Source organism: Callithrix jacchus, chromosome X, assembly GCF_049354715.1.
Source record: "Callithrix jacchus isolate 240 chromosome X, calJac240_pri, whole genome shotgun sequence".
Classification (NCBI taxonomy): domain Eukaryota; kingdom Metazoa; phylum Chordata; class Mammalia; order Primates; family Cebidae; genus Callithrix; species Callithrix jacchus.
This window is the reverse complement of record NC_133524.1, coordinates 68,791,183-68,913,078: the sequence shown is the minus strand read 5'-3', so window position 1 is coordinate 68,913,078 and position 121,896 is coordinate 68,791,183. Positions and strand designations below refer to the sequence as shown.

The following is a 121,896-nucleotide window of genomic DNA, read 5'->3' as shown; positions in this document are numbered from 1 at the left end:
ACTTTGGGAGGCCGAGGCGGGTGGATCACGAGGTCAAGAGATCAAGACCATCCTGGTCAACATAGTGAAACCCCGTCTCTACTAAAAATACAAAAAATTAGCTGGGCATGGTGGCGTGTGCCTGTAATCCCAGCTACTCTGGAGGCTGAGGCAGGAGAATTGCCTGAACCCGGGAGGCGGAGGTTGCAGTGAGCCGAGATCACACCATTGCACTCCAGCCTGGGTAATAAGAGCGAAACTCCGTCTCAAAAAAAAAAAAAAAAAATTTTTGGTAGAGATGGAGCCTCACTATGTTGCCCAGGCTGGTCTCAAACTCTTGGCCTAAAGTGATCCTTCTGCCTCAGCCTCCCAGTAGCTGGGATTACAGGAATGAGCCACTGCACCTGGCTGAAATTTTTAAGAAAGTGAATCTCCTTTACTGACTTATTTCTCTACCCAACCTTTACAATCATGCAAAGCTCAACTCAAGGCCAGGACAGATGAGTTCCAATCTATGGAGCACTGACCCTACCAGTGCAGGCAGCACAGCTGCCCTTCACTTCCCAGCTGCATTGCTGCTTCTTCGGACCTCTCTCCTCAAAGGACCTGCCCCCAACCGGTCATCCTCTGCCCAGCTTTTCTGGTCCCAAGCTTGCGGCCAGCTCCTCCAGAGAGGCTTCACCCAGCCACAGAAACAGCTGGCATAGAAACTCTGCAGCCTAAGGTTTAGGGAGATCTGGTATAGGTGACTCTCTGGAAGAGGCTGCTACTAAGAACTGCCTGAAACTCCCACTTCCTCTGTGACTGCAGGTTTCCAACCACAGCAGAGGGGCACGTAGCACATGACCCAGCAGCCAGAGCACCATCCCAGCCATGGTCTTTGAGGTAAGTGCTGCTGCCCAGCCAGGCCAGGACAGAGCTCAAAGTGGAGAACCCTGGGCACTGGGGGAATGCCGGGGCTGGCCCATAGCCCAGGGTCACCACAGGGTTGGGTGAGTAGCTGGAGACTCCATGGGTTGTGGTAGAAACAGCACTAGATGGGGAATTGGGAACCCAGTTTGGCCACTGACCCTGGGTGTCTCTCCTCTCCTGTCTGGCGTTGGTGTCTCACCTGCAAAATGGGGGTAGGGGACGGGTAGACTCTAAGGCTCTGTTCAGCCGATTTGGAACTTTGACTCTCGCATGCTGGATTGAATTGGCGCTGGGGAGGACTGCAGGTCCGTAGTGCTGGGGGTAAGGGGGTAAAGAAGATTCTTCTCGAGCTCAGTGGGGGATCCCCTCATGGGCAACTAAATAGCTGCGCAAGCCTCAGTGTAGGGAAGGGGAAGGACAGTGCCAGTTGCATGCATTTGGGGGGCGTGGTGACTTATAGAGAGGCCACATGGGGGGCAGGAAGTTGGGGTCCCCAGAGAAGAACCGAAGAGGGAAGAAGAGGGTCAATAACTGGAAAAGGGAATTGTAGAGAGGCAGGTGGTTGAACTAGGTGGCGGGGTGGAGCACTGAGGACGCAAGGCAAGCCGTGAAGAGAGAGCTGGGAGAGCGAGGACAGCAGGCAGAGAAGGCTCTGGGCACCTTAGGGACATTCTTCCTCCTGCCCAGGGGTCCCTGGGCTGATGGGATCATGCAGAAGAGTGAGAGAGAAGCAGCCTTTGAGAAGGGAAGTCACCATCCCAGAGCCCAGGCTGAGCGGACGGAGTTGAGGTCTGGCCCTGGAAGACGGGCGGGGACAGTTGCAGGGCCTGCCTTCAGGAGAAGCTGCTCAATCACAGAGGAAGTCAGGTGCAATTACAAAGCAGTTCCTGTCAGGCCTTTACACAGCCCCTTCCTCCCTGTTCCCTTCCTCGCAGGTGAGTGACCGCCAAGTGCTAAGTGAGGCTGAGGTTGCCGCCCTCCTGAACTTCAGCTCTTCCTATGACTATGGAGAAAACGAGAGTGACTTGTGCTGTACTTCCCCGCCCTGCCCACAGGACTTCAGCCTGAACTTCGACCGGGCCTTCCTGCCGGCCCTCTACAGCCTCCTCTTTCTGCTGGGGCTCCTGGGCAATGGCACGGTGGCAGCTGTGCTGCTGAGCCAGCGGGCAGCCCTGAGCAGCACCGACACCTTCCTGCTCCACCTGGCCGTGGCAGACATGCTGCTGGTGCTGACGCTCCCGCTCTGGGCAGTGGATGCTGCCATTCAGTGGGTCTTTGGCTCTGGCCTCTGCAAAGTGGCAGGTGCCCTCTTCAACATCAACTTCTATGCAGGGGCCCTCCTGCTAGCTTGCATCAGCTTTGACCGCTACCTGAACATAGTGCACGCCACCCAGCTCTACCGTAGGGGGCCCCCGGCCCGCGTGACCTTCACCTGCCTGGCCGTCTGGGGGCTCTGCCTGCTCTTCGCCCTCCCAGACTTCATCTTCCTGTCAGCCCACCACGACGAGCGCCTCAACGCCACCCAGTGCCAGTACACTTTCCCGCAGGTGGGCCGCACAGCTCTGCGGGTGCTGCAGCTGGTGGCTGGTTTCCTGCTGCCCCTGCTGGTCATGGCCTACTGCTACGCCCGCATCCTTGCCGTGCTGCTGGTCTCCAGGGGCCAGCGTCGCCTGCGAGCCATGCGGCTGGTGGTGGTGGTCGTGGTGGCCTTTGCCCTCTGCTGGACCCCCTATCACCTGGTGGTGCTGGTGGACATCCTCATGGACATAGGCACCTTGGCCCGCAACTGTGGCCAAGAAAGCCAGGTAGACGTGGCCAAATCAGTCACTTCAGGCCTGGGCTACATGCACTGCTGCCTCAACCCGCTGCTCTATGCCTTTGTAGGGGTCAAGTTCCGGGAGCGAATGTGGATGCTGCTCTTGCGCCTGGGCTGCCCCAACCAGAGAGGGCTCCAGAGGCAGCCATCGTCTTCCCGCCGGGATTCATCCTGGTCTGAGACCTCAGAGGCCTCCTACTCAGGCTTGTGAGGCCAGAATCCGGGCTCTCCTTTCACCGACAGTCTGATTTCCCCGCATTCCAGGCTCCTTCCTCCCTCTCTGCTGGGCTGGCAGGCGCTGGCTCTCCCCATATCCTCACTCCCGGGATTCACTGGCAGCCCCAGCACCACCAGGTCTCCCGGAAAGCCACCCTCCCAGTTCTGAGGACTGCACCATTGCTGCTCCTTAGCTGCCAAGTCCCATCCTGCCGCCCAAGGTGGCTGCCTGGAGTCTCATTGCCCTTCTCATTTGGAAACTAAAACTTCACCTTCCCCAAGTGCAGGGAGTACAAGGCGCAGCATGGAGGGCACTGCCCCATGAAGCCACAGCCCAGGCCTCCAGCTCAGCAGTGACTGTGGCCATGGTCCCCAAGACCTCTAGATTTGCTCTTTTATATTTACATCTAAAATTCTGCTTAAAACTTTTTAATAAACAAGATCGTCAGGACCAGGGTGTGTTCGTGCATCATTACAGCCCCCACCTGGGCTCCAGGAGCACTTCCTGCTTCTCCTTGCCTGGCCCTGGGTCTGTGCCAGCCCATCCTGCCTTCATCAATGTCTGCACCCTTGTCTCTGCCCTTGTGGGCATTCCTGTTCTACTCACAAGGAAACACCCAAGTACATGGGTGCAGAGTGAGCAGTTAGATAGCTGGTTGGCATAATTGGGGAAGGGGCCATCAGTCATGAACATGAGAGCTCTGCACTCCAGCAGCTCAGGACAGCAGGCAAGATATGCATGAAACTAGTGAAACCCAGCAGCAGCCTGGGCCATGGGGCAAATAAGTGGCACAGTGAACCCAGAGCTCAGGGCACTGAAGGTTGGAGCCATTTGGGAAGGCTTCTTAAAGACTTAAAGGGCAAGTAGTATTTCCAGGCATAAGGGAGGACAGTAGTAAAGGTGGGAAGGCTGAAAGTAAGAATGAAAGGTAGTTTGGCATCAGGTGATGGTATTGGAAACCAGCTAGAAGGCCCTACTCATTTTTCAGATGAGTGATACAAGCACTTACTAGGGAAATGGTTGTGGGCTTGAAGAAAAGCAAGGCCAGATGACTTGCCAAGTCATTAGCACATAGCCACCTGGAGGAGGGCTGTGGGGAGCATCATTCCAGGGCTATCAATGAGATTGAAGTGAGGGGAGAAAACAACTGGGGCTTCCCAGAAAGGCAGATGACAGGATTACTCAGTTAAAACAGGTGATGGGGTGGGTTTACTGCATCGTCAGTGGCCCCTACTTAAGTCACTGATGTGCTAGGATCCAGTTTCACAAGCCGGCTGGGCCCCTGCTGAAACTGCAGATATAGCTACAGGTGGGAATGGGGAGGAAGAATCTGAAGAGTTAGCTGGGAAAGCTCATCCCACCATATAAACACACCAGCCTACTTTGTAGCCACGAGACACTCCAAGCTTCTAGAAAATTAAGGAAGGAAGGGAAATGACAGAATGCACCTTGCCTAGAAAAAGTATCAGGATAGTCAAAATACCTGTGGCTGACTGAAAACGTGGGCACCAAGACACCCACACACTAATCCCCAGAATTTGTGTTACCTCAGATGGCAAAAGGGAAATGAGGTTACCATTCAGCTGACTTGAAGAGGCTCCTGGATTATCCAGATGGGCCCAAAGGAATCACAAGCATCCAATCAGCTGTCTTGAAGAGACTCCTGGATTATCCAGATGGTCCCAAAGGAATCACAAACATCCTTTAAAACTGAAAGAGAGGCTGGGAGCGGTGGCTCACACCTGAAATCCCAGCACTTTGGGAGGCCGGGGCAGGCGGATCACTTGAGGTCAGGAGTTTGAGACCAGCCTGGCCAGCATGGCTAAACTCTGTCTACTAAAAACACAAAAATTAGCTAAATGCAGTGGTGCATGCCTGTAATTCCAGCTACTTGGGAGGCTGAGGCAGGAGAATCACTTGAAACCAGGAGGTGGAGGTTGCAGTGAACTAAGACAGCACCACTGCACTCCAGCCTGGGCGACAGTGAGACTCCATCTCATAAAAAAAAAAAAAAAAATTTATATATATATATATATATATATATAAGTAAAGGTAAAAGAGGGAGGGAGCAAGGGAGTGAGAGAGGGAGCTGCTGACCAAGGAAGTGTGAGCAGCCTCTAAAAGGCAGAAAAGGCCAGCTGAGGTGGCTCATGCCTGTAATCCTAACACTGGGAAGCCGTGGGTGGATCACTTGAAGTCAGGAGTTTGAGACCACCCTGGCCAACACGGTGAGTGACTAGTAGTCAATACTAAAACTACAAAAATTAGGTGGGCATGGTGGCAGGTGCCTGTAATACCAGCTACCTGGGAGGCTGAGGCAGGAGAATCACTTGAACCCAGGAGGCGAAGGTTGCAGTGAGCCAAGATTGCACCACTGCACTCCAGCCTGGGTGACAGAGCAAGACTGTCTCCAAAAAAAAAAAAAGGGAAGAAAATACAAGGCAACAGATTTCAGGAAGGCACACAGCCCTGCTGACACCCTGATTTTAGCCCAGTGACACCAGTGATAGACTATCTGACCCCCAGAACTGTGTGTTGTTTTAAGCCGCTATGCTTGTAATTTGCTGCAGCACCCAAAGAAAACAAATACAATGTGGGTCCCAGTCCACACCCTGAATCGCTATAAGTAGGGAGGCTGCTAAGTTCTTACGGGCAGTCACAGAAGCCAGAGAAACATGGAGTGCAGCACGCTCCTCTAGACATGTCCTGGAGGGCTTCAGATGTCCAGTGTCTTGGACAGAAGACCAGACGGTCTGTTTTGCTCTAGGTGCAGGAAGTCAATGAACAGACTCTGCTAACAAGTGAGATGCATACAACTTTTATTTTTTGATTACATGGCTCAGATAGTTTCAATCAACATCATCAGAAACATTTATGAAACACGTTTGTCTTTCCTGTCTACATAGATGTCACAGTAGCCCTGATGTTTAAGTGTTGCCTCTAAGATTTTTCCTTTCAAGCATTCTCCTCTTTCTCTCAACCTGCCACTCTCAAAACCTCATTTTTCTTGTGCATTTTGTCCTACTTGTGAAACCTATGGAGCCAAGTGTCTTTCCTCTATGCAGGTGTCACAGTAGCTCTGGTGTTTAAGTGTTACCACTAAAACTTGTCCTCATGCCAGCATTCTCCTTTCTCTCCACCTGCCACTCTTGAAAACTCACTTTTCTTTTGCATTTTGTCTTACATGTGACAACTATGGGGCTGAAAAAAGACCCAAGGTAGATCCCAAAGGCTACAGATCTACCCTGTCAAGGGCACAGAATGGTTAGCAATAGAGCCCCTGGTTAAGCTCAATTGTCATTAATAACATGAATCTTAAATTCTAATATTACTTACTTGACAGTACCTAAATTCTAATATTCCTAACTTCACAAAAACAAACTTTTCTAAAATTTTTTAACAGTAAAAAATACAGCTCACTTGTCTGTAGGTAGGATGACAGACAACTGCAGAAAACAAAAACATATATAGCTCACATAAATATACCCTCAGATAACCTTAAGAATTCTTTATCAGCTGGGCGTGGTGGCTCACGCCTGTAATCCAAGCAGTTTGGAAGCCAAGGTGGCCTGATCACCTGAGGTTGGGAGTTCAAGACAAGCCTGACCAACATGGTGAAACCCTGTCTTTATTTAAAAAAAAAAAATCTCTATTACCTTAAAATTCCTACCAAATGTTTTCATCACATCCCTGTGGCTAATCCCACCCATCTCCTGCAGAATTTTTCTATAATACTTCTGTATATACAGAGCAAATGGTCGCACTTGGGGCACAATGTGGGTCCCATCTTTCCAAGTTAATGGGACCATGACCAGAGACACCTTGTACTTGACGTACATGAAGCATATGGCATCCAATGATCTGGTGTAGCAGCCAATCCTGGGAAGGAAAGGAACAAAACAAAACGAAAGAATCAGTCACTGTTCCTTAGCATCAGATCTGAGATGCTGGTCTTGAGCCCAAAGCAAGAATTTTCTCTGAGTTGTCAGAGACCGGGGCACCAAGCTGCAGCAGGGGTCAGCCCGGCTCAAATTACACAAGAAAAAGGAAAAAGAGAACATGGGAAGGAGGAAAGGTTCTCCTTCTCAATTCAGACAGCCGCCTACTTAAAAATCACTCGAGAGCCACTTGGAGGCCCCAGCAAAACATAACTGGGAAAAGTCTGAGGATAAGAGTCTTAGCTGGTTTTGCACTCAGTACATTCATAATGGACCTTGTAGTTAATCTTATAGCTATAGCAACAGGTGGCCTTGGGCAGCTCCGGGTGCACCTGTGGATTTCCTGGCATAATACTTCCATGTGTCACCGTAAGAATCATGGAAACCATCAGCCAGGAGGCAGCATGGCATATTTCATGGATCAAGGTATCCTGGATTCGATCTTGAAAGAAGAATAGAAGGCTGGGTGCGGTGGCTCAAGCCTGTAATCCCAGCACTTTGGGAGGCTGAGGCGGGTGGATCACCTGAGGTCAGGAGTTTGAAACCAGCCTGACCAAAAAATGGTGAAACCCTGTCTCAAAAAAAAAAAAAAAAAAAAAAAGAATGGAAAGAAATTGTGAGCACTAAAACCAGTCCTCTTCTTTTTTTTTGTTTGAGACAGAGTCTCGTTTTGTCACCCCAGCATAGTGGCGTGAGCTCAGCTCACTGCAACCTCCACCTCCCAAGTTCAAGCAATTCTCCTGCCTCAGCCTCGAGTAGCTGGGATTACAGGTACACACCACCACACCCAGCTGATTTTTTGTATTTTTTTGTTTTTCAGTAGAGATGGGGTTTTGCCATGTTGGCTAGGCTGGTCCTGAACTCTTGACCTCAAGTGATCCACCCACCTCGGCCTCCCAAAGCGCTGGGATTACAGGCCTGAGCCACTGAGCCCAGCCCCAATCCTCTTCTTATATGCTACTCAACAATCCCTCGACTTTCAGCCCCATCAGACACAAGGCTATCTTCCAGAAGCACATGCAGGTGGGCATGAGTGTTACCTTCCCAGGATTCTCAAAGTGAAATTTCCACCTACTTCAACCCGATATTGTTTATGGCAAAGAGCCTTCGGTGAGCAGGTCTTTTTGGAGCAGCTCCAACATGCTCATCTTTTTGTGAGGCACTGCCAGAAAAACATCCAGACAAGATCTAGTTTCTGCCCTCTAGGAACAGAGGTGGGTGGACAGTGTGGGAAGCAATCACTATGGCCATGAGATCCGCTTAGGAGAAGCTCCATGGAGAAGATGAGACCTCAGGGGCTCTTACTAATTGATTGAATTTGCAAAGTCAGGAAGGTCATTCTGGGTGTGGTAAAACATGACTATGTGGCACATTTTTAAAAACATTTTAGAGACTGAATCTCGCTATATTGCCCAGGCTGGAGTGAAATGGCTATTCACAGGTGTGATCATAGTGTAGGCTCAAGCGAGCCTGTCAACTCAGCCTCTCAAGTAACTGGGACTACAGGTGTGTGCCACCACACCCAGCCTGTGGTTTATGTTTTGAAGGCCAGTGTGAAGAGAGCCTGTCTGGGCCATGGGCTAGTAGTAGAGTACTGAGAGACAAGATCGGCCAAGGAGAATGGGAGCAGATTACAATGGCCTCAAAAGCCAGGCTCTAGGCCTTGAAAAACCCTGGTTTCTCAGCAGGAAAGCAATGTAGTAGCATGCGGGAGACCAAACGAAGCAGGGATGAAGGCCTGTCTTTGGATGGAGGCACAGTTGGAGAAGAAACGGTGAGCTACTGTGAAGGAAGATTTGGTGACTGGCTAGACAATAGGGAACCTTGAACCTCAGCTCCCAAGACCATGAAGATGCTACTGCTGGCAGAGGGGAAATGCAGAGAGAAAGGCAGGCCCGGTAGAAAGTTGAATGGGCTTGATTCACAGGATGGTGAGATATCCAGTAATTATGTTCTCTAAGCAACACACAGTATAGCTGCCCACCCAAAAGTGACAGTTCAAGCTGTGACACAGGCTACCAACTAGGAGTAATTTCACAGGCACAGTGTCAGAAGGAAAGAGCATAGTGGTGAAACTGCCACAATCCCGCCATCACCTTCAGAGAGTTGCATGCCAATCTGGATCTTTGCTGAGACTTTCACGCCAATCTGGATCTCAGCAAAGCACTGACTCGTTTGGTATGGCATCTCACTAGTGCTGCATGAGCCGGCAGTTCTCAGCATCTTGTTATTCCAGGAACTCCGTCGTTTCTCTTGCAGCTGAGAATGAAAAGCAAATGAAAGGAATCAGAAAGCAGTTTAGTTTTTTTTTTTCCAGACAGTTTTTGCTCTTGTTGCCCAGACTGGAGTACAATGACACAATCTCAGCTCACTGCAACTTCCGCCTCCCAGGTTCAAGCGATTCTCCTGCCTCAGCCTCACAAGTAGCTGGGATTACAGGCATGTACCACCACACCCAGCTAATTTTTTGTATTGACGGGGTTTTACCATGTTGGTCAGGCTGGTCTTGAACTCCTAACCTCAGGTGATCCACCTGTCTTGGCCTCCCAAAGTGGTGGGATTATAGGCGTGAGCCACTGCACCTGGCCCAGAAAGCAGTTTTAAGCAGACTAGAATATATTAGTTCCAGAATTTTTTACCATCTAATAAAAAGGAAAAGAAACTTTCTCCCCCAGGTTCTTGGCTCAGAGCAAGTTTGAGAAGAAACTTATTCAAAGAGCACACAAATCAAAACATTCCGGGGAGAATAAAAGCCACATTTAAGTCTGGGTAAAGACAACGAAAAGGCAATCAGGACATAAGGGCGACTGCTAGAACACGTGAGTGCAGGACTTGGGCTCTCTTGCCCTTGGGGCAGCTAAGGAGAGAAGAACAAGCCTGCTGAGGTGGGTGGGGCTGAACTGAAAATGCAACTTAGAACACTTCAGGTTCCACCCATCTGATGTGACACCACTGTCATCAAGAAAGGCACCAAAAGCGAGGGAATCTTTAGGAATATATGAGAACTTCCCTCCAGAAAGTTGTGTCACCAGAGACAATAAAGTCTGAAAAATCTAATGACCAATAGGTCTCTCTGCCTCCAGATTTTATCCAATCCAGTCCATAACCACAGGTTACTGTCAGGTTTTCTTTCAGCAGGTTAATTTCATTCGCTCCCTGATGCACCCTATCCCTATGCAGTGGTGCCTACTGATGTAAATTTAACCTGCTCCAACCTGATTCCCAAGGCCCTCCAGTATCTGATCCTAAACTATCAAAAAATAAGAACTTACTACATCCTAGGCCCTGTTCTAACGCATTGTATGTGTATTAACTTATGTAAGGGTAACAATAATCCTATAAGGTGATAAGTATCATGTCCCCATTTTACAGAGGAAGAAACTGAGGCCAAGTAACTTGCTCAAGGTAACACAGCTCTTTTCCATTATCCTTCCACATGAATCCTCTCTTCCTGATTGTCAAGCCTCAACTCTCCCTCTCCCCTCTCCTGTTGTTCTCACCACTTACCATCCTTTAAGAACAGAGTCTCACTTCCTCCAGGCAATCTTACTTCCTGGCTGTTGAGGCTCTCAATGATTTCTCTCTGCGCTGATCTCCTGTGGTAACAGCCGTCTGTCCTACACATTATAACTCATACACATTCTCTACTGCTTTCACCTGTACGAGGGCTCGTCTCACAACCTCAACTGCCTCTGCTCAAGGGTGGGAAGTATACACGGTTAGCACACCTCACTGCGCCAAGAGTACTGGTGTATAGCAGGTGCTCAATCAACGCTCGTTCACTAACCCTACCTTTTTATCACAGTTGGTTCTGTTAAACAGGTCGTAGATTCTAGAGTGTTTCTTTGACTTTCCAAGGCCATGTAGGAAACTTCCATGGACTTTGCACTTACAAGTCCTACAAAGGTAAATTCAATTGAGATTTATGTAGCTAAACAGAGAGAAGGAATGCACGCGTTAAGTGTCTTGTGAAGAGACCCTGAAAACCTGTAGCTCCCTCTTCCTTCTAGTTCCTTAGATGAGGGCATTTCCCAAGCATCCGTCTGTAGCCTTTTCTCTTCGCTCTTTGCAACCCTCAGAGGTGTGAAGCCCATGGTTTCAACTTCAATGAGTCTTATCCCCACAACTGTATCTGCACTCTGGAGCTCTCTCCTGAGACCTAGTTCTGAATTTACAGTTGCCCAGTGCAAACTTCCAACTAACACAAATGTATCTCCAGCTAAAGTGTGTTCAATTATCAAACTTCTGTTACAATTGGCTGAAAAACCTCAAAGGCATTTTAAAATTCCTTTTCTCTCTTTATTTGTTCAATTGGGCACAGAGACAGACTATCTTCTTCACACTTTCTCTTCCAGCCAGCCCCTCCTTTCCATCCTCCTGGTTCCTACTCTAGTTCAAGTTCCTGTCCTACCCTTTATGCCTGGATATGAGAACATTCCGGTGTTCCTTACCTCCAGGCTCCTTCTCTTCTCAATCACACACACCCCTCCAGATTCATTTTCACAGGCCACGCTTCAATTAACGTCCCCCTCTGGTTTTTCACTGACTGCTTGGCCTGAAATTCATGGCCAAGGTCAACCTGGTCCCAAGCTTTATTCCCAGCTACCACTGCCACTCTAGCCAAAGCGGGCAACTTAAATGTTCCCTGGATACAAATTGTGATTTCCCACATTTGTGCCTCAGCACAATCTATTTTCCCACAGCTTACAATGACCACATGTCCACCTCTACCGAGAATAACCATCTGTGTAGCACTTTAAATTTGCAAAGAACTTCCTTTTGCATTGTCATATTTAATCCTCACAACCACCCTTCAAAGAAGCTATTACTATTTTTACGCTCTCCACTGTGTTCAAGAAGTCAAGAGACTTGCCCAAAGGTTACAGAGACAGTGAATCTCCTGATCCAAATCTCATGGTATTTGGTTAAACCACAATCACTGCCCCATCTTTCAAGGCCTAATTCAAAGGGCATTATTCAATGCTGAGCACATAAAGGACTCATACTATAATAATTATTATTTAAACAGAAGCATTTTTATCTTAGCTGAAACAGTCCAGTAAGTCCAGAGATAAGCCCAAAGACCTGGAAAGATAGAACGGGAGCAAACACAGCAGGTTTCTGACTTAACAGAACTCCTAAAACTGAGATTTTGCCAGAATCCTCATTAACCCTTAAGTCACAAACAACCCTATGTGAGGAAGTTGGGCTGCAGAGCAGTTAAGTACCAGACAAGACATAGGTTATGGAAGGGTCTTCATCCCAAGCCTGAAATGGGGGACTTCTGCTTTGAGTTTAGACCTGAAAGCAAATTTACATCAGTATTTAAGGTGGCAGATGCAAACCTGAACACTCTGCAGATTTCGGCAGAGCCTGTGACCCATGTGTTTGTGCTCACACAATGCTGGCCTTGTGGCTTAGCATACTTTCGCCTCAAGGCCTGTGGCTCTTTACTGCAGGCTGAGCACCTTCACATCAGAGAAACCAACAAGACCCCAAACTGGGTACATCAGACACCATGACCAGCAAGCAGCCTCCACAGGCACAGTGCTAAGCATAACAGGAAGCCTCCAGACTGACACAGGAAGTGCTAAACAACAGTTAAGAGTCCAAAAAGGCTAGCCTCCTTTGCATAATGCAGACTGACGACACCAAGGGGCAGCTTCTCCCTTCTTTTGTCACGCTCTAGCAAAGCAACTTGGGAGCTACCCAAGAGCTACACGTTCCTGGAGGCAAAGCAGCTTAAATATGTAGCTAGGAATCGGAGCAGAAACCTTGCTGAAAAGGGATCCAGCCAAGAGAGCACTTGGCAAGCTGCTACCAGCTGCCTCTGCCAGCACAGAAACAGACAGCCCTTCTGCTCAGGTCCAGGGTGACCTGGTGTCCCTATAGCTGAAACATCAGTCTTTTTCCCCTCCCTTAAGATACACTTATTGTCCCCAAATGCTACTTAAAAAATAACATATAGTCCTTCAAATACATTCCTTGTCTTGTAAGACAATTCATATGTGAGTATATATTACTCTTCAATGAAAGTAAAAACAAAGAAAATTATGCTTACTATATCAGAATTTTTTTTTTTTTGAGACGAAGTTTCACTCTTGTCACCCAGACTAGAGTGCAATGGCGCGATCTTGGCTCACCGCAACCTCTGCCTCCTGGGTTCAGGCAATTCTCCTGCCTCAGCTTCCTGAGTAGCTGGGATTTCAGGCGTGAGCCACCACGCCAGCCTACTATATCAGATTTCTAAGGAAAAAACTAAGAAATTCCCGATATCTAAATAAGAAAATATATTAATTTTTTGCCTTAAGTATTAACATGTCTAAATGATCAATTGTTGTTTCCAGTATCAACTATATATAGCTTAATAAAAATAAAGGAATGACAAGCAATCCATTTCATCCTAACATTTAAGCTTTAAAAGTTCCTAAGAATATACACAATAGTAAGAGTAACTGGGTTCAGCCAAAGCACTAGAAAAACCTGGAAGACAATCTTGACCACTCTCTCTCCAATTCCAACAGATCAATGTGTTCCTTCTACCTTCTCACCACTTCCACTGCCTTTGCCTTGGTTTAGAGCAAACTGGTGGCCATGAGGCTGTATCCAGCCTGAAAAAAAGTGTCTTGTTTGGCTACACATCATTCTTGGATCTGAGTTGAAGGACATGGGCAATCTCAGAGGCCAGAGCTGCTGTCGGGGCAGAAAGGCCCCCTCCACCCAGGTAACTGCAGGCACTTTGGCAGAGAGCCCAGGCCCAGCCTCAGAGAGTGGGGAGAGAAGGAAGGAGGGAGTCAGTGGGTGGTATTCTCCCTTGCTTGGGCCCTCCCACTCAAGATAGAAATCTTGTCCTCCAACCCCATCCCAGCCAGACTCCTTTATCCCCTTGCAGACCACCCCTACCCAAGTGCCCAGTGTACTACCTAATGTGACAACTGTGCAATCAATTCCTGTTCGACTGAACATGAGCAGTACATACCTAGTCTTGTGATTTTCAACTTTTGCTGCACCAGGTTTCTTCTTTGAATGCCCACACTTCTTATGTCCTTTATCAGCTGAAAGAAGAATAGTTTACTTATACCCTGAAAATCGGTACCATGCAGAGACTAACAGAAAGGTAAACCCAAAAGGAGCCCTCACAGCCAAGTCCAGTGCAACATCTCTAAACAAAACTGTCTGAAGCGGCGTACTGCCATCTTCATCATTCTCAACCATCTCACCCACGTGAATTCAGTGCTGCCAGCAGCATGAGCTGGGCAGGATTCTGTCACAGGAACCAAGGACTATGAGGGTCCAGGAGTATGCCCTTAGAAGCTAGGCAGTGTGGGCAACTGAAGCATGTGCAGTCAAAGAGGTCTTGGCATGGCCAAGGCGGGACAGACTCAGGAACATATTCTAATAGTGTGACTAGTGCTTTGGTAGAGATGCACTCCAGAACTTCAGTAACCCTGGAGAGAAAGGAGCCACTCTGACTTATGGCTTCATAGAGGAAGTGACAATTGGGCTGGGTCCTAAGAAAAATAAGATATCCTCAGGACATAAGGTTTACAGAGACAGCACTCCAGGCCGGTAAACAGCAAATACTAAGATACAGGAGCATGAGAAAGATGTGGCCATTCCTCCCCCATTCCCAGAACCATCGTTTCACCAGGATGAATGCCTCCTGGGGCCACAAGGAAGTTGCTGAAATGGCACAGGGCTGACAAGGAGGACAGGCAGACTAGATAAGACAGGCACAATTGGCAGGCAAGGCACATTCAGTGGGACAGGCATACTTGGAATGACTGGCTTACCAGGTGTAACAGATATATTTTTGGTTTTTGCCTTCCTCTTCCTCGGTGGCTCCACAACACTTTCAATTTCTGCCTTCTGTTGCTTTAGTGGCTCCACGATAGTTTCACTTTTTGCCTTCCTTTTCCCTGACTGTCCCACCACAGTTGCAGGTTCTTCCTCAGTTGGCAGCTTTCTCTTTGAAACCTCAAGGTTAGCCTCAGGATCACTTGGTGGATGGCAGAGATTCTCACCAAGATCCTGCTCACCAGCCTCATCCAGCTCTTCTTCATCTGAGGCAATTTGGCCTTCATCACACGAATCTTCTGCTGGCATAGGAACTTCCAAATCATCACTACTGTTGTCAGGAACTTCCCAATCATTACTGTCACTGAGAACATCCGAATCATTACTGTCTTCGTCGAGAACATCCGAATCATGATCATCATCAGGAACATCGGAATCATGATTGTCGTCGTCATCGAGAACATCCGAATCATGATCATCATCAGGAACATCGGAATCGTATTTGTCGTCGTCATCAGGAACATCCAAATCATGATTGTCGTCGTCATCAGGAACATCTGAATCATTACTCTTGTCTTTGGGAACATCTGAATCATTACTCTCTTCTTTGAGAACTTCCAAATCATTACTGTTCTTGTCGTCGTCATCATCATCATCACTAATAACTATTAGGGGTCCCTGGATGGTAAGGATGGTAGGCTTCACATTATAACCTTCCATATTCTTACCTGAAATTCAAGACACAAGATCATATGTAAATATACTCCCTCCTTCACACATTAAATTTTAGTAGCAAATTAAGACAGGAACTGTAACATTCTGAATAACAGTTAAGAATCAGTTATTTGCTGGGTGCGGTGGCTCACGCCTGTAATCCCAGCACTTTGGGAGGCCGGGGCGGGTGGATCACGAGGTCAAGAGATCGAGACCATCCTGGTCAATTTGGTGAAACCCCGTCTCTACTAAAAATACAAAAAATTGTAGCTGGGCATGGTGGTGTGTGCCTGTAGTCCCAGCTACTCGGGAGGCTGAGGGAGGAGAATTGCCCGAACCCAGGAGGCAGAGGTTGCGGTGAGCCGAGATCACGCCATTGCACTCCAGCCTGGGTAACAAGAGCAAAACTCCATCTCAAAAAAAAAAAAAAAAAGAATCATTTATTTTAAGGCTGAGAACAGTGGCTCACGCCTGTAATCCCAGCACTTTAGGAGGCCGAGGCAGGAGATCACTTGAGGTCAGGAGTTCTAGACCAGCCTGGCCAACATGGCAAACCCCATCTCTATTAAAAATACAAAAAATTAGCCATGCGTGATGGTACACGCCTGCAATCCCAGCTATTGGGGAACCTGAGGCAGGATAATTGCTTGAGCCCAGGAAGCAGAGGTTGCAGTGAGCTGAGATCATGCCACTGCACTCCAGCCTGGGCGACAGAGTGAGACTCCATCTCAAAAAACAAAATCAGTTATTTTAAAGGGGACACCAACAAATGGAAAGATTCCATGTTCATGAATTGGAAGAATCAATACTGTAAAAATGTCCATACTACCTAAAGAACTCTACAGATTCAATGAAATCCCTATCAAAATACCATTGACATTCTTCACATAACTAGAAAAAACCATCCTAAAATTTATATGGAACCATGAAAGACCCAGAATAGCCAAAGTTATCCTGAGCAAAAAGAACAAAACTGGAGAAATCATATAACCTGACTTCAAATTACATTATAGAGCTATAACAACCAAAACAGCATGGCATTGGCATAAAAACAGACACACAGACCAATGGAATAGAATAGAGAATGCAGAAACAAATCCACACACCTACAATGAACTCATTTTAAACAAAGGTGCCAAGAACATACACTGGGGCAAAGGCAGTCTCTTCAATAAATGGTGCTGGGAAAACTGGATATCCATATCCAAAAGAATGAAACTAGATTCCTATCTCTTGCTACACAAAAATCAAATCAAAATGGATTAAAGACTTAAATATAAGACCTCAAACTATGAAACTACTACAGGAAAACTACAAATACCCCACAAGCAATGTCAACCAAAGCAAAAATGGACAAGTGGGATCACATTAAGTTAAAAAGCTTCTGAACAGCAAAGAAAACAATCAAAGTGGAGAGACAACCCACAGAATGGGACAAAATAACTGCAAACTACCCATCTGACAAGGGATTAATAACTAGAGTATATACGGTGGTCAAACAACTCTACAGGAAAAAAATGCAATAATCCAATGAAAAATGAGACAAAAGATCTGAACAGACATTTCTCAAAAGAATAAATACAAATGGCAAACATGCATATGAAAAGGTACTCAACATCATTGATCATCAGAGAAATGCAAATCAAACCTACAATTAATGACTAGGCACAGTGGCTCACCTGAGGTCAGGAGTTCGAGACCAGCCTGGCCGACATGGTAAAAACCCATCTCTACAAAAAAATACAATAATTAGCCAGGTATGGTGGTGCACAACTGTAGTCCAAACTACTTGGGAGACTGAGGCAAGGATAATCACTTGAACCTGGGAGGTGGAGGCTGCAGTAAGCCAAGATCACGTCCCTGCACTCTAGCCTGGGCGACAAAATGAGACCGTCTCAAACAAAACAAAAAACCCAAAAAACTACAATGAGGTATCATCTCACCCCAGTTAAAATGGCTTTTATACAAAAGACAGGCAATAACAAATGCTGGTGAGGATGAGGAGAAAAGGGAACCCTCGTACACTCCTGACAGGAATGTAGATTAGTACAACCACCCTGGAGAACAGTTTGGTGGTTCCTCAAAAAACTAAAAACAGAGCTACCATACAATTCAGCAAACCCACTGCTGCATATATACCCGAAAGAAAGAAAATCAGTATATCAAAGTGATAGCTGCACTCCCATGTTTGTTGTAGCACTGTTCACAACAGCCAAGATTTGAATCAACCTAAGTATCCATCAACAGATAATGCAGGCCAAGTGCAGTGGCTCGTGCCTATAATCCCAGCACTTTGGGAGTCACATGGATCACTTGAGGCCAGAAGTTTGAGACCAGCCTGGCCAAAATGGTGAAACCTCGTCTCTACTAAAAATATAAAAATTAGCCGGGCGTGGTGGCACACGCCTATAGTCCCAGCTACTCAGGAGGCTGAGGCAGGAGGATTGCTTGAACCCAGGAGGCAGAGGCTGCAGTGAGCCAAGATTGTGCCACTGCTCTCCAGCCTGGGCAGCAAAGCGAGACTCCATCGCTTAAAAAAAAAAAGCAAAAACAGATGAATGGATAAAGAAAATGTGGTACATATACAGAATGGAGCAGTAGAGTACTGCTCAACCATAAAAAAGAATGAGATCCTGTCATTTGCAACAACATGGATAGAACCAGAGGTCATTATGTTAAGTGAAATAAGCCAGGCACAGAAAGACAAACTTCACATGATCTCATTTATTTGTGGGGTCTAAAAATGAAAACAATTAACTAAAGGAGATAGAGAATAGAAGTATGGTTACCAGAGGTGGATAGTGAAGGGGTGTGGAAAAGTGGGGATGGTTAATGGGTACAGAAAAATAGAATAAGGTCTACTATTTAATAGCATAACAGGATGACTGTAAGTCAATAACTCAATTGTACATTTTGAAATAATTAAGGGAGTATAACTGGATTGGTTGTAACACAAAGGATAAATGCTTGAGGGGACAAATACTGCATTCTCCATGATGTGACTATTACATATTGTATGCTTGTATCAAAACACCTCATGTACCCCCATAAATATATACATCTACTATCTACTTACAAAAATAAAAAATTATTTTTTAAAAAAGAAAGTTATTTTAGATTGTTTTTTCCTCTATTTTTTATTTCACTGAGAGCAGTGACAGATCAAATAGCAACCAAATTCATGTGTCAATTTTCAAATCACAGTCTCTAAGTAGCAAGATGTAGTAGTTACTCAGGGCTTCCCAAACACAGGTCTGTAGACTTGTATATTTTCACTGGTCCATGGCAAAATAAGACAAAATAGAATAATAAAGTGGTATTTTCCCCCCATCAATTAAAATTTCTAAAATTTAAAAGGCTGTCCTTTATTTTGTGATTATATCTTGGTTAAACTTTTGGTGCTCTTTACAAAATTACAAAAATAGCAAATGGTAGCTGAAGTTTGTTTTTTTTTTTAATTTCCTCCGTTAGACAAATTAAAAATTGACAACTCTGTTGGTCACCAAAATTTCATTCTTTAAATTAGTTCGTAAGTGCAAAGCTCTCAGAACCACTGATCTAAGAGCCAGGAGTAGGTCCCGATGCCAGCACTCTCTGAGAGGCCTCGGCAACATCTGGGACATCACTGACTGCACTGAAAGGAAGCCCAGTGTGTCTGACACCACATGCTCATTGGAGCTCATTTGGAGCTCAAGTTCTAGGTTTGTATGATTCTGGATGCAAAAAAAATCTAAAAATCTAAACCATAGCATAGTCAAGATGTGAAAGATATATTTATGGTACAAAAACTCTTTATCCTAAAACTGCAGATTTGAGGTAATATATTTTGAGAGTCTCATCTGTTATTTGAATTAATTATGAAAAAACTTCAAATACGCAATAAGGGAAGAGAAAAGGAGTGGATGTTCCTAGGGTAAAAAGCCCCACCTCCTTCCTAGAAGACTTAAAAGATTTGCCACTTACAGCTGAAATTAAAAATTAGAAAAAGTAGGGACACACTGCTTACAATATATTTAAAAATGACTACATATAGCAACAAAAGTTGGAGTTATGCTTTACAGTCCACTAGGCCTTGTTTTCTGTGGATCTATCTAAATAAAAAGAAATGCCACATCGAGTAAAGAAAAGTACAAAGCCTGTCCTATAGGAGCAACCTTCATCCCTCCATTGCTGGGATGAATGCCCACAGTTACAGTCCACAGGCCAGCAAGGTAAGAGCAGCCTTAGTTGAAAGTTCACACTCAAAAGAATCTCTCTCTTCTGATTCAAGGAGTCAAGCACCTGGCAGCCTCCAGTTGTGAACTGTTTCTGGCTCTGTCACACCTCCCTGCCCTCAAGCTGCCTCCTTGGAGTTCCTCTCACATTTCCACAGCTTGTCATGTCAGACCCTCTACTCTGTACTCAAACCTCTGTCCTGCTCAAGCGTAGCCATCCAGAGCTAGAGAGAGGAAGCGGGGAAAGAAATTCAAAAGGATGGGTGATGGAACAATAGGAGACTAGCATTTCAAACCATCTCTCCCTTCCCTGCTCTGATATCCCAGGTTAGCTAAGACGCTCTGGCCAACAATAGCTCTTAGGTAATTACCTAAGAACTAGCTAGTGCTGGTCAGGCCCAGTGGTTCACACCTGTATCCTAGCACTTTAGGAGGCCAAAGAGCGCAAATCACTTGAGACCAGGAGTTCAAGACCAGCCTGACCAACATGATGAAACCCCATCTCTACTAAAAAAAAAAAAATATATATATATATATATATATTATGTGTGTGTATATACACACACATACACACACACAAAAATTAGCTGGGAACTGTGGCCAGTGCGTGTAATCCCAGCTACTCAGGAGGCTGAGGCAAGAGAATCACTTGAGCCTGAGAGGCGCAGGCTGAGGAGAGCTGAGAACACACCACTGCATTCCAGTCTGGGAAACAGACCAAGACCCTGTCTCAAAAAAAAAAAAAAAAATTAGTTGGTGCTTTACGGGCCTCCCATTTTCAGCGGAGTTCGGCTCAGCAAACATTAACTAGGTGCCCATGTATCATGCCCTATACCTGTATTGGGAGAACAAAGATCAATGAAATACTGTCCCTAGTGCTTAAAAAGTTTCTAGTCTTCCTGTGTTTCGTGCCCACTGAGCAGGTAGGTTTTAAACTGAGTTAAGCTCCAAGCCTCCCAGAGGGTTAAAGGGGTTTCTGAATCTAAACAGGCTCTAAGAAATACAAGAATCTGTAGAAAATACAGAGGGACTGGCAAACAGCAAAGACCAACAACTCAATGGAGAAAATAAGGATTCTTCCCACCACGACACTGCCAGCTGGCCCATAAACCACCACCCTTCAAATTGGAAGGAAAAATGAGCCAGGCCTCTTACTCCTTTCTTCTTCCTCATCATTCCTACACATAGAAGGGGGAAAGAGGAAGAGGGGGGTACAGAGCAGCCTTCAGAGTTCCCAGCCTCAGTTCTTGACCACCCACCCCCACCCCGCTTCACTGATAGAGCTCTACACAGGTAACATCTCTACTGAGGGAGCCACTGAGGTCTGAGGAAGCGAGAACAGTTGCTGTTGCTGGTAAATTAACAAGGGGGTATAGGGAACCCAGCCATATCCACATCCAGCACACGTGAGGAAGGAAACGGTGGCACTTGCTGCTGAGGAATTCCGAATAGAAAGTCTGCAGACACTGATCCTGAAACTACATGTGATGAGGCTTTGGAGCTCAGCCACCTCTCTAACAAAGTGATATATACTTGCCGTCACGGTTTGTTTTCAGGATCTTAGCTTTCTTCTCATAGGGGTAGCATTCGTTATCAGAGTCAGAGTCAGAGTCAATCACTACCACGGAGCTGAGTGGTGAGACAGGAGAAAAACAAGACAGAAGTATGAACACCACGGTCTTCTTTTCATGGCATTTCCCACCTTTTCTGATCTTGACCAGTTGTCAATTTTTTGTTTCCCACAATAACTCTGTTCCCCTCCTTTGGAACTACTCAATCCTTCCATTCTACCTGATTTTCTATCTTTTTCCATCTTTCTACTACATCATTCCATCTGTCTCATATCCTTCTAAGGAGGAGTCTGTCACATACTGAGAGTGAAATGGGCTCTGTCCAATTTTATGTATTCAGATAGTTTTAGTGCAGGGGAAAACCTGATCAGGGAGTTGTCATGTTTCTTTATCAAATTTTAGATCCAGTTGTCTGAGAAGGGTAGAGGGCCTCAGATGGAGAGAGGCAGCCTCAGAGTAGGAAGATTCTCTTCAGTGCTACTCTCTGCAGCATCAAACCAGGACTACCCTGTTGAACTGACAGATTGCTCTGGTAGGTGTCAAACTTAACAGTGCACCTGCACCACCCAGGGTGCCAGTGGTGAGCACCCCCTGGGGTCCTCATCCTTGGCTGACCCTGGTATTTGGCTCAGAAGTTCCAGCAGGTTGAAACTGGCCACCCTCCTCTCTCCAAATAGTGTATAATAAGTGTAATATACTTTCATAATGAGAGAAAAATACTTAATACACTGTTATAGCACATATCTGCACCTGCTACAGACACACATGTTCATCTGTTTCCACCATGTTTACCACTCTGACACTGCCAAGTTGATAGGCCATTGCTATCCTACTGACTACTCTATCCTTAAAACTCTTTTTGATTCCTGGGAAACAGTTGTCTTTTGGTTCTCGTCTCACCTTTCCATTCACCCATCTTCCTCGACTCAATCCCAGGACTCATCCCCAGCCCTCTCATGACAATACAATTAATTACACCAGCCCAATCCATTATATTGAGCCCAACTTTTCTTCTGACTTCTAACCTCACAGTTCCAACTTTCTACCTGGATAGTCCTGTGGACAGGGCTGATATTCAATCAGTATGCAGAGGTACAGCCTTACCAATTTGTTTATTAATAGTATCCGTCCTCACCAGCAGCCAATTCCTGCCTGTGCTCTGTTGGTTGGTAGAAAGTTTTGAATATCAGCCCTGCCTACAGGCTCCTTGATTCTAGCATGACCAAAACCAAACTCATCACCTTCTTCCCATATCTATTCTTCCTATATTATCCCATATATAGACGCCACCTGGGACTGGACCAAGACCTGTGGACACTCCTTGCAGGCCCCTTAAAATTGATTTTTAAAAAATATTTCTTCACCATCTATCTAGCAGAGGCTGGGAGAAACTTTTTTTTTTTTTTTTTTTTTTTGAGACAGAGTTTTGCTCTTGTTGCCCAGGCTGGAGTGCAATGGCACAATCTCAGCTCACTGCAGCCTCCGCCTCCCAGGTTCAAGCAATTCTCCTGCCTCAGCCTCCTGAGTAGCTGGGATTATAGGCATGTGCCACTACACCCGGCTAATTCTGTATTTTTAGTACATACGGGGTTTCTACATATTGGTCAGGCTGGTCTCGAACTCCCAACATCAAATGATCCGCCCGCCTTGGCCTCCCAAAGTGCTCGGATTATAGGCGTGAGCCACCACACCTAGCCAGAAACTATTTTTTCCATTTAAAAATCAGATACACTTCAATTATCTAATAAACACTTAATTATGTACAACATTATATACCAGAATACTTCTTAGGAGCCATGATAGAACAGCAATGGAAACACTCTGCATCTTGATAGTAGTGATGGTTACACTACCACATATGGTTGTCAAAAATCTATCAAACTGTACATCTAAAAAGAATTAATTTTGCCATATGTAAACCATAGCTCAGTAAGCCTGACTTTTGGCCAGGTGCGGTGGCTCACACCTGTAATCCCAGCACTTTGGGAGGCCAAAGTGGGCGGATCACCTGAGGTCGGGAGTTCGAGACCAGCCTGACCAACATGGAGAAACCCCATCTCTACTAAAAATGTCAAATCAGCTGGGCATGGTGGTGCATGCCTGTAATCCCAGCTACTCAGGAGGCTGAAGCAGGAGAATCACTTGAACCCAGGAGGTAGAGGATGGAGTGAGCCGAGATCACAACATTGCACTCCAGCCTGGGCAACAAGAGTGAAACTTTAAATAAATAAGCCTGACTTTAAAAATACAATTAATAAAACTGATCATCAACGATTAATGGCTTCATACAATGCCTTATGCGGCATTAGAATTTCAGCTGATTGCAACTGCTGACATCATTTTTTTTGAGAGTCTCATTCACCCAAGCTCAAGTACAGTAATACAATCGTGGCTCACTGCAACCTCCACCTACCAGGTTCAAGTGATTCTCAAGCCTCAGCCTCCTGAGTAGCTGAAATTAGAGGCATATGCCACCACACCCCACTAATTTTTGTATTTTTAGTAGAGAAGGGGTTTCGCCATCTTGGCGAGGCTAGTCTCAAAAACTCTTGACCTCAAGTGATCCGCCCACCTTGGCTTCCCAAAGTGCTGGGATTATAGGCATGAGCCGCTGCGCCAAAACTGCAACTGCTGACTTTAAATGACATTTAACACATTGGTGTCAGGAGTTGGTGTCTTATATGTTGTAAAAACCCTCAACAGAGATCAGAGCTAGCCAGAACACAACCCTTCCCTACCTGACAGCACTATTTGGCTTGATGGGGGGAACAAGAATGACCAATTCGCATTTGTACAGTAAGTAATTCAAGAAATCAGTGGGGAAACCATAGTTATCTATAACCATACTGCGTATTTACTCCAGCAATTTTTTTCAGCAACCCCTATAATTTGGCACCTGGGCAACAACCCTCCATCTAGCTCTGGCTAGAGCAGAGGATTCATTAATAGGAAGAGTAGCAGATGAGGCTGAAAGATAGGTTATGGCCAGGTCACAGAAGGTGTTAATTATTGTTGGGGTAAACAGCTTGATTTTTCTATTATGAGCTATTTGAACTGGGGACTGACATAACCAAAGCAGTGCCTCAGTAGATTCAGCTATAAGTACACTGGAGTAAAAGACCAAGGTGAGGACGCCACTTAAAAAGAAGTAAACAGGTCAGGTGCAGTGGCTCACATCTGTAATCTCAGTGCTTTGGAAGGCCAAGGCAGGCGGATCATTTGAGGTTACAAGTTCAAGACCAGGCTGATCAACATGGTGAAACCCCGTCTCCACTAAAAACACAAAAATTCGCCAGGTGTAGTATCGCGTGCCTGTAACCCCGGCTGCTCGAGAGGGTGAGGCAGAAAAATAACTTCAATTCAGGAGGTGGAGGTTGCAGTGAGCCAAGATTGTACCACTATATTCCAGCCTGGGTGAGCAACGCTCAATCTCAAAAACCACTAAACTAAAAATAAAAATAAAAAGGAATAAACACTGATAAGTGCTTAGACTAGTAAAGCCTAAAATATTGAGGCACAGTTCACAGAGGTACCTTGCAGAAGAAACTGACCACTTAGATAATGGGTCGGGGATGAGGACTCTAATATTTCGAACCTGATAGTGATGTCAAAAACCAATAGTGATCCTGCTGAGAACCAGAGTGTCCACAGAGAAACTGTGAAGTTTTCTCTTAAATTTCCCTACCCAGAGCATTGGGCTTTCCCCCATTTAAAAAAAAAGCAAAGTTTCATTAATTCTTCTACTCACTTGGCCTGTCTCTTCTGAGCTGTTCTGGTCACAGCTAAATCAGAGAAAGAAGGCATTAGAAAACATCTGAAGCATGATAAAATCTGGTTGCCTATGTCTTTAACTCTCTAAAACCAAAGTCTATTAATTAGAACTCATTAAAATTTACATCTCCCATGAAAGGAAATAAAAGAAAACCCAGAGCCAAAAACAAAAATAAAAAAAAAAAAAGAGGAAAGGAAGTAAGTTGGAAAAGAAGCAGAGGCCCTCGTCCACTCCTGACAGTAGGGAAATTTCATTTCACCAACCCAAAGACAGCACTAGAGGTCCTGAACCTAGAACCAACTTAGGCCAGACATCCCAAATCACATTTGAGTCTTCTCTACAAAGGCACTTCAATATGTTACTGCTTTGAGTGGACTGTACTTACAAGACCCACTGGTGTTACCAGTTCTTGACCGGACAACATTCAGGATGCAACTGCAAAAACAAGAGATACTTTATAAAACCAGGGCTACCAACATCGTAAGCAACCAAATAGCAAAATCCCAAGTAAGTGACGAAAACAACCAATCGGAATTCCTAAAATGCAAAAGGGTTTTAAAGACTTTAAACCCTTAGGAAGTTAGAATCACAACAGCAGAAGTGAACAAACATTAGAAGCAATGAGCTGCTGCTCAGTCTTTACTACTGAATCAAGGACGGAAAGAATGTTAGCTGACTATCAGTAGCTATCAGTGAGAAGCCTGCTTTCTGCCAAGTAATTTATTTCTATTTAAAGTATGAAAGGCTCACGCCTGCAATCCCATCAACTCAGGAGACTGAGCGGGGAGGATCACTTGAGCCCAGAATTCAAGGTTCCAATGAGCTACAATGGTGCCACTGCACTGCAGTGTGGGCAACACAGCAAGACCTTGTTTCTAAAGACAAAATAAAAAATAAAGACATGAAAGTGAGTCTTAAGGAAGGGGCCACAGGGGAAAAGACTTGAGTGAGGATGAAGAGATTGCAGCTAAAAATTCAAAGGGCAAAAGGGCAAGGAGGCCCCATTTCAGGGTGTACTTCTTGGAGACAGCCTACTGTTTGGGATTGCTATCTAGGTAAATGGACAAGTACTGAACTCCGTTTCATGGGGAACCAACGAAGGATGGCTTCAAAGCTACAACTGCTCCCTGCAGTGAGCCATGATGCTGGGGCCTCTTGCTTCTCTGCCTCATCTGCCAGCGGCCTCGGCACTCACTCTCCACTGCTGTGTGGCAGGCCACTTTACCTCTTGCCACCACTTACCGGACAGCTGTGCGGCACTGCCTGAGGTGAAGCCAAGCAGTTCCTGCTCGGAACCCTTCAGAGCTCACCAAGACAGCAGCCGGCTGGACTTCCACTGTCAGCCAGATCCAAACTCCAGCCCAGAGAAATCACACTGTGGTGAGCGTCACTTCACCGCCACTGCCACTCCTCCAATGTGGTGCCTGGCTACATCATAGGTCATCTTGTTACTAGTTATTGTGACACGTAGTCCACTGAGGGTATCAAAATGCTGAAGGAGGGGACATAATAGCTCTAAGGAATTCCAGGTTCAACATATTAAAAGTTAGAATTAGGCCGAGTGCGGTGGCTCACGCCTGTAATCCCAGCATGTTGGGAGACCGAGGCAGGTGGATCGCTTGAGATCAGGAGTTCGACACCAGCCTGACCAACATGATGAAACCCCATCTCTATTAATACAAAAATTAGCCAGGCACGGTGGGGTGTGCCTATAATCCCAGCTACTCTGGAGACTGAGGCAGAAGAATCACTTGAACCTGGGAGGCTGAGGTTGCAGTGAGCCAAGATGGTGCCACTATACTCTAGCCTGGGCAACAGAGCACGACTCTATCTCACAAAAAATAAAAGTAAAAACAAAGGCTGGGCGTGGTGGGTCACGCCTATAATCCAAGCACTTTGGAGGCTAAGGCGAGCAGATCACATGAGGTTGGGAGTTCAAGACCAGCATGACTCAACATGGTAAAACCCCATCTTAAAAAATAAATAAATTAATTTTAAAAAAGTAAAAATAAAAAGGAATAAAGACTGATATGAGCATAGACTAGTAAAACCTGGATGTTAAGGCACAGTTCACAGAGATACCTTGCAGAAGAAACTGACCACTTAGATAATGGGTCAGAAATAAAGAATCCAATGTTTTGAACGTGGTTGCAATGTCAAAAAGCCATCATGATTCTGCTGAAAATCAGAGTGTTCACAGAGGAAATGTGAAGTTTACTCTTAAATTTCCTTACCCAGAACATTGGGCTTTCCCCCTTAAAAAACAAAAAAAGTCAAGTTTCATTAATTCTCCTACTCACCTGCCCTGTCTCTGCGGAGCTGCTCTGGCCACAGCTAAATCAGAGAAAGAAGGCATTAGAAAACATCTGAAGCATGATAAAATCTGGTTGCCTATGTCTTTAACTCCCTAAAACCAAAGTCTATAAATTAAAACTCATTAAAATTTACATCTCCCATGAAAGGAAATAAAAGAAAACCCAGAGCCAAAAACAAAATTAAAAAAAAAAAAGAGGAAAGGAAGTAAGTTGGAAAAGAAGCAGAGGCCCTCCTCCACTCCTGACAGTAGGGAAATTTCATTTCACCAACCCAAAGACAGCACTAGAGGTCATGAACCAGAACCAGCTTAGGCCAGACATCCCAAATCACATTTGAGTTTTCTCTACAAACGCACTTCGATAGGTTACTGCTTTGAGTGGACTGTACTTACAAGACCCACTGGTGCCATCACTGCTTGACTGGACATTAAGAATGTAACTGCAAAAATAAAAGAGATACTTTATAAAACAAGGGCTATCGACATCATAAGCAACCAAATATCAAAGTCCCAAATTAGTGAAGAAAACAACCGATCAGAATTCCTGAAATACAATAAGGTTTTAATGACTTTAAACCCTTAGGAAATTAGAATCACAACAGCAGCCAGCTGGACTTTCACTGTCAGCCAGATCCAAACTCCAGCCCAGGTGTGGTGACACATAGTCCACAGAGGATATCAAAATGCTAAAGGAGGGGGACATAACAGCTATAAGGAATTCCAGGTTTTACGTATTAAAAGTTAGACTTAGGCCGGGTGTGGTGGCTCACACCTGTAATCCCAGCACTTTGGGAGACAGAGGTGGTGGATCACTTGAGGTCAGGAGCTCAAGACCAGCCTGACCAACAAGGTGAAACCCCATCTCTACTAAAAATACAAAAATTAGCCAGGCGTGGTGGTGTGAGCCTATTATAATCCCAGAGACTCTGGAAGCTGAGGCAGGAGCATCACTTGAACCCGGGAGGCAGAGGTTGCAGCGAGCCAAGATGGTGCCACTGCACTCCAGCCTAGGCCACAGAACAAGACTGCATCTCAAAAAAAAGAAAAAAAAGTTAGACTTAGCCACTTCTTTAGGGCTTTTTATTTGGCCTAGAGGCTGATATTGCACTGCCTGTATACTTTTCTAATCTTTCAAAATATATGATGGCTCAACTTGTTGATTAAAATTCCTATGCATTTCTCAACCACTATACGTTGGACTTCTTCAGTAGTAGACTTCAAGTTTTTTTCTTTACTCAGGAAAGAAAACTCTTGCTGGGTATACGATTTCCCAGGTATAGGTCAATATGTGATGTTGGTTGTTAGTAAACAGCACTATATATTACATAAACCAAAAACTGACTCAGACTTCATCCATCTTCTTACATACTTTTGTGTTGCACACACACCTGTTTTTTGAGGGGTCAGTCCAAAGGAACAAAGGATCAGAAACATGATGCAAAAAGTTACAAGACAGAGAGCCCCACCCAAATCCCTAAGTGAAAATATCAAATTCCAGGTGAGATAGTAACCAACAGGTGAAGCAGTCCAAGGAAATCACACTAAGGAAGAAATACATGGTCAGAAAGAAGGCAGATTTTGTTTGGTATCTTTTCCAAGTAAAATTCACTACCAGGGGTACAAGTCCCTAGAATGTATTTCAAGGCTCATGTTACTATTCTTAGAAAATATACGCAGGCAGCTGAATGCAGTGGCTCACGCTTGTAATCAGCACTTTGGGAAGCTGAGGCAGGAGGATCACTTGAGCCCAGAAGTTAAAGACCAGCCTGGGCAACACTGTGAAACTGTCTGTATTAAAAAAAAAAAATGAGGCTGGAGAATTGCTTCAGCCTAAGAGGTGGAGGCTGCAGAGAGCCATGGTATAGCACCATTGTCATTGCAGTCACACCTGAATGATGGGAGTGAGACCCTGTCTCAAGAGAAAAAAAAAAAAAGAAAGAAAATATTTGCAGACTAGCTGACATATTAACAGGAAAAAATAAGAAAACAGGAGGCTGGGTACACTGGCTCATGCCTGTAATCCCAGCACTTTGGGAAGCCTAGGGGAACAATTACCTGAGATCAGGAGTTTGAGACCAGCCAGGCCAACATAGCGAAATCCCATCTCTACTAAAAAATATAAAAATTAGCTGGATGTGGCAGAATGTGCCTGTAGTCCGAATTACTTAGGAAGCTGAAGCAGGAAAATCGCTTGAACCCCAGAGGTGGAGGTTGCAGTGAGCCAAGATCTCACCACTGCACTCCAACCTGGGTGAAAGAGCGAGACTCTGTCTCCAAAAAACAAAAAACAAAAAAAAAGGAAATATATGCAGGCTAGGTGTGCTGTAGTCCCAACTACACACACAGTGGGTAGGAGGATTAAATCAGCCCAGCAGTTGGAGGCCTCAGTACACCATGATCACACCTGTGAATAGTCACTGCACTCTGGCCTGGGAAATACAGCAAGACCCACCCCCACGTCATTAAAAAAAAAAAAAAAAAAAAGAATATATGCATTGAAGGAAGAAGAGCCGAACTCTGTCATGAAAGGACTAAGAAATAACATTGGAAGGCTTTAAAGATACATTTAAAAAAAAATCTCAAAAACTATAAAAAGCTGGAAAACAGTAGCTCACGCCTGTAATCCCAACACTTTGGGAGGTTGAGGCTGGAGGATCACTTGAGAGCAGAAGTTCAAGACTAGCATGGGCATGATAGCGAGACTCTGTCTTTACAAAAAATATTTTTAAATTAGGTGGATGTGGGATCCTCCCAGCTACTCAGGAGGATCCCTTGAGTAATTCGAGGCTTCAGTGAGCTATAATGGCATCACTGCAGTCCAGCCTGGCTGACAAAGAAAAAAAACAATTTTTTTAAGTTATAAAAGATCCAAAGAAGATCTCTCCTTTATTTTATTTATTTGATACACAGTATCACTCTGTCACCCAGGCTGGAGTGCAGTGGCATGATCTCAGCTCACTCCAACCTCCACCTCCTGGGTTCTAGTGATTCTCCTGCCTCAGCCCCTGGAGTAGCTCGGATTACAGGCACACGCCACCACATCCGGTTCATTTTTGTATTTTTAGTGGAGGCAGGGTTTCACCATGTTGGCCAGGCTGGTCTCGAATTCCTCACCTCAGATGATCCATCCGCCTCGGCCTCCCAAACTGCCGAGATTACAGGCGTGAGCCACTGTGACTGGCCAGATATTTTCTCTAAAACTAAGGCCTTAAATCATAAAGATTATGTATGCTTTTATATGACTACAGATAAATCTCTAGAAAAAAACACTGCCAAATTACTCACAATTATTACCTCAGAAGAATGGGAAGATGCATGCATGTGAAGGCAGACTTTCAGTTTTTACTTTATATGCTTCTGTACTGTTCATTTTCACCACAGACCTGTATTCCCTTAGTAATTTTTACAACTCAACAAGTATTTTACAATGTGATGAGGATATCTGATATCTGTGGGTCATTCGTTCACTGATTTGACATTTATCAAGCATCTACTATATGCTTGGTACTGGGGCTACAAAAAAAAAAAAAAAAAAAAGACTTCCAGGGATCTCCCAATCTAGTGGCAAAGACAAAAAACGCAAATAGAACATTTTCATAAGCCTTACTCTACAACAACAGGAATCAGAAACTGCATTTTTAGCCGGGCGCAGTGGCTAACGCCTGTAATCCCAGCACTTTGGGAAACCAAGGTGGGTGGATCCCTTGAGCCCAGGAGCTCCAGACTAGTCTGGCCAACATGGCGAAACCCCACCTCCACTAAAAATACAAAAATTTTAATAGCTGGGGTGTGGTGGCACACACCTGTAATCGCAGCTACTGGGGAGGCTAAGGCACAAGAATCACTTGAACCCGGGGGGGATACAGGTTGCAGTGAGTTTGCAGTGAGCCAGGACTGTGCCACTGCACTCCAGCCTGGGCAACAGAGCAAGACTGTTTCCAAAAAAAAAAAAACAAGAAACTGCATTTTTAACAAGCACCTCCAGGCAATTCTGATCCAGGAAACTTGTGGACCACACTTTCAGGAATACCATTTAACTGTGACAGCCTTCTTTTCCTTTAAATCAGGAATTGAAAATATCAACAGAATGCTAATTAAGTAAATTTGGCATTGTCAAGAAATTTAAAACAATAGCCAACTTACACTAGGTGACCCATTTGCTTTTCTGATTAAATTCAGCCTAACAGGATAATTTTTAAAATACAGTATTTCTGCATATCATCAAGGCTATCTTGTAATAGTATTGACAAAACAATATTGCTTGGCCCAAAAAGGACTAGACAGTGGGCTTCAGAGAGTACTAATTAAGCTTATCAATGAAAACCAGATCCCTACCTCTTGCATTATGCATTTCAGTGTAACTTCTGCCTCTGAAGTGCCAATCCCTCCTTCCCCCAACTCTTCACTGTGTTAATGATCTTGTCTCATAAAACACTAGGATAATAGAAGCAAACAGCTAGGAACTCACTCATCCTCCCACCAACAAATCTCCTGACCTAAACATACCAGACTCTCTGCCTTCACTGACAGCAGAACACAATGTCCCTACCATTACCAAAGGCCAATCCCTCCCTTATACTTTGGACCTAATCTCCTCTAACCTTCTCAAGGATTTTATTCCTGTAGTTCCAGCATCATTCTCCCCTCTCTACTGAACCATTCATGCTACTAGACCTAGACTCCATGCCCTGAATTTTACATTAACAGCCTTGAGCTCTTCACTGAACTCCAACTGTCTACTTGACATGTTGGATATTTTTTAAGTCTTTAAAAGGTACATGGACCGGGCGCAGTGGTTCACGCCTGTAATCCCAGCATTTTGCGAGGCCGAGGCCTGAGGTCAGGAGTTCCAGACTAGCCTGGCCAACATGGTGAAACCCCATCTCTACTAAAAATACAAAAATTAGCCCTTCACTCTTCTGCCATGTAAGGACACACATTCATCTTTTCTTGCCCTCTGCCTTCTACTCCATGAGGATGCAATAACAAGGCCCACACAAGGTGCTGGCACCTTCATCTTGGATTTTTCAGCCTTCATAACTTATATGTACTCACTGGGAGAACTGATTTTCCTTTTGCCCCAGTGATATAAAACTTCTCACGATACCTGGGCAAAATGGCCCAGTAGGAACAGCTCTGTAGTGCAGTTCCCAGCAAGAACAACGCAAAGGTTTTTACCGCCCACAAACCAGGAGATTCCCAGGCCAAAAAGCGCCATTGAGTTCTCAGCACGGCTGTCTCAACCGGTGCCATGAGTTTCCGCAAAAAAACTCACACAAATCTGGGCAGCCCTTTCAACTGGTGCCTGGAACGCCTGGGAGACAGAGCCGCCCATTCAACTAAAAAAGAGGGCGCTGAAAGCAGGGAGCCTGGTGATCTGACTCGGCGGATCCCACCCCCACAAAGACCAGCAATCTGAAATGCTCTGGATTGAGAGTTTAGTAGCAAGGGCAGCTGGACCCAGGACAGTCCAGCTCTGTGGGGGGAAGGGCATCTGTCATTACCAAGGCAGTCCACCAATACTGAGGCATTCCGCCATTACCGAGGCAGTTCTAACTGTACCTCTGTAAACAAAACTGCAAGGAGGTTTACGCAGCAGCTGGGCAGAGCCCGCGGCAGCTCAGCAACGCCTCTGCGGGCAGACTGTGACTAGACTAACTCCTTGCTGGGCAGAGCATCTGTGAAAAAAGGCAGCGGCACACATCAGGAACTTATAATTAAAGCCCCACTTTCCCAGGACAGAGCCCCTGGGAAAAAGGCAGTTATGAGTTCCGCTGCAGCAGACTTAAACATACCTGCCCAGTAGCTCTGAATGGAACAGAGCTCCCAGTACAGCACTTGAGCTCTGATAAGGGACAGACTCTCTCCTCAAGTGGCTCCCTGACCCCCGTATATCTAAAGAGGTACCTCATAAAGGAGAGCTCTGGCTGACATCTGGCGGGTACCCTTCTGGGACAAAGGTAACAGAAGAAGAAACTGGCAGCAACCCTTACTGTTCTGCAGCCCCCGTGGGTGATTCCCAGGCAAGCCGGGTCTGAAGTGGACCTCCAGCAGTCCTGCAGCAGAGAGGCTTGTTAGAAGGAAAACTAAAAAACAGAAAGAAATAGTTTCAACATCTACAAAAACGACATCCACTCAGAGACCCCATCCGAAAGTCACCAACTACAAAGACCACAGGTAGATAAATCTATGAAGATAAGAAGAAACCAGCACAAAAAGGAGGAAAACACCAAAGACCAGAACGCCTCTCCTACCCCAAGGGATCACAACTCCTTACCAGCAAGGGAACAAAACTGGATGGAGAATGAGTCTGATGGACTGACAGAAGCAGGCTTCAGAAGGTGGGTAATAACAAACTTCTCTAAGCTAAAGGAACATGTTCTAACCCAATGCAAAGAATACAAGAACCTAGGCCAGGCGTGGTGGCTCACGCCTGTAATCCCAGCACTTTGGGAGGCCGAGGCAGGTGGATCACCAGGTCAAGAGATCGAGACCATCCTGGTCAACATGGTGAAAGCCTGTCTCTACTAAAAATACAAAAAATTAGCTGGGCATGGTGGCATGTGCCTGTAATCCCAGCTACTCAGGAGGCTGAGGCAGGAGAATTGCCTCAACCCAGGAGGCAGAGGTTGCGGTGAGCCCAGATCGCGTCATTGCACTCCAGCCTGGGTAACAAGCAAAACTCCATCTCAAAAAAAAAAAAAAAAAAGAAACAAAACTAAGAACCTTGAAAAAAAATTAGACAAAACGCTAACTAGAATAACCTGCTTAGAGAAGAACATAAAAAACTTGATGGAGCTGAAAAAGAGCGCGAGAATTTTGCAAAGCATACACAAGTTTCAATAGCTGAATCGACCAAGCAGAAGAAAGGATATCAGAGATTGAAGATTAACTCAATAAAGTTAAACGAGAAGGCAAGATTAGAGAAAAAAGTGAAAAGAAATGAACAAAGCCTCCAAGAAATATGGGATTATGTGAAAAGACCTAATCTGCGTTTGATATGTGTACCTGAATGTCACAGCCAAGAATGAATCTAAGCTGGAAAACACTCTTCAGGGTATTATCCAAGAGAACTTCCCCAGCCTAGCAAGGGAGGTCAACATTCAAATTCAGGAAATACAGAGAACACCACAAAGATACTCCTCAAGGAGAGCAACCCCAAGGTATATAATCATAAGATTCACCAGGGTTGAAATGAAGGAAAAAATGCTAAGGGCAGCCAGAGAGAAAAAATCTGGAGACAACAGATGCTGGAGAGGATGTGGAGAGATAGGAACACTTTTACACTGTTGGTGGGAATGTAAATTAGTTCAACCATTGTGGAGGACAGTGTGGCGATTCCTCACGGATCTAAAAACAGAAATTCCATTTGACCCAGCAATCCCACTACTAGGTATATACCCAAAGGATTATAAATCCTTCTATTATAAAGACACATGCACACTTATGTTCACTGCGGCAATATTTAGAATAGCAAACACCTGGAACCAACCCAAATGCCCAGCAATGATAGACTGGACAAAGAAAATGTGGCACATATACATCAGAATACTACACAGCCATAAAAAATGATGAGTTTGTGTCCTTTGTAGGGACATGGATGAATCCAGAAACCATCATTCTCAGCAAACTGACACAAGAACAGAAAATCAAACACCACATGTTCTCACTCATGGGCAGGTATTGAATAGTGAAAACACATGGACACAGGGAGGGGAGCATCATACACTGAGATTTGTTGAGGGGGCTAAGGGAGGGACAGCGGAGGGTGGGGAGGCTGGGGAGGGATAACATGGGGAGAAATGCCAGATATAAGTGATGGGGGGGATGGAGGCAGCAAACCACCTTGCCGTGTATGTACCTATGCAACAATCCTGCATGATCTGCACACGTACCCCAGAACCTAAAGTACAATTTAAAAAAAAAACTTCTCATAGTCACCCCCACACACAACAAAAAAATACAAAAATTAGCTGGATGTGGTGGCTGGCACGTGTAATCCCAGCTACTGGGGAGGCTAAGGCAGGAGAATCACTTAAACCTGGGAGGCAGAGATTACAGTGAGGCGAGATCACGCCACTGCAGTGCAGCCTGGGTGACAAGAGCAAAACTCCATCTCAAAAAAAAAAAAGGTAACATGGCCAACACAGAACTCTATTTTTTCCCTCAACCCTGTTCCTATCCCAGCCCTACCCATTTCAGTCAATGGCACCACCATCACCCAGTAATGCCAAAAACTTAGGAGTCATCTTGATGTTTTTTTTTTTCTTCACCTCCTATATCCAATCTGCAAGACCTGTTGGCTCCACTTCTATAAAACATTTCATGTAATCTAAGACACATTATTATATACACCTCCTCTATGAAAGAAATAACCTGCCATCAAATGTATGATACATGCCAATTTCAGAAATGTGAAAATGTCAAAAGACATTTACAAACTGATGAACTATAATATATTGCATATTTATCCAAATCTCTCCAACTCCACTAGTAGTACCCTACTCTAAGCCACCATCACTTCTAGCCCTTTTTTTTTTTTTGAGACAGAGTCTCACCCTGTCACCCAGGCTAGAATGCAGTGGTATGATCTTAGCTCACCGCAACCTCTGCCTCCTGGGTTCAAGCAATTCTCCTGCCTCAGCCTCTCAAGTAGCTGGGATTACAGGTGTGTATCACCATGGCAGGCTAATTTTTGTATTTTTAGAAGAGACGGGGCTTCACCAAATTGGTCAGGTTGGTCTCGTATTCCTGACCTCATGATTTATCCGCCTCGGCCTACCAAAGTGCTGGGATTACAGATGTAAGCCACTGCGCACAGCCACCCTCCTAGACTTTATAATACCAAGTTCTTGGGCCTCAGCTGAAAAAAAAACATTTATTTCATAGGGCTATTGTGGAAAGTAAACAAGATCCTGTCTGCCCTCCTCTATACTCCTATGGCATCATGCATTTCTGCCCCATCACAGCATTGATGACACTCTAACTGCCTGTTTACATGTTTCTAACCCCCACCCCAGACAGTAAGCTATACAAGGACTTGGAAGAGTATTTGTTTCACATTGTTCCATACAAAGTCAGGATTCAACAAATATTTGTTAAATGAATGAATGTATGAATGAATCTCAAAGAGTGATTCCAAAGACCCCTTTTATTCTTTTCCACTCCCCAAAAAAACCTCAAGTTGGGAAAGGATTCTGCCTACTAGATCTCACTAAGTAATAATTTTCTGTGTGTAAAAATGTAATTATATGGCTGGGCACAGTGGCTCACGCCTGTAATCGCAGCACTCTGGGAGGCTGGGGTGGGCAGATCACGAGGTCAGGAAATCGAGACCATTCTGGCTAACACGGTGAAACCCCATCTGTACTAAAAATACAAAAAATTAGCTGGGTGTGGTAGCACACACCTATAGTCCCAGCTACTTGGTAGGCTGAGGCAGGAGAATCGCTTGAACCAGGAGGCGGAGGTTGCAGTGAACTGAGATCATGCCATTGCACTCCAGCCTGGGCAACAGAGTGAGACTCCAACTTAAAAAAAAAAAAATGCAATTACATATATATGCCCATCTATAAAAGGGTCAGCCCAAAGTAAAACACAAAAAAGCTAACAATCTTATCTTCATTAATGAAAATACAATGCCCAGATCAAGGGAGGTAACAGTCCCAATTTGGAGCTTAACATGGGTTAGAGACTGGCAGGTTGGTGTCTGACCTCAAGAGCTATCTCCAACCAGAAGCCCAGGATCTGCTCTTTGTACTTGTAGCTTTAGAAACTCATATTTATCAATTCATCAAATGCTAAAGGCATTACTCCTGTCAACCAAATTCACAAGGGGCTAATAAAAAACATAACCCATTTACCTCTCAGGACAACTGAGACTAACGATCCACCCTGGGCACTCCCTATTTGAGGGCAAGTGACTGAGGGTCATAGAGCTGCAATTTGATCCTTCTGCTTTTTTTTTTTTGAGACAGGGTTTCACTCCCATCACCCAGGCTGGAGTGCCTTGACTCACTGCAACCTCCACCTCCTGGGTTCAAGCAATTCTCCCGCCTCAGCCTCTATGTAGGTGAGACTACAGGTCTATACCATTTTGTCTGGCTAATTTTTGTATTTTTTTTTTCATAGAGACAGGGTTTTTCACCATGTTAGCCAGGCTGGTCTCAAACTATTGGACTCAAGCCATCTGCCCACCTCAGCCTCCCAAAATGCCAGGATTACAGGTGTGAGCCACTGAGCTTGGCCATCTTTTGCATTTTTGATCACACACATAGTATTAATTTATTAAATTAAATGCTACAAGGCCAAGTGCAGCAGTCATGCCTGTAATCCCAGCACTTTGGGAGGCTAAGGCAGACAGATCGCTTTGAGTCTGCAGTTCGAGACCAGCCTGGGCAACCTGGCAGCAAAACCCCGTCTCTACAATAAAACACAAAAATTAGCCGGGCGTGATGGCACATCTGTAGTCCCAGCTACTCTGGAGGCTGAGGTGGGAGGATTGCTTAAGACCAGAGGGCAAAGGTTGCAGAGAGTCATGATCATGCCACTGCACTCCAGCCCGAGTGACAGAGTAATACTCCAGACTGGGTGACAAAGTAATGCTGTCTCAAACAACAAAAACAAAATTAAATCTTACAAAAAGCACCTTTGGCCATTTAATTGGCTTCATAAACTGTATTTTCCTATGCTTGGTTGCCAAAAATCAAATTACTCAATCAAAAGTATGTCCGGCTGCGCACAGTGGCTCACACCTGTGATCCCAGCACTTTGGGAAGCTGAGGCAGGTTGATCACTTGAGGCCAGGAGTTTAAGACCAGCCTGGCCAACATGGTGAAACCCCATCTCTACTAAAAATACAAAAAATAAATAAATAAGCTGCGCATGGCGGCACGCGCCTGTAATCCCAGCACTTTGGGAAGCCAAGGCGGGTGGATCACTTGAAGCCAAGGAGGTCAGGATCAGCCTGGCCAACACGGTGAAATCCCATCTCTACTAAAAATACAAAAAAAAAAATTAGCCAAGCATGGTGGCATGTGCCTATAACCCCAGCTACTCAGGAGGCTGAGGCAGGAAAACTGCTTGAACCCAGGAAGCAGAGGCTGCAGTGAGCCAAGATTGCACCACTGCACTCCAACCTTGGCAACAGAGCAAGACTCTGTCTGGAAAAAAAAACCTAAACCAATTTTATAGCTCTTGGTACATCTGCTTAATCATTTCCAAAGGCTTGTGCCAGTTTATGATGTCAGCAGCATTACTACAATGGCATTAAATATTTTAAATTTAGTAACAGGTAAATGATTTTTAAATTAGCATTCCTTTTTATTACTTGTTAAGACGTATATTTTCCAATGCTGGCTTCATTCTTTTGCTGATACCCTCTACCCCATCCCACCCCCTTTTTTTTAAACAAAAAAAGAGACAAGGTCATGCTACAATGGCCCAGGCTGGTCTCAAACTCATAAGCTCCAGCATTCCTCCTGCCTCAGCCTCCCAAAGTGCTAGGATTACAGGCATGAGCCACCCCATCCCCCACCCCCACTTTTAATGACTATGGCAAAATAATGTTTACCAGGTAGCTTTTTTCCTAACTGATAAAAAACTCTGAAAAGAGCCTTGAGAAGCACTCTGCCTTTGTTCTTCCCAGAGACAATGCATATTATTTATCCCTTTAGAAAGTTAAGTGTAAGTACACATCAGAACAAGTACACATACCCTTTTTTCTTTTTACAAATATTATGCTACATGGATTGTTCCGCAGCTTGCATTTTTCACTTTATATTTCTTAGTGTCTTTCCATTATCAGTACATATAGCTCTCACCACATTTTTGAAATGAATCATAATTTATTCAACTAGACACTTAGGACATTTTAGCTCTTTTCAAATTTGTGCTTTCACAAACAGTGCTGCAATGAATGTTCTTATACATATTTCTCTATGTACTGGTATGTACTCCTTCCACAAAAGTGAATAAATATCAAAATAACCTGTAAATCTCTATATATGATTACGTGAACATGGAGAAAAGTATTTAAGGCTAGCTACACAAATATTTAGCATGGGTTGCAGGAAGAAAAGCCATGGGAGAAGGGGGAGAAAAAAGTCAAGAAAAAGTAAGACTGAATTACAATTACTGAATTACATGTATGATATAATCACCTTTATATAATAATGTATATGGGAGTACAAATATAAAGAAATTGAATAAAATAGCTTTAAAACAAAAAGTCTCAGTAGTGTAACTGCTACTTCAAAGGACATGGGCATTTAAATGTGATACTGCCAGACTGCCCTACAATAAGGTTGTACCAAATATATACTCTCACAAAGAGCGTAGGAGATTTTCTGTTTTCCCACAAATTTGCCAACGCTGGGAATCATCAAACGTTTTGCAAATTTATAAAAAATGAAATCTCATTTTTAAATTTATCATTTCTTTACTTTTCCAAGTGGGAGAACAAGAAAATAAGATTTATCATTTATTTAATGAGAAGCAATATAATTAAAATTATTTGTTTAATGAGAAGCAATATAATTAAAAGCTGATTTTTTTTTTTTGAGATGGAGTCTCCCTCTGTCACCCAGGCTATATAGTACAATGGCGCAATCTCGGTTCACTGCAACTTCCACCTCCTGGATTCAAGCAATTCTCTGCCTCAGCCTCCTAAGTAGCTGGGATTACAGGCACCCGCCACCACGCCCAGTTAATTTTTGTAATTTTAGTAGAGATGGGGTTTCATCATTTTGGCCAGATTGTTCTTAACTCCTGACCTCAAGATCCACCCACTTCAGCCTCCCAAAGTTCTGGGACTACAGGTTTGAACCCCCCTAGCCTGTATATTTTTAGTAGAGACCAGGTTTCACTGTGTAGCCCGGATGGTCTCAGTCTCTATCTCCTGACCTTGTGATCTGCCTGCCTCAGCCTCCCAAAGTGCTGGGATTACAGGTGTGAGCCACCGCGCCCAGCTTTTTTTTTTTTTTTTTTTTTTGAGACAGAGTCTCCAGTCGGGTTGCCAAGGCTGGAATGCAGTGGTACGCTCTTGGCTAACTGCAGCTTCCCACCTTGGCCTCTTGAGTAGGGGGGACTACAGGTGTAGCCACCATGCCCAGCTCATTTTTTTTATTTTTTGTAGAGGCAGAGTTTCACTATGTTGCCCAGGCTGGTCTCAAACTCCTGGACTCAAGCGATCCACCCGCCTCTGCCTCCCAAAGTGCTGGGATTACGGGCCTGAGCCGCCGAGCCGGGGCAAAGCTGAATAAATTTTAATGTCTGAAGGCCATTTGTATTTTGTTTCCTTGATAGCTACCTTCTAATATTCTTTGTCATGTTCCATGTGTTTGTTCACCTTTTTCTAAATTACTCATTTATAAAAGCCCTTTGTTCAATGGCCCTTTATATATGTAATACAAATATTTTTCCAGTTTATTCTCCATATTTATATTTTGTTTAATACCAAACTTAAACCTTTCTACTCCAAAACTATTGGAAACAAAATACATCTATGTTTCTAACATTTTAATGGTTTCATTTTTTATTTTAAAATATTTGATCCGGGGTCCAAAGTGGCTCCCGCCGGATGTCATGGCACTTGCAAAGGCAAGGTCATGAGTTCAAGGCTAACCTGAGCAACCTTACAAGCCCACACTGATTGGCAAAAAATAAATAAATAAATAAATAAATAAATAAAAATAAATAAAAAATAAAATATTTGATCCATGTGAAATTTATACTGGCATAAGAACTAGTAAGGCAAAAACCCAAGTCTTATTTTTTCCAAATGGTTTGCCAATTATCCTCAAATGGTTTGTTGACCAATCCATATTTTCCCCATTGATTTGAAATGTTGTTTTTCTTTAGTAAATTTTCGTATGTACTTAGGTCTATTTCCAGACTTTCTGTTGATTTGTACCTTCTCCCATATTACACTCTTACATGCGTATCTGTGAGGGAGGAAAACAGGGTAGCGTTCCAGAAGAGAAAAAACTTAGGCAGCTATCTTAAAATAGCTCCTGATCACACCACTGCACTCTAAGCTGGGCGACAGAGCAGACCCTGTCTCACACATACACACAGATACCGCATGTTGGAAGCTCTCTGAACCTTTCGTGGTTCAGGGTGCATCTCGATAAAAAAATTAAAAACAAAAACATCTTGTGTTATCATGGAGAGGAAAAATAATTTGTGTACCTCTAGAGGGCAGCACTACCGACACTGGCGTGGAACTACAGATTTGAACTGCACCAGAATGAAGAACTTTCTAGAAACCACATATATTCAAGATGCACTGTTGCCTCAGATGTCATTTCCTGGACACCAGCAGAGAAGTTATACAGCGGATTCATCAATTTCACAGGAGGCTGGACTCCCAGATTGTAAAATCCTTCTTTACAATTCTCATTTTATGACAAACCAAGTTATATGTTCCACAGACACTAAAGGAAATAAACATACTTCTCGAGAAAGCTGTTTTGCCAATACGGTAAGACTAAACTAAAAGAAAACAGAACTTTCCAATCTCACCAATCCTGGTCCTCCATCGGGTCGTCCAAGCAGCGCAGCTCTTCTTTATACCGGTCCATGTCTGTAGGACAGACAAAGATATACTTTAAGAAAACCAGAACTCAAAACCAGACACATCTCTACAATCTGCAGTTATCTTTGCGCGTCTTCCCCACCCTAATTTAAAGCCGAAACTTTGCTCTGCAAAATAATAAGCATTTAAATTTGTTTTGTTGCAAACCTTTCCCACTCAGGCCTTAACCACCCCAATCCCTTCCCGCCGCCCTCCACTCCCACCTCAACTTGCCAGCCTGGCTTCCACCTATCAGGCTTCCACCACACCCACATCCCACTGACCTTCCACCTCCCTACACCTTCAGTCCCCTTACTCCTGCCCCAAGGAAGTCTGCCACCTACCAGGTATCAACTGCTCCCGCCTTCCCCCACACCTCCTTACTCCCGACTCGGTCAGTCTTACCCAGACCAGGCTACCACCACCCCTCACCCTTCTATACAACCTCTACCGCCCCCTCACTCCCACCACTCTGGCTTCTCACTGGTCTTACCAGAACCCAGCCAGGCCCTCCGCAGGAAGATTCCTGCCTCCAGCCAATCTTCCACCAATCAGGCCTTGACCCCTCCCCGACTCCCTCCACCTCCTATCAGGTCTGGACCGTACCCCCACCATGCTCATCTAGTCTTCCACCAATCAGGCCTCAACCCCCACCACCCTTCCCCGACACTTGCACCTCCAACCACCTCCAGCCACCTTCAACAGCTTCCAACCAGTCTTCCACTGCCCCCACACCTGTATCCAACTTCTGGTCTCCCACCAACACTCAGACCTCGACCCCCGCCTCACACACCCCTACCCACAACCACTTGCTCCCTCCACCCCCATGGCTGCCACTGGCCCCTCCACCTCCCCCAACACTACCACTGGTGTCCCCATCTGCTCCTAAACCGCCACTGGCACCCCCAGTGCTGCCACCGGGTCCCCACTTCTCCCCACGCCCACCAGCAACACCACATGCTCCTACGACGCTGCTGCTGCCGCTGCCATATTTCCACTTCCGCCGCCGCCACATTTCCGCTTCCACCGCCGCCGCAGCTTCCGCCGCCGCGTGTTCCTGCGCCCTTCTGCTGCCGCATTTTCTTTCTCCGCCACAACATGGCCGCTTCACCACGTGCTCCTATTCCACTTCCACCGCCACCATGTGCTCCTACTCTACTACCGAAACCACCACATACTCCTACACAGCCACTGGAACCCCAACTTCCCCCAATGTGGCCACAGGCACCCCCACTTCTCCCCACGCCTCCACTAGGGCCGCCAAACCTCCTACGCCACCAGTGCCACCACCTCCCCCTATGCCGACCAGCCCCCCACTTCTCCCCACACCGCCATTGCTGCCATGTGCTCCCATGCCGCCACCAGTGTCACCACCTCCCCCAATGCCGCCACCGGCGCCCCAAAAACTTCTCCCCGCACCACCATTGCCACCACCACGTGCTCCCATGCCACCATCAGCTCCACCACCTCCCCCAATGCTGCCAATGGCGTAGCACCCCCCCCACTTCTCCCCACACTGCCATTGCTGCCACCACATGCTCCCATGCCACCATCGGCTCCACCACCTCCCCCAATGCCACTGCCCCCCCAACTTCTCCCCAGGCTGCCATTGCTGCCACCACATGCTCCCATGCCTCGCAGACACCTCCCCCAATGCCGCCACTGGCCCCCCCACCTCTCCCCACGCAGCCATTGCTGCCACCACATCCTCCCATGCCGACATCAGCTCCACCACCTCCAATGCCGCCAATGGCGTGGTGACCCCCACACTTCTCCCCACGCTGCCATTGGTGCCACCGTGTGCTCCCATGCCACCATCAGCTCCACCACCTCCCCCAATGCCGCCACTCGCGCCCCCCCTTCCCACACTGCCATTGCTGCTACCACATGCTCCCATGCCGCCATCAGCACAGACACCTCCCCCAATGCCGCCACTGGCCCCCCCACCTCTCCCCATGCCGCCATTGCTGCCACCACGTGCTCCTATGCCGCCATCAGCTATACCACCTCCCCCAATGCTGCTACTGGCAACCTCATTTCTCATGCCGCCATTGCTGCCACCACGTGCTCCCACACCACCACCAGCACCCCCACTTCCCCCAACACTGATACCGATGCCCCCACTTCTCCCCACGCCCCCACTTCTCCCCCACGCCGCCACTGGTGCCCCCACTTCTCCCCATCCACCACTGGCACCACCATCTGCTCCTATGCCACCACCGGCACCCCCACTTCTCTCAACACTGCCACTGGCATCACCGCATGCTCCTACACCACCACCGGCGTCCCCACCTCCCCCACTGCTGCCACTAGCACCCCCACTTTTCCCAATGCCGCCACTAGCGCCTCCACTTCTCCCCACGGTGCCACTTCCCCTACTCCCATCTCATTCCACCGGATCTTCCACTGCTCAGTCCTACACTCTGCACACCTATTCCAACCCCAGGCTTCCTTCCCCTACTCCCACCGCAAGCTGCCAGTGATTCTTCCACCCACCGCTAGGGCCTAGACTATCCCCCCCAACCTCAGCTCCCCCGTGTCATCTCCACTCGCACACCAAGATAGCCCCACCAAGGTCTCTGCCTCCGCCATTCCCATGGTCTCCGAAACAGAATAAGTCACTATAAATTTAACAGAAATAAATATAAACAGAATAAATTTCTTCCAAAGGCCTTTGTATATGGAAACAGGCAAAACATTTCTTTTGGTCCACAGGCCAAATACCAAGGTCCACGGAAAATCACAGTCCAAGGAATACAGTGGTCCTGTGGTCCTCATTTTAATTAAGTTGCTCAATTAGGACTAGCTTCTGGACCGCTTCAGCACCCGTCTCAGTCCGACCAGTCGGTCACCTACCAGCTGTTGCAGCCTCTGGCGTGGCCAGCACAGCTCACCTCCAGCTTCCGTGGTGTGCAAAAATCCCGAGCAACTGCGACGAACGTGAGGTGCAGGCCCTTTTATAGTGCCCAGACCTAGGGGGCGGTAAGAAGTGACGTGTACCCGCCCGCGCTCCCCCGTACCCACCTATCACAGTGTGGTCACGAGGCAAATTTCAACTTTGCAACTTGGCGCCTAGCCGTAATCCTTCCAGAATCAGGTCTATCACTTCCCCCTCTCACGGATGTTATTTGTCCCGAAGTGCCATTTTGATACAGAGTGTGGGCACCCGAGGCCAATTCTGTGATTAAAAGTCCCTAATAACCTTCTGAGCGATGAGGAGAAGCCATGTCAAATCCTTCCTAACCAAGTTTCATCCTATCGAATAAGCTAGCCTTGTCCTCTGCTTTAATTATCCAGACCTGTAAGTCTGTTATCCAAGCATGGGGTGGGGCGTGGCGGCGGGGAGTGGGGTGCAGGCGGGAAGGGCAAAGGGAGCAGGAGCCAGGGCGGGCGTTGTGGAGAAGGCCTAGACCCCTAGATAAGACCAAGGCAGCAACTCAACACAGCCTGGCAACGGTGAACTGTGGTGTTTACTTCCAGAACCCTCTGAACCCTGGAGATAAAAAAGGGTTGGTTACTTGAGACTTTTTGGCACTCACTCCATACACACCAAGAAAAACAAATGGAGGGAAGCAGCGCTTTCTAGATTGTACCAGTTTCTCCAGCGAACATCCGTACATTTTATAATGTAACCCTTTGGCTAATAGAATACAAAGAAAATGTCCCTGCATTTGATATTATTTTGTGCTAGGCGTTGTTCCAAGTGTTTTATTATTTAATTCTTACGACATTTTAAAAAGTAGGCAATTCTTAGCGCTCTCATTTCACTGAGGTCACACAGCTAGAAAGTGGCAGAGGTGGCAGGGCATGGTGGCTCACGCCTGTAATCCCAGCACTTTGGGAGGCCAAAGTGGGCGGATCACAAGGTCAGGAGTTAAAGACCAGCCTGACCAACATGGAGAAACTCCGTCTCTACTAAAGATACAAAACATTAGCCAGGCGTGGTGGTGCGCACCTGTAATCTCAGCTACTCAAGAGGCTGAGGCAGGAGAATAGCTTGAACCCAGGAGGCGAAGGTTGCAGTAAGCCGAGATTGTGCCATTGCACTCCAGCCTGGGTGACACGGCGAAACTGTCTCAAAAAAAAAAAGAAAGAAAAAAGTGGCAGAGCTGAGATTCAAACTCTAACTCCAGTTCCAAAGCTTGCTCTTAAGCACTGGATTGCCTACCTAAATACAGTCACTTTCTCAGTTGATAGGGAATTGGGTGAAGGGGGCTTATTACTCTCTTTACAATAAAGTTGCAAATTAACCTCTACAAGCCTCTTTATAAAAATAGGGATTACATAATGTACCTCAGAGGTTTGGGCAAAGAACCAAAATGTTAGCTATAATTGAGAGGCATATTGGTCAAGTAAGAGTGAGTTAGGATTAGAATCAAATCTTAAAACGGGCAGTTCAGAAATTACACACATTTACTCCAGGTGTGCAAGCAACTCCTTTAGACTGAAGGCAGGAGGAGCTAAAGTAGACTGGAAATAATGCAGATTCTTCAACAGAAGCGGATAGGAGTAAAAACTTTTGAGTAGGCTACTGGACACCTTTCTTCCCATAGTAATCTTTTAGGAAACAAACACCAATCCACATTAGGGCTTTAAGGGTACAACCAACAGAAGTTGGGAATTATGCAAAATGCTACCGAAAAACATTGTCCCTCTCACTTATATCTCTGAGAAAACTGGCAAACAGTGTGTTCTGACCCCTCATGCACTGGTATCTTCCTTCTTCACGCTCGTGGCAGAGTTTGACCACTATACACAGCAAGAAGGAAAATAATTTTGCCCCCAAAGAGCCAAGAAAAGAATGGTCCACATGAAGACTGAAACAACAAGTATAAATAAAAGCAGAGAGGTCATAAGCAAAAGAGGAACAAGCATGAATGGGTGCGTTGGTGATCACAGCCTTTCTCTTTTCCTTTTTTGAGATGAAGTCTCACTCTGTTGCCTAGGCTGGAGTGCAGTGGCACAATGTCGGCTCACTGCAACCTTCACCTCCCGGGTTTCAAGCGGTTCTCCTGTCTCAGCCTCCTGAGTAGCTAGAATTACAAGTATGCGCCACCATGCCCGGCTAATTTTTTGTATTTTCGGTAGAGATGGGGTTTCACCATGTTAGCCAGGCTGATCTTGAACTCCTGACCTCAAGTGATCCACCTGCCATGGCCTCCCAAAGTACTGGGGTTACAGGTGTGAGCCACCATACCCGGCTGCTTTGTCTTCTTAATGGATCATAAACTAACCCTACCCTCCACCAGACCTGGCTGAGAAAACAATTCCTAATATCATAGCTAAAGAAGGGAAATTTGGTCCTTTAATACTGTTGGGAGCTGTTCAAATACAGGTTTCATCACTGGATGACCCTATTCTTCGGTAACACTCAATATAACAGGAGACAAAATACATCAGCCATATTAAGGGGAAATCATTCATTTATTGTTCAAGGATCGCAAGACAACATCTTAATTTCTGTAGCGCGATTTAAATGTTTTACTTCTTTGATAAAGCAGAGTACAATAGGAAAAAAAACAATTAGTTTCCAGTAATATCTATATCTCTAATCAGAATTAAGTCTTCCACAGACATGTTACCTGGAAATAAAAGCCTGTTACAATAAGCAAAGCTTCAACCAGAGCGGTTACTTTTCGTGCCAGGAAAAAGTTCATCCCTATAGGAGGAATGATGTGCTATGTAAAATGGCCGTAAAGTCACAGCCTTGAGGGCACTGGAAGTATATTATCCTATTATTCCACATTAAGTAATTCGGTGAATTTCAAACATTAGTTTATCTGCAACCATGCTGGCAACCTTTGATATTTCAATCATCAGGTAAAAAATAAATTAAGAAATCCCTTCACTGATATTCTGCGATTTACATTGTTAAAAGGTACATTGTTTATTAACATGTAATTCTGGTTCAGAATTACCTTCAAGACTCCTTGCTCAAAATTTGGTTAACAGTAAGAATCTTTCAGAAATTCAAGTTCTTACTAATCAATAATTTGTCAGCTAGGATACATTCAGGCATCAGCTGCAACTACAGAATAGGTGCACAGCTTCAGCACTTTGGAAAGACATAATCTAGAGTACTACTAGCAGACAAAAAATTATCTGCGACTGGATAGCATAAGTGCAGAACAGCAAAACAAAACATATATTCATATGTTGGCCTGTTTAAACCTCAAACCCTTAACCCTTTGTTAAGATCCCATAATATTATTCCTATGATTTTAATGTCAAAAACTCAAGTTCCAGGAGGACTGTAAGTCTAATTTGTACTCCAAACCAAGTACCAGTGCAGTTTGCTACTATTGAGGCTGAATCTGTACAGACTTCAAGACCAAGTCCAGAAGACAGTTATTATAGAATACCCTACAAGTTCTAAAAAATAGTTACTTGAATACACAGATGGTCCTTCAGAGATTTTACCTATAACCTGTTTCTTGATGAAAGTTATTTAATGCACCAGAGATAATTGTGACTTACTGATTTGAATACTTATACTTACCTGGGATTTCATTTCTGCTGAAAGAAATAGGAAGAACAGGACTCACTTAAAAAAAAAATTTAGAAAGGAAGGTAAAAATCTTAACACACACTATCACTTTTGGAAGCAGCATAGAAGGGGCAGTCAAGGGTAAAACACTGGTGAAATAGGTCAAAATTAGTCAAAAAAAAAAAATCTATATTATTATCAATGACAGTACCAGAACTGTAACCTTCATAATTAGTAATCACTCCTAAAAGTCTTCATTTGGCACCAGATGGTGTGTTTAAGAGAAACACCCTAGGATGTTTTGAATCAGACTTGATTTTGTTAGCTGAGTTACAGGAGAAATTTTAAGGGTAGGGGTGTGGGGGTCAGGGAAGAGAAGGAAATGGGAAATGGACCAGAAAATATCTTGAGTCATCATCTAAATCAACAAAGCACTGATAGCTCCAAACATTAGGTCAGACACTAAAACGACTGATATAGGCTCAAGTGGTTTATAAAACCTATAAAAAGACTACACCAGCAAAGTCCCTGTCGATCTGTCAGAGTTCAGAAACTAAAACAGGGAGTAATATTTTAGCTTAAAACCTTATCTCAAGAGAATCATATACACTTCACATGAATAAAAATACCTGAAACCAAACATTTTTAAAAGTTCCAATACCCAAAATATAAAGAAAAAAATTCATCCAGAAGATTGAATCAATCCATGGAATTGCAAAGCGGCTGGATAATCTATATCTCCCCTCCACACTAACCATCCCATGGAAGACCAAGGGAGATCAGACTTTCCAGACCTATGCATCATCTGGTTGCTGCAAAATTCTACGGAGATTCCTTGTGGAACAACAGCAGTTTCCCATCTCTTATCTCTTGTGTCTCTCCCTATCATGCAGGAAGCAAGTCTGGCTGTGCTATTCTATTACCATTATATATCACCCATCTGCAACAAGGTACTGTACAGACAAGTAAGAAGTATGTTATCTAGTTCCCTTTCCCCCAGAAGGCTGAGGCTCAGGTATAGGGGTAATTCTCCTGTGCAGTCTTTCTTTACGCTGACTCAGTGACTTCAACAGGCTTAATCATGTGGTCAGGTTTGTTGCCAGCTGCATAATGCTCCCACATCTGTAGATAGAGCCGCTCTAGTTCCATTGTGTATTGTTTGGTGTTGAACAGAGGGCTAGATATTCTTTGCTTCCACACTTTGCCACGAATTTTCTTCAGGCTGGGTAATAAAAAAAGAGTTTACCAATCAGAGCGGAAACTCAGAACCACACCCTATAAATACCTAGTCCCCTTTGTGGCAAAAAATGCATGACCAAACTTTACACTATCTCATTTCCTGACTGGCTTCCTGCTGTCTCAATGCTGAAAATGGGAAGGGTCACAGCTTACATAATGCTAACACTGAAATGAGCTCACCTCCATGTACTCTGAAAAAACTCAGTTCTTTTCTAAACAAGTATATCCAAGGGATACAACGCCTTCTCCATTTCGTCTCATTTCTACCTTTAAAGTAAGAATTGACAATGGCACATGACTATTCCTATGTACTGTCAGAACATAAACTGCTTACCTTTTGGTAATCAATTTAGCAATGTATGTATTAACCTTAAATGTTCATAACCCTCTGACCTAACAATAACACTTTTAAATCTATTAATTTTTTAATTTATTTTCTTTTTAATTTTGAAATAGTTTCACTCTGTTGCCCAGGCTGGAGTACAATGAAACGGTGATGGCTCACTGCAGCCTCAACCTCCTGGCTCAAACAATCATCCTGCCTCAGCCTCCTGAAAAGCTGAGCCTATAGGCATGCACCACCACACTCAGCTATTTTTGTCGTTTTTGTAAAGATGGGGTGGTCTCACCATGTTGTCCAGGCTGGTCTCGAACTCCTGGGCTCAAGCAATCCTCCCGCCCCAGCCTCTCAAAGCACTGAGTTTATAGGCATGAGCCACCATGCCCAACCTTGTTTTAATGTTTGTTGTAAGAGTAGTAGTAAAATGGTTGTACACATGTGTTGGTCTCAATACAACCATGTCCATATTAATGCTACTCTCCAAAGAGAAAGACCTATGTACTCTACTTTTTTTAAGTTCTATGTGTCAATAGGAAAACAAACTGTAGTACATCCATACAGTGAAATACTACTCAGCAATCAAAAGAAATAAACTTGCTGAAAGAAGGCTTTAGAGTGCATACTGACAGAGTTCCATTTGGATAAAACTCTAGAAAAGCAAACTAATTTATGGAAGGGGAAAAAAAAAACCTTCAGAACAGTGGTCGTCTCTGGGGGTTGGTGAGAAAGACAGACTGAAATGGGGCATGAAGAAACTCTCAGAAGTGATAGTGTTCTATGTCTTCATAGGAGTTTGGGTTACAAAGGTATTTTTCAAAGCTCACTGAATAGTAAGATTTGTGTATTTCACTGTATATAAATTCTGCCTCAAAAGAAAAAAATGGCCAGGCAGGGTGGCTCATGCCTGTAATCTCAACACTTTGGGAGACTGAAGCAGGTAGATCACTTGAGGTCAGGTGTTCAAGACCAGCCTGGGCAATCTGTCGAAACCCTGCCTCTACTAAAAATACAAAACTTAGTGGGGTGTGGTGGCTGCTGCCTATAGTTCCAGCTACTCAGGAGGTCGAGGTGGAAAAATTGCTTGAGCCTGGGAGGTGGAGGCTGCAGTGAGCAGAGATCACATCACTGCATTCCAGCCTAGGCAACAGAGGGAGATCCCGTCTCAAAAAAATGCATGTATACTGAACTCCAGTTAATGACAGCCATTCTTAAGTATTTAAAAAGAAGTGTACTGACGTCTGCAATTTATTTCAAAATGTCAAATAAGATGGATTAGCAGATACATAAAGAGAATAAATGGATGAACAGATAAGTAATAAAGCAAAAATAGTAAAATACTAATGGTAGATTCTAAGCAGTAGGTATAGATGTGTTTATTATAAAATTAAAAATTTTCATAACAAAAATGTTGGGGGAAAGTATCGTATGAACCAAACCAAGTTCCAAAGAGTCTAATAAAGAAAACTTTTTTTTTTGAGACAAAGTCTCGCTCTGTCGTCAGGCTGAAGTGCAGTGGCGCTATTTCGGCTCACTGCAACTTCCACCTCCCAGGTTAAAGAGATTCTCCTGCCTCAGCCTCCCAAGTAGCCAGAACTACAGGTGCACACCACCACGCCCAGCTAATTTCTGTATTTTTAGTAGAGACGGGGTTTCACCATGTTGGCCAGGATGGTCTCAATCTCTTTACCTTGTGATCCGCCCTCCTCAGCCTCCCAAAGTGCTGGAATTACAGGCTTGAGCCACCAGGCCTGGCCGAGTCTAATAAAAAATTTTAAATGCACTACAGGCTGGGTCCAGTGGCTCATGTGCCTGTAATCCCACCCCTTTGGGAGGCCAAGGCAAGTAGACTGCTTGAACCCAAGAGTTTGAGACCAGCCTGGCCAACACTGATGAGACCTTATCTCTACAAAAAACAAAAATTTTTAAAAGCCAGGCATGGTGGCATGTGTCTGTAGTCCCAGATACTAGTAAGGCTGAGGTGGGAGGATCACTTGATCCCAGGAGGCAGAGGTTGCAGTGAGCCATGATCATGCCACTGCACTCCAGCCTGAGTGACAGAGTGAGATCCTGTCTGAAAATAAAATGCACTACATTTTTTACTATAGTTATTTCTGGGCTAATAGACATCAGTATTAATTGTTTTTAATGCCTGGGCTCAAATTTCTCACTTTTCTTAGATGTATGTGACGTTCTATGGAGAAAATTCTGAAAATAGTAAGTAGCTAATATCTGCCAAATGCTTACCAGGCACCAGTAACTATTCTAAGCACTTTACATGGAATGCCTTTTTTAATTCTCACAACATCTCTGCAAAGTAGGTACTAGCATTATGCTCCATTTTGTAGAAGAAACCAAGGCACAACACTGAGTGAGATTTATTTCCCCAAAGTCACAAAGCTCATAAGCAGGAAAGCTTGGGTTCACTCAGGTAGTCTGACTCAAAAAATATGCTTCTTTAATTTCTATGTAATATGCTACTTCACAGAAAAACACAAAGAAAAAAACATCACCCATTATACCGAAATAAAAACCTCATTTAAGAAATATCCAGCCTAGGCAACATACCAAGACCTCGTCTCTACAAAAAAATTTAAAAATTAGCCAGGCATGGAGCATGGTGGCATACACCTATAGTCCCTGCTACTCAGGTGGCTGAGGTGGGAAGATCGCCTGAGCCCAGGACATCAAGGCTGCAGTAAGCTAAGATCACATCACTGCATTCCAGCCTAGGTGACAGAGTGAGATAAGTGAGATGCTATCTCAAAACAAAATACAAGAATGAAAGAAATACTAGTTTATTGTATGGATAAATCCTCACTCATCTAAGCATCACCTCTCTAATTCCTACTCATTTTCAGCCAGGTAAGTTATGCTTTTTTTATTTCTTACATTGACTGTAGTAAAGAAGTGACAGTATTAGGGTCAAAGATCAAACTTTTTTTTTTGGAGATGGAGTCCCGCTCTGTAGCCCAGGCTGGAGTGCAGTGGCGCGATCTCAGCTCACTGAAACCTTCGCCTCCGGGTATCCAGTTCAAGCAACTCTCCTGCCTCAGCCTCCTGAGTAGCTGGGATTACAGGAATAAGCCACTGTGCTCAGCTAATTTTTGTATTTTTAGTAGAGACAGGGTTTCACCATGTTGGCCAGGCTGGTCTTGAACTCTTGACCTCGTGATCCGCCCACCTCAGCCTCCCAGGGTGCTGGGATTACAGGCATAAGCCACCATAACTTTTAAGGCTCTAAAAACTCTGAGGAAGGGCTGTACCAATTTGTTCACCAATGCATGAAAAGGCTAGTCCTCAATGCTCCCTCATTGATATAAAAAATCTTTTTATTGTATAGGCAAATAATGGATACACCTCAATTTAATATTTTTTTTTTAAGACAGAGTCTCACTCTGTCACCCAGGCTGGAGTGCAATGGCGTGATCTCAGCTCACTACAACCTCTGCCTTCCAGGTTCAAGCAATTCTCCTGCCTAGGCCTCTGGACTAGCTCTGCGACTAGAGGTATGTGCCACCACACCCAACTAATTTATGTATCTTTAGTAGAGATGGGGTTTCGAACCAGCCTGGCCAACATGGTGAAACCCTGTCTCTACTAAAAATACAAAAATTTTTTAGGTCAGGCTGGTCTCGAACTCCTGACCTCAAGTGATCAGCCCACCTCCATCTCCCAAAGTGCTGGGATTACAGGCATAAGCCACCACGCCCAGCCTCATTATAATTTTCATTAGCATTTCTACTACAGAGCCTGAAACATTTTCTTGTTAACCGTTTGTATTTCCACTTCAGTGAGGTGTGTATTCATTTCCATTTTTACTTTCCTACTAGGGATTTAAAATGTAAATGTTCTGCAGTCTTTATATAGCCAGGCAATTAATACTTTGATACCTGAGACAAAGATTTTTTTCCCGTTTGCCTTTAAATTTTCTTGAATATTTTTTATTTAGCCATTTACTTTTTACATAGTAAAACCTATTGATCACTTCATTTCTAAGAGTTTAGAAAGTGGTCCCATCCAGAGGGCATACAAGCTAGTTCATCTATTTTATATTACACTTATTTTATGGTACCTTCTCTCTACTTTATCATATAATTTGTTCACAGAAAAGTTTACTTACTATTCTAGATCAGTTCCCAGCTTCACAGCTATGTCTTCATATTCTTGTCTGTTTTTAGCAATAAGCTCAAGACAGCCTAAGCAAGTGAGCTGGGAAGCTGCAACTCGAGAAGCAAGAGTCTCTCCTGTAATACAAAAAATAACAACTGCACATCTGCGAATGTAAAATAGCACAGAGTTAATGTTATTTAAGTCCCCACACGACGGCGATGAAGAGAATGAAGTGAGAACAAGTCTCACTTTCTATCACTTCGCCTTCAGTGTTGCTTCTAGTTCATATAATTTCACCTCGAAGTTTCTCCCTGAAAGGAGATATTCAAAAGAACAAGGATGATTCCAGTGATTTATCAGCAACTTACCTGGCATAGTCACCATGGGGGTCCCTGCCCAGAGGACATCCATCCCTGTGGTGTGCCCATTACAGAGTGGAGTGTCCAAGCAGACATCAGCTAGCTGGCCTCTCCTGACATGTTCCTCTTTAGGAGCAACAGGTGAAAAAATAATACGGTTCTGGGGCAGGCCCATGTTTTGTGCATACTGTTGAATATTAGGTTCTCCTACCGCTGGAAAACGCAACAGCCAGAGTACACTATTGGGAACACGCTTCAGAATCTAAAATAGGGAAAATAAGCATAATTATTAATAGCAGTCTTTCTCAACAAAGACTCCCAGAGGTCTCTAATAGTTCTACCACACTCTATTCTATCCATGCAGATAGATGCCTGCTGTGAACTTAAGTATTTCCTTCACAGAGATGCATAGATCAATTGAATTAGCCCTCTTCTGCTTAGCTGTCCTCAGAGTGAGTTCAAAGGAGAGGAGGTCGACGTCGGTAGACAAAACAAATTACTAATTGGCAAAATGTGAGGCAGCTACCTCCTGTGGGAATTGACAGAGGCAGTGGGTTTTGTTGAGAGAGAGAAATTTTGCATTCCAAATTCAAATCTCCCACTATGATACGACAAAGAAAGTTACCTCACACTTCCCTAACTTTACTTGTCTAATGTAAATTGGTCTTTTTTGTAAAGGGCCAGATAGCAAATATTTTTGGCTCTGTGGCCACATGGACCGTTAAAACTGTTCACTTCTTCTGTTGTAGCTTGAAAGCAGCCATAGACAATGTATCAAAGAAGCAAACATGTCTGTGTGTCCATAAAACTGTATTTACAAAAACAAGCGGTGGGCTGGATTTGACCCATGAGTCATAGTTTGCCAACTCCTGATTTAGATTTACATCTACTCAATGTACTATATAAGTTCAAAAATCCCTTTCTCTGAAAGCTATGAGAACAGATGAATTTCCAAACTCAGAATATTTCAGATTTTAAAATAGTACTGTGTGCGCGCGTGCATGTGTGTGTGTGTGTGTGTGTGTGTGTGTGTGTGTGTGTTAACACCCTTAGCAGCAACTTCCTACAAATAAACACATCAGTACCTCTGCAATGAGATGCAGGAATAGTCATACTAAATGGAATAAATAAAAGACTGGAAATACCCTGATGTGGTTTGACTGTGTCTCCACCCAAATTGTTCATCTTGAACTGTAGTTCCCATAAGCCCCACATGTCATGGGAGGGACCCAGTGGGAGGTAAATGAATCATGGGGGCAGATATTCCCAATGCTGCTGTTCTCATGATAGAGTGAGTTCTCATGAGATCTGATGGTTTTATAAGGGGCTTTTCCCCCTTTTGCTTGGCACTTCTTCCTGCCATCATGTGAAAAAGCATGTCTTTGCTCCTTTTTCCGCCATGACTGTAAGTTTCCTGAGGCCTCCACAGCCAGGCAGAACTCTGAGTCAATTAAACCTCTTTCTTTTATAAATTACCCAGTCTCCAGCAGTCCTATATAGCAGCATGAGAACAGACTAATACATACCCTAATGTTAGTTCAGGTAGTTTTGCTGCCAAACAAATTTGCCACACACTCATGTAAATGCTTTTGATTTTCAGAGATTTTGTGAACCTCGGGAAGTAAGGATTAAGGACAGTAGACCTATACTCATCTGCTTCCTCTTCTCTTCTATCCTCCCCTCTCCTCTGAACGTAAAACGGATACCAGGGAAAAAAATTAACCAAGAAATTATTTCCAGATTACCTAAAGGTAAAACATGCTATTTTATTTTAGTTCTATGGGTTAAGAGCCAGTGACAGCTATCTAATATCCCACTTATGCAAACTTGTCTGATGAACTAAGAGATAATCGTATGTATAGATCGACTCCTTCTTGGTTAGAACTCTACAATACTACAAGAATGTTAAACATGGGTGGATGTACATGACAGTATATGCTATCAGTTTAGACCAGGGGTTGGCGAACTACACAGCCTGTGAGCCAAATATGGCATACTGACATTTCACACAAATACAATGTTATTAGAACACAGCCACACTCATCATTTACAAAATGCCTATGGTATTTTCATGCTACAATGGCAAAGCTGAGTAGATGTGAGACAGTATGGGCCACAAAACTGAAAATATTTACCATCTGGCCCTTTAAGAAAAAGTTTGCTGACCCTTTAGACAGAAGAACACTTTGAATATGTACATTTAAAAGGTTCACAATGACATGTTGAGACTTTGGAACCAAAATGCCTGAAAAATCTATAACTCTTGAAGATTATAAATGAGCACAAGGCCAGGCTTGGTGGCTCACACATGTAATCCTAGCACTTTACAAGGCCGAGGCAGGCAGATTTCCTCAGGCTGGGAGTTCAAGACCAGCCTGGCCAACATGGTGAAACCCTGTCTCTACTAAAAACACACAAAAAAGTACCCAGGCATGGTGGCACATGCTGAGGCACAAGAATCACTTGAATCTGGGATGCAAAGGTTGCCATGAGCCAAGATCACACCACTACACTCCAACCTGAACAACAGAGTGAGATTCTGTTTTTTTTTTTTTAAAAAAAGAGCACAACCCAGTTGAGTCACATGTAAATAAATAAAATGATTTTTTAAAAAAAGGTTCTATCCATTTATTTGAGACAGAGTTTCCCTCTTGTTGCCCAGGCTGGAGTACAATGGTGTGATCTTGGCTCACTGCAACCTCCACCTGCTGGGTTCAAGGGATTCTTCTCCTGCCTCGGCCTCCTGAGTATCTGAGATTACAGGTGCCTACCACCACACCTAGCTAATTTTTTGGTATTTTTAATAGAGACAGGATTTCACAATGTTGGTAAGGCTGGTCTCAAACTCCTGACCTCAAGTGATCCGCCTGCCTTGGCCTCCCAAAGTGCTCAGATTACAGGCATGAGCCACTGCACCTGGCCAAAAAAAAGTTTTAAAAATAAATGAGCAGAACAGCTCCTAAATGGGAGTGGAAGGACCATCTTCAACAAGCAGCTCTGTATACAAAATCCTTATTTCTTAGTCTCTGAGACAGTAACAATGAGTCTATGCATACTCACATTTGCCCACATCTGCAAAGTAGAAGGGTCAATTTTATACAACTGATTAAAGTTACAGTATACAATGGCATCTTCTGGTAACCCGTACTGAGAACGGGTGGTTACGATAATGGTACGGGGAACCTCCTCTCCAGTTGCAGCCTTATTGTTGATCTAGAACAAGGAAAGGATGATGGTTACATTTAAAGGCAAAAGGAGTCCAATATTCAATCCATAAGATCCAAAATGGTATAACCATTAAGTCCCTGAATCATGAGAAAATATTCATGATACATGAAATTTAAGAAAAGGCAAACAGTTGCAGCATGATCTTAATTTGGGGGAGACTGCACTATGAAACTTCTTGCTTTAACCAAAAAAAGGTCTCAAGAGCCTATTAACAATCCAACAGTTTTGATCACTCTTTTCTTTATGAATGAAATGTCCTTTTCTAAATCACATCTACTCTTCAAGGCTAAATAAATTACTCCTCCAAAAAGAAATTACTCTTCTTCCAAGAGTGTCTCTCTTCACATCGATCATCGCCATTTCTGGGCTTCTACCTACATAATTAGTCTTATCTTGTAATTCTCACACATCTGAGTACTGCCTTACATTGCTACATAACTATTCCAGGTATGCAAAGACATCTATGACCTCTAGAGGCCAGAGATCTTTCTTTGCCTTATACACTCTTGATAGAGCTACTTATTTAAGCATGCAATATATTATTTATTGAGTACATACTACATTACTGTTTTTAAGAGATGGGCCCAGTAATTCAATTCAGTAGAGGATACAAACACAGGGAATTATCATCTGTTGTGCTGTATGTAATGATATATTCCAAACATAGCAGAGGCATAGAAGACAGGTACCAATGAAGTAGGGGTGGAGACATTAGTGGTAAGTACGGAAATGGATTCCTGGAAGAGCTGTCTGAACTGAATGTCTGAGTAGGATTTAGCTAGGGAAAGAATGAGTTTACAAAAGCAAGAAACTGTACAGTATCTACAGATAGTTCATCATATGATAAGAGAGTAAAGCCACAGGCAGGGAATAACAACATGGTATTAACACAGCAGATTCTCAGTAAGTAATAATCTGCTGGCTGAACCCGGGAGACTTTTAAAATCAGACAAACCTACATAAGATGCCTGTTTACACTAAACTCATTTCCTCATCTATAAAATGGTGATAATGATACTTGCCTCCTACAGTTATCCTTTTTTTTTTTTTTTTAAGAGAAGGAAAGAGAAAAAAGGAATGAAGGAGAGGAAGAAAGGAAGAAAAAGAGGGAGAACGGAAATGTTGCTTTATTCTAAAAAATGGGTATTAATAATGGCCAATCAATATTTCATTTAAACCTATGAGTAGGTGTGATGTGGTATTGACAAGAATGTATATTTTGTGTATTTAAAGTGGAGAGCTCTATAAATATTTATTAAGTTTACTTGTTCCGGATCTGAGTTAGAGTCCTGGATATCCTTATTAATTTTCTGTCTCATGGAGTCTAAGTCTCTATGTAACTGGGTGTTAGGATTGTTAGCTCTTATTGTTGCATTTATCCTTTTACCACTATATCTTTGTTGCTTTAAAATCTATTTTATCAGATGCGAGAATTTCAACTCCTGCTTTTTATTTATTTATTTATTTTTGCTCTCCATTTGGTTGGTAAATCTTTCTCCATCCCTTTGAGTCTTTGTGTATCCTTGCATGTGAAATGGGTCTGGATGTAGCATACCGTTGGGTTTTGGCTGTATCTTTTGATTGGGGGATTTAGTCAATTTAAATTTAGGATCACTGCCATTTGATGTTAACTGGCTGTTTTATCCATTCATTGATGTAAATTCTTCTTTATGTTGATGCTCTTTACTTTTTGGTATATTTTTAGAAAGGCTAATACTGGTCGTTTCTTTCTATGTGTATCCTCCTACAGTTATCATGAGGTTTAAAGGAAATAAATGCAAAGTTGGTGGGACATATAATCGTGTATTATCTTCTCACCTGAGTAGTTGCCAGTCCATTGCTAATACTGAATCCATTAATTGTTATTTGAATCTGTCCTCTGTTAATCATTTCAATAACTGCTTCTGCAATAGTATTCATAGGAATAACAGGCATATTAAGAGCTGTGTTACTGCTGTCTGCATTGTCTCCTCCATCAGGACACTTCATCTAAAAGAAACACACACACAAAATGCATCATTAGGGGAAAGATCCTGAATGCAGTTAACTTTATTTCAATGATAGTTATTGAAATATTGACTAGGTTCTGACCTTGACAATCTTCACATCTGGTAGACTATCAAGAAATGCTTTGAGGTCAATGCCATTCAGAACTATCCGATTGTCATAAATGTGCCCATTGGACTTAAAATCGATGACTGCCTTTTTCTAATGGAAAAAATAGTTTCAGACATGTCTTTTAGGATTTATACAGGTAACAGCAAGGAAATAAAAAGCTACAGTTCTTTGAAATTCCCCCATAGCACTGGTTCATACCTACCTTCAGATGAGGGAACATATTAGCATGATCGCCAATAAAAAAAGTATGGGGCATATAAGCCAATTTCTCAGAATACTGCTCAGCAACTTCAGCTGGTGAAGTTTCCTGATCAGTGATAATATAATCCATGAATAGCGCACCACTTGTCCCAGGGTATCCCAGCCACATTGCCTTAAAAAAATCAGATCAAAAACTGATTAAGAACCTTCATCAGTACACTTATCTCTAAATTCATCAAGTCATATACATTAAATATGTACAAGTTTTTGTATGTCAACTGTAAAGTGTTTTTTTTTAAAAAAGAACCTAAACATGCCAAAATTAAATAAGTAAAAATAAACAAGAAGGTCTAACTCCTTTCTTGAGTCTTTTCTAGGTGTAGACCTCTTTTCTAGAGACAGGGTCTCACTCTGTTCCCTAGGCTGGAGTACAGTGGCGCAATCACAGCTCACTGCAGCCTCAAACTCCTGGGCTCAAGCGATCCTTCTGCCTCAGCCTCCAGAGTAGCTAAGATTACAGGCACTTGCCACACATCCAGCAAGGCTGACTTCTTTAGCTGAAAGCAATGTAGTAGTTTTTTAAGAGACAAAGTCTCACTCTGTCACCTAGGCTGGAGTGCAGTGGCACAATGATAGCTCACTGCAGCCTCAAACTCCTAGGCTTAAGCAATCATTCCACCTCAGCCTCCCAAATAACTAGGATCACAAGGGCACACCACTAAACTGGCTAATTTTTTTTAATTTCTTATAGCAAGAGGGTATTTTGCCTTGTTGCTGGTCTCAAACTGCTGGTTTCAGGTGATTCTCCTGCCTCAGCATCCCAAAGTGCTGGGATTACAGGCATGAGCCACCATTCTCGGCCTGTATTTTAGACTAAGTTTCAAAATACTAAAATGTTCTTCAAATTTGCAAGACAGAGTAAACTGTTTATACCCAACCATGAATTGCATGTCTTTATATACATGTACTTGTAAGCATTGTGCTCTACACTCTTTTTGTCCTGTGTATTTCAACAACCTAAAAAAGTTTAAAAATAAAACATGTCTGCCCTATAGTTTCAAGTATCAGTTAACCAGAGGTAGGAAAAGAAGCACATCACCATCTTCTTAGCCAAATACATGTTATATGAGTGATAACTATTAATCTGTTTACCTGAATAGGAGCTGGCCTGAGAGCAAAGAGCTCATTTCGAGCACCCTTGGTATAGCCATTCATATTTACAAGGATATGAATTCCATCCTGATGGATGCGATCAGCAGCTTTTCCATTGCATGGAATCTACAGAATAGAAAATAAAAACTCACTATGTATAATCTCAGATCAATTTCTTTACTTTTAATGGCATTTAACAGAATTCAGATTCCCAGATGGAAAAGTGATAAGAATACAAATTAACTACATTAATTCGGACACATATGGTTGAATGCCATTAAAATGGGACCAAAGCATTACGGAAACAGAACACAGAGGAAGGAGAGTTCACTTCTGGCTTGAATGTATGAGTAACAACATTTCATGGAGAAACTGGTATCTGAAATTTGCATTTTTTTTTTTAAGGTAGGGACAGGGTCTTTTCCCATGATGGTCTCCAACTGGCCTCAAGCAATCCTCCCACCTCAGCCTCTCAAAGGATTATAGGTGTCAGCCACTGCATCCAGCTTAGAATTGGTATTCTAATTAGGCCTTCAAAGATGAACAGGAGTTTGAAGGAGTTTAACAGAATGCAATCGCATTAGAGAAAAGTATGAGTAAAGAACTAAAATGTGAGGGAGCCAGACATGGTGGCACATGCCTGTAATACCAGCCCTTTGGGAGGCCAAGGCGAGCGGATCACCTGAGGCCAGGAGTTCAAGACCAGCCTGGCCAACATCATGAAACCCCATCTCTACTAAAAATACAAAAATTAGCAGGGTGTCATAGCAGGCACCTGTAATCCCAGCTACTTGGGAGGCTGAGACAAGAGAATCACTTGAATCTGGGAGGTAGAGGTTGCAGTGAGCCGAGATCATGCCACTGCACTCAAGCCTGGGCAACAAGAGCGAAACTCCATCTCAAAAAAAATTAAAAAAATGGTGAGTAATTCACTTCTATTTGGCATGGGTATATATGATGTTGAATGGTGGGTGAAAGTATCAACAAAGTTGTGGCAAACAGAGAAAGGTTACAAAAGCTATGCTGAAGAGTTTAGACTGTAGGCAATCAGCAGTGAGTCTCTGAAGACCTCAGATGTAGGAAGAGGTATGCTTTTTGGTCACAAAGAATCCAACTGTATATCAAAAATGACCAGGCATACTTTTGAAGCAACAGCTATACTGCAAAATTTGTTGGTACATACTATTTATTGAATGAGAAGTCTCACAACCTTTCTGCTAGGACTTCAATGATTCATATATATACATACGCACATATATTTCTATATATATGCATACATACCATACCTGCATGTGTATGTACATACATGCGTACACACACACACTATGTAAAGAGTATATTATCCCTATTTGTCAAGGTGGCTAATAGTCTACAAAGAAAAAACTGTAGCCTACATACTCAGCAAATGAATTCCCCCACAGGTTTCAATCTTAATTTATCATAAAACTTACTCTCAGAGAGGATACGACAATAGAACAACTACAGAAATAAAGATAACCAAAGGCAAAGGCCCATGGAAACTGATGAACCATACTTCATCTACTTTCTTTAAAAAACCTATTTATTCTTCTCCCAAGTCACCATTTTCTCAATATTTATTAAGTATCTTCTGTCACAAGTGCTGGCTCAATCTCCAGAAAAGTTGTATGTCCAAACACAAGCATAACACATTTCTGTTTCATTTGCTACCTCAGCAAAAGCCATGCTGATTAACATAAATGACCAAGGAAATAAGATCAACACAATTGCCTATATGTGGTACTACAGCATTTAACACCTACAAAAATCAACTATATGCTAGTAGTTTTATTTAAACGTGCTCAAAATAAAAAGTTAAAGTATGAGAGTTTCATCTACCTGAGAAAGATCAATGAAATGATTGGCTTCTGCCATCACCTTCACTCGGAAGTTTGTGCCATCATCTGGGCTCAGGGCATAACAGAACACCTGAAAGGCAGCACATGGCATATTTAATAACACTGGCTCAAACCTTTCCAGTTCAAATCTTTCCAAAAGACACTGGGTGTTTCCTTGCCTTATGGTGACAAGCCAACATTGTGGGTTTTTTTCTTTAAACAAATAGTAATTTTGGAGAAACACTAGTCTTACCTCAAATTTATCAGGATTGTGCATGCCTGGAATAGACTGCATAAGGTGAGAAGTAGGATGATTCCCAAAGTCGGAACTCACATATCCTACACGCAGCCGACCATCACTGAGCTTCAAGTCTTTCGGATGTTCATATGGTGGTTTATGAAGAACATTAATCTATCAACAGAATCCAATGCTTGTTAGTAAAATCTACACATAAATTTGAATCTAGGAAAACTGTCGAAAATCTAGGAAAAAAACCTATACATCACACCTGTTGGAAAAGGTCTGCCCAGAGCATTTAATTAATATTGCCAGAGAGATGGAACCTCAGCACTTTATGTAATATGCTTCATACTTTGACCTGCTCCTGAGATCTATAAAAGGCATGAGCAAATCCCAGCACTCTGGGAGGCCAAGGCAGGTGGATTGTTTGAGGTTAGGAGTTCAAGACCAGCCTGGCCAACATGGCAAAATCCCATCTCTACTGGGAAAAAAAAAAAAAAACACCAAAAATTAGCCGTTGTGTGGTGGTGCATGCCTGTAGTCCCCGCTACCTGGGAGGATGAGGTGGGGGAATCACCTGAACCCGGGAGATGAAGGTTGCAGTGAGCCAAGATTGTGCCACTGCACTCCAGCCTGGACAACAGAGCAAGACCCTGTCTCAAAAAGTGTGAGCAAATCTAAAACTTGTAGATATGAAGCAGTACAAACAGAGCATGATAAACCTTCCAGCATTTTAGAAAACTCTATAGGGAAACATTTTCTAAAAACAAAATAATGGCCTGGTGCAGTGGCTCACGCCTATAATCCCAGCACTTTGGGAGGCTAAGGCAGGCAGATCACCTGAGGTCAGGAGTTTGGGACCAGCCTAACATGACAAAGCCCCATCTCTACTAAAAATACAAAAATTAGCCAGGCATGGTGGCACACGCCTGTAATCCTAGCTACTCAGGAGGCTGAAGCACAAGAATCACTTTAACCTGGGAGACAGAGGTTGCACTGAGCTGAGATCACGCCATTGCACTCCAGCCTGGGTGAGAGAGACACTCTGTCTCAAAACAAAACAAAACAAAACAAAAAATTACACCTAGTTACTCTATTCTCCAACCTTTGATCCAATCCTTGATCAAGTAGTGCTCTAATTCTCAAAGGTGAATACAAAATACCAAGCACTCCATGATGGCTAGCCAGGCGCGGTGGCTCACACCCACAATCCCAGCACTTTGGGAGGGCAAGGTGGGCTGATCGCTTCAGTCCAGAGGTTCAAGACCAGCTTGGGCAACATAGCAAAACCTCATCTCTACAAAAAATACAAAATTAGGTGTGGTAGCATGCGCCTGTAGTCCCAGCTACTTGGGAGGCTGAGGTGTGAGGATCACCTAAGCTTGGGGAGGGCGAGGCTGCAGTGAGCCATGATCGTACCACTGCACTCCAGCCTGGGCGACCGAGCAAGACCCTGTCTCAGAAACAAAAAAAAAAAAAAAGAAAAACAAATTATGGCTATCAACTTAAAGAAAAGTACCATCAGTCTACTGTTAGTGTTTAAGTTAAGGAGTTATGGATTCCGTCCTGTGAAGTGCAGGGGGTTATACTCAAGACAGGACACAATGGAAGGGGCTCTGAAGTGGCTCACAAAAGTTTTATTTCTCAACCTGGGTGGTGTTCACTTTATAATCATTAAGCCACAGATCTGATTTGCAGTTTTCTGTAATGTGTTTTAGTTTACAACAAAAAGATTAAAACAAAAAAATCACACCTTATCTAAGCAGAGGTTCCCATGCCTCTCAGCAATAGCCTTCCTGAAGCCATGAGAAAGAGGATATAGCATACTATGATGAGGATGCACAGAAGGCAACCTATTCTTCTCTAACTGGTCAGCCACAATACTGACCAACTTCTTCATTCGCTCATCATAGTCTGTCCAATCACAGACAATCTAGAGGAAGCAAAAAGAAGTTATTATCCAGAAAGCCCCATTCCAGGATTTAATATTTGATATGTCTTTGGCCTAAAGCAATGTCAGATAGCCTATTAAAAACACTGTTTCCAGTCAGGCTTGGATTGTTATGGGACATAACCATTAAAAATGTATTACAACACTGAGAGCCAATTGCTGGCCTGTTATTCTTTACCTGCAGGCAATGAGCCAAGTTACAATAAGCATCAGGAAAATCAGGCTTAAGTTTCAGAGCCGTGCGATAAGAAGCTATAGCTTCTGGAATATTCCCTGAATCCTGGAAAATAAAGCAGGATGGTAAAAAGTTTCCAAAAATTAAATTTTAGGTGCTAAGTTACATACGTTATACTAAACAGTAGTACCTTATGAATGGAAGCCAGATTGCTATGCGCATCTGCAAATGCAGGATTAATTTGGATGGCACGCGTATAACACTGCAAGGCTCCCTGAACATCCTGCATCTCCTTCAGAGTGTTTCCCATATTGGAGTAGGCATCAGCAAAGGTGGGACTGATTCTAAAAGAGAAGCAAAAGGTTTTATTTCTCTAATACAAAAATCTTTAACCCATTGTAATGTTAACTTATTCTGTTAAAGCCATTTTAGCACCTACAATGTGCCAAATGTCAAACATTTTTAAATTTAAAAGAATTTTTAAAATAAGTCTGTTAGTGTCTCTTACCGAATAGCCTCCTTATAATGCATCAGAGCTTCCTGCAGTTTTCCCTGCTGTTGCAGTACACTTGCTAAATTTGAATGAGCAGCAGCAAACTCTGGGAAGACCTATAAAGAATCAAGATCATAACTGAGGTTAAAAAAATTGCTAAAAAGCAGCAGTAATAACTCACCATAACCTTAAGAACTTTGCTCAAGTACATTTACACCCCTAAACTTGTCTCTTCTTTTCCAAGTCTACTCATTCTGAAATTCTACCTCTTCCTCTATTTTATAACTCATTTCAACATAATGAGGTACACCTCTTCTCCTCTTAGTTTATCCTAACTACTCCAATACCACTGAAATCTCTCTCTGCTAAACTCCTACCACATCTACTAACCACTACCATACAGCCATCAGGCACTAAAATTGTATACTTATCGGTAACTTCTCCTGAACTGTAGGCTAATGTTTAAATTTTTTGAACAGATATTATTCATAGAATAATGAACTCTGAATACAGGGATTTTCTGGAATGTCACCTAGGACCTCACATCATACCTTAGTTACTCGATTATTATTTCAATGAATAATCCTCTTTTTTTTAAATAATCCTCTTTTAAATGGTTCAACCACTATCTTTACAAAACAGGTGGATAATGGTTAACTGCTTTCCCTCTACTATCACACTAAATACCCAGCTACACCACCCTCACATACTTCTAATGCTTTGCGATACAAGCGAACTGCCTCTTCAATGTTTCCCTGTTCTCGCTTGATATTGGCTAGGTTATTCAGAGAGTCTGCATGGGTGGGACACAGACGGAGAGCTGTATTATAACAATCTTCTGCTTCAGCAACCTAGAAAACAAAACAAAGTCTTTAAAAACTACAGAGAATCATAAAGCCTCCACTGATACTCTTCTTATAATTGCTTTCTTAAGCCTATTGACTGGTAATACTACAGAAAATTGATATTTTTTGGTATTCTTATCCTCAACCCAAACTCTAAAGTAAACCAATATACCATCTCAATACTTGTACAAAAGACTTGCCTTTTTTGCTGTTTTTTTGGCTTTTGTAATTTTTTGAGACAGGGTTTCACTCTGTTGCCCAGGCTGGAGTGTGTGGCACAATCATGGCTCACTGCAGCCTCAACCTCCCAAGACTCAATTGATCCTCCCACCTCAGCCTCCCAAGGAGCTGGGACTACACTTGTGTGCCACCATGCCCAGCTAATTTTTATATTTCTTGTAGAGACAGGGTTTCATCATGTTGCCCAGGCTGGTCTTGAACTTCTAGGCTCAAGAAATCCTTCCATCTCAGCCTCCCAAAATGCTGGCATTACAAGTATGAGTGTTCTATTCCACATAAAAAATAGGCTTTCCTTTGACACCTGGCCAGAAAAGACTCTGAATCCTACCAGATAACAAAAAGATAGAATGAGTAAAAATCCTTACACTGCCCTTCTCTTTGAGAGCATTGGCTAGATTGCAGTAAGCATCAGGGAAATGTGGCTGTAGTTCAATAGCCCTCCTGTAGGTGTCTATTGCCAGATCTATCAGGCCTTGCTCATAGTATACACAAGCCAGGTTGCCATGCACCACTGCATGATTTGGACTCAAACTTAGGGCACGAAGATAAGCTGCCACAGCTCTGTAAATAAACACACACACACACACACACACATAAAATATAACTCATTCTTAACAGATGGTTTGTTACAACTCATTCAAGCTGTATTATATTAAATATATCAACTCATTGTAATTACATAATTCATGCTGTATTATATTTTAACCTCAAACCAAAATTACACCTTTATAAAATGTGTCTTTACACTGAGAAATTTTCTACTCCCACATTAAAAACAGGCTTTCCTCTGACAACAAAAAAAGTTAAGTCAGGATTTACTGTGCTTTCTAAATCAGATCAAAGGATAATTTAGTCTAAGAAACAACCATTTTACAATAATAAATGTTTCAACTAAACTCCTGATGAGAAGGATAATTAATGGCTTTGAGGAAAGCCAACAACAAACAGTCAGGCAACAAACAACACCTATAAATAAAAGGCAACACAGCAGACATCATGGGCAAGGAACAACAGCATACTAGAAAAGGAAAATGTATTTCAATGGACCATTGTCATCATTTCGGTCCAAACTGTCAAGTGTCAATACAATAAAGATTCAAGAACATTTATTAAAGAAAACATTCTCTCACCTGTCAAAAATTCGTGCCTCTTTCAAGACATTTCCTAAATTGATATAAGCATCCAGAAAATTTGGGTCAAGGGTGACAGCCTAAAAATTTCAAGACAGTTACTCAGAGCAAGTTAGGATTTCACCAGATCAACTTCCCAATTACAATTTTTTTTTACTCCAAGGTCCTTGCAGACTTTCAATTACATTTCATTTTAATAAACCAATTATTTATTTAGTGCCTTCTCATTATTTTTACAAACTTCAACATTATCAAAATAACTTCTCATGCCTCATGTTCTCATAAGCAAAATGAGTCCTGAAGAGAAAAATTAAAAATTGGGCCTGCTCCAATTTCATTAAACTGAATATTTCTAATGATTGGCCCTATTTTACTCACAATTAACCAGTCTAACTCTTCCGAAAAAATAGTGGCAAAAGAGGCAGCAAACTCTTACCGAAAAGGAAATACAAACCTCAGTTGTATGCATACAACTTACACTCAGCAAGACCTTATAAAGACATTCAATTAGAGCTGTATACACAGTAAGATATAATACTTCAAGGTGATACTAACCAACTGCCCATTAAATGATGTCATCCAAATAGCTGTCACGTTGTCTTGAAATATAGCTGGATATATCTAGAGCAATGATTCTCAACCCTGGCAGTATATTAGGAATTTACCTCCTAGAAAAGGTACCTGGGCTCTTTCACAGGCCAGTTAAATCACACCCTCTGAAGACAGGGTCAGCATATGCAGATCTTTTTTTTTTTTTCTTTTTTGAAACAGAGTCTTGCTGTTGCCCAGGCTGGAGTGCAATAGTGCGATTTCAGCTCACTGCAACCTCTGCCTCCCGGGTTCAAGCAATTCTCCTGCCTCAGTTTTCCGAGCAGCTGGAATTAAAGGCCCCCATTGGGCTAATTTTTGTGTTTTTAGTAGAGACGGCGTTTTACCATGCTGGCCAGGATGGTCTCGAACTCCTGACCTCAGGCGATCCACCCATCTCGACCTCCCAAAGTGCAGGGATTACAGGCTTGAGCCATGGCACCCACCTCTTTTTTTTTTTTTTTTTTGAGATGGAATCTTGCTCTGTCACCAGGCTGGAGTGGAGTTTTGCCATGTTGGCCAGGATGGTCTTGAACTCCTGACCTCAAGTGATCCACCTGCCTTACCCTCCCAATGTGCTGGGATTACAGGTGTGAGTCACTGCACCCAGCCAGTGTTTTGATTAAAGTTTGCATTTACCATATTATAGGAGTATCTTTCTTGATCAGCAGTTCCCTTCCTTGGTTGCACATGAGGAGCTTATAAAAGATCTGGATAGGCCAGGCACAGTGGCTCATGCTGCGCACCTGTAGTCCCAGCTACTTGGGAGGCTGAGGCATGAGAATTGCTTGAACCCAAGAGGCAGCAGTTGCAGTGAGCCAAGATTGTGCCACTGCGCTCCAACCTGGGTGACAGAGCAAGACTGTGTCCAAAAAAAAAAAAACACCAAAAGGTATTTAAGACACTATGTTTATTAAACATAGATAAAGAACACTTCCTTTGCTGGGTACAGTAACTCATGCCTATAATCCCAGCACTTTGCAAGGCCAAGGTGGGTGGGTCACTTGAGGCCAGGAGTTCGAGACCAGCCTGGCCAACAGGGCGAAACCCTGTCTTTACTAAAAATACAAAAAAAATTAGGCGGGCATGGGGGCAAATGCCTGTAATCCCAGCTGCTTGTGAGGCTGAGGCAGGAGAATTGCTTGAACCTGGGAGGCAGAGATTGCAGTGAGCCGAGATCATGCCACTGCACTCCAGCGTGGGTGACAGGGTGAGACTCTGTCTCAAATTAATAAAAAATAAAGAACACTTCATCTTCACTTAGATGGCAACTCTGTAGTAAACATGGCATGATGCATTTCATTTAGATTGTCTGTAGTGATAGCTGTCCACCCCGAAAACTTTTAAACTTTATAATAGAAATGTTTAAACATATACAAGAGCAGAGGAAGATAACTCCCAAGTCTCCATTATCCATTTTCAACAATTCATATATCATGTTCGATCTTATTTAATCTATACTCCAACCTACTCCGCCTCTTCCCAGATCATTTTGAAGCAAAGCCCAGACATATTCCATTCCAAAATATTTCAATATGTAGCGCAGGGACAATACAAGAATGCTTTTTCCTCCCAACCTAACCATAATACCATTATCATACCTAACAACAACAATTAAAAAAAAAAAAAAGATAGCAATTCCCTAATGGTCAGGTATGGTGGCTCATGCCTATAATCCTAGCACTTTGGGAGGCCTAGGCAGGCAGATTGACTGAGTTTAGGAGTTCGAAACCAGCCTGGGCAACATAGCAAAACCCTGTCTCTACTAAAAATACAAAAAATTAGCCGGGCATGGTGGTACAGGCCTGTAGTCCCAGCTACTCCAGAGGCTGAGGCAAGAGAATCACTTGAGCTCAGGAGGTGAAGGTTGCAGTGAGCTGAGATCACACCACTATACTCCAGCCTGGGCAATAGTGTGAGACCCTATCTCAAAAAAAAAAAACATTCAGTGGTCCAATTTCTCATTAACTGAGTCAGGATCCAAATAAGACCCATATAATTTGTCCATGTGCTTGAATTTCTTTTAATTCTTTAAAAGTTTATTCATTTTTGAGATGGAGTCTCACTTACTCTGTCACCCAGGCTGGAGTGCAGTGGCATGATCTCAGCTCATAGCAACCTCCACCTGCTGGGTTTAAGTGATTCTCCTGCCTCAGCTCCCAAGTAGCTGGGATTACATACACAGGCCACTGCACCCAGATTTTTGTTGTTGTTGTTGTTTTGTATTTTAAGTAGAGACAGTGTTTCACATGTTGGCCAGGCTGGTTTCCAACTCCTGACTTCAAGCGATCCACCCACCTCGGCCTCCCAAAGTGCTGAGATTACATGCATGAACCACCATACCTGGCCTAAAAGTTTAATTTAAATCTCCATTTTTATTACTATAATTTGTTGAAGTAAGGTCAGCTTCCCAAAGTTTGAATTTTGCTGATTGCATCCCTATGGCGTCCTTTAATATGTTGTTTCCTGTCCCATGTATCGCCTGTAAATTGGTAGGTAGAACTAGAAGCTTAATTCAATTTGTGTTCTTTTCTTTTTGTAAGACTTCTTCACCGGTGAGATTGTTTACCACAAGGTACTTAATACCTGACTGTATCTCTTTTTTGTCACTGATAAACGCTTAAACTATTAACAGTGATACTCTATCATTCCTTCTTCACTTATTAGCTGGAATGCTTTTATAAAGATAAACTTCCCCCGTCAACTATTGGGTTATTCTATGGTCCAGTTCATACAGGAGAGGGAAGACAAATGCTTTATTCTTCTAATCTTTAAGTTTTAAGTTGACATATAATTGTGTATATTTATGGGATACAATGTGATGGTTTGATCCATATATACATTGTAGAAAGATTCGACAAAGCTAATTAACATATCCATTACCTCACTATTTTTTGTGGTCGAGGAAATTAAAAATCTATTCTTTTTGCAATTTTGAAATATACATTATTAACAACTGTGGTCACCATGCAGTACTACAGATCTTTAACTAAAGCATTCCTCCAGTCTAACTGAAACTTTGTGTCCTTTGATCAATAGTATCTCCCTTTTCTCCATCCCTCCTCCCTGCAAGCCTCCGGTAATCACCTTTCTACTCTGTTTCTATGAGATCTACTTTAAATCACTTTAATTTTCTGTGCCTGGCTTATTTCACTTAGCATAAAGCACAAACAATAAAAGCAAAGATATGCAAGACTGAATCAAACTAAAAAGCTTCTGCACAGTAAACAATTAACAGAGTGAAGAGGCAACCCACAGGTCAGGAGAAAGCATTTGCAAACTCTACTTAAAGGGATAAGGAACTCAACTCAGTAGCAAATATGCCCATTAAAATACACGCAAAGGATCTAAATAGACATTTCTCTTTTTCTATTCTTTTTTTTTTTTTTTTTTTTTTTTGAGACGGAGTTTCGCTGTTGTTACCCAGCCTGGAGTGCAATGGCACGATCTCAGCTCACTGCAACCTCCGCCTTCTGGGTTCAAGCAATTCTCCTGCCTCAGTCTCCAGAGTAGCTGGGACTACAGGCGCACACCGCCATGCCCAGCTAATTTTTGTATTTTTAGTAGAGACAGGGTTTCACCTTGTTGACCAGGATGGTCTCGATCTCTTGACCTGGTGATCCACCCGCCTCGGCCTCCCAAAGTGCTGGGATTATAGGCATGAGCCACTGCACCCGGCTTTTTTTTTTTTTTTTTTTTTTTTTTTAAATAGAGACAGGGTTTCACCATGTTGGCCAGGCTGGTCTCCAACTCCAGACCTCAGGTGACCCACCCGCCTCAGCCTCCCAGAGTGCTGGGATTACAGGTGTGAGCCACCACACCCAGCCTAAATAGACATTTCTCAAAAGTAGTACAGGCCAGGCACAGTGGCTCATGTCTGTAACCCCAATACTTTGGAAGGCTGAGGTGGGAGGACCACTTGAGCCCAGGAGTTTGAGGTTGCAGTGAGCTATTATGACACCACTGCACTCCAGCCTGGGCAACAGAGCAGAACCTCATCTCAAAAAAAAGGCAAGCAGATATATAAAAATATTTTCAACATCACTAATCATCAGGGAAATGCAAAATAAAACCATAACGAGTTAGCATCTCATACCTGTTAGTATGGCTATTAACAAAAAGGCAGTAACAAGTGTTAGTGAGGATGTAAAGAAAAGGGAAGCCTTGTAACTGATGGGGTCATAATTAGTATAGCCATTTTGGGAAACAGTATAAGGTTCCTCAAAAGCTTTATTCTTCTCTTTTTAACCAGTTTTCAAAGGAATCACTCCTTATAAGCCTTCCAAAGGTGACCAATGAATTTTTTAGGATAATTATAAGCTCATAGATTTAAACATATTTGATAAGTTTCAGTATATTTCAGTTATTATTCCTATTGGTGCTCAAGTCCCCATCTTTAGCCAGTAGGAACCTTCTCAAGTTACTTCCTGAGTCCTTTGACACAAAGTAATGTCAAAGCTTCCTTGCTTTCTGGTGTAACAAGGCATTTCAAAAAATTGTTTACATTCCCTGCCCCAGACCTGGAATCTGCCTTTTCACCAAGAAGCCTTGCTTCTTTAAAGCCCATTTATAAAAAACATTTTTAATTACTAAAGTGTATTTTCTTTGAGACAGGTCTCACTCCATCAGCCAGGCTGGAGTGCAGTGGCATGATTACAGCTCACTACAGACTCAAACTCTCACACCTCAGGTTATCCTCCCATCTCCCCCTCCCCAGTAGCTGTGACTACAGGCGTGCGCCACCCACTCCTGGCTATTTTTTGTATTTTCTTTGTAGAGATAGGGTCTTACTATGTTGCCCAGGCTGGTCTCAAACTACTAGGCTTAAGCAATCCTCCCACCTAAGCCTCCCAAAGTACTGGATGACAGATGTGAGCCACTGCACACAGCCTAAAGTACATTCTGAACACAAAACTGGAAACTGCCATACCATGTACTGTCCAGCAAATACTCCAATAAAGATGTTCCTCAACTTAGGATGGGGTTACGTCCTGATACACCCATCATAAATTAAAAATATCTTAAGTTGAAATACATTTAAAACACCAAACATCCTAGCTTGGCTTTTTTTAGACGGGGTCTCACTTTGTTGCCCAGGCTGGAGTACAGTGGTACAATCTTGGCTCACAGCAGCCTCCAGCTCCTGGGCCCAAGTAATCTTCCCACCTCAGCCCTGCAAATGGCTGGGACTATAGGAGCGCCACCACCACACCCAGCTAATTTCTGTAGAGACAGGATCTCATTATGTTGTCTGGGCTGGTCTTGAATTCCTAAGCTCAAGCAATCTGCCCTCCTCGGCCTCCCAAAGCACTGGGTATCCCAGGTGTGAGCTACTGCAGCTGGCCCACCTAGCATAATTTTAAACATGCTCAGAACACTTAGATTAGCCTATAGCTGAGCAAAATTGTCTAACACAAAGCCCTTTTTGTAAACTTTAATATGAATTTTAATTCCAACGTTTATTTTAGGTTCGGGGTACACATGCAGGTTTGTTACATGGGTAAATTGTGTCACAGCAATTTGCTATACAAATGATTTTGTCACCCAGTAGTGAGCATAGTAACCAGTAAGCAGTTTTGCTACCCTCACCCTCCTCCCACCCTCTACCCTCAAGTAAGCGCCACTGTTCCCCTTTGTGTCCATGTGTACCCAATGCTTAGCTCCCACTTATAAGTGAAAACATGCAGTTATTTGGTTTCCTGTTCCTGCATTAATTCGCTTAGGATAATGACCTCCAGCTGCATCCACGCTGCTGCAAAGGACATGATTTCATTTTTGATGGCTGCATGATATTCCATGGCATATATGTACCATTTTTTTTAGCCCACCGTTGATGGGCATCTAGGTTGATTCCATGTCTCTGCTATTGTGAAAAGTGCCATGATGAACATATGCATGCATGTGTCTTTATGGTACCTTTTTATTTTTTAATCTTAGGAAAAGGGCCTCACTCTGTCACTCAGGCTAATTGCAATGGCATAGTCATAGCTCACTGCAGCCTCTAACTGCCATGCCCAAGTGATCCTACTGCCTCAGCCTCCTTTTTATTTTATAATAGTGTGTTGGGTAGCTCACATAATTTACTGAATGTTCTACTGAAAGGGAAAACCAGAATGGCTACATGGGTACTAAAAGTAAGATTTCTATTGAATGTGTATCTCTTTTGTACCACTATAAAGTTGAAAAAATTTTTTTTTTTTTTTTTTTTTGAAACGGAGTTTTGCTCTTGTTACCCAGGCTGGAGTGCAATGGCGCGATCTCGGCTCACCGCAACCTCCGCCTTCTGGGTTCAAGCAATTCTCCTGCCTCAGCCTCCTGAGTAGCTGGGATTACAGGCACGCGCCACCATGCCCAGCTAATTTTTTGTATTTTTAGTAGAGACGGGGTTTCACCATGTTGACCAAGATGGTCTTGATCTCTTGACCTCATGATCCACCCGCCTCAGCCTCCCAAAGTGCTGGGATTACAGGCTTGAGCCACCAAGCCCGGCTCTGAAAAAATATTTAAGTCAAATCATTGTTTGCTGTAAGTCATGTACTGCCTATACTGCCAGAGAAAGATAATATGACTGGTTAAGACCTGTTACTTAGTTCTAGTAACAACACTCTACACATGCAAGCACTTCAAAAATACCAATTATTAATTTAATGACTAACCTTTTCAAAGTGATGAATTGCAAGCCAAATTTCCCCTTGTGCATTGAAAACACAGCCAAGATTACTCCAAGCTACTGCAAAGTTCGGTTGCGTCTCAATTGCTTTCAAATAACATGCCTTAGGAGGGGTTAATGAAAGAAGATGGGAGGGAAAGGAGGTAAAGGGAAAGGGGAAAATTTGTAAAGGGGAAAAAAAAAAGATCGGGGGGGGGGAAGAAGGTGATATCATTATTCCTTCTCTGACCAGCCAAAAGTGACCCTGCAGCATAGGCTCGCTTGCGCCAAAACTAATGCGCTGCCACAGCTGGCTGCTCCTGCGCCTGCGCCACCAGAACCCAAGTGCAAACCACCATGTTCAGTTCTGCCAACCAAAGACCAACCCTTACACTGAGACTTAACTAGGAAGTCAGTTGCTATAAGACTTTATGCTAGAGTTCTCTTACCCAAACAACTAAGGGCTTTTGTCATGTTTTTAAGTGCCATCTAGAGGGCGCAACTTGGGGCCAAGTTTTCCTACCCCCACCATTTCCCAAAGTGTGTTCTATGAGGTGTTAAGAGGTATGGCTGAAAAAAAAAGGAGTTCATGATCAAATAAATTCAGAAAACAGGTTTCTTTATTATAGGACTTACCTAAGCCTTTAATAGTATAACAAGGTTCCCTGAACTTAGTTGACCATGGAACTCTTCTTTCATTGGGCATTTTATTAAAATACTATGAAACACATTTTGGGAAATGCTGCTCTTCAACAATGTTCCTAACTAACATCAGAACTATGCTACTAAGGAGAAAAATGTCTTTCTGCCAGGTTGGATATCACAAAGCCAGGCTTTAAGTTACATTCTCACAATGCCCCTCTCCCAAGGAGGACTGAAGCTGAAACCTCACATAACAGGATTGCACCTAGGTTGAGGTCCCTGTAATGCGAGCGCAAACATCGCTTGCGCAACCTAACAGCATCGCACTGCGCAATCGCTGCGAACTGCTGCGCTACATAGAACACCCCTAGACGCAGCAAACGGCCAACCAGATCCATTAATCTACTAGACAGGCCCATAGAGAATATTTGTTTAATGAGATTAGTTGGACTCGAGGTATATTAAAACCCAATTTTATCCAAAAAGGCTACAGAATAGGACTGAGAGAGCCAGTCAATCAGATTACTCATCTAGTCAACCGTTCACAGGGGCTCATTCGCACGCAATGCGCATTAACGCTGCGCAGCCTTTGCGCTACTGCAGGGTCACAGCTCATCATCAGAAGAGCAGAATGCTGCAATCCAAACAAAGAAGAAAAAAGGAAAAAAAATGAACAACAAGAAGAGTTAGAAGCTTTTACTAAGTAAATTATCTCTAATAATTTTTAATATCAATTAACTTTTACTTATCTTTGACAGAATTGTGGCTATAGTATAAAACATTCTCTTACATAACTTGCTTGTAAATAAAATTATTTTAAGCTGTTTCTGAAGCCACAAGACAGAAGATTCAGGCATGGAGGCAAATTGTTTTGCTGTGGCAGTTACAAACCCGTTACCATATTTCTCATCATGTGACTTTTCGGTGCGTTCCTTGCTGGAAGAGGAGGAGGAGGTTGTGTGTCTGCCCTAGATCCAGGCCTCGAGCTCCCTTCAGCGAGGCACCTTACGCATGGAATAGGAGGTTTCACCCACCTGAAACCTTCTAAATACAATATCAATGGTGAAAAACCAAAAACAAGAGAGAAAATAAAAACAAGATCATTAGTAAAAGTTCAACAAAGCAATTGAAATTCTTTGGATGTCTATTACATATGGGAATGAGGACAGTCTCAAGTCTGTAACATGGGAAACATGCAGAAGGGAGAGGGTTAATCAGGGCTATTGCATACAGCAGGGATTTTTGCTGGAAGAAAGGCTCTTCATTTTCTACAAAGACAACTTAATTTTGCTTCCATCTACTAGGAATATGCTGGCTTGAATTTTCAAATGCACTGATTACAAAAGAAATACATTGCATTTCACTCAAGAGTATTTTCTTGTTTACTAAGTTCTCACAAAAAACAGAATAACATTTTTCAAACTAGGTGTCTCCAGAGCTCTGAAATAAAGAAGTCAGCAACCTAAGGCAGGCGCAACGTCTCAGCCTAAACCGATCTCTAAAGCTGCAGTGAAGTGCAATTCATGTTAGCTGTCCGCTTGGTGGGGTGACAATTAATAGGAGCTTATCAAATGTTTGTTCTATAAATTACCAATTAGATTTATCAGCTAAGATTGAAATCAATTACAGTTCATTAGCTGGCAACCTACATAAGGTTAATCCAAAATGTCAGCAGAATTTATGAGCTATGCACTTCAAACTAGTGCCTTTTAACATTAGATGGTGCTGAAAAGCCTTCTCCCTCCCTGGATGAAGCAGTCAAACAGACAGCTACGCTGCGCATACACTCCACGCATTAGCATGCGCGTGGGGCTCAGAGCAACAGGTGGGAGTTTCAGAAGCATTCTGGTTTCTCCCCACTCCTCACCCCTGCAGCGCGGTTGCGTAAGGTGGCTTGTAACAAGACAACTGCATTTATAAATTTAATTTTAAATTATACCAAAAGCTTTAATTAACCCAACCTGGTGTTCAAATTCATTATTTGGAAACACAGAATGCTAAAAGCCACCTTTCCACTTTGGCAAGTTTTCTTTCGATCAGTCCATTTCCGAAACAAACCAGCTTTGTCCTTCTGACCTTTTTTTTTAAGGGGTTGGGGTGGGAAGGAATAAAAGAAGGAAATGAGGAAGAAAAGAAGGTAGACAACTAGGATTGGAAAAGAGGAAAAAGGAATTTGGGAAGGGAGTGGAGACAAGAAGGGACAGGATGTTCCAATTATTAATTTGCAATCATTTTAACAGCCTTTCTTCCACTGTAAAAAGGGTGAGGAAGATGAAGGGAGGAAGGTTAAATAAGAATTTTAAATGCCAGTATTACAGGGTAACATTTGGATGAAATTCTTCTCCACTTACAAGCCACAAAAGGACTTAGAAGAGCAGCATTTTCAATGGCACCTGCATCATATAGGAGTCTTGAGCCAAATCACAGGCGCTCTGCTTGTCACCAGCAGGCAAGCCTCAGATTTGAAGGAATGTTATTTACTCCCACATAAGATCATGACGGAGCCCAATGTTATAAAGATGGTCTAGCTCAGCAGAAAGGCTCCAAAATGTTCAGGTTCTTGCTTTACCCCCAGATTTAGAACAGATATGCCAAAGCCTGGCCCTGCTCTAGTCTGAGGCGATTCATGCCATCAGTTTTCATCAGTTTCAAAGGACTGTTTTGTGAAGATAGCTCAATGAAGAGTTGAAGACTTGGCAAAAAGTACAAGTTTTCATAACACTGATGTTTAAATGTGTTCTATCAAACACCTACCTTGGCTTCTTCCAAGCGACCCAGGGCTTTGAGCAGGTTCCCCAGGTCACTGCGAACACAGTACAAATCCTAGAAACCCAGAGACACTCTGTCATTAATTATATTCTGCTTTGTCAATTAAAAATATCTTGAAGTCACTTTTAAGCATCTAGCTCCCTGACACTTTATTTTATCAACTAAAGATACTGCCTGACAAACTTCAGTGCAGGACCACAACTCCTCATCCACAATTCCAAATCCAAAAAAATTCGAAAAACTCATTTGAGGGTTAAACCTGACCGTAAGTGACATGAAACTATTTATAGAATTGAGTCATCTCACTTAGTATGAATACATGTATCTTTTGCTGCAGAAATATAAATGTGTTTTACTAGAAGGTACTGCTCCAGACCTGTCTGGGTGTTTTAATATATGGCATTATCTTTCTAAAATCCAAAAATTCTGAATTTTGAAATGCATTTGGCCCCATTAGTTTCACATAAAAGACTACAGGACCTTACTAGAGCTTCTCTCCTCCCCAAATGTCAGTCACATTAAAAATATATTTATCGGGCCGGGTATGGTGGCTCACGCCTGTAATCCCAGCACTTTGGGAGGCCGAGGCATGAATATCACATGAGGTCAGGAGTTCGAGACCAACCTGACCAACATGGTGAAACCCCATCTCTACTAAAAATATAAAATTAGCTGGACATGGTGGTGCGCCCCTGTAATCCCGGCTACTTGGGAGTCTGAAGCAGGAGAATCAGTTGAACCCAGGAGGCAGAGACTGCAGTGAGCAGAGATCGTGACACTGTACTCCAACCTGGGCAACAGAGAGAGACTCTGTCTTAAAAAAAAATAAAAGAAATATATATCTCTCTCTCAAATATTTGTCCAACTATGATATTCAAGGTTATGATGAATCACTCCTGTATCAAGGACCTAAAATTTTCCAGAGTGGAAAAAAACATATTTAGCAAATGACTACCTATGAGCAAACCTACCCTTAGGCTGACAGGCACATTCAGAAATCCTGACTTAATTTCACTATCAGGCAAAAGGATTACCATCCAACCAAAGCCTCAATCCTGGCACCTGCCACTAGATTACTCATTAGTATTAAGTGCCATTAGAGTTGAGTGGGTGAATAATGAAAGCAGTTGACTCTGCTTTTTATTAGCAGCTCAAATGTGCTGCCAGTCATCTGACTCACCAGTCCGCTCATCAGGATGAGACACTCATCAGAACAGAGAGCTTAAATTTTTATTTGCCCTATTTTGCCATTGTCAGTCATATCTATCAGTCAACAAGCAGAAACAACCGTTCTATCGGTGAAAGAGCCTTAAATTAAGTCCTACAAAGTGAAATTTTGTCAACTGTGCCAAAGAATCATCATACATATGATTTGCTCTGTAACCGTATTATGGTTTCCAGAATCAGTTGATTAATTCTGATAAACAGCTTTTGTGGTTGTATAGTATCATACATCAGGTGAACCAAAAAGTCTGCCAACAAAGTATAGGCTACCACACAACAATCTTACAGTCAGCCATGCTGTCCTTCAAGCAGTGACTGATGTTCTAAAGAGTAAGGTTGTCTCCCATCACTTCTAGCACAAAAGGCTAATACTAATCATCAAAACATCAAAGGTACCATTAATCTTATTTGACTTCTCCTCTAATTAGACTAGGCACTTTTTAACACTATACTCTCAGAAGTAATGAATTATATGATCTTGCTATCTACTTTGTATGGTTATGTTTTTTCTAAACTTAAAGGTTACTCCTGTTTTGGCAAACCATGACTGCATAATCCAATTCATTCATACAAGCTCCTTCTACTACTTGATAATTGTGGTTATATATGTTTGGACTTTCACCAACTCCTATGCCATTTCTAAGCCATAATAATCAGAAGTCTCCAAAAATGACTGTAATGGCTATACGTGGTAGCCAACTGTTGCATAATTTTATTACCCTCTAGTTTCTATAAACTCTTGGATGGATGCCACTTAAGTCCTGACAGTCTGTCTGTCTATCTATCTATCTATCTATCTATCTTTGGTTGTTATCATCTAGATCCATCACAGCATACTAAATCAAGTTAACACAATGCTCACAGTTAAAAATAGATTATCTTCAAGATTACTATAAGCTAATCAATAAGGCAGTTTTAGAAAAAGACAAAATGTCCTATTAAATATAACAGTGAAATCCAATTCTCCTGTTTGGGGATCCAAACCTGTGTGCATGAACAGCTAATTTCTAGAAAATGCAAGGACACCACCATTCTCCCAAAAGTTCAAAACCTAAGACATCAATTCTACCTCATCTGTCAAATCAAAATGTTTTTGACAATTATATTTCTCAAAGGTAGCCCATTCTATCCATCCCAGGTTAATACATTTCATGCAAACTGTTATTCAATTCAAAAACATGCCTGGAACTGTAGGGAAAAGAAATTAATAGAATCCTTATCATCAAGGGGCTTACAATCTATGTGAAAAGACAAGGCACACACTAAATGCCCATACAGTAGTAAAGAATTTTAAGAGAAATAAATGATGAGCTCATAGAAGTTTAAGCTGGGCCTTGAAGGATGAGTAGGGTTTTAACAGACAAAGAAGGAGAGCACGGTATACCAGGGAAAATCATGTGAATAAAAGTAAGGAGATGGAAATGAGTAAGATTTTCCTATAGAACTATTCCTCCTAAGATTACATCAGTTTCCTGCCTTTGCTCCTAGAGCCTCCCACCCCCACCAGCCACAACATCTAGGCACATACATACATATGAAGTAAAATCAGGTCGATAAAAACCTACAGTAATTCTCAATTGCCTCTCAAATTAAATTCAAACTCCTCAGCCTCTCTATTCTTTCTAAATCTTCCAATTGACTCTCCTCTACTACATTCACTTCTTGTTACTACTTGACTCACCACTTCAGCCAAGAAAGTCTACTTGCTATTTACCTTCCTACAGAATGCTTAGGTTATAAGCACCCACTCGAGGAAATCTTCTGATTAATACTCTCCAACAATTATCATCCGAGGAGCTTACTCCATTTTTTCCTTTATGGGTCAGGTCCTGTCTTACATTATCACCCGCCAACTTCCCACACAAAACATCTCCCCAGTTCCTAACAAAGCACTGCCCGCACAGTAAGTACTCAGGTATTTAAATGTGACATTTGCACAGCAACGTTAACAAAAAGCAAAACAGAGAAGAATAGAAATGTATGGTTTTCTACAGTGCAGCTGTATAAGTGAGGCTCAGCAGTAATAAATAATATGACAGGAACACACATGATGGCCAGGATGCCAGCAGCTCTCAGTTCTGCACATCCACAATCAAAGCACAAGCAACAGTTCAATGACCTATAGATTCAGAAACGGACCTGTTTAAAACAACTCAGGGTTACAGCCATTATACAAAGGACAATTTTATACATAATCTGTAAAAGGAATTGCCAGATATAGGCAACTCTAGTGAGTCATCATGTAAAAGAACATGTGCTGCCACTGCAAGGTGCTATCTGCAATAGCACCTTCAAATACAACAGAATGGCCAGGCACAGTGGTTCACGCCTGTCATCCCAACACTCTGGGAGGCTGAAGCAGGAGGATCACCTGAGGTCAGGAATTCAAGACCAGTCTGGCCAACATAGCGAAACCCCGTCTCTACTAAAAATACAAAAAATTAGCCAGGCGTGGAGGCAGGCGCCTGTGATCCCAGCTTCTTGGGAGGCTGAGGCAGGAGAATCGTTTGAACCCAAGAGGCAGAGGTTGCAGTGAGCCAAGATCCCACCACTACACTCCAGCCTGAGTGATAAGAGCGGAACTCCATTTCAAAAAAAAAAATACGACAGACTAAAATCTTAGCAAAATTATGAAACCACCCAACATTATAGAATTCCGAATGTAAAAAATGAGATAGGTGTCTCAAAAAATTTCTATAATCAAGTCACAGAGAACAACTTCTAAATTGACATATCTATTAACTTAAAAAGATAAACGCTGTCAGTTACCAAAGTTACCAAGGATATTACCTTAACATTCTACTCTTTCACTGCTCCAAAACCAAAATAACATGAGCTTCTTTAACCATTTTTCATAGAATGCCAACTACATCTGTGATTTAGGTTCACAATGTACTAATGATACATTTAAGCACTGTCAACAAGAACATAAGGAACAGACTCATGATTCTACCAGTACTGAAATGACAATGGGCATTTGACAGTAAATTTAAATCTAATTGAAACTTTAGATATCCTGAAATAAATTAAAATATGATGACTATGGCAATATTTGGTTGAAATCAAGGGAGTTTGCACAATCCCATTTTCATTCTTGTTGATAAAAACAGTAATAAATAAGTAAAGCACCACCTTCCACTGGAAGAAACATAGAACCAGATGAGAACACATGGCCATTCAATGCATTTAAGAGGTAATCCCATGATTTATATTAGTGCTAACTCACTTCCTTAGTAGGGTACAACAATAAGCTTCCTGTTAACAGCAGGTTAGATATTAAATGGACATGGTTCCATCTCTCACTTTAGTTTTCCTTCTCAACATACTCCTACTGCTTGGTATACTAGCAGTAGCAACGACTGCTCTGCTACACACACAGGCCACTGGAAACCTGACCCAAGGGCATCAGTTAAAGATGGTAAGGACCACAGCTGTGTAAGAGGGTACAAAATCAACAAGAGTAGAATCAACCTGATTAATAAAGGGAAAGAACTTACTGTGACAACTGGGTAGAGGTGAGCCCTGAGCCCTGGGAAAAATAGGCTACAAGGCCCAGTGGCAACACATACTGGGCTCCCTAAAACTTTATGTGGGTAGCTAGATTAGTACTGCAATAAAACTTATAAGAAGTCACTCAAATTTATATTAGTGCTATCTCACTTGTATTAGTGTGTGTATATATGCACACACACAGAGTATCTCTGAAAAGATAGACACGAAATTAGTTTCATTTGCTACCTCCAAGAGTGCTAACTGGAGGTATTCACAGTATTGATTCAAAAACCAATACATGCTGGGCGCAGTGGCGCGTGCCTGTAGTCCCAGCTACTCGGAAGGCTGAGGTGGGAGGATCACTTCAGCCCAGGAGTTCTGGGATATCGTGCATTATGCCAATTGGGTGTCCGCACTAAGTTTGGCATCAATATGGTGACCTCCTGGGAATGGGGGACTATCAGGTTGCCTAAGGAGGGGTGAACCGGCCCAGGTGGGAAACAGAGCAAGTCAAAACTTTGTGCTGATCCACAGTGGGACTGCACCTGTGAATAGCCACTGCACTCCAGCCTGGGCAACATAGCGAGACACCGTCTTTTTATATATTTATTTATTTAATATATATTATATATATTTGTTTAATATATATTATATATATATTTGCTTAATATATATTACATTTAATATATAATATATATTTGTTTTATATATTATATATATATTTATTTAATATACACACACACAAACACACACACACACACACACACACATATATACACACACATTTAGAAGCTGCGTGTAGTGAAACACGCCGGTAGTCCCAGCTACTCTGGAGACTGAGGCAGGAGGACTGCTTGAGCCCAGGAGTTTTGAGTACAACCTGGGCAACATAGCAAGACTCCATCTTTTAAAAAAAAATGTTTTTAAGCAATGGATTTTTTGAAAAGGACATGTCTAAACTCTCAAAATTAACTTAAAAAAAAATACGTCATCATGAAAAGTGACTTCGGATCTTTGAGCAAAGTACTAAATTTAGTTTCAGTTTCTTAACCAATAAAATGGAGATTAAGGGACAGCAGGATATGATCAATGGTTTTGGAACTGTACTCCAGGGCTGCTTTGATGGGTGGGTGCCCTCTGGGCATATCATCCCACTTTTATTTCTTTTCACTTCAACATTTGCTTTGAAGATATTCACGCTCAGCTTTTAATGTCTATTAATACTTCATTACTAGCTTTGTGATCCCAAGAAAGCCACATAACCTGAGTCCATGTTTTTTTTAAAAAAAAATTGGTAAAATTAGAAATATCATCTATGTTTAACAATTATTATGAGGATTAACTAAGACCAATAATTTGAAGCTATCAGTAGAGTGTCTGACCACACAGACTTTCAGTAAATGGTAGCTAAAACAAACTATTAACCATTTCCAGGTTGGTTACAAAACTGAATGTTGACAGTGTAACTTGGGAACTTTTTCTAGATTTCTGTAATTCCACTATCACTTACCTCTTAAGTTTACATCTACTTTCTCTAACTACATCAAAAGTTCTGAGGGAAAGTCTTATGTTTTTGTATCTTTCGGAGATCCTAAACACAGTATGAACTTAAGGTCTGCCAGCTGGGCCTCACTTGTTCCCAGAACACATCTGCAACTTAGACAAAAAAAATTTTTTAACTAATCGAAAGCCCAGTGTAATTAGTATCATCTAAATTCTATCACTTCTAATTACATTGAGAGAAAAGACACTAAGATATTGAGGAAGAAATTTTGTAGCCTAGTTTTCACATCACTAATCCATATACTGGCATCTTGTTTTAAACCATTTTATATTACAGATTTTACAGGTTAAAACCCATTAGCCACTATTCCTTGAAAATCAATTAACCTGCAAACACTTATCAGAATTTATCCAAAGTTAACCACAACAGAAAAAAGTCATGTGCCCTGTACTTTATAGGTGTTATTTTAAAATTGATGTAGTTTCTTGAAATAAGAATTGTTTTTTAATATAACTTGGTGTTATTTTTAAATTGATGTAGTTTCTTGAAATATTATGTTTTTTAATATAACTTGCTAAATAAAACAAATATTTTAGCACAACACAGACCAGCTAAAAGCAATTTCACCAATTTAAGGACATAAACATTTCTAAGCTTTTGACTTTACTCCATGCAAAAACCTACTTTAGTGTCTGAAATACCACACTACGTTTCTCTCTGGGTTTCTAGGAAGGGAAAATAACCATTAAAATTTTACTCACAGGATTGTACTGAAGAGCAGAGACGTAAGCTTGTACTGCCCCTTCCATGTCACCTGCTGCTACCAAGGCGGCTGCCAGGTTAATATAACCATCGATGAAATCAGGTTTGAGACGCAATGCATGTCGATAATGCTCAATTGCCTCCTGCAACTGCCCTCTTTCCTTGTACACATTCCCCAAATTCGAATAGGCTTCTGCCAGAAGAGGGTTCTGTTTAATTGCCAGAGTGCTAAAGTGAGCAGATCTGGAAAAGGCGAGAAGTGTTAATGCATGGGTATGCATGTTACAGAAAAGAAGGTATGGCCCATATGCAACTCAAACAGTTGGAGATCTGTGCTACTGCTCATTATATAATACCTTATCTTTTAACTAGTGCATAGCAGGAAAAAATTGGGAAATCAAAGATTTTCAAAAGTAGAGGTACTCTAGATTTCAAAATGGAAAGCTTTTTCTTATGAAATAAAATTACTGGCCAGGTGCAGTGCCTCACACCTGTAATCCCAGCACTTTGGAAGGCTGAGGCAGGAGGATCACATGAGGTCAGGAGTTTGAGACCAGCCTGGCCAACATGGTTAACCGAGTCTCTACTAAAAATACAAAAAATTAGCCAGGTGTGATGGCAGGCACCTGTAATCTCAGCTACTCGAGAGGCTGAGGCAGGAGAATCACTCGAACCTCGGAGACAGAGGTTGCAGTGAGACAAGATCATGCCACTGCACTCTAGCCTGGGTGACATGAGTGAAACTCAATCTCAAAAAACTTTTTTTAATTCTAACTAGAGTCTTGTTACAAAACTACCATATTGGCCTGGTGCAGTGGCTCATGCCTGTGATCCCAGTACCTCAGGAGGCCAAGGCAAGCAGATCACCTGAGGATGGGAGTTCAAGACCAGCATGACCAATATGGAGAAACCCCTTCTCTAGCAAAAAAAAAAAAAAAAAAAATTAGCCAGGTGTGCTGGCACGCGCCTGTAATCCAGCTACTTGGGGGCTGAGGCAGGAGAATCACTTGAACCCAGGAGGTGGAGGTTGCAGTTGCGGTGAGCGGAGATCCTACCATTGCGCTCCAGCCTGGGCAACGAGAGCGAATCTCTGTCTCAAAACAAACAAACAAGAAAAAAAAAAAAACTACCACATTGGAAATCATGATCATGAAGATCAAAAATGAAAAGCTTTGTGAATGAGTCTCATTTTCCATTTGTTAAGATTTAACGATGCACATCTTTAAATGACAACTTATGAATAGGACAGGAACACAAGTTCTTCCCTTTCAATTAAGTCAACTGAAATAGGTTAAAAGCAGCACACCACAACAATGTAACAACTGCATTTGCAACTTCAGGTATGCATCTCCTGCCACAGCACATGCAACCATCACTTCTCAGCATTTCAGTCCTTCAAACTGACAGGTCTCATGAAAGGGAGACTGGATGCTCAGATATACATTGACAGTAATTTATTACCTGAACAGAGTCTGGAATGCAGCAGACCCAAGTAGAAAAATCTAGAAAAGGTCCCTAGTCACAGTGATAATATAACCACCACCACAAAAGGAAGGAGAAAAACTGGCAGCTGGGCATGTCACAAGTGGGCAAGAGAGCAGATGTGTGTTGGCGGCTCAGTTGAAACCCGGTACTGGAAAAATTTCAAGTTCAAATATTTAAGTATCATTTTTCAAGCTCAGCACCCAGAGGCAGCAATCACCAGTAGGTACCCCCACATCTCCTACCTGTCCAGCCTTCGACACTGGAAGTGTATAGATGAAAGTAATAAAAGCACACCAGTATTGTCTGGCTCTTGTCTCCAGAGCTGCATGCAGTGTCTCTCAGCTGCCTCAAAATCTCCTGCCTGATATTCTCGATGTGCCAACTCAGCTAACCCTTGGAAGGAAAGCATACGTTTCGTTGGTTCTGGAGAATCATCAAAACATTTGAGGGAAGGAGGGGGGAAAACAAAAAGTTAGAAATGCAAACAAAAAAATGTAAAAATATGGTATACTTAACTTAAAAATGAAAATGCTTGAAACTATGTAAAGCACTAGAGTGTCCTGCACGTTATTTATATCTCCAAGTTAACATCAAGTGCAGAATTGGTATTTTTAGAATTCACCCATTAATACTTTCTTTCCCAAACTTTCTATATTTACTTCCATATAAGATTATGTTTTAGACCAAAAATACTTTGTACTTTTAAATTATAAATCATAGGTAGCATCTAATGATTCACTGAACATTATTCCTCATACCTTAGTTAACATAAACAAAGTATTAAACATGTGATTTGCAAGGTCACAAAGATTTAATAAGATCAGAATTTAACATACTGGGAAACAATATTTTGTGCCATATTTCAGGTTGGATTTGTGGAAGTGGAGTACTGGTAATAATCTATCTCTTAACCTTAACCTCAGTAAGGACACCAGATATGTTAACTCTTTAAATTATATCAATGTGTTTGTATATTTCACAATTTAATTATTTAAAAGGACAACGTAGAAATGAGCCTAAGGGAAAAAACCAAAAAGTCAAAGTGCTATTTTTAAAACAGCTGATAAACAAGATGTTTGTCATTTGTCAAGAGCCAAAATATTTAAAGGGGTCATCAAACATTTCAAATAAAGACCCAAGATTATACTGCTCCTCTACCATCCCAAACTCACATGGGGACTAAATTGGCTAAATCTCACCCACGTTGGTTTAGCACTAACATTTTCCAAAGAGCTCTGGTATTGACTAAAGGATTAAGACATTGCAAACAAGCCTATATAAACAAGGCAGTTTCCTGCAACTGCAATGGTCAAAACATTTGAGGGGGGGGGGCGGATGGAAGCCAAAATACAAGATATTTGATAAAGCGCAAAAGAATGAATAAAAGCACTTTGCTGCAAGTGACTTAATCCAGTACATAAAGATCTTTGAAGGATAGAACTAAAGCCCATAGAGGGAAAACAACTGTTTGTCACAAGTGAAAATACTTAAACTGGGAATTCGACTATAGCACTTCACTAGCTCGTTGAAATGGGAAACCATGGCCTAATTATTTAATTCTACCAAGGTTAAAGTGATGAGTTCAAATTTGAGCCCAGCTCCCCAGTCATTAGAGCTGATGAGTGTTCTGGATACTGAGGAAAGCAAAGTAAATTTCCTGACAGAATGCACAGCTGACCACCAACACAAAGAGCATTGAGACCTGCAATCCACATCTGGGAGGTTTTCTCTAATAGAAACTGTAAAATTACATTTGAGCTAAGTCTCTACAACTTCCTAGCTCCTTATTTTTACATTGTCACTTTTCAATGCCGCTTATCTGGTATTTTAACATTTGAAATAGCTTCCTCAAATAAAATAACAAATTAAAAAGGGCAAGCTAAGTACAGAATCCAGTACAGAATCTTAAACCTTTGAAAATCACTGTGGAGGAGTTAGGAGGAGAGCACGGACTAATTATTAATCCCACTCCCTACAATTACGAATAAGGTACAATTGACGATTCACCTACTACTTACAGCACAACGTCCACAAACAGTAACTAAAATCCTCGACACAGCTCAACTGAGAAACCAACAAAAAATAACCTCGCGGGAAACCTTAGAAGCGCAGCCCAATTCCCCACCCCCTTCCGCCCCAAATCGCCTCAATATGGAAAGGCAGCTGAAGGACACTCCTATAATTTGGTTGTTTTCATATTTTTAGTACCAAATGCTCGCGACTGAATTGTCTAAAAGGGCAACCGCCTGGTACTTGTGCAGCTACACTCCAGTTGCTTTACAAACTCTTCAAGCAGGGATGGAAACTTAAAAAAATGTACACCCTGTGAATAAAGAGATACTGGGCTGAAGAATGGGGATGGCAGACCCAGAGGCGGCGGCGGAGGAATACATCGAGAAAGTAACACAAAGCAAGAATTGGAAGGGCAGGGTGGTCAACGCCAAAGCAGCAGCATTGGGGTGGTTTCTCCCCCAAGGATAGGAAGTGAACAGTAGGGCTGGCTACCTTGCGAAGGGAAGGGTGTGGTTCCCCGCGGACAGGGTGGGAAATCCAGGCTGGGGGCAGCGGTGGAATTCAGTGATGGCAAAGGAAACCCCTGGAAATTTCCAATCTAAACCGGGACTCCTCAACCGAAAAAACACCAGAAAGGCACTGCCTAGTGGGAGGCTGCTCAATGTCCCCTCTTCTCGAGGTGACTTGTGGCACCATCGACGAGCTTCTGCGTCCTCGGGTGATGCAAAGTGAGGATATGATTACAACGGAACGGCACCCCCGCCCTAGATTGGCAGAGAAGGACCAAATCTGGCTAAGGGGAAAAGGCTGGAGGGGGAGGTGGAAGGAAAAAAGGAGAAGTGAAGAGCTGGATGGAGAAAACGGCTGCGAAGGAGTAAAAGGGCAGGGGTTCCAATGCAATCCATTCCACGACATTCTAAGCGCGCACGTGTGATAGAAGCGCCGGGAGAGAGTGGAAAGCTAGAACATTTACGAAATAAAAACAAAGCAAAAAAGGGAGCAAAAAGCAAGCAAGGGAGAAGGAGGAAATGTTCGGAGAGCGGACGACAGCGGAAAACCCGATCTGATCAGATGCCAGTAGATCACGAAAAGCTGAGCAATGAATGTCATTGATGTAATGGGGATGGTTAGAGGGAAGGGAGGGAGTGATAAAAGGTAGAGGACGGCGCGAGACCCCAAGGGGGCATCTGCCAAGGTAAAACGGGACACCGGTACCTGTGCTGTCGGCCACGTTGCCCACGGAAGACGCCATCTGGAGCTTCTGGAGGGAGGGCAAAAAAGAGGTAATTGGTTCTGCTGCCGCCACTACCGGCAAGAACGTATTTGGAGGTAGTAGTACAAGGGCAGCAGCTGTAGCAGCGCTCTGGAGGGCTTGAGCGGCGGCAGCAGTTACAGGCTTCGAACCCTAAGAACTCTAGTTGGCCATCTACCTAGCACGATCTTGAAATGGCGGCGACGGCTCCTCGGCCGAAACAACACGGGCCGGAACTACTTTCTGTTACAATCAAGTGCCCGCGCGGAAGTAGCCGGTAACAAGCGCCGCCAACAAAATGACTTCAAGCTGCAAAGTCGAGATCCCATGTAGTCCTCCGCGCAGTTCCCGTTGCGACAAACACCGCGGTGGAGACGGCGCATGCGGGCAGCCCTGTCAACCTGACTCTGGGTTAGGGCATTCTCAGGGGAGGGAGCGGCCAAGTTTCTTAAGAGTGTAGCGGAAGGGTAAAAACAAACACACACACGGGACGGATACCTTTTCCTCACAGCAATAAAGAAAAGTCTGTTAGCCGGTGGTGTCGTTTTAAACATAAATGTCAAAGGCGTCTAAAAAAGTTTCATCAACTTTATTCGTACAAAAACGGATGGTTACGAGTTTCGCGGATCAATTCTGAGCCAATCAATTCAGAAGATTGCATCGCAAAGACAGCTGTTCAAAAGGAGAGAGAAGGTTCCGATTTGAGCCCGTCTTCATTGTAATTTGGCCATCGATTTCAGCACTTCGATGAAAAAGAGTGATGCTTTCACAGGGCCAGTTGAATGCAGACATCTCCAGTGTTTTGCCGTATAGCCTGAAATTTCAAAATCGTTTTGGTATTTAGGAGACTCCTGCCCACGGTGATAGGGCAAATGCTTAATAACTCAGGGACTTGCCGGGCGTTTGGACTCCGAAGGCAGCCATAAAAATGTTAAAGGTGATTCATGTTCGACAAAATCCACGACTCCCCTCCACCAACAAATGATTTGTGACTTCATTTCCACCAACTAGCTCTGCAAATTGTCACAATCGGCGATTCCACTGAGCTCAAGGCAGACCAACAATGACAAATGAATTCATTTGCCGTCTGCCTTAAACCACACGTCTAGATTGAGTCATGAATTCCCTCCACTTCCTTTAACAAATCCGTTCTTATGATCCTCCTGCAGTTTCAAGTCCACTGTTTAGACATTTTGTCACACTAGCATTTATACCTCATCTTTTGTTCTAGAAACGATTTAAGGTAGCTTGCCACATCAGTAAGAAATTATTACAAGCCACTGGAGGCTACAAGTTGGATCTCTGAGAGCCTTCTTATTTCAAAAAGTCCTTGATCTAAGAAAGCAGGTCAATGAATTTCTTCAAAAAGTTTTTGCTAGCTAACCCCTTCACTACATTTTTTTAAAAAAACTAAATTGTCAAGTTCTGCTTAAGTTTCTTCAAAACAGTCGAAAAACAATTATGGAAATGACCACAAAGAAAATTCATAATGCTAATTTCTTCTATCCCATAATCAAGAGTCACCTCATGCAGTGAAAAAGACAATGATCGCTACACAAACTCTTCTGAAAATTGGGCACCAACCTCTTGTAATTTGATTTAACCGGTAAACCCCTCCCCCAACACACACACCACTACAAGTTCCCCATCTGTGATAAATAAACTCAGCTTTTCAACTTTTAGAAGAGAGTTCCCAGGTTTCACTGGCAGATGTTTAGGCCTTGCTGATGAGTGGGTGTTAGCTAATTAAAACTCTTTCTGTTGTTAAATGCAGGTCATTCTCCTACTTGTTCAGTCAATAAGTAACATTTACTAGATTCTCTATGTGCAAGATACTGTGAGGGGTGGAGGGCGCACAAAAATGAACAAAACAAATCCTCCTCTCAAGGAACCTGAAGTCTAGTTAGGTAGACTCAAAAAGCCACTAGAGAGCAATACAGAAGACTATTATTTAGGTGATAAAATATATTACTGTCTATGAATATCTAGAGAGGAAACAGGTCAGGTTGCAGGGGGTGACGAAGGCTTGATCTGGACATTGAAGAAGTGCTTGTGTGGTTTTTTTGCTGTTGTTGACATTGCTTTCTGGTTTTTTATGTGCAACTTTAAATTTAGAATCAAGTGTAATTAAAGCAGCTGAGTCTTCAACTCCAATCCCAAACTCTGCCACCCTAATAACACCATTGATGTTGCATTAGTTTTCTGCTGCTGTCTAACAAAGTATCACAAATACAGCTGCTCAAAACAACACACATTCCGCAGCAGTAGCGCCAGAGCTGGACGAGACCCGTGTTGGTGGCTGCTGCCGCTGGAAAAAAAATAGCTCCAAAGGTTGAATGAAGCTGAAGAAATACATAGATGCAGCGGCACATGCTCTCGAGGAGTGTGGGGCTAATATTCCAGAGATAAATTGGTCCCCTGGATGAAGTAACCAGTCACAAAGACTAATTAAAACTGATCTTAAAACCTTCCAGAAATCTTGTAACCTGAATAAAAGTTAGGAAAAAACTGATTTCATGGTAGTACAACAACCATCACTAGCCAGTGAATTTGGAAAAGATGATTTCTTATTTGGTAGCTAATATGGCAACCTGTGATATCAACAGTGAAAGATGAAAAAGGTAAAAAAGATGAAAAAAGAAAAATAAAACAGTGAAGGCCTAAGGAGTACACTGAAAAGGCAGCTTTCTGCAAAACAAAAGCAGAACAACAAGGGGAGCGCACCCTCTGGGAGTTCTGCCAGATGAGGATACTTTTTCTCGTCTCAGCACTAACAGTCTTTAAAGATGTGAGAGCTCAAAGACCAATAAGGTCCACTTCGGTCCACAGTCCTCACTAGAGTCCTCTCCTTGCCTTGTTGACCTACAAACTGAGGAGAGGCGTATCAATATGGAGATGACACCATGAGACTCAAAGCCTTGCTTCTTTCTTCCAATCCAGGTCCGGCACGGATTTTCACCATCTTCAGCCTGAAGCCTCGTACAAAGAATAAAATAGTCAATTAAAGAGTTCAGGCCGGACGCAGTGGCTCACGCCTGGAATCCCAACATTTTGGGAGGCTGAGGCGGGCAGATCACAAGTCAGGAGTTCGAGACCAGCCTGGCCAACATGGTGAAACCCCAGCTCTACTAAAAATACAAAAAATTAGCCGGGCATGCCGGCGCGCATCTGTAATCCCAGCTACTTGAGAGGATGAGGCAGGAGAATCGCTTGAACCCGGGAGGCAGGGGTTGCAGTGAGCTGAGACTGCACCACTGCACTCCAGCCTGGGCGACAGAGCAAGACTCCGTCTCAAAAAAAAAAAAAAAAAAAAGAGAAAGAGAGAATTCAGAATTTCAGAATGAAGACTTGCATCTTCACCTTGATGAACACATGCCTTTACGTATTAGACTTACGCTTCAAGGCTATGTTCAGGATTCTGTGCCTTTAGATAAGAGGCTCTATCCTTTGCAAGGGTCTCATGCTTTTATCTGGACTGTTCTCCCATGGAAGTTTCTGGGAATTCTATCCCCAAAGCTGAGAATCAGGTAGAGCAGGACCTGGTTGTTGCCCTGGAGATCTTTGTGGATCCATCCCTGAATGGCTTGTTTATTGCACCTATAGGAGTTACAGTACAGAGCCCAAGAGCAGGTCATGAAGACACTTTCATCATTACTACCTCCAATACAGAACGATCAAATCTAAAGGAACTTCTGTGGACTAACAGGTGCAGATGTCCATGTGTCCATTAGTTTTCTGCTGCTGTGTAATAAAGCATCGCAAATACAGCTGCGCAAAACAACACACATTTAGCAGCAGTAGTGCCAGCGCCAGTCTATGTGCACTGTTATTTGAATTCTGACTCTGACTCTGTTCCTGGGGTTGCAAGAGTTGATGATTCTGCCCAAAGTCGTGACGCTATAGTTGTGACAGCCTTACAGAGGAGCTGAAAAAAACTTACAAAATAAGGATGGTGCTGGGGCAATCACACGCTGACATGCAGAAGAGAAGCGAGCAAATATGCTAGGTGGTTTTTTTCTTGTCCGGGATAGCCCTGGTGACCATTATCTTTCAAGCTCAAGCTTCTGCTCCCATGGTAAAACACATCACACTAGAATTGAACACTCAAATGGTAGGTTTTGCTTTTATGAACAACCAGATGTGAAAGGACAGTTAGTTAATCTAATTGAACATTCAACCAGGGACTCTGCAAAATCGAGTTTTTTTGTTATTCAAGGTCTCAGTTGCCTGGATCTGCAATTTACCCTGTAGGACCAACCAATCTGATATCATAATTCACACAAGTTTGTTCTTTGCAGCACCCATGTCATTTGTTTTATGTCAGTATACCAGAATAGACATTTCAAAAACTACTTTTGCCAAACAAAATTAAGGCTTATTTACAGGAGAAGCATTGCTAAAAGACTATGAAAACCCTGCATCTTGCACTTTGGAATCAAGAAAAAGAGACTGAAATACAGTTTTACAAACTTTTGCTGCTCTCAGTTTTGCTGCCATAACTGTTTCAGTTTTATGTGTAAAAGAGTAATCAATTTGTTGAGAGGTGGGGAAGTGCTGGCAAGGTGTCTTGAGTTTATTTTGGTGCTTGAAAAAGGAAAGTCAAGTTTTTCAAAGTGTGAATTATCTTCATCAATTTCCAAAATAATTACAATGGGAATTCTCAGATTCTCCTTAATCTGCCATAACTCCCTCTCTACTGCTACCCCCACTCCTTTGCTGCTATCCACTATGAGTTTTATGTATTTATGTATTGATAGCACATGTCATATGTCTTCAATCCCAAGTAAAATTTAACGAATTTTTTTTTTTTTTTTTTTTGCAATGAAGTTTTACTCCTCGCACAGGCTGGAGTGCAGTGGTGCAGCTCACTACAACTCCGTCTCCTGGGTTCAAGCGATTCTCCTGCCTCAGCCTCCTGAGTGGCTGGGATTACAGGTGCATGCCACCACGCCCAACTAATTTTTGTGTTTTTAGTAGAGACGGGGTTTCACCATGTTAACCAAGCTGGTCTTGAACTCCTGACCTCAGGTGATCCACCTACCTTGGCCTCCCAAAGTGCTGGGATTACAGGCGTGAGCCATCGCATCTGGCCTGAATGAAATTTTTCAAATGAAAATTGTTGTCTTTATTTTTGGGACAGGGTCTCACCCTGTCACCCAGGCTGGAGTGCAGTAGCACAGTCGGGGCATGGTGGTGTGTGGTAGGAGGATCGAAGTGAGATGATCCTGGGCTCAAGTGATCCTCTCACCACGAGCCACCACGTCCAGCTAATTTTTTTTTTTTTTTTGTAGAGACCAGGTTTCACTATGTTACCCAGGCTGGTCTTGAACTCCTGGCCTTACATCATCCTTCTGCCTCAGCCTCTTAAAGTGCTGGGGGTTACAGGTGTGAGCCCTCATGCCTGGCCTAAAAATTGTTGTCTTTTCAAATGACCCATTTTCAAAAGTTAGTGAAGAAACATACCTATGTGATAGAACACAGAATTGACATATACCTTGTAAATTAGATTACATATTTTTAATGTTGCACTTTAGAAAGATTTAGAATTATGCATTGATATAATCTTGGACAACAGAACACAGATCTGCAACATATCTTTTAGAACATCCTTTTCCAAATCATTTTAAGCTTGCACTAATTTTTTGGTTATGAAAAGTTGAATTTTTCTGTTGCCTTCATTTTCATCTGTGGCTTGTGGTCTTTTTAAGTGGTCTTGCACATAAAAATCTTAAAGAAATGTATACCACCAATATAGACATTGTTGCTTTTTCTTTCATTAAACTCTGCTATAAATTGTCACAACATATAAAGATAACTAGAACTAATATTTTTTTCTTTTGTGGTACTTAATGGCAGAAACGAACTAATATTTTTTTTTAAATTAGATGATCTTAGATTCCTATGATAGTATATTTTGTGTTATCTATATTTTCCTTTAGTAAATGTTTTATCTTGATCTTGTTAGATTAGTAAACGTTATCATGGTTAGACCTTAATTGTACAATTGGTTTTCACAAGTGATTGTATTATCCTGCAACAATAAAATTTTTATAAAGTTAGAATTGATTTGAATAAAAATAAAACATTGTTTAAAAAAGAAGAAAACAGGCTGGGCGCAGTGGCTCATGTCTGTAATCCCAGCACTTTGGGAGGCCGAGGCGGGTGGATCACGAGGTCAAAATACCGAGACCATCCTGGTCAAACATGGTGAAACCCCGTCTCTACTAAAAATACAAAAAATTAGCTGGGCATGGTGGTGCGTGCCTGTAATCCCAGCTACTCAGGAGGCTGAGGCAGGAGAATTGCCTGGAGGCAGGAGAATTGCCTGAACCCAGGAGGCGGAGGTTGCGGGAGCCGAGATCGCGCCGTTGCACTCCCGCCTGGGTAGCCGGAGCAAAACTCCGTCTCAACAAAACAAAACAAAAAAAAAAAAAGAAGAAGAAAACAGTATTCTTTTGAAGTTGGATTTATATTTTTTCTTTAATGTAGTCACTATTAAATTTGCTACGTTTGATCTCTGCCCTCCCCGCTTCACACAAAAAAAGACTGTCAGATATATGGGAGTCTTACTGCATACCATATATACTGCCATTTAAAAAATGGTATTTTTGGCCGGGCAGAGTGCCTCATGCCTGTAATCCCAGCACTTTGGGAGGCTAAGACAGGCGGATCAGAAAGTCAGGAGTTCAAGATCAGCCTGAGCAAATAGTGGAACCCTGTCTCTACTAAAAATACAAAAATTAGCTGAGGATGGTGGCACACACCTGTAGTCCCAGCTGCTCAGGAGGCTAAGCCAGGAGAATCGCTTGAACCCAGGAGGCGGAGGTTATGGTGAGCCAAGATCTCGCCACTGCACTCCAGCCTGGGCAACAGAGCGAGACTCTGTCTCAAAGAAAAAAAAATAGTTTTTTTTGTGGGGGAGCTCGGTGGCTCACACCTGTAACCCTATCTCTTTGGGAGACCAAGGTGGGAGGATCGCTTGAGTTTGACAACAGCGGGAACAACATGGTGAAGCCCATCTCTACAAAAAAATAACAAAAATTAGCTGGGTGTGGTGATGCACACCTATAGGCCCAGCTACTCAAGAGGCTGAGATGGGAGAATAATCGGAGCCTGGGGAGGCGGAGGTTGCAATGAACCAAGATCACACCACTGCATTCCAGCCTGGGTGACCAGTAAGACCCTGTCTCAAAAAAAAAAAAAAAAAAAGCTTTTTTTTTTCTTTTTATTTTACCTAAGTTTCAAGTAATTTGAAACCATTAATCTTTTTTTTTCCTCTGAATCAGAAGTCATTGGAGGTGGTTATCCCCAATAGTTTTCAGTTATTGAGAAATGCAGTGTATTCATTGCACAATGCTGTAATGTAGTGTTTTTGTATTGCCTTGTCCAGAAAATGTTTCCAATTACACAGCTTTAAAGGAAAATGGGGAGGCCAGGCGCGGTGGCTCAAGCCTGTAATCCCAGCACTTTGGGAGGCCGAAGCGGGTGGATCACGAGGTCAAGAGATCGAGACCATCCTGGTCAACATGGTGAAACCCCGTCTCTACTAAAAATACAAAAAATTACCTGGGCAGGGTGGCGTGTGCCTGTAGTCCCAGCTACTCAGGAGGCTGAAGCGGGAGAATTGCTTGAACCCAGGAGGCGGAGGTTGCAGTGAGCAGAGATCACGCCATTGCACTCCAGCTTGGGTAACAAGAGCGAAACTCCATCTCAAAAAAATAAATAAATAAAAAATAAAGGAAAATGTTTTCATCTCACCTAAACATGTAATTCAAGGTGTTTCTTCCTTTGTCTTTTACAGTTTTCCTATCTCTACCCTCCTTTAAACAAAGGCAGGACTGGGGGTGGTGGCTCACTCCTGTTATCAGAGCACTTTCAGAAGCTGAGGCAGGTGAGTCACCTGAGGTCAGGAGTTCAAGACCAGCCTGGCCAACATGGTGAAACCCCTTCTCTACTAAAAATATAAAAATTAGCCAGGCATGGTGGTGAGTGCCTGTAACCCTAGCTACTCTGGAGGCTGAGGCAGGAGAATTGCTTCAACCTGGGAGGCGGAGGTTGCAGTGAGCCAAGATCGCATCACTGCACTCCATCCTGGGAGACAAAAGCAAAACTCTCAAATAAATAAATAAATAAACACAAAGGTAAAGGTCTTAAGTCAAAGGTAATGGCTTTGCCATTCAAACATATCTGTATCCCCACTTTTTTCTTTTCTTTTTAATTTTCCTTTTTTTTTTTAGAGGCAGGATCTTGCTCTGCCACCCTCTTGCCTCAGCCTTCCAAGTAGCTTGGACTACATGTGTACACCACCACACCCAGTTTTTTGTCTGTTTTTTGAGGTCAGACTGAGATCTTATCAGAAAAAGCACAAAGCCATAATATCATGGTATTATGGTATTTTGACTTAAAGGGGGAAAGGTACTTAATTTTGGAGAAACGTTGGTTGTACCTTGTTAATGAAGACTCATTTTCTGATATGTTTTCACCTAATATTACACAATATGGAATGTGGTGTAATGTGTTTACTATAAACTATTTGGATTAAGAACTATTACAGGCCAGGTGAGGTGGCTCACATCTGTAATCCCAGCACTTTGGGAGGCCAAGGTGGGAAGACTGCCTGAGTTCAGGAGGTCAAGACCAGCCTGGGCAACGTGGCAAAACCCTGTCTCTACAAAAAATAAACAAAAACAAAAATCAGCCGGGTGTGGTGGCATGCTCTGGTAGTCCCAGCTACTCCGGAGGCTGAGGTGCGAGCATTGCTTGAGCGTGGGAGGCCCAGGCTACATTGAGCAGTGTTTGTGCCACTGCACTCCAACCTAGGTGGTAGAGCAAGACCCCATCTCGTAAAAAAAGAAAGAACTATTACAGTTGTGAACTTGTTATCAAATTAATGTAGGCATTTAAACTACTTTTTTGGCAAAACTGTTTATATGTAAACAACTTAAAATATATCTAGGGTGAGTTAAAAGTTCCCGTACATCTATATTAGGATGGCAGGTATTGTCAGAGAACCACTGTATGTTAATAATAAATGTTAAAATGGCTTCTCCATGTTTCAAGAAGCACTTACATGTACTACTTGTGAAATCATGGTGCACAGAGACCTTTAAATTACCCTGAATCCCATTGTATCATGTAACTATAGTTTGTCCCAAGTTTTCCTCATGATACTGTGTTCTGATAGCATATTGATAAAAATATAAGTGGTTGTCAAGAAATTAACTAAATTTACGAACAGAAAGAAAGGAGTATTGCAAAATTTTCTGCTTTTGTGTGGCAAGATAGTCATTTGACATAGGTAGCACAACATTATATGAAAGATTAACTGCATATGATACAAAAACAGTCTGGTTAAAAATGGAAGGGAGCCCTCCCAGGTCACCATCCATGGCCTGGTGGCCCCCATGACCAGCTGCGCGGCAGGTGCAGCGTCCAGCTCCCCCAGGCAGGAACTGGCTCCCTGACTCGCAGGGGGTACAGGTCATTCTGGACCAGCGGATGAGGGAGAGCCCTTGGTCAATGCAGACAGAAGAGACTCTGCAGTCATTGGAGGTGTCATAGCAGTGGTGATATTTATTTTGCTTTGCATCACTGCCATAGCCATACGCATCTATCAACAGAGAAAGTTACCCAAAGAAAATGAGTCAAAAGTCTCAAAAAAAGAAGAGTGCTAAGACAGCTCTAAACAGTGAGCTCGATGTGCAAAACACAGTCCATGAAAGCCAGAAAGAGTGAGTCTTCCAATTGGCAGCTGTGGCTGTTTCTATCACCGTGACTATGGACTTTCCGGCTGTTGCCATCAGGGTGCATACAGTGGGTGCTGTGCTGTCACCTGACTGAAGACCTGCAGCCTCAGAGCCTCTGGGAGGCCTCTTTCTCTGTCCATAATATACAGCCCTCCACCATCAATTTCCGAACTGTGAATTAGGTATGGCCAATAATCACTGTTTGGTAGTTTCCCTGTTCAAAGGTTCTCTTCCAAAACTGCAGTTTGATTTGTGTTAATAATTGCAGAGTTCTAGATGAGAAAATGACTATAAAGCTGTGGCCCTACTTTATTTCAAAAAATGACAGAACTTTGTTGAGATGTAAAAGACAAAGTTGCACTTTAATGTTTTTTGTAACTTGAAAACATATCTGGAATCCCTTTTTTGGCCCTCTGCTGATATTTATAAAACAGGAAATGCTTCTTAGATTACCTTCACTGGCATTTCCATAGTCCTGGAACCCAAAGCCAAGTGGCCTACCCAAAATTCACAGCCCTTTTGTTCCCTGTGTGATGGTTAATGCAACGCAGTAGAAGCCTGGAAATACTACCATTATTTTTGGTGCATTGCTTTTTTTAATTGACTGTTTTTAATCATTTTGATAAATTTTAATGTTGAAATTAATATTGAATGTTAGCTATGAAATTTTAGTATTGAATTTTGTAATGGAACAGAAAATCGATAGGTAACAAGATGCATAGAGGATGTCAATACAAGATTGTCTCCCTATTTTTCTTTGTAATTTGTAATTACAGTTTTTGTAAATTGTGATTATGTTTTTAACTAAATTTACAGCCAGATATAAAAAAAATGGAAGGGAAAAAGAGAAATAGAATTTCATCTTGCAGTTTGGTCTAAACACATTTTGATCATAGTTTTGGATGGTAACTTAGATAACATGGGCACAATCTACACTTGATTTTTTTTTTTTTTTTTTTTTTTTTTTTTTTAGGCAGAGTCTCTCTCTGTCACCAGGCTAGAGTGCAGTGGTGCAATCTTGGCTCACTGCAACCTGCAACCTTCACTGCCCAGGCTCAAGAGATTCTCCTGCCTCAGCCTCCTGAGTAGTTGAGACTACAGGCACACACCACCATGCCCGGATAATTTTTGTATTTTTTGTAGAGACGGGGTTTTGCTGTTGCCCAGGCTGGTCTTGAACTCCTGAGCTCAGGTGATCTGCCTGCCTTGGCCTCCCAAAGTGCTGAGATTACAGAGCTACCGCATCCAGTCTTACACTTGATTTTTAAATATGTGCTTCTAAAGTCTAAGCTCAAAGAAAAGGAAAAAGAGAAAAAAGAAAAGAAAGAAAACAGGCAGGAGAGGTCTATCCATTTGCCATGATAAGTAGATCAGAGGTTATTTTAAATCAAAAGTTTTATCACAAAATATGATAAAGACCAGAGCTATTATCAAGTCTTCCTAGGACGCTATTATGTATTTCTACAAATAAGAACGCTATTGAAAGTACACTAAAGTTCTTATTCCCTCTCTCTCTCGAAAATCAAAAAGAAAAGAAAAAAAACCTGTTTTCTTTCTATTTGGTGAAATAATCTGAAATTTTAGAAGGTGAAAATATTTATCACAGGAAATGACGATAGAACTAAAAATAGTTTTCAAGGAGACCAGCTACACAGGGCAACTACCTTGCTCTTGAAGAAAATCATGTGTCATCTAGGAAGTAAATTATAAGGTATACCTTATAGTTTCTGAGTCGGTATTATTGAAACAGGATAAAAGTTACTAAAATCTTAAATGGGTTATGAGCAATTTCTCTGTTAATGCTACATCTCAATGTTTTCTTTAAAATGCCTTCAGACCAGGCGCGGTGGCTCAGGTCTGTAATCCCAACACTTTGGGAGGCCGAGGTGGGCGGATCACTTGAGGTCAGGAGTGCGAGACCAGCCTGACCAACACGTCGAAACCCCATCTCTACTAAAAACACAAAAATCAGCCAGGCGTGGTGGCAGACACCTGTAATCCCAGCTACTCAGGAAGCTGAGGCAGAGAATTGCTTGAACCTGGGAGACAGAAATTCCAGTGAGCCGAGATCACGTCACTGCACCCCAGCCTGGGTGACTAAGTTAGACTCTGTCTCAAATAAAATGCCTTCAGAAATGCCAATTTTAATTATTGTACATGTCACACTGTACATGAGAAATATTACTTTACAAATAATTTAAAATATATTTTTATTTGAATCTTAGTGGCTTTCATCAAATATGGATTCTTAATTTGAAAATGAAATCATACTGCCAGCAATAGGCAGTTTTGTTGACTAGTCTAAGAAGAAACAGGCCAGGCATGGTGGCTCACACCTGTAATCCCAGCACTTTGGGAAGCCAAGGTGGGCGGATCACTTGAGGTCAGGGGTTCATGACCAGCCTGGCCGACATGGTGAAACCCCATCTCTACTAAAAATACACCAAAAAAAAAAGTTAGCTTCTCCAAACTCTTGCTAGGCTTTATAGATTGAGAACCATGGTATCTTTATCTGATAATCTAATATTTAAAAAAAGTTAGCAAATCATGGTGGCAGGCACCTGTAATCCCAGCTATTCAGGAGGCTGAGGCAGGAAAATTGCTTGAGCTAGGGAGGTGGAGCCTGCAGTGAGCCTAGATTGAGCCACTGCACTCCAGCCTGAGCAACGCAGCAATATCTTATCTTTAAATAAAAATTCATTTAAAAAATAACAGAACACCCCCACAAACACACACACATTTATTTTCTTACACTTTCCATGTATCAAGAATCCAGGCATAGGTTAACTGGGTCCTCTGCTCAGTGTCAAGGTGTTGGTCAGGCTTCAAACTCATTTGAGGCTCAGGGTCCTCTTCCAAAGTCATGTAGTTATGGCAGAATTTAGTTCCTTGTGGCTGTAGGACTGAAGTTCCCATATTCATGCTGGTAGTTAGGGTAGGGGTGCTCTCAACTGTTAGAAGCCATACACATTCCTTGTCTTGTTTTGTTTTTTAATTTTAATTTTTGTGGGTAGAATAGTAGGTGTATGTATTATAGAGTATATGAGATATTTTGATACAGGCATACAATGCATAATAATCACATCAGGATAAATGGGGTATCCGTCACCTCAAGCATTTATCGTTTGTGTTATAAACAATCCAATTATATTATTTTAGTTATTTTTAAATGTATAATAAATCATCGACTGTAGTCACCCTATTGTGCTATAAAATACTAGATATTATTTATTTTATGCAATTATATTTTTCTATCCAGTAACTATCCCACCTTTCCTCCCCCTCCACTACCCTTCCTAGCCTCCGGTAACCACCTTCTTCTACTCCCATTCTTGTGATGTGGCCTCCTCCATCTTCAAAGTCAGCAATGGAGAATCTTCCTTGTGTCAAATTCCTATTATGCTTTAAATCTCACAAGAAACAGCCCAATTCCCACCTGCCCTTTTAAAACGGTGGTTAAAAAAACACAACAGCCTAGAATCCCAGCACTTTGGGAGGCCAAGCTGGGCAGATTGCTTGAGCCAAGGAGTTCAAAACCAGCCTGGTCAACATGGTGAAATCACATCTCTGCTAAAAATAAAAAAAATTAGCTGGGCATGGTGGCAGGCACCTCTAGTCCCAGCTACTCAGGAGGCTAAGGCAGGAGAATCACTTGAGCCCAGTGGGGTGGAGGTTTCAGTGAGCTGAGATCACACCACTGCACTCCAGGCTGGGCGACAGAGCGAGACTCCATCTCGAAACAACAACAACAACAACAAACCCCACAACATAAAATTTACACCTTAACTTTTTTTTGAGACAGGGTCTCACTCTGTCGTCCAGGTTAGAATGCAGTGGCAAGATCATAGCTCACTGTATCCTCGAACTCCTGGGCCCAAGTGACCCTCCTACCTTGAACTCCCAAAGTACTGTCATTATAGGCATAAGCCACTGCACCTGACCCATTTTAACCATTTTTTTATTTTTGAGACAGAGTCTCACTCTGTTGCCTAGGGTGGAGGGCAGTGGCGTGATCTCGGCTCACTGCAACCTCCACCTCCCAGGTTCAAGCAACTCTCTGCCTCAGTCTCCTGAGTAGCTGGGATTATAGGCACACACCACCATGCCCGGCTAATTTTTGTTTATTTTTTTTTTTTTTGAGACAGAGTTTCACTCTTGTTACGCAGGCTGGAGTGCAATGGTGCGATCTCAGCTCACCGCAGGTGCAACCTGCACCTCCTGGATTCAAGCAATTCTCCTGCCTCAGCCTCCTGAGTAGCTGGGACTACAGGCGTGCGTCACCATGCCCAGCTAATTTTTGTATTTTTAGTATAGACGGGGTAAGGATGGTCTCGATCTCCTGACCTCGTGATCCACCTGCTTCGGCCTCTCAAAGTGCTGGGATTATAGGTGTGAACCACCGTGCCCGGCCTGCATTTTTAGTAGAGACGGGGTTTCACCACCTTGGCCAGGCTGGCCTTGAACTCATGACCTTGTGATCCACCTGTCTCGGCCTCCCAAAGTTCGTTCTGGAATTACAAGCATGAGCCACCGTGCCCAGCTTAACTTTTTTTTTTTTTTTTTTTGAGACAGAGTCTTGCTCTGTCGCCCAGGCTGGAGAGCAGTGGCTCAATCTTGGCTCACCGCAATCTCCACCTCCTGGGTTCAAGTGATTCTTCTGACTCAGCCTCCCAAGTAGCTGGGACTAGGGACTACAAGTGCATGCCACCACGCCTGGCTAATTGTTTTTTGGTATTTTTAGTAGAGATGGGGTTTCACCACATTAGCCAGGATGGTCTTGATCTTCTGACCTTGTGATCTCCCCTCGACCTCCCAAAGTGCTAGGATTACAGGTGTGAGCCCCTGCGCCTGGTAGGCTTAACCATTTTTAAGTGTGCCGTTCAGTAGTGTTAAGTAGATTCACATTGTTGTGCAATAGATCTCCAGCAGAACTTTTTCATCTTGCAAAACTGAATCTCTATCCATTCAAAAACAGCTCAGGCCAAGCACAATGGCTAATGCCTCTAATCCTAGTACTTTGGGAGGCCAAGGATAGCCGATTGCTTGAGCCCAGGAATTTGAGACCAGCCTGGGCAACATGGAGAAATCCCAACTCTACTAAAAAAGTGCAAAAAATTAGCTGGGCATGGTGGCATGCACCTATAGTCCACCTACTCAGGAGGCTGAGGTGGGAGGATCACTTGAGCCTGGGAAGTTGAGGCTGCAGTGATCTGAAATTGCACCACTGCACTTCAGCCTGGGCGATAGAGAGAGACTGTCTCAAACATAATAATAATTAATAAAAATAAGTTTTAAAAATAAAAAAATTCCCCCTCTCTCCCAACCCCTGGTAAAAACCTTCTACTTTCTGTTTCTATGGCTTTTACTATTTTAGATACCTCCTATAGGTGGAGTTATACAGTATTCGTCTTTTTTTTTTTTAAAACCTCCAGTCTTTCTAAGGTTCAATTCGGGTAAGTATTTGTCTTTTTGTGACTGAAGAGCCCAGTGCTTTTTAAGAGCTCACTTGATTAGGTCAGGCTCACCCAAGATAATCTCTGTTTCTTAAAATCAGCTGACTTAATTACATCTGCACAATCCCCTCACAGCAGTTTCTAGATTCGTGTTTGACTAAGTAACAGGGAGAAAGTGTGTGCACACTGGGATGAGGAGCTGTCTTAGAATTTTGCCTATCACAAATGGCAATGAGTAACCCTGAAAAAGGAGGGAGAGTGCTAAGTGGGGGTTGGGGGAGAAGGTCTGTCGGTTTCACGTACTCAGTGTAACTTTTATGTAGAGTATTAGTAGCCCTTTCGATTTGCCACATACACCTCTAGGCAACAGCACTTAAAAAGAAACAGCCTGATTCCATTATGTTCAAGGTATGAAATGCTTGCCTCCAATTAACTGAAGGATTTGGTAGAGGGAAACAAAAGCAAGTAAAGAAAGTAAATTAGCTGAGACCAAAAAGGCTTAGACAATTTCATCCCCTGCCCTATGGAGTGGGCATAGTGGAGATATTAGTGATAAGGACTCCATCCTCAAAGGTCTGACAGCTGCCTCTGGGGTGAAGAGCTGAGCCATTAAAGAGCATAAAATGAACAGGAAAACCTACCAAGCCTCACATTGCATGCTGAAAATAGGTGAAAGGTTGTAGAGCTGCAAGAACACATGTGGGATATCAAAATGGCTCTGGAATTCATCCTCCAACTCTGCTGCCAGTGCCACGCCCTTGTCCTGGCTTGGGCAATTGCAACAAGCCGGTAACTGGTCTCTGGGGCTCTAGTCCTACCTGACTTGAATTTTCCACATTTGACCTTAGAAAATCTGAAATACAAACCAGAATTAAGTCAATACTCAGCTTAAAACCCCTCAGTGGTTCTGCATCATTTGGTTTAGTGCACAAGGCCCTCCATATGTCAGCTCTGCCTACTAATCCAGCCTCATCTGCTGCTACATTCCTCTACTCACACTTGGCGTCACTCATACTGGTTTTAGTTCCCTAAAAAGATCAGGCTGTTTCACACTTCCAGCCGTGCCTTTTCTCAATCTCCTCCCTCTCGCTAGAATGGCCATCCCCTCCAACCCAGTCTGCCTAGCAAATTCTTAATATCCTTCACTCTCCTTTTTTTTTTTTTTTTGGACCGGAGAATCACAAGGAATCAGGTGTTCAGAGGAATGTATTGAGTAGAGGTGAGGAACTAGGATGTTGAAAAGCAAAAAAGGAGAGAAGGAGAGGAAGAAAGAGGAAGAAAAAGAGGGAGAGAGAACAGGAATATTGCTTCATTCTAAAAATGGGTATTAATAATGGCCGATCAATATTTTGTGTATTTAAAATGGAGAACTCTATAAATATTAAGTTTACTTGTTCCGGATCTGAGTTGAAGTCCTGGATATCCTTATTAATTTTCTGTCTCGTTGAGTCTAAATCTCGTTATGGGTCCACTCTCCTCCTTTTAAGTAAAGATACTGACAGGTGGCCTCCCTCTCCACTCTAATTCCTGACCCTTTTAAGAGGGAATCTCATTGTCTATGAAGATAACACAATCAGCAACTTCTCATTTCCTTGACTCTCTCAATTACCTCCTCTGTTTCACTTCAGCCACACACACACAAAGCACCACATCTTGAATTTTATTGCAGTCCGTAACTGCTCACCTCTAACATCTACAACTCCAGTGTTCCATTTAGACCACAGTGCTCTCCTTTCTGCTCCCTCAGGCCCTCACCCACATGTGAGGTTTTCTTTGTTGCTGTTGTCTTTTTAACCTCAAATGGACTCCTCTAATCCTTTGAGCCTTCTATTTTCTCCCAGTCTATCAGGCCCTCCTAGCCTCTTTTCCTTTTCTTCCCAATGTTTCTTTTTCTTTTCTTTTTCGAGACAGGGATCTCACTCTGTCACATAGGCTAGAGTGCAGTGGCACGATCCTAGCTCACTGCAGCCTTGAACTCCTGGGCTCAAGCAATCCTCCCACTTCAGCTTCCTGGGTAGCTAGAACTACAGGCACATGCCACCACACCTGGCTAATTTTTAAAAAAAATTTTTGTAGAAATGGTGGTGGGGGCGGGCTCACCATGTTGCACATGCTAGTCTCGAACTTCAAATGATCCTCCCGCTTTGACTTCCCAAAGTGCTGGGATTATAGGCGTGGGCCTGGGATTATAGGCCACACCTGGCCTCAACCATTCTTAACCCCATGCTTGACTCTCTGAGCTACTCCCTCACCAGTGCCCTCAATTCCCTTTCAGCCCTGTCTACTGCACCAGCCCCACAAACCTCTAACCTTGGGTCGGTGCAACTAACCACTCTTCTCCCCTTCTTCATCTAGATGTTTCTACCCTATAAAACAATATAAACCAGTGCCACTAGAAGTACATGGTCTTCAGCCTCAGTGGAACAGCATTACATCCATCCCTCTCTCCATTCTATCTTCCTGTTCAAGATCCACCCATCCCCCTGTGCCCCAAATGCCATCTTTTTCAATCTCTTTCAGCAACCTGCTCCATGAATTATCCCTTCGCTGATTTCAACCTGTGGTGTCTGTTCCTCCGCCTTAAACACATTAGGGCCTCACACATTAAGAAAAAAAATATGCCAGGCATGGTGGCTCACGCCTGTAATCCCAGCACTTTGGGAGGCTGAGGCAGGTGGATCATGAGGCCAGGAGTTCAAGACCAGCCTGGCCAAGATGATGAAACCCCGTCTCAACTAAAAATACAAAAATTAGCTGGGCGTGGTGGCAGGCACCTGTAATCCCAGCTACTCAGGAGGCTGAGGCAGGAGAATTGCTTGAACCTCGGAGGTGGAGGCTGCAGTGAGCTAACATCATGCCACGAAAGAGAGAGAGAGAAAGAGGGAGGGAGGAAAGAGAAGAGAAAGACTGATTACAAAACTCTCCGTTAATCCTGAATGTTAATCAGGTACCAATTCCTTTCCTTCTCAGCTTTAAGCTTCTCCAACTAGCAGTAGTCTAATTTGCAGTCTCTAGAAATCCATTCATACCTCTACCTGCTGTACTGGAAAATGTTTCCACTGAAATTACTTTCAGCAAAGTGACCTCCCAACTGCCAAAGTCAATAGCTACGTTTCACTTTTAATGTTACTGGACGTCTGTAAGCATTTGACACTGCTGATCATTCCCTCCTTGTTGAAAGTTCTTGTTCCTTGACTTCTATCACCTCGAATTAATTCAATTTCCTAATTATTCCGTATGTACATGTACTTTTTTTTTTTTTTGGAAATGGAGTCACGCTCTGCCATCCAGGCTTGAGTACAATGGTGCAATCTCGGTTCACTGCAACCTCCACCTCCCGGATTCAAGTGATTCTCCTGCCTCAGCGTCCTGAGTAGCTAGGTTTACAGGCATAAACCACCGTGTCCGGCCAAGTTTTGTAATTTTAGTACAGATGAGGTTTCGCCATGTTGGCCAGGCTGGTCTCAAACTCCTGACTTCAGGTGATCCACCTGCCTTGGCCTACCAAAGTGCTGGTGCAATTACAGGTGTGAGCCCACCACGTCCGCTTATTCTATTTGTACTTCTGACAGTTCCTATTTGGTCTCCTATTTGATCTCCTCTTCATCTTTCTACCACTTAGATGTTAATGTCGCCCAGTGTTTTGTGAATAACTGTGAAGGGTCTGAGATACGCACACAGTGAAGTACTTTGTACATGTGAACACTAAAGAAACGTGAGGCAACAGGATCAGAAGATAGTTCTTTTTTTTTGAGACAGGGTCTCATTTTGTCATCCAGGCTGGAGTGCAGTGGCACATCTCATCTTTCGGGCTCAAGTGATCCTCCCACCTCAGCCTCCTGAATAGCTGAGACTATAGGCACAAGCCACCATGCCTGGATAATTTTTTTGTATTTTTACTAGAGACGGCACCTCACCACGTTGCCCAGGCTGGTCTTGAACTCCTGAGCTCAAGCAATCTGCCTGCCTTGACCTCCCAAAGTGCTGGGATTACAGACATGAGCTGCCGTGCCAGGCTGGTAGGGCTTTTTATAGGGGCACCAAGAATCCAGGCAAGCTTTCTTTCTCACACCCAGGATTCTCTTTGCTTTCTTGTTCTCATCTCGATGTACATGCTCTCCCTGGACCATCCTACCCATTCTTGTTGTTTTAACTGCTACCTGAATGCTAAGGACTTTAAATATCCCTCCACCTGCTAGGCATCTATATCTGAATGTTTTACAGACACCTGAAATACCACATGTTAAAAATGGAACTTCTCACTCCTGCCCCCAAACTCTTCTATTCTCTACATTGGTTGATAGCAGCACCATCTGTGTCACACTGTGGCTGCCCTCAGAATTTAAAGAGCTTTTCTATATATGAAAGAATGTCCATGTTATGAGCCCCAGCTCTGCAGTGTAAGTCAGAGCTATTTGCCGGCCTCCCTGGTCACCTAGTGAAGAAACCTGCTGTATGTGGATATGTGGAGTGTGGAGCTTCTCTTCCTTTTTTATTTATTTATTTATTTATTTTGCTACTAGGGAATTTCCAGGGTTTTCAAGGTTGACTTCTCACAGCAGTGGGGGCACCGGTAGCATCCAGCCACTTCTGAAATGGTTTGAGGCATTGTTCCTGAAAGTTTAGCCTCTAAATTTTCAGGCTAAAAATTCAGGTTCCTGGAAATTCCCTGATTCTCCAGCTCTCCCAACAATTGTAGGAGCTTCCCAATATCCTTTTTTTTTTTTTTTTTTTTGAGATGGAGTTTCGCTCTTGTTTCCCAGGCTGGAGTGCAATGGCGCGATCTCGGCTCACTGCAACCTCCACCTCCTGGGTTCAAGCAATTCTCCTGCCTCAGCCTCCTGAGTAGCTGAAACTACAGGCATGCACCACCATGCCCAGCTAATTTTTGTATTTTTAGTAGAGACGGGGTTTCCCTATGTTGACCAAGATGGTCTCGTTCTCTTGACCTCGTGATCCACCCGCCTCAGCCTCTCAAAGTGCTGGGATAATAGGCTTGAGCCACCGCGCCCGGCCCCTTGTTTTTCTTTTTAAGAGACAGGATCTTGCTCTGTTGCCCAGGCTGTGGCATGGTCATGGCTCACTGCAACAACTTTCTGGGCTGAAGTGATGATCCTCCTGCTTCAGCCTCCTGAGTAGCTGGGACTACAGGTGTGTGCCACAACACCCAGCTAATTTTTAAAATTATTATCATCAGTATTATTATTATTTTGAGACAGAGTCTCACTCTGTCACCCAGGCTAGAAGGCAGTGGCATAGTCTCAGCTCACTGCAACCTCTGCCTCCCAGGTTCAAGAGATTCTTGTGCCTCACTCAGCTGCCTCCTGAGTAGCTGGGATTACATGTGGGCACCACCGCACCCAGCTAATTTTTGTATTTTTAGTAGAGATGGGGTTTCAATGTGTTGGTCAGGCTGGTCTCAAACTCCTGGCCTCAAGTTATCCACATGCATCATGCCTCGGCCTCCCAAAGTGCTGGGATTAAGGCATGAGCCACCACACCCAGTCTATCGTTTTTGTTTTTTAGAGGCAGGGTCTCACTAAGTTGCCTAGGCTGATCTGGAACTCCTGGATTCAAGTGATCCTCCAGCCTTGGCCACCCAAAAGTGCTGAGATTACAGGTGTGAGCCACCATGCCCAGCCCCTAATATCCTTAAAAAAAAAAAAAAAACCATTATGCTGAGTCAGCCTTTGTTGCTATCAGCTAACATCTCTCATAAATACACACTCCATCACACAAAACAGGAACCTCGAGTTTTCTTTCTTTAATGCTTTCTCACCACCAATATCCAATCAATCCTCAAGTCCTGTTAATTTTACCATCTAAGCATGTTTTGATTCTGACCTTTCCTTTTTCTCACAATTACCACTTCCCTGCCTGGCTCAGACCCTGAAAATCTTTCATTTGGACTATTGCAACAGCCTTCTTCTTTTTTTTTTTTTTTCCAGACGGAGTCGCGCTGGGTTGCGGAGGCTGGAGTGCAGTGGCGCGATCTCAGTTCACTGCAACCTCCACCTCCTGGGTTCAAGCAATTCTGGTGCCTCAGCCTCCCAAGTAGCTGGGATTACAGGCACGCGTCACCACACCCAGCTCATTTTTGTATTTTTAGTAGAGACGGAATTTCACCATGTTGGCCAGATGGTCTTGATCTCCTGACTTCGTTATCCATCTACCTCAGTTTCCCAAAGTGCTGGGATTACAGACATGAGCCACTGCGCAATAGCCTTCTTATTAGTCTCCCTGCCTCCAGTCTTTTTCCTCTTCTAATCTTAGACTTCACACTGTTAATAAAAGGATTTATCTAAAACATAAGTCTGTTGTTCACTTGTTTGAAACCCATTACTTGGCCACTTCCTAGTTTTAATTTTTTTTAATAAGATAGAACCACTTAGCAGGACACAGTGGCTCATGCCGGTAATCCCAGCACTTTGGGAGGCCAAAGTGGGAGGATCACTTGAGTCCAGGAGTTCGAGACCAGCCTGAGTGACATGGCAAAACCCTGTTCATACAAAAAAAAAAAAAGCAAAATTAGTTGGCTGTGGTGACTCACATCAAAGTCCCAGCTTGACCCTAGGAGACGGAAGTTGGAGTTAGCCGAGATCACGCCACTGCACTCCAGCCTTGGCAACAGAGTGAGACTCCATCTCAAAAAAAAAATTCAAGATAAGATGGAACCACGTGTGTGTGTGTGTGTGTGTGTGTGTGTGTGTGTGTGTGTGTGTTTTGTTTTGGTTTTTTTGAGACGGAATTTCGCTGTTGTTACCCAGGCTGGAGTGCAATGGTGCGATCTCGGCTCACCGTAACCTCTGCCTCTTGGGTTCAAGCAATTCTCCTGCCTCAGTCTCCCGAGTAGCTGGACCTACAGACACGGGCCACCATGCCCAGCTAATTTTTGTATTTTTAGTAGAGACGGGGTTTCACCTTGTTGACCAGGATGGTCTCGATCTCTTGACCTCGTGATCCACACGCCTCGGCCTCCCAAAGTGCTGGGATTATAGGCGTGAGCCACCGTGCCCAGCCTTAAGATGGAACCACTTGTAATTACTTCCTATGCATATGCATGTGCACGCACGCACGCACGTGCACGCACTCACACTCACTCACTGTCTCTCCATATATAACTTCTATCTCTTAGCTCGACACTTCCTAAAATGACCTTCCTTTCCCTCTTCACTTGGCCACTTTCTTTTTTTTTTCCAAGACAGGGTCTTGCTTTGTCACTAGCCTGGAGTGCAATGGTGTGATCATGGCTCATCGCAGCCTCGACCTCCTAGCTCAAGCGATCCTCCCGCCTTAACTTCCTGAGTAGCTGGGACTACAGACACATGCTACCATACCCAGCTAATTTTATTATTATCATTATTGTTATTATTTGTAGAGACAGCATCCTGCTATGTTGCCTAAGCTGGTCTTGAACTCCTAGATTCAAGCAATCCTCTCACCTCAGCCTCCCAAAGTGCTGGGATTACAGGCATGAGTCACCGTGCCTTGGCCACTTGGCCACTTTCTATTAATTCTTTAAAACACCCCTAGGCTGTGATGGGTGCTGCTCCTCCTTACTTCCATAATACCTTGTATATACATCTATCATCACATGTACCACAAAGCACTATAATTGCCTATGTATGTGTCTGCCTCTCCCAATTATATAGTGAGCTGAGGGGGAAGATAAGATCTGAATTCATATATATGTGTGTGTGTGTGTGTGTGTGTGTGTGTGTGTGTAGAGAGAGAGAGAACAAGAAAGAGAGAATATTCATATATGTATAGACATAGGTATCTGTATCTACCATTACCTACCATAGCTATCTATTTACGTATTTATTTTATTTAATTTTTTTGAGACAGAGTCTCACTCTCACCCAGGCTGGAGTGCAGTGGCACCATCTCGGCTCACTGGAAACTTTGCCCCCGGGTTCACGTGATTCTCATGCCTCAGGTGTAAGCCACCGCTTATATCTATTTGTAGCATCTCAATGCCTACCTCAGTGACTAGCATTTAGTACGCACACAATAAATTTTTGCTAATTGATTCATAAATTGATTAACAACTCAGTTCAAACACCACTTCTGGCTAAGTGTGGTGGCCTACACCTGTAGGTGTAGCACTTTGGGAGGCTGAGGTGGGAGGATCGCTTAAGCCCAGTAGTTCAAGATCAGCCTGGGCAACACAGGGAGGACACCCGGCTCCATCTCTACAAAACAAAATCAAAAATTAGCTGGGTTTGGTGGCACACACCTGTAGTCTCAACTTCCTCTATGGATTTGGTGCATTCCTCTTTTTAAAAAATTGATGTGGCCAGGCATGGTGGCTCACATGTATAATCCCAGCAATTTGGGAGACTGAGGTGAAAGGATTGCTTGAGGCCAGGAGTTTGAGACCAGCTTGGGCAACATAGTGAGACCTCATCTCTACAAAAAATAAAAAAATAGCCAGGTGTGGTGATGAACACCTGTAGTCCCAGCTACTTGGGAGGCTCACTGCAGCCTCACTTGAGACCAGAAAGTTGAGGCTGCAGTGAGCCCTGATCATGCCACTGCCCTCCAGCTTGGGTGACAGAGCTAGGCCCTGTCTCAAAAAAAATTGATGTAAAATTCACATAAAACGTAAGATTAACCATTTGAAAGTGTACAATTCAGTGACGTTTAGTATATTCATGAAGTTGTATAATAATCACTCTATCTAGTTTCACAACAGCTTCATCACCCTGTATTTAAACCTCATCAAGCAGTCATTCCCATTCCTCCCTTCCCCAAGGCTCCAGAAACCACTAATCTGGGTTCTGTCTATAGATTTACCTATTCTGGATATTTAATGCACATGGAATCATACAATGTGTGACCTTTGTGTCTGTCTTTTTTCTACATAGCACATTTTTGAGGTTCATCCATGTCGTAGCATGTGTCAGTATATGGTAGAATACTATTCAGTTCTATCAGATATGCCACGTTTTAAAAATCCATTCATCCATTGATGGACATTTGGGCTTTTTTCCATCTTTTAGCCATTGTGAATAGTGCTGCTATGAACATCTGTGTACAACTTGTTTTCAATTCTTTTGGGTAGAAACATAAAAGTAGAATTGCTGGAATATATAGTAATTATTTTTTTCTTTTTTTCCCCCAACTCCTGCAGACTTTTTCTTTTTTCTTTTCTTTTCTTTTTTTTTTTTAGATGAGGTCTCGCTCTGTTACCCAGGCTGGAATGCAGTGGCGCTATCACTGTAACCTCAAACTCCTGGGCTCCAGCAACTCTCCCACCTCAGCCTCCCAAGTATTTGGGACTACAGGCATGCACCATTATGCCCAGCCAATTAAAAAAATTTTTTCAATTAATTTATTTTTATTCTTTTTTTTTTTTTTGAAATGTAGTTTCACTCTTGTCGCCCAGGTTGGAGTGCAGTGGTGCAACCTCAGCTCACTGCAACCTCCACCCCCCGGGTTCAAGCGATTCTGCTGCCTCAGCCTCCCGAGTAGTTGGAATTACAGGCACCCGCCACCATGCCCAGCTGTTTGTTGTTGTTGTTTTTTTTTTTTTTTGAAACAGAGTTTCACTCATGTCACCCAGGCTGGAGTGCAATGGCGCGATCTCGGCTCACCGCAAGCTCCGCCTCCTGGGTTCAAGCAATTCTCCTGCCTCAGCCTCCCGAGTAGCTGGGACTACAGGCATGTGCCACCATGGCCAGCTAATTTTTCGTATTTTTTAGTAGAGATGGGGTTTCACCATGTTGACCAGGATGGTCTCGATCTCTTGACCTCGTGATCCACCCGCCTCGGCCCCCCAAAGTGCTGGGATTACAGGCGTGAGCCACCGCGCCCGGCCGCCCAGCTGTTTTTTGTTGTTGTTATTTATTTTTTTTTTTTTAGTAGAGACAGGGTTTCACCATGTTGGCTCAGCTGGTCATAAACTCCTTACCTCAGGTGATCCACCTGCCTTGGCCTCCCAAAGTCCTGGGATTACAGGTATGAGCCACATCGCCCAGCCAGATTCCCATATAACATTTAGTTGCCATTTCTCCTCGGCTGTGATGGTTTTTCAGACTTTTCTTGTTGATGACCTTGATAGTTCTGAGGAGCACTGCCCATGTATTCTGAAGAATATCCCTAAATTGAGATTTTTCTGATGTTTTTCTCATGATTAAACTGGGATATGTATTTGGGAGAGGAAGATCACAGAGGCAAGGTGCTGTTTTCATCACATCGTGGTCAGGATACATACTATCAACATGACTTTCCACTGTTGATGTTGATCTTCAACATCTGCTGAGATAGTGTTGGTGAGGTTTCTCCACTGCAAAGTTACTCTTCTCCCCGCTTTCTACGCTGTACTCTTTGGAAGGAAGTCACTGTTTGCAGCCAATGCTTAAGGAATAGAGAGTGATGCTCCTCCTCCTTGAGGGCAGAATATCTACATAAATTACTTGGAATCCTTCTGCATTAAAGATTTGTCTATTCTCCCCCATTTATTTATCTATTTAATCACTTATTTATATCAGTATGGACTTATATATATATATATATATATATATGCTATATATATAAATTTTTTGTGGGGGGATGAGGTCTTGCTCTGTCACCCAGGCTGGATGGAGTGCAGTGGCATGATCACAGCTCACTACAACCTCTGCCTCCTGGGATCAAGCAATCCTCCCATCTCAGCCTCGCCCAGCTTCATACATATTTTAGATTTTGCCTGCCTTCATTTTTATGCTCAATAATTTTTACTTTCTTTCTTTTCTTTTTTTAGAGACGGTCTGATTCTGTCACCCAGACTGGAGTGCAGTGGCTCAATCACAGCTCACAGCAACCTTGAATTCTTGGGCTGATGCCTCCCACCTCAGCCTTCCAAGTATTAATAGTTGGGACTACAGACATAAGCCAATGCACCTGGCCTACTCTCTTTTTTATGCAATTAACAGCATTTTGACATCAGCCAACTAACTAAGCAACAATAGGGTAGTTCCACTTGACTACTGTGGCACATGGCTCCTGATATCAGAATACTCTCCCTGGGCCCTGCAGAATGTTTTCTTTTCTATCAGAGACAATGAAAGTTCTGTGTAAGTATTCACTGAAATGGTCTTCCCCCTGAGGGCCAGATAAGGGTCTGGGGAGTGCCTCCCTATGCTTGTCTTATCAATGCAATAAATTCCCAGACTGGATGGAGGAAATACCTTGAAGGATGTATCAGGCAGGGTTCAATCAGAGAAACAGAACCAGTAGAAGATACACATGAAGAGATTCATTGCAAGAAATGGGCTATCACTGGTGTAGGGGGTGGCTAAGAGAGTCTGAGATCCATAGGGTGAGCCATCAGGAAGAGCAAGCTGGAACTCTCAGGCACACATTAAAGCTGCTATTCACAGGAAGAATTTCTTCTCCATTTGGGAAACTTCAGCTCTGGTCTTAAGGCCTTTCAACAGACTGAATCAGACTCACCCAGATTATCAAGGATAATCTCCCTTACTTAAAGTCTAATGGCTGTGGACTTTTATCACGTCTACAAAATACTTTTCCAGCAACACCTAGATTCATTTGATTGAATAACTGGGAACTGTAGCCTAGTGGAGTTGAAATGAAGGGGAGGAGAAAGGAAAAAAGAAAAAAAAATGTCCTTCCAATCGGTGAAATTATATGAAGTCTGGTGGTAGTGGAGGAGGAGGAGGAGGAAGGAGTAGAAGGAAATAAGAGGAAAAGAAGGAAGATGGCAGGAAGTCAGCAGAGGGCTTCCATAACCAGGATTATGATGACAAGTAAAAGATTGTGAAAAGAAAAAAAAAGTTGAACCAGCCACATTGCACCACAGATAGAAAGCATTCTCCATGAAGGATTTATTCAGATCCACTAGACAAGATGTTTTATCACATACTCCAGAAAAGAAGAGGGAGGATTCTGCAAGTGGAAACAGTTACCTTTGGTAGCAACAGCAGGGACTGGAAGGGGATGGCTCACAGCCGCAGCATCCAAGAGATCACTAGAGCTTCCTCATAGCCAATCAAAAGGGATAGTGCCATATTCATTGATCTAGAAATTCTACTTCAAGGAATGTGTTCTATATTTATTCATTCTACAAATTTATTTATAGTCTACAAATTTATTCTATATATTCTACAAGTATACACATATATGGTTTTTTTGGTTTTGTTTTGTTTTTTTGAGACAGAGTCTCTCTCTGTTGCCCCGGCTGGAGTGTAGTGGCGTGATCTTGGCTCAGTGCAACCTCCACCTCCCAGATTCAAGCGATTATCCTGCCTCAGCTTCCCGAGTAGCTGGGACTACGGGCGTGCACCACCACACCCGGCTAATTTTTGTATTTCTAGTAGAGATGAGGTTTTGCCATGTTGGCCAGGCTGGTCTCAAACTCCAGACTTCAAGTGGTTCATCTGCCTCGGCCTCCAAAAGTGCTGGGATTACAGGTGTGAACCACTGCGCCCAACCTGGTTTTTGTTTTTTGTCTTTTTTTTTTTTTTTTTTTTTGATGGAGTCTCACTCTGTCGCTCAGGCTGGAGTGCAGTGGTGAGATCTCAGTTCACTTCAACCTCCGCCTCCCAGGTTCAAGTGATTCTCCTGCCTCAGCCTCCCAAGTAGCTGGGACTACAGTCATGGGCCACCATGCCCAGCTCATTTTTGTATTTTTAGTAGAGACAGGGTTTCACCACGTTGGCCAGGCTGGTCTCAAACTCCTGGCCTCAGGTGATCTGCCTGCCTCAGCCACCCAAAGTGCTGGGATTACAGGTGTGAGCCACCATGTCAAGTCTATAAGTATATATTTTAAATGATACATGTACAAAAATATTCACTGAAACAATCTGCAAGGGCAAAAAATTAAAAGTAACGTAAAAGTCCACCAGTATGACATTGATTCCATAAGCGATGGTACTACTAGCAATATCATACTATGCAGTCAGAGAAACAATGAGCAGCTCTAATATAGACTCTCTGGAAAGATATACTTCCAAGATACACCCTTTCAGGGATGTCCAATCTTTTGGTTTTCCTGGGCCACATTGGAAGAACTGTCTTGGGCCACAAATAAAATACACTAACATTAACAGTAGCTGATGAGCTAGCTATATTTTTATAAATTGCCAAAAAGACGTAAGTTTTAAATTTATTTATTTATTTATTTTCAGGCTGTTACCCAGGCTGGAGTGCAGTGGCACAGTCTTGACTTACCACAACCTCCACCACCCAGGTTCAAGCGATTCTCCTGCCTCAGCCTCCTGAGTAGCTGGGACTACAGTTGTGTGCCACCACGTCCGGCTAATTTTTTGTATCTTTAGTAGAGACGGGGGTTTCACCATGTTGGCCAGCCTGATCTCGAACTCCTGACCTCAGGTGATCCGCTCTCCTCGGCCTCCCAAAGTGCTGGTATAACAGGCGTGAGCCACCACACCCATTCCAAAAATGTCATGTTTTAAGTTTAAAAATTTGTGTTGAGATGCATTCAAAGCTGTCCTGCACCACATGAGGCCCACGGCCCACAGGTCAGACAAGCATGTCCTAAGTGGAAAAAGCAAGGTGCAAAACTGTGGGCATATAATGCTAGAGTTTGTTTGTTCTGAGATAGGATCTTGCTTTGTCACCCAGGCTGGAGTGTGGTGGTGTAACTGTAGCTCACTGATGCCTCAAATTCCTGGGCTCTCAAATAGCTGGGACTACAGGGGAGAATCACCAAGCCTAACTAACGTTTAAAATTTTTTTGTACAAATGGGGGTGGAGGTGAGGGTCTCCCTGTATTGCCCAGGCTGGTCTCCAACTCCTTGTTTCCAGAGTTCCTCCCACCTCTGTCTTCTAAAGTGTTGGGATTACAGGCATGAGCCACTGCACCTGGTGGAGGTGCTGGTTTTCTTTTTTTCTTTTTTGAGTCAGAGTCATGCTCTGTTGCCCAGGCTGAAGTGCAATGGCACCATCTGTGGCTCATTGCAACCTCTGCCTCCCAGGTTCAAGCAATTCTCCTGCCTTAGCCTTCTGAGTAGCTGGGATTACAGGCACCTGCCACCACGCCCGGCTCATTTTCATATTTTTAGTAGAGAAGGGGTTTCACCATATTGGCCAGGCTGGTCTCTTGGCCAGGCTGGTCTAGAACTCCTGACCTCATGATCCACCCACCTCGGCCTTCCAGCAAGTGCTGGGATTATAGGCGTGAGCCACTGCCTGGTGGAGGTGCTGTTTTTCTAAACTATGTCTGTCACATAATTTATCAAACTTTCTGACCTGTATCTGCTCCTAGTGCCTTACACGGGGTTCAACAGCACTTCACATGTAACTAACTGGTAAAGCACTTCTACAGAACAATGCCTGGGCAAAAGCTGAAAACCTTGGGAACATAAGGGGGCATTTCCAGTTTTTCCAACTGAAAGCAGAGATTCTGGAAGAGCAGGAAAGATATAACAGCCGTGAATGCAGAGCTATTTGACAGTATCTGAGAAAACAATTTGGCCTTTTGGACCATGACTGAAGACACTGGAATAACAGGGTTTTAGCTACAGAGAGCACATTTCATAAGGGCTAGAGTGTGTTTGCTTGGAGACATGCCAATCAGATCATGTGAGTTTTAAGCAGAAAACAAGGGCAGAGTTAGAAACATGTTCAAATGAATGTAAAAATGGTTGCAACAGAGCACAGTAAGAATGGCATTGCGCTTCCGGCCACGCAGTAATGCCGGGCCGGGACCAGTGCTGGGGGTTGGGGGCCTGGGCTGCAGCTCGTGCCGCCCGCCCTGGTCGGGCGACCCTCGAGACCGGCCAGTAGACGGTCCCATGCCGCATCTCTGCTGACTGGAGGGTGTGGCCGCGCGTGGCGGGAGAGGCGTGAGTGACCGGGGCCCTTGGCGCGGAGACTTTGCTGGAGGAAACCCTGAAGGACCTGGACGAGTGCTACAACGTCCGCCGTGACAGGGACGGCATGCAGAAGCCGCGGGTGCCTGCACCCAGCGAGCCCTGATCCGCAGCCAGGATCCGGGCGACCAGGAGATCCAGATCGTGAGCCAGAGGGTGGGGCTGGAGGAGAGCCGCACGCGACAAGTGGACAGCCACGTGGAGCCGTTCGAGGTGCAGCAGGAGCAGGGCGACGCGGCGGGCGATAGCGCAGGGTCGGCCTGTACCGGCCCAGAGGCGAGGCGACCGCGCAGGCGGAGAAACCCAACAGGAAAGCGCTCCAGGCGGCAGCACAACAGCGAGAACTGCGAGAACGCGTCCAGCAACCGCGACCACGACGTCACCTCGGCCACGCCCAAGGAAATGAAAGCCGAGATCTCCAAGAAGCAGCGCTCCTAGGCCCAGGCGTAGCGGCAGGCGTCCCCCGCAGATGTCCCCATCGACCCCAGCCATCCCTCCTACTGGGAGATGATCCGCTACGACAACGAGTGCCCATCGGGTGGTTCCACTTCTTGTGCGTGGGTCTCAACGATAAACCAAAGCGCAAGTGGTACTGTCCCAGATGCCGGGAATGGGGGGTAAACGATGGACAAAGCCCTTGGGAAGTCCAAAAAGACAGGGCTTATAACAGATAGCTTGGGGACATGCGTGTAAGAGTGAGGAGAGCAAAATAAACCAATGCATTGATTGAATTGCCACCTTTGTTGAGGTGCAGGGAGTGTAAAATGGACATTTTTAAAGAATGCTAGAAAAGGAGCCATTCCTTTTATAGTGATGGCAGTGATTCTCTTTGCCTTTTGTTTCACTGGCAGACATGTGTAACAACAAAATGGTCTATGATCAACATTTTAGAAACTACAAATACAGGTTTGAATTAAATACTTTAAAAAGAATGCCATTAAAGAAATAATGTCAATAGAGAACATGCTGCCACCTTCACAAGACTGGAAAACAGGTCGGAACTAATGTCATACCCCAGATGCTTTCTCTCCTCCATACACACCTGAACCTGTTTTTCTCACTGTTTGCTTTTCTTAGAGCCCTTTCCGCTATGACCACTGGAACCCCTGCTCAATGAGAAACAAACTCCCGTACATCCTGGCTTTCTTCACTGAACTTTGCCTTCTAGCTCCTGCCTTGACTGTATTGGGCTCTCTCCCGAGGCTCCTGCTTCCCCACAGCCTGCTCCAGGCTTTCTCCCTCGATTTCTGCCTGTGAAAAAGATGGGCTGGCTGGTCGGAGTGCAGTGGTATTAACAACTAATTGATCACAACCAGTTACATATTTCTTTGTTCCTTCTCCACTCACACTGCCTCACTTGACTAATCTAAAAACAAAACAAAACAAAAAACAGCTTGTTGGCTCATGCCTGTAATCCCAGCACTTTGGGAGGCTCAGGCAGGCAGATCACTTGAGGTCAGGAGATCGAGACCAGCCTGGCCAACATGGTGAAA

The 121,896-nt window shown here is 43.2% G+C and overlaps 3 protein-coding genes and 1 pseudogene across 8 annotated transcripts in view; 1 reads left to right on the top strand and 3 right to left on the bottom strand.

The window, feature by feature from the left end:
• The first annotated feature begins 1,600 nt into the window (after nt 1-1,600).
• CXCR3 (C-X-C motif chemokine receptor 3) lies at nt 1,601-3,322 on the top strand. Its single transcript, XM_035288550.3, is given in 2 exon segments — nt 1,601-1,735; nt 1,737-3,322. Coding segments are annotated over 2 exon segments (1,317 nt in total). The 3' UTR covers nt 2,919-3,322.
• A 2,404-nt stretch (nt 3,323-5,726) lies between these two features.
• Nucleotides 5,727-44,752, bottom strand: GCNA (germ cell nuclear acidic peptidase). 4 transcript variants are annotated; one of them, XM_035288492.3, is made up of 13 exons: nt 44,676-44,752; nt 41,768-41,828; nt 27,638-27,684; nt 27,231-27,264; nt 25,316-25,365; nt 24,907-24,940; nt 21,125-21,216; nt 17,053-17,103; nt 14,656-15,387; nt 13,842-13,917; nt 10,655-10,760; nt 8,959-9,121; nt 5,727-6,803 (listed from the first exon to the last, which is right to left on the bottom strand). In XM_035288492.3, exons 2-13 carry the CDS (start codon nt 41,824-41,826, stop codon nt 6,721-6,723), a joined length of 1,527 nt encoding a protein of 508 aa, XP_035144383.1. In that variant the 5' UTR covers nt 41,827-41,828; nt 44,676-44,752; the 3' UTR covers nt 5,727-6,720. The 4 variants fall into 4 exon arrangements, with proteins under 4 accessions (XP_035144383.1, XP_035144380.1, XP_078220333.1 ...); XM_035288489.3 differs by lacking the exon at nt 44,676-44,752 and adding an exon at nt 42,765-42,844; XM_078364207.1 differs by lacking the exon at nt 17,053-17,103.
• A 2,472-nt stretch (nt 44,753-47,224) lies between these two features.
• OGT (O-linked N-acetylglucosamine (GlcNAc) transferase) lies at nt 47,225-90,591 on the bottom strand. 2 transcript variants are annotated; one of them, XM_002762977.5, is made up of 22 exons: nt 90,328-90,591; nt 87,342-87,522; nt 85,614-85,857; nt 78,618-78,686; nt 75,229-75,345; nt 67,985-68,064; nt 67,220-67,415; nt 66,480-66,620; nt 65,785-65,885; nt 65,467-65,620; nt 65,280-65,381; nt 64,904-65,083; nt 63,163-63,321; nt 62,911-63,000; nt 61,054-61,179; nt 59,903-60,073; nt 59,674-59,790; nt 59,401-59,571; nt 57,415-57,567; nt 54,364-54,616; nt 54,006-54,129; nt 47,225-49,528 (listed from the first exon to the last, which is right to left on the bottom strand). In XM_002762977.5, the coding sequence occupies exons 1-22, from the start codon at nt 90,362-90,364 to the stop codon at nt 49,354-49,356; spliced, it is 3,141 nt and encodes a 1,046-aa protein (XP_002763023.1). In that variant the 5' UTR covers nt 90,365-90,591; the 3' UTR covers nt 47,225-49,353. The 2 variants fall into 2 exon arrangements, with proteins under 2 accessions (XP_002763023.1, XP_002763024.1); XM_002762978.6 differs by having other exon boundaries at nt 87,342-87,492.
• Nucleotides 90,592-116,319: 25,728 nt separating this feature from the next.
• Nucleotides 116,320-121,896, bottom strand: part of LOC128930684 (uncharacterized) — a 7,244-nt pseudogene continuing 1,667 nt past the window's right edge. The window contains exon 1 of the transcript XR_013531800.1: nt 116,320-121,896. This exon is cut by the window's right edge and continues 1,667 nt beyond it. The product of XR_013531800.1 is annotated as an uncharacterized LOC128930684 (transcript).

Coding starts and splice junctions, on each gene's coding strand:
- GCNA (XM_035288489.3), bottom strand. CDS start 42,834: ATGTGGCGGCGGCGGAAGTGGAAATATGGCAGCGGCAGCAGCAGCGTC. Junction 27,685..41,767: donor CCGATGGAGGACCAGGATTG/GTGAGATTGGAA, acceptor TTATTTTTGCAG/TTACATTCTTAATGTCCAGT. Junction 21,217..24,906: donor GCTCAGAAGAGACAGGCCAA/GTGAGTAGAAGA, acceptor CTCACCACTCAG/CTCCGTGGTAGTGATTGACT.
- OGT (XM_002762977.5), bottom strand. CDS start 90,364: ATGGCGTCTTCCGTGGGCAACGTGGCCGACAGCACAG. Junction 57,568..59,400: donor ATGGACTGGCAACTACTCAG/GTGAGAAGATAA, acceptor TCCTTGTTCTAG/ATCAACAATAAGGCTGCAAC. Junction 54,130..54,363: donor CCCCATGGTGACTATGCCAG/GTAAGTTGCTGA, acceptor TTTGTATTACAG/GAGAGACTCTTGCTTCTCGA.